At 45.0% G+C, this 143539-nt stretch overlaps 3 protein-coding genes across 16 annotated transcripts; all 3 read left to right on the top strand.

Annotated features, from left to right (window-relative positions):
* Positions 1-18552: 18552 nt before the first annotated feature.
* LOC146354972 (protein SSUH2 homolog) lies at positions 18553-46020 on the top strand. Of its 7 annotated transcripts, none has more exons than XM_084840296.1 (14): positions 18553-18656; positions 19917-20053; positions 21780-21903; positions 22899-23006; positions 24273-24351; positions 24889-25018; positions 27368-27428; positions 27860-27984; positions 29559-29621; positions 32282-32364; positions 37870-37962; positions 38952-39057; positions 43517-43624; positions 45507-46020. In XM_084840296.1, the coding sequence occupies exons 4-14, from the start codon at positions 22919-22921 to the stop codon at positions 45645-45647; spliced, it is 1077 nt and encodes a 358-aa protein (XP_084696422.1). In that variant the 5' UTR covers positions 18553-18656; positions 19917-20053; positions 21780-21903; positions 22899-22918; the 3' UTR covers positions 45648-46020. The 7 variants fall into 7 exon arrangements, with proteins under 7 accessions (XP_084696422.1, XP_084696418.1, XP_084696421.1 ...); XM_084840292.1 differs by having other exon boundaries at positions 19917-19975; XM_084840295.1 differs by having other exon boundaries at positions 18553-18648.
* Positions 46021-50087: 4067 nt separating this feature from the next.
* LOC146354973 (protein SSUH2 homolog) lies at positions 50088-94924 on the top strand. Of its 5 annotated transcripts, XM_084840286.1 has the most exons (15): positions 50088-50130; positions 51324-51382; positions 55401-55582; positions 60038-60134; positions 62430-62508; positions 66169-66298; positions 75778-75838; positions 78395-78519; positions 80682-80744; positions 83088-83140; positions 85874-85966; positions 87637-87742; positions 89593-89700; positions 90029-90124; positions 93048-94924. In XM_084840286.1, the coding sequence occupies exons 3-15, from the start codon at positions 55520-55522 to the stop codon at positions 93186-93188; spliced, it is 1215 nt and encodes a 404-aa protein (XP_084696412.1). In that variant the 5' UTR covers positions 50088-50130; positions 51324-51382; positions 55401-55519; the 3' UTR covers positions 93189-94924. The 5 variants fall into 5 exon arrangements, with proteins under 5 accessions (XP_084696412.1, XP_084696414.1, XP_084696415.1 ...); XM_084840288.1 differs by lacking the exons at positions 55401-55582; positions 60038-60134; XM_084840290.1 differs by lacking the exons at positions 50088-50130; positions 51324-51382; positions 55401-55582 and adding an exon at positions 56072-56649.
* Positions 94925-99259: 4335 nt separating this feature from the next.
* Positions 99260-136964, top strand: LOC146354974 (protein SSUH2 homolog). Of its 4 annotated transcripts, none has more exons than XM_084840282.1 (13): positions 99266-99361; positions 104126-104184; positions 111989-112090; positions 113509-113590; positions 115635-115764; positions 119729-119789; positions 121886-122010; positions 124044-124106; positions 126941-127029; positions 127939-128031; positions 132517-132622; positions 134614-134727; positions 136453-136964. In XM_084840282.1, the coding sequence occupies exons 1-13, from the start codon at positions 99339-99341 to the stop codon at positions 136591-136593; spliced, it is 1188 nt and encodes a 395-aa protein (XP_084696408.1). In that variant the 5' UTR covers positions 99266-99338; the 3' UTR covers positions 136594-136964. The 4 variants fall into 4 exon arrangements, with proteins under 4 accessions (XP_084696411.1, XP_084696408.1, XP_084696409.1 ...); XM_084840283.1 differs by lacking the exons at positions 99266-99361; positions 104126-104184 and adding exons at positions 108675-108879; positions 121271-121306 and having other exon boundaries at positions 136453-136937; XM_084840285.1 differs by lacking the exon at positions 104126-104184 and having other exon boundaries at positions 99260-99361; positions 136453-136937.
* The last annotated feature ends 6575 nt before the right edge of the window (positions 136965-143539 follow it).

Consider the following 143539-nt stretch of genomic DNA (forward strand, 5'->3'; position numbering starts at 1 on the left):
AATCTGGCTTCCTGTCACTTGAGCCCATTATTCCGTGCCCTGCACTCTGGGTTGATCGAGAAGAGATCCTGGCCTTCCTCTCTGGGACAACCTATCAAGGACTTGAAGAGCGCTATCATATCTCCCCTCAGTCTTCTCTTCTCAAGGCTAAACATGCCCAGTTCTTTCTGTCTCTCCTGATAGGGCTTTGTCTCCAGTCCCCTGATCATCCTCGTTGCCTTCCTCTGAACCCTCTCCAGTTTGTCTGCCACCTTCTTAAAGTGCGGTGCCTAGAACTGGACACAGTACTCCAGATGAGGCCTAACCAGTGCTGAGTAGAGGGGAACTAGTACTTCACGAGATTTGGAAACTATACTTCTATTAATGCAGCCCAAAATAGCATTTGCCTATTTTGCAGCCACATCACATTGTTGGCTCATATTCAGCTTGTGATCTACCACAATTCCAAGATCCTTCTCGCTTGCAGTATTTTTGAGCCAATTATCCCCCACCTTGTAACTGTGCATTTGGTTTCTTTTTCCTAGGTGCAGAACTTGGCATTTATCCCTATGAAATTTCATTCTGTTTTCCCACCCAGCACTCCAGCCTATCAAGATCACTTTGAATTTTGTTTCTGTCTTCCAGGGTATTAGCTATCCCACCCAATTTTATTTATTTATTACATTTATTTATTTAAAATGTTGAAGAGCATAGGGCCCAGGACTGAGCCCTGTGGGATCCCGCTCATTACCTCTCCCCAGTTTGAGAAGATCCCATTGATGAGCAAGCACTCTTTGAGTCCGATTCTGTAGCCAACTGTGGATCCACCTGATTGTTGTTTTATCTAGCCCATTTTGAGCTAGTTTGCTCATCAGGATAACATGGGGCACTTTGTCAAAAGCTTTGCTGAAGTCGAGGTATATTATGTCCACAGCATTCCCACAGTCCACAAGGGAGGTTACCTAATCCAAAAATGAGATCAGATTTGTCTGGCAGGATTTGTTCTTGACAAATCCATGTTGGCTTCGAGTAATCACCGCATTGTTGTCAAGGTGCTTACAGATGGATTGCTTTATCATCTGCTCCAGAATTTTCCCAGGGATTGATGTCAGACTGACTGGTCTGTAGTTCCCAGGTTCCTTCTTTTTGCCCTTTTGGAAGATAGGGACAACATTAGCCCTCCTCCAGTCCTCTGGCACTTCCCCCGTCCTCCATGATTTCTCCAAGAGAATAGACAGCGTTTCTGAGAGTTATGCTGCCAGTTCCTTTATTACTCTAGCGTGCAGTTCATCTGGCCCTGGAGATTTGAACTCATTCAAAGTAATTAGGTGTTCCTTGACCATATGCCTATCGATCTCAAGCTGCAATCCTGCCCCTTCAGCCTGCACTTCGCCTTTGCCAGGGGGGTCATAGACCCTCTTTTGGGAGAAGACTGAGCCCAAGTAGGAATTGAGCACCTCTGCCTTTTCTTTGTCATCTGCTATAATTTTGCCATCCTTATTTAGTAGTTGAACCACCATTTCTTCCTCTGTCTTTTACTATGCACGTATCTGAAGAATGCCTCTTTGTTGCTTTTAGCATCCCTCACTAACCTCAGCTCATTCTCAGCTTTAGCTTTCCTGACGCCATCCCTGCAATTCCTGCCTGTACTCTTCCTTTGTAGCTTGGCCTTCCTTCCACTTCCTATATGTGTCCTTTTTTTGTTTTCAGGTAATCTCTAAGCTTTTTTTTGAAGCCACATTGATTGCCTTATAATCTGCTCCAGAATTTCCCCAGGGCTTGATGTCAGCTGACTGACTGATGCCCAGGCCCAGCCAGGGCTGCAGTGCAACAGGGGTCTGAGCCTGTGGACGAGCCTGCTGTGGTCCCAGCCCCTGGGGAAGAGGGGGAGTCTGCCTCAGAGGAGGAGGCTGAGTGGCCCCCCAAGGCCCAGGGAGCAATGGCACCAGAAGAGGCAAAGCCAACTCACAGAACCTTGATAAAGTGCCAGGCTGCAGCAGAGGTCTACTTGGGAGGAAAGGGGCTCCTCATGAGTAGAGGACCCTCATGAGGAGGGCTCTCTGCAATTGAGTGAACAACTGCAGCAGGGACTTGAGTGGTCTCTAGTAGCTACAGGATAAAAAGCCCTTTTGAAGCCTACAGGACCTGCTGGAAACAATGTCTGCATTTGATTTTAGCTCCAGCTTGCTATCCTGCCTGTGGGCTCCACCTTCTGCTTGGACGCCTTTCTATAAGCGACCTTGGCCTGGATTTAACTACTGTTTGCGTAATCCCTTGTACCTGTATTGCCTGGCTTGCTATTTGCTACTCTGGATCTGACCTGGACTGTTGGTGGAGTCTGGTTCTGTTTTCTCCTCAGTTGTACCTTCAGCCACTGATTTGCCAGCCCCCAGTCCTACCTGCACTGGGGGGAATAGGACAGCAGGACTTCCCCCCACCCCCGCAAATGGCCATGGCAGGCTTCATGTGGCCCACAGGTTGCCCACCCCTGCCCTACATCAATCTTCTTTGTAGTTATGGGAACTACCTAACTCTCTTCAATACCAGAAGTGGGTATGCACTAGTGGTGGGAATGGGGCATGAGCATATTGTCATCATGACATAGTGATTGCATTTGGATGTAACACCAAACCATGGTTTGACATTCCCTGCACTGTGCCCTAGGACTCATGCATTCTGTCTGGCTCTTCCCCCTCTGTCCATGTGCAAGAGAAGGCGATCAGTGATGGGAATTATTTGGTATTGCTGCCTCCTGTTAAAAAGGCAGTTAGCAGAGAAAAACAAAAGGCAGAACAGAATGAGTGTTTACCAGTCCCATGTGCACACAAGGCTAAAAAAGTGGCCACGCTGGTCTTTAGTGAAGAAAAGGTAAAATGGTTTACTCACAGTGTCTAGCATAAAAATGCAGGTACATCATATTGTTTACGACAAAGTTTGTTCAGTCCATTTCTTTGTGTTCTGTAACACTGGCAGGAGACAGTGCAAACATATGCTCCCAGCAGTAGAGAAGGTCAGAGAGAAAGAAAGGGGAGGAGCAGGAAGCCACACTGGAGGCTCTAGAGATCCTAAGGATCGCTATGCCCCAAATTCCCACGCATTAACTAACTAACTGCAACACTGCCCCCTTCGTGTGACTTTCAGACGAGGTTGCAATATTCCCAACAATTAGGGTGCAACCTTATGCATGTTTAGACTGAGAAAAGGCCTACAACTCCCAGCATGCCTCAGCCAGGCTGGGGCATGCTGGGAGTTGTAGGCCTTTTCTCTGTCTAAACATGCATAGGATTGCACCCTTAAAAGCTTACACTTGTAGTTAGTGGCACACCACATTTGCCACTGTGTCAGAACGTGGCAAACTATGGTTTGCTCAGACCATAGCTTGCCCGCAAACCAGGCTCTTAAACCATAGCTCTGAATGCAGCAAGGCTCTTAAACCATATGTCTTTGCCATGTGAGACTTGATGTTTCATAAAGGGCTGACCCCAGTCACGTTAAAAACCAATTTGTCATAACTAAGAGCATCTTCAATTAAGAAATTATTGCATTGGACTGCCTGCGCCTGCTATTTTCTGCGGTTAGGGAAGAATTTGTATTCCGATTTGCAAAACTTAAAGCATTCTTGAAGTTTGAGGAGCTGACTGTGGACAATATTTAGTACTATGGCTTTGGGTAGCAAACTTACTGAGTGGAGGCTGGTGGCTCTGAGTTTGGTAGGGCTGTGGATCCATTCTGAGTTTCAGCCAGAACTCGACAGGAGCTGTCCAAGGTGCTGAAATCTAACCACAAAATAGGTTCAGCACCTTGGATAGCTCCTTTAGAGTTCTGGCTGGTTCTGGATGAAACCAGAGCAGATTCACCACCGCACCGAAATTGAATCCACCAGGCTCCACTGACTTACTGGCGGCATTAACTCTAGCCAGTGGGACCATCAGGGCAGGATTCGGCAGCAGAAGTCCAGTTCCCCACTCAGCAGAGTGGGCATGGCTGGTTTACCAGATTTTGAAGTCAGTGATTTAATACACATTACCATATAAGGCGTATGGCCTGGGCAAGACCATTAAGTCCCAAGTCCAAAATTACCCAGCTGAACCACTGACGACATGCTGCTCTTTTGGGGTGATCTAAGTAAGGTTGCTAAAGAGTTTCAAGGCACTGAAGACTTGCAGCACTGTTAATACCTGCAGCTGCCATCTCTTGGCCTAACATGCCTGCTATCATTCTGCTATTGCCTTGCCACTGCATGCTTCACTGATTGCTAATAGGAACTTGGGGAGATGCACAGTGAGTGATAAATTTGGGCTTGTCAAATCAAGTGAGGATTCAGCTCTTTGTCTTGGGTTGTACAAATTGCTAGAAGCATCAATGTGGGAAAGGCATCACACTTTCTGCAGGTGACTATGGCGACACAGACAGGGGTTGCCTGGCCTTTAGATGAAGGATCCTGGGTGTCTGACTAAAGTAGCATTTCATAAGGCGCAGAACTCTGGCTGCTGAAGCAGATTGCTTCTTCGTGGGCTTCCGCGTCGCATGAATAGCAGGAATTCAGAAACAGAAGGAAGATGACCCTACTGGTATAAGGAAGTGCAGGACAACAGCCAATGAACTCTACATTCGAGGAGCAAGGATTGAGGTTCTAGGAGCAGAGTTTTCAACAGCAACTGCTAAGACGTGGATGCTGGGATTCACTGGCCAGTAAAATGGGTGAGAAAGGGCTGCATCCACATTCAAAAAGCTTTTGACTTGGACTTTTGTACTTGGAATGTCAAAAAACTTTTGACTAAGTCCTTTAGCACAGCCTCACGAGCAAATTTAGCAGTCATAGGATAAGAGGACAAGTCTGCTTAAAGAGCAGGAAGCAGAGAGTAGGAATAAATGGACAGTTTTTGCAATGAGGAGATTAAGGAATGGCAATTTGTATTGTGCCTGGTGCTTTTTAACTGGTTCGTACATAATCTGCAGGCTTCACATGAACTTCACATACAGCTGGACGCCATCTGTCAGGGATGCTTTGACTTAGATTCCTGCATTGAGCAAGGGGTTGGGCTCGATGGTCTTATAGGCCTCTTCCAACCCTACTATTCTATGATTCTATGATTGATGATGTCTGAGCTGGTGGTAACTGACCAAAAATGGGATCTTGTGGGCATTGTGGATAGTTCAATGAAAACACTAACTGAGAGCATTTCTACATGAGGCTTTTACTGCACACTTGTGATTGGTCACTCAAAGAAGTTTGCGGTCCTTTAACATGATGTCATCAACCTCCAGGGTGTCTCTTATGCTTTCTGACCCTTATTCCAGTTTTTAAAAGACTGGGGATAATGCAGTAATAAATGTTAATCTGCTTTAATGGCAGTGTAAAATTGCACAGTACTGCTATAACACAGTGCCATCTAGTGACTGTATAATGAAGCATATAGAACTTGCAGACAAAGGAAGTCCGGGAAAAAAGCCTGTGTCAGCTTGTGCAAAAAGTCGGTCTTAATCCCACAAAGAACCTGGAAGCAGAAGCTTCCGTAAGTTGAGGGATAAAAAGCCTGGTGTGGAGAAGCCCTCAGTCTGAGACAGCTGTGAAAAGGCAAATTCCATGGTAGGGATCATTAGGAAAGGGATCCAAAATAAAATGGCCAACATCATAATGTCTTTTTATAAATCAGCTGTGTACAGTTCTGGTTGTTGTACCTCAAAGAAGATATTGTCGAGCTCCCTGCCAACAGCACAACTCACCCCATTCAGCAAGTCTCCTGACTCTCTGTGTAGCATTTTCAGAGGCCTGGAAGGGCTGCTGTGGGAAGGAAAGGGTGGAGAAGTTCACTTCTGCCAGTCACTGTTGATCCATCATAAATCTGGATCTGAGCTGTTGTGTGGAGGAAATACATTTAGGACGCAATCCTAACTAGATAGATGGCTGCCTCTGAACTTGGAGGCGACTACCTATCCAAAGCAAGGCAGGAAAGGTGGGGGGGGGATCATTTCTCCGCACCTCTCGTCCCTTGCTGTTTTTTGCTAGACAGCCATTTTCGGCTGTCTAGCAGCGGGGGGCCCGACTAGGAGAGGAAGTTGCCTTATGACACATTGGATATGTTGTATGTGCAGTTCCGCTCTCTTTGCCCCAGAACGCCCCCCGCAGCCCAGCCCCTTTTCAGTTGCTCCGCGCTCCTCTTGTGAGCGCAGAGGATGGGGCTTCTCCATGCTGCCTCCGAGGCAGCACAGATGAGGGGGGTGGTCAGTTTTCAGGGAACTGACCTCAGAGCGCAGGCTCCAAGGTTGCTACCCAGAAATGAGCATATCCTATGGCCTGCTAGACAGTGTCTAGCGGCCATAAGATTGCTCTCTTAAAATACTAAAAATCTATATGGAACAAAAACAGCCAGTGTGGTGTAGTGGTGAGAGTGTTGGACTGGGAGCTGGGAGATCCGGGTTCAGTCCCCACTCAGCCATGGAAGCTCACTGGGTGACTTTGGGCCAGTCACAGACTCTCAGCCCAACCTACCTCACAGGGTTGCCGCTGTGAGGATGAAATGGAGAGGAGGAGGATAATGTAAGCCACCTTGGGTTTCTTGCAAGAGGAAAAAAGTCGGGATATAAATTAAATAAATAAATAAATAAATAAAACCTTTTAACAACCTACCTAAAACTCAAGGGGTCAGCCCAACTTCATTGGGGACAGAATTCCAGAGGTGGGGATGCGGCTGCCACAGAGAAGGCCCACTATCCTGACATCTCTTGGTGATGAGACACACAGAAGGCCATGTGGACAGGCTCTTTGGGCACAATCCTATGCATGTTTAAAAAAGAAAAAAGTCTGGGAGAATGCTGGGAGTTGTGGGACTTTTTTCTGTCTAAAAAAAAATACATAGGATTGTGCCCTTAAACCATGGGCAGGTTCATATGGGAGTAAGCACTCTTTCATTTATCCTGGTCCCCAAGCTGTTTGGGACTTTATAGGTAATCATCAACACCTTGAAGACAAGTAAAGTTGCACCTATTTCAGATGTCATTAATCCTGGAATTGCTACTGCTCCCTGGCTCCACAATCACTAAGGCAAGATTGAGCCCTAAATTTACCCATGGCTTCGGTGGTGGTGGTTATGTTGACTGTCTTTTGTTTGTGTTGTATTTGTCTTGTTTTTAATTAAGCATCATTAGCCACCTTGGATTTCTCACCCCCCCCCATTTTTTAATGGAAGGAAGGAGTGTGTGTAAAATGAAAAGTGCATGTGTGTGCAAAATCAAAGCCTATTCAATATATATCAGGCAGAAACTTTTATGAGCTAGGGTGTCGCACTGTTATTGCAATCCCTGTGCCAACAGCCCAATGCTAAACATGTCTATATGGAAACAAGTACCTCAGCGGTCAATGTAACATTGAAGACAGCCAGTGTGGGGTAGTGGTGAGAGTGCTGGACTGGGAGCCGGGAGATTGGGGTTCTAGTCCCCACTTGGCCATGGAAACTCACTGGGTGACTTTGGGTCAGTCACAGCCTGTAAGCCCAACCTCACAGGGATGTTGTTGTGAGGATAAAATGGAGGAAAGGAGGATTATGTACCCCACTTGGGTTCCTTAAGGAGGAAAAAAGGTGGGATATAAATGTAATAAATAAATAATAAACATGTAAATTTGCTTTGCTATGTGCCTACATCTTCCTTCCTTCCTTCCTTCCTTCCTTCCTTTATTTATTTGGGTTAAGTTAACCTTCTATTTTTTTCTTTCTACATCTGGATTATTACATCGAATACAACCAATGCATATTTAGAGAAGCCAAGTCCCTCCTAGAAATCCCCCATTTTCTACATTTTATTTCAAAACAGCAAATACATTTTAGAGGCATCAATTAACTGCAGGTGGCATATTTGTTTATACAGGCAGTAGTTGATTAGCTGGTTGCTTATTCTATACAGGCAAATAATGACAGGCTATATTTAGCAAGTCAAAATGATGCTCAAACATCTACTTAAAAATGTTTTTTTTAACACATGCTGAGACGACAGCTAGCTGGTATTTATTTTAAACCATAACATTTAATCAAGAAGACAGCTATATTTTCAGACATTGAGAGTACACTGTTTTTGCCACTTGGTGGTGCTTTGATCACAATTTTTATTTAAAAACAAAACAAAGCAAAGCAAATTATTTCACCAGCTCTTGAGGAAGTAATGGCAATTTTACATATTACACCAAAGCACATTTTGCTCTTCCGTGTTCTGTACAATGCAATTTGTAAACTCACCCTGGATGCAACACATTTAAACTGGTTTCTTCCCTTTTTTATTTCTCATGAAAAATATTCTCACATGATATGCTGAGCTAGAGAGAGAAGATCAAAAGCACTTTTTTTTGTTTCAGTGTGAAAACAACCTCAGATCTGATTTGTAGAAGGCTTAGAGCAGGAGTGGGCAAAAGGCAAATCGGAATTTACTGGTAGACCTCTGGGTAATTTCCAGAATATCAGCATGGGGTTCTGACTCGGAGACCTAGTTCTCATGTAACAACAATCCCAGAGTACGGGTTATGTATGAGTTGTTGAATTGTGGGTTGTCATGACGGGGGAACCCCGCACTATGGCTTAACTATGGGCTGTTAACCTTGAAACCACCCAGAGAGCTTCGACTATGAGGCGGTATAGAAATATAATAAATGAAATGAAACGAACAATCCAGAGTTCACAACCCAACAACAAACCATGAGTTCTCTTTCTGGGTTGTTCATCATCATCACCCAGGATGCCCGTTTTATGCACCAGCAGCCGCAGGAGTTGATGCAATCTCTTGCAAGATGGCAGAAGGTCTCTTGAATAGAGTGCAGAGTCAGGGGTCCAATCCTGTGAAGGGGCAGTGTTTTCTGGCCCCACATCAGATCTTTAAGCCCAGCAAAGAATAGTTTATGAGTTCTGTTGCCTGGGGCGTGTGTGTGTGTGTGTGTCTACTTTGTATAGTTTCTTGCCATTTTCTCCCTTCTTGGCTCTGATAGCAAAAGTGACCTGGGCAGAAAACTGCGGTTTAAAGGTGCTACTTTTTGGTTTGTAAAAAACAAGTCCCTGGGGCTTCTTGCTGCACCCTAGTTTGACGTTTGCCAGAGAAAAGGCTCAGAACTGAGAGGATTTCCCCACTGCCAACTTCTCTAGTGTTTTTCTCCCGTTCAATGTTGACCTCCAGAATGGTTTCCTTTCTTCTCACTGCTACCTTCTATGCTCTGTGTTAGTGAAGAGAGAGGAATTACCATCATTTGCACTAAACCTGCAGATAACACATTGTTGAAGAAGCACACATCAGCACACATCCCCCCCCCACACACACACTGACCACCACTAAATAGCACTATACAATTTTTAAAACTATATGCTTATCTCACTTGCACAATTCTGTAATTGCATTCAGGTAGAGCGACAATTGACGAATAACAACAAAGGGCATAAATCCCCTAGTTAAATAGCTAATTTCAGTCCAGAAGCCCAGGACAGTTTGTTTCAGAGTGGCAACAAGTTCAGGAAACAATTAATTAAATCTCTGCTAAGGAGAGAAACAGGAGCTGCTTAGCAGCCTTATAGCTGGAACTGACTTGGATTCCTGCACTGAACAGTGGTTTGGACTCGAAGGTCTTATAGGTCCCTTCCAGCCCTACTATTCTGTGATTCTATGAACTTACACATGCAGCATTCAATGTGTGATCTCTTCTTGGTTTTAAAGTTCCTTCCCATGCATTTATTTACCCCTTCATGGATCACTGCCTTGTTGTGGTGAAGGGGCTTGCATAACTCAGTGAAGCCATAAGCTATGCCGTGCAGGGCCACCCAAGACGGACAGGTCATGGCAGAGAGTTCTGACAAAATGTGTCCACTGGAGAAGGAAATGGCAACCCACTCCAGTATTCCTGCCAAGAAAACCCCATGGAATGTATCACAAGGCTAAAAGATATGATGTCGGAAGATGAGCCCCTGTGGTCAGAAGGTGTCCAATATATTACTGGGGAAGAGCAGAGGGAATTTCCAAGTAGTGCCAGAAAGAGTGAAGCGGCTGGGCCAAAGCCGAAAGGACACTCAGCTGTGGATGTGTCTGGTGGTGAAAAGAAAATCCGATGCTGTAAAGAACAATATTGTTTAGGAACCTGGAATGTAAGATCAATGAATCAAGGTGAGCTGGAGGTGGTCAAACATGAGATGGCAAGATTGAACATCGACATCTTGGGAATCAGCAAACTCAAATGGACAAGCATGGGCGAATTTAATTCAGGTGATCATCTATTCATATCTACTACTGTGGGCAAGAATTCCTTAAAAGAAATGGAGTAGCACTCATAGTCAATAAAAGGGTGGGGAAAGCAGTACAGGGGTACAATCTCAAAAACGATAGAATGATCTCAGTACGAATCCAAGGCAAACCATTCAACATCACAGTAATTCAAGTCTATGCCCCAACCACTGGGGCCGAAGAAGCTGACGTTGATCGGTTCTATGAAGACCTACAACACCTTCTAGAACTAACACCAAAAAAAGATATCCTTTTCATCATAGGGGATTGGAATGCTAAAGTAGGAAGTCAAGAAATCACCGGAATAACAGGCAAGCATGGCCTTGGTGTACAAAATGAAGCAGGACAAAGGCTAATAGAGTTTTGCCAAGAGAACACGCTGATCATAGCAAACACTCTTTTCCAACAGCACAAGAGGCGACTGTACACATGGACATCACCAGATGGTCAATATCGAAATCAGATTGATTATGTCCTTTGCAACCAAAGATGGAGATGCCAAAGGGTGTTCAAACTACCGTACAATTGCACTCATTTCACATGCCAGCAAGGTGATGCTCAAAATCCTACAAGGTACGCTTCAGCAATATGTGAACCGAGAATGACCGGAAGTACAAGCTGGGTTTCGAAGAGGCAGAGGAACTAGAGATCAAATCGCCAACATTCGCTGGATCATGGAGAAAGCAAGAGAGTTCCAGAAAAACGTCTATTTCTGCTTCATTGACTATGCTAAAGCCTTTGATTGTGTGGATCACAACGAACTGTGGCAAATTCTTAAAGAGATGGGAGTACCAGACCACCTTACCTGTCTCCTGAGAAACCTGTACGAGGGGCAAGAAGCAACAGTAAGAACCAGACATGGAACAACCGATTGGTTCAAAATTGGGAAAGGAGTACGACAAGGCTGTATATTGTCACCCTGCTTATTTAACTTATATGCAGAGTACATCATGAGAAACGCCAGGTTGGATGATAGGGATGTCAGAGAATTTCTCCACGAAGGCTGAATGCCAGCGCATTCGGCCCCCCGAAATTGGTGGAGAAACGGTCTGCCATCCCCCCGCCCCCCCCCCCCGGGACGGGACTTACCTTTGGCGAATGTCCCTGGCGGCAGCAGCTCTGGCGGCGGTTCAGCGGCGGTTCGGCGGCGATGCGGTGGCGGCAGCTGCGGCAGCCAGTCTTCCAACCGGCTGCCACCGCCGCCATTTCCAAGTAAAAAAAAAAACACGTGATAAGCTACGTAAAGATTTATGGCTATTTGCATTCCCCTTATTTTCGCCATAGTCTACGTAAATGTTTACGTAGACTACACGTGCCAAAATAAGGAACGTAAATGGCGGCGCCCATGGGGGCCGCAATTTGTGTACGCGCGGGTTTTTTTGTTTTCTTTCCACTCAGCCATGATAGGCTACGTAAACTTTTACGTAGCCTATCACGGCTGACTGCAGGGACGCAAACGGCGGTGGCTACAGCCGCCATTTGCATCCTGGCAGGACTGGAGGATTCGCGGCTGGAGGGACGGGGCGCCTCCCCCCCGGCCAGAATTTTGGGGAGGAGGGATGGGCGCCTCCCCCCGGGTCAGAATTTCGGGGGGAGGGACGGAGCGCCTCCCCCCCACCACGAATCAAGCTTCAGGATCAGGTAAGGGACTTTCGTACATCCCTATGGATGAATCACTGTCGGAATTAAGATTGCCGGGCGAATTATCAACAACCTCAGATACGCAGATGATACCATCCTAATGGCAGAAAGCGAAGAAGATCTAAAGAGCCTCTTGTTGAGGGTGAAAGTGGAGAGTGCAAAAGCTGGTTTGAAACTCAACATTAAAAAAACTAAGATCATGGCATCTAGCCCCATCACTTCCTGGCATATAGAAGGGGAAGAAATGGAAGCAGTGACAGATTTTATTTTCTTGGGCTCCAAGATCACCGCAGACGGTGACTGTAGCCATGAAATTAAAAGATGCTTGCTCCTTGGGAGGAAAGCTATGGCAAACCTAGACAGCATAGTAAGAAGCAGAGACATCGCCTTGCTGACAAAGGTTCATACAGTCAAAGCTATGGTTTTCCCAGTAGTAACGTATGGCTGTGAGAGCTGGACTATAAGAAAGGCTGAGCGCCGAAGAATTGATGCTTTCGAACTGTGGTGCTGGAGAAGACTCTTACAAGTCCCCTGGACTGCAAGGAGCTCAAATCAGTCCATCCTAAAGGAAATCAACCCTGAGTGCTCATTGGAAGGACAGAAACTGAAGCTCAAATATTTTGGCCACCTAATGTGAAGAGAAAACTCTCTGGAAAAGACCCTGATGCTGGGAAAGACTGAAGGCAAAAGGAGAAGGGGACGGCAGAGGATGAGATGGCTAGATAGCATCACCGATGCAATGAATATGAACTTGAGCACGCTCTGGGAGAGAGCGCAGGACAGGAAGGCCTGGTGTGCTATGGTCCATGGGGTCACGAAGAGTCGGACACGACTTAACGACTGAACAACAACCCACGCATTTGCCTTGAGCCTCTTTCTGCAGCACTGCACTGAGACATTTCCTGGGCTGAATGTAAAACTGGGGTGTTAAACTTCTTTGGGCCCAAGGGCCAAAATCCATTTCAGAGAAGCTCGGGAGCGGGGGGAGGACTGCAAAAGCCCGAAAACTGCCAAACAATCAATGGTGGGGTGAAAGGGGCGGGGGTTTCTGGGAAAACCCAGAGGGCTGGATTTGGCTTCCTAGGCCCAAGGTTCTGTACCCCTGGTGTTAAAGGAAACCTCAGCACATCCTTCCCCAGCACTAAGCAGCCCCAAACAATCCAATGAGCAGATTTGGGCTGATCCACAGAAGTCTGCAGTAAGTTCCCCTTCTTCTGGGGAAGAGTTGAAGCAGTATTTGAGCTTCGCAAAAGCACATTGTTAAATTATGGCATTTGCTCCCATGATATGGCCACCCGTTTGGATGGCTTTAAAAGGGGACTAGACAAATGCACAGAAGATAAGGCTATCAGTGGCTACTAATCATGATGGCTATATGCCACCTCCAGTATCAGAGGTAGTATGCCTATGTACACCAGTTGCTGGGGATCATGGGTGGGAGGGTGCTGTTGCACTCACGTCTTGTGGGTTTCCCATGGGCAGCTGGTTGGCCACTGGATGAACAGAAGGCTGGACTAGATGGACCCTTGGCCTGATCCAGCATGGCTCCTCTTTCATCCTGCTGGAGGAAGGTGGCTGCTGGTGTTCATAGCAGCAACTTCCTTTTCCAGTGAAGCCAGAATAGACAGTAAGGCTGGAGATCCAGCATTTTGATCTGCTGTGATGATTTTTCTTTGACTAATTAGCAGCCCCGTGGGGCTACTTTGAAGTTGGGGAAACGGTCCTCTGCTAGTTTCTGTGGAGGGAGGGGGGTTGAGCACAGGGGAGTGACTTGCATCACAGGACACAAAATGGCTCTGCAACAGGAAATGCAAGGCAAGCAAGAGAGGCAACCCACGCAGTCATCCACCACCCCAGGGACAACTCCTCCCACTGTGCCCTTAATCACTCATTTCCAGATCCACACTTGCAAAACAATTGTGCTTCTCTTCCACTCTTTCCCTGCTTAACAGATTTTCTGCATTAAGAGAAAAGACAGCAAGCAGGGGATTACAGGAGAAGGAGGATGTGGTGTGGACTCCAGTAAAATTCTGAGAATGAGGCATGGCTGTCACACAGTTAAGGGCTCTGTTGGGAAGCGCCCTAAGAGTCAAAGGCACTGTGCAGCTATTCCATCTGTTCCTCTTTAGTGAATTTTCCTGGTTAGAAAAATGATGGGAGATATGGTGGGAAAACATGGGAGGGTGACAAGGTCCCCATGTGAATGTCTGTGAATGAGGCAGTCCGGAAGCAACCCATGTTGTTTCAAAGGCGACAAATGCAGTTTTACCATCCCAGAATGTTTGTCACGTGGGTGTCGCCAGGAGGTACACTTGGTAGGCTGGGGTGAACGAGATCACCGTTCCCTAAGCATCCTAATTGAATAGAATCAACTGGGAAGAAAGTACAACTAGGACCCATGAAATCAAAAAGGGATGCTCCTGATTTCATGTGATTTTTAAAAGGGAGACCCCCCAAACCACCATCATATCACAGAGAGCACATCTGCCTCCATGGACTGAACCAGAAAAATCACAGATCAGCCACTCATGGGCGCAGCCACGGCATAAAACAGGGATCCCTGGCAGGGATCCTCTTGATTTCATAGGATCTTTGCAGAGCAAATCCCCCAAACTACTATCGTATCACAGAGCCATGGCACAAAAACAGGGATCCGAGGCAGGGATCCTCAGGGATCCAAATGATTTTTAGAAGAAAGATACCCCCAAACACCATATCACAGAGCATATCTCCTTCAACTGACTGAAACAGAAAAATCATGGATCTGCCACTCTTGGGCACAGCCACGGTGGAAAAACAAGGATCCAAGGCAGGGATCCTCTTGATATCATCTGATTTTTACAGAGCAAATTCCCTAAACTACCATCATATCACAGAGCACATCTGCCTTGATGGACTGAACTAGAAAAATCATGGATCTGCCACTTGTGGGCACAGCCACGGTGCAAAAACTTGGATCTGAGGCAGGAATCCTCCTGATATCATATGATTTTTACAGAGCAAATTCCCTAAACTACCATCATATCACAGAGCACATCTGCCTTGATGGACTGAACTAGAAAAATCATGGATCTGCCACTTGTGGGCACAGCCACGGTGCAAAAACTTGGATCTGAGGCAGGAATCCTCCTGATATCATATGATTTTTACAGAGCAAATTCCCTAAACTACCATCATATCACAGAGCACATCTGCCTTGATGGACTGAACTATAAAAATCATGGATTGGCCACTCATGGGCACAGCCACAGTGCAATAACATGGATCCGAGGCAGAGATCCTCAGGGATCCTCCTGATTTTTACAAGAAAGATACCCCAAAACACCATTGTATCACACTGCACATTTGCCTCCATGGACTGAACCAGAAAAACCATGGATCTTGCATTCATGGGCATAGCCATGGCACAAAAACAGGGATCCCTGGCAGGGATCCTCTTGATTTCATATGATTTTTATAGAGCAAATCCCCCAAACCACCATCGTATCACAGAGCACATCTGCCTCGGTGGACTGAACCAGAAAAATCATGGATCTGCTACTCATGGGTGCCGCCACGGTGCAAAACATGGATCCTTGGCAGGGATCCTCTTGATTTCATATGATTTTTTACAAAGCAAATCCATCAAACCACAATCAAATTTCAGAGCACATTTGCCTCTGTGAACTGAACCAGAAAAATAATGGATCAGGCACTCATGGGCAAAGCCACGGTGCAAAACAGGGATCCTTGGCAGGGATCCTCTTGATTTCATATGATTTTTCAGAGCAAATCTCCCCAAACCACCATCGTATCACAGAGCACATCTGCCCCCAAGGATGTGGACAAGGTGCTTGTTTAAGTTAGCCCAAGCACCCTTGCCCATCGTGGCTTATGACATTCAGAAGGGAGGGGTTGACTGGCTCGTTTTCAAAGGCTATCAGTTCTTCCCTACTGGTCATAGTGGTGAGACCACTTCTGAAATAAACATCCTTGGATCCAGGAATAATTATAGGCCAGTAGCTAACATCCCTTTCCTGGGCAAGGTGCTTGAAAGGGTGGTAGCGGATCAAATCCCATCACTTGTGGATGAAATTGATTTTCTAGATCCACCTTCAGTCAGGGTTTAGGCCTGGTTTTGGCACAGATAATGCAGTGGTTACCCTGAGCTTTGCTGAGAAAGAGACAAGGAGGGGTGCAACCCAGTTGATTCTCCTGGATCTTGCAGTGGGTTGTGATACCATCAGCCATGGCATCCCTCAGGACTGGCTGTCTGAGTTGCATGTGGGTGGTACAGCTTTCTAATAGTTCCATTCGTATTTGGATGGCCATTTACAGAAGGTGCTGCTAGGATGTGTGTGCTAAACTCCATAGCATGTTTTGGGGCCCAACAAGGTTCCATCTTGTCCCACATGCTACTTAAGGTCCATATTGAAACTGCTGAGGGAAGTCATTAGGAGACTTAGACTGCAGTGTCATTGGTATGCTGATGGCACATAGACATAGCTCCATCATCTGATCCCTGTGGGGAAGTGGATGCGCTTAATCAGTGCCTGGCCATGGTAATGGACATAATGAGGGCCAATAAACTGAAGCTCGATCCGGACAAGACAGAGGTACTGCTGGTGGGTGGCTTGACTCTTCAGGGAAGGATTTGCAGTCCCCAGATATTGGGATCAAGTCCATAGCTTGGGGGTTCTTCTAAACCGAACTTTGTCACTAGAGGGACAAGCGCCTTCTGGGGCTCAAGCACCTTCTACCACCTTTGGCTGATACAGCAGCTACAACTCTACCTGTATAGTGACATCCTTGCTTCAGTGATCCATGCCCTGGTAATCCTGCTAGATTACTGCAAAGCGTTGTATGTAGGGCTGCTCTTGAATACAATCCAGAAACTTCAGTCAGTACAAAATATGGCAGCTAGGAGACTGGCTGGAACTGGGCATTCCACACCCAATTCAAGATTCCCACCTAAAAACCTGGAACATTCATGAGGATCTGGAACTTGGACCCAAGCTTTTCACCATAGTTGCACCATGAAGTTCTGGATCAGTGCTTTCTATGGTTCAGTCCCTGGACACAGACATGATCTATGATTTAATGGTGACTTCGGAGGCATCCCCATAAAAATCCGGGGGAATCATGAGTATCCATGCCTCAGATCCATGTTTTGTGGAACAACAGCACCACAAACCTGAGGATCCATGATTTTCAAAATGAAGTCCATGGACACAAAAATTATCTATGATTTGCTGTTTATTTAAAAAAAAAATCCATAGTATCCATGACCCCAAATCCATGTTTTTATGCCATGGTGGTTCTGTGAAGCATGGGAGTGTGATTATTATGGATTCATGTTTTTACATCACACTTACTCCATGAAGTACAGGGTCAATAATATAATTTTGCTCTGTGGCCATGGATGTGATCTGTGATGTAATGATGCATTTGTGGGGACGCTATATAAAAATCCAGAGGACCCATAAGGAACTGCATCTTGAATCCTTTTTCTATTCTTGCCATCCTGGATCTGAGAAATATAGGATCCATGCCACTGACATGGATTTGCTTTGTGATTCACTTGTGATTTTGAATGCACTACATATATTATCCAGATGATACATCAGAATCCTTGCCTCACATATATGGTTCACACTATTTGAGGTGAAGCAGCAGATCTGGGATTCTTAGTGTGCATACTTGGACAAAGATGAGTTCTGTGCTTTGATGGCGGGGGGGGGGCAACCCAATGTAAAAATTCAGAGGATCCGTATTGAATTGTGTGTCTTATCCATGGTTTTATAACATCACAGTGCTATGAAGCCCCAAACCTATGTTATTTGTCACTCGTTCCCTGGGCATGACTGTGTTCTGCGATATGAAGGCGTACGTGTGTATGGGCCTTTCCCTGTAAAAATGATAAGGATCCCTGACTCGGATCCCTGTTTTGCGCCGTGGCTGCAGCCATGAGTGGCACAGCTGTGATTTTTCTGGTTCAGTCCGTGGAGGCAGGTGTGCCCTGTGATATGATGGTGGTTTGGGGGATTTGCTCTGTAGAAATCCTATGAAATCAAGAGGATCCCTGCCAAGGATCCCTGCTTTTGTGCCATGGCTGCACCCATGAGTGGCACATCCGTGATTTTTCTGGTTCAGTCAGTGGAGGCAGATGTGCTGTCACATGATGGTGGTTTTGTGGGTTTGCCCTTTAAAAATCTTACGAAATCATGAGGAATCCCTTTTTGATTTCATGGATCCTCATTTTACCCAGTCCCTAATAACTGCGCTGAAAGGCCTCTGCCCCACTATCTGACAGAGTTATTTGCTTTTCTGAATGAGGACACCTCCGAAACCTTAACTCAGGGCTGGGCAGAATGTGGATCTCCAGATGTTTGAAACGTCAACTCCCAGCATTCCTGGCCCCTGGCCATGCTGGCAGCGGCTTCATGGAGTCGCAGTCCCAAACATCTGGAGATCTACCTTCTGCCCCCCTCCCCGGGCCTGGCACCCTCCGGCTGTGTTGGACTCCTATGGTCCTCAGTAGCCCAACATATCTGGAGGGCGCCAAGTTGGGGAAGGCGGCCTTAACCCTTTGGCTTCCTATTTGCTTTGCTAAACGAGGCGCGGGGGGGGGGGTGCGCTTTCGCAAGCGGGGCAGTTCGGTGGGTGGAGAGAAGCTGGAAGGAAACGCTTCGCGAAAGCGAAAGCAGGCAGAGAGCGGGGCCGGCGAGGGAGGCCTTCGAGCTGCCTTGGCTTGCGGGTTCGAGTGGCGTCGTTCAAGCAGCCATGGCGCAGGGGAGCCAGGTAATCCGGTGAGAACCTTTCGACCTTCTGCTAGCTCTTGGCGGGATCCCCGCGGAACGGGGAAAGAGGCGAAGCGAGCTGGACCGGGTGTAAGGCGCTCCCGGGCGGCAGCCTAGCCGTGCGTGCGCCCTCCTCTCTTCCTCGGTGGCGCGGCGCGATCCCGCCAGGCCGCGCCCAAGCCCGGAGGACCACTGGCCATTTTCTTCTCTGCGGCTGCTGGCGAGGCGGCGGGCCGGTTGAATCCCGCCTCCAGCAGCGCTGGAGCGAACGGGCAGAAGTCGCTCGCCAAGGCGGCGCCAGTTTCTTCCGTAGGCCCGCAGGGAACTCCCTCATCCCAGGGGCCAGGGCAGACCTTCGGTCCATCGAACTCAGCAGCGGCTGCACGAGCCTTCCCCAACCTGGAGCCCTCCAGAGGTGTTGGACTACAGTTCCCATCAGCCTCAGCCAGCAGGGCCAGCGGCTCTTCCTGCTGGCGAGGATGTGGTGGCAGTTGTAGTCCCAGACACCTGGAGGGCAACAGACTGGGGATGGCTGGTCGACACAGAGTGGCAGCGGCTCTCCAGGGCTTCCTTCCTAGCTACCTGGAGATGCCCAGGGTTGAACCTGGGACTACGCGCATGCTGTCGCCCCTCAACCTCACGGCGAATCAAGCTCATATCCGGCAGGCCTGATTCTTGGCTTGCGTGTGGAAGCCAAACAGCCGTTCACAAGACACTGTCCCAAGTGGAAGTCCGTGAGGGGGTCTGTCAGGCTTCCCCGTAGTCTTGTATCTGTGTTGGAATCAGCAATGCCTCATCTCATCAAGTCGGCATGACGTCTCTTGCATGCTACTGTAAGCCTGTTGCAAAGTGCAGACTTTTTAGCGACAGCCTACTGTCCAGAGTTCTCCTCCTTCCCTCTCCCCCTTTGTTGTTTTGCTTAGCATCCCACTTGAAAACGTTCTGGAAACGCAAAGGCCTCCTCACTACTTCGTAGAGGAAAACAGAAAAATAAGAGTTCATGTGAAATCAGCCTTGATTGTATTTAGATTGTTAACGTGGCCATTTCCCCTAGATGTTAACGCTCTTCAAACTTACAGAACCTCTGAGAATAGCAGATTCTTGTCCAAGCTGCCATCGATAAAGGTTCCTGTTTTGCAAATTCACTATATCTGCCCTTTCTGATGGTTGTATTTAAACTAATTTGCTCATGTATCTATATCTGTATCTATATCTATCTGTTATTGCATGACATTGATATCTATTTTCTCTCACTCATTCTCCTACCAGAGTACCAGCTCACCAGAATTATGGAGCTATTGATCAGATACCTGCTCAAGGGGCATTTGGTATGAAAATTAAGTCAACATGGACAATAGTTATCCTAAAGATCGAGTTGATAATTCTGGTTGACATAGTATAAAAGTGTACGTAGGCAAAGCTTGGTATAGCTGCATCAGTTTATCTATTTTGAAATCTGCTCAGTTAACAGTGTAGTTCCATGCATGTTTACTCAAAGGTACATCCCATTCTGTTTAATGGGTCTTACTTCCAGGAAAGTGTACATAGGATTGCAGCCTAGCAATTCAATCCTGTACACACTTATCAGGGATTACACCATTACACATAGGGTACTACACATAGGGTAGTATCCAGTGTTGGTCCTACTTAGAGTAGACCCATTGAAATGAATGGGACTTCAGTTAATCATTCATTTCAATGGGTCTACCCTACATTTGACTAACATCGCATACTACCCAGTGGGATTTACGTATATTATTGAGATTGTACTGTGAATCTGTTGGTTTGTTTTCTTAAAAAAACAAATACAAAGCAGAATCGCTGGTGAGGAACATTTGGAGTTAATATGCAATACTCTGCTGTTTAATTTCTGCCACTCCACACGGCTGATAGCAAAACATCTATTTTCAGTGTATATATAAAGTTACACCTCTGAACTCTATGTTAATTAATCTGGAATAATTATCAATTAGTAGGGTTTTTTTGTCTCACAGTCATTTATGAAGGCTAGAATTCCTACTAGTCTGTTATGGATGCATTATAATTAAAGAGTGGGGGAAATGTACTCTAAAACCTCAGCACATCCCGCATACAGTTAAGTAAACTCTAGTAAGATCCTTTTTTGTTTATAACATTTTTATCCACCCTTCCTCCAAGGAGTTCCAGGCACCACATAAGATGCTCCTCTCCGTTTATTCTCACAGAGCCCTGTGAGTTATGTTAGGCTGAAAGATAGTGACTGGATCAAGGTTATCCAGTGGGCTTTATGGCAGAGCACAAGTTTGAAGTTTTGTTTCCCTATTCACTCCACCACAATGGCTATCTGAACTTAAAACACCAGTAGTAAATAAAGATAAGAGGATTGCTTATACATTACATGGGTAGTTCTGAAGCATGATTAGATCAGCATTTCAGGGCAAGTACACTATTACTTTTACAGGAAATCCCTTAGCTACTTGTTCTTAGAAATGTATCTCATACATTTATGACGAAATATAGCTGCAGTGATGGAAAAGGCAGTGCTGAATTTCAGTTGAAGGGTATTACAGTGTAAATGTAGTGCTGTTTCAGCTTCAAAAGAAAACAACTAATTGTAGAGAATTACATTTCCTATCTAGCACATTTGATACAACTTTATTTAAATAATAAATTGCATACCGATGAAACTAGAATTATATCTATTTCTGCAGCCAGTCCTACCTGTCATGTTTTCAGCAGTGCTAATAGTAGACTCAGTTCAAGCCACACATAGTTGCATGTGACTAGTGCTCCTGGAATAAGATGAATGTTCCCATTTGCATTAGATACACATCCTTAAAGTTCTCCTATGACTAACTGAACATTGAGATTCAAAACTGTATCAGGTGCATGAAATAATTTTCCTTTTTCAATGGGGCAAATAAGTTTTATGCTTCTATTCCTCTTAATTTCACTATTTCATTTATGTAAAGAAAAGAAAACCAACCCTGTATTGAGGATTCCATATGGTTGTGAAAGTTTGAGGCCTACAGAAATAAGATAAAAAGGTCAGGCCTAGAGGCTTGGCATTTTTTTGTTGGCAGGGGGTATCCCTGAGGAGAGTAATTTTATTTCCCTGGTTAGGTTTAATTTTCCTAAGTTCAATTTCTTCAGGTTTGAAACAGTACTTTCGGTTTTGAGGAAGGAGGGGATAGAGAGAGAGAGAGAGCAGAGTCAGAAGACTAGAGCTGAAGAGAGAGCAGGAAGAAGGAGCCTGGAGAAGCCTAAGTGCTGCTAGGTTAGAGGAACTTGTGTTTTTGCAACCTTTATTTTCTCTTAATGCGTTTTGTATCACTCAGCAATATTCTGTAAATGCCTTTAGTTGTAATTTGTAGGGATGGGTGGATTCCCTACCTTTTTCTCTGCTTGGGAATCTGCCCGTGGGGGGAGGTGATCCGTCCCTCCCCCCTGAATCCTCCCTGGCCGGCTCCACTCTGTGGCAATTCTGTGGAGCTGCCAGCTGGCTCCGAAGCGCCAGCGATATGGCCGTCATTGCCGTATCGCTGGCTGGGCTGACTGACTCCAGATGCAAATGGCGTAGCAGATGCCATTTGCGGCCAGAAAGCAATTAGATTAAGTTAAATGCAGCTGTAAATGGCCTAGCGTATTGCGTGAAAAACCAGAGACGCAAATGCCGTCCGCTGCGCCATTTGCGGCCATAAAGCCCTTAGTTTAAGCTAAATGCAGCCATTTATGGCTGCATTTAGCTTAATCTAATTGCTTTCCAGCCGCAAATGGCGTCTGCTACGCCATTTGCGCCCGGAGTCAGTCAGCCCAGCCAGCAATACGGTAATGGCGGCCGTATCGCTGGCGCTCTGGAGCCGGCGGGCGGGGATGATCTGGCCAGGGAGGATTCCTCAGGGAGGTGGAGGTAAGCGATCCATTCCTCCACGGACTCCAGAGACTGGATTCTTTTGAATCCGGCCTCACTGGGGTCTGTGGAGGAATTCTCCGCCATCCCTATTCACCTGCTTGCTTTAATTTACCAGTAAACTGTTGTGGTTAACACCAAAGTGTCTGAAGTGCCAATCACCCCACGTCCACAACCTAAACCCCATGTTATCGGGAAGGGGAAGTTTAAAAGAAGGAAGGTGGGACTGTTAAGGAGGCAAGAGATCCTTAAGGAGTTGCTCAGAGGGTCCAGGTCGTCAGTGGAGTCTTGACAATGGTTCATTAGATGCTTGAGTAACAACAGTGTTTAACACTGCCCTTTTGCTTGTCTTTGTGTTGTAGGTGTCATCCCTCCTAAGGACATGAATCAGATCCCAGGACCTTCTGCTCCTCCTGTCTATGACATGAGCCATGCCTCCGGCTATGAAGGCACAACAGCTGGAGATGGTGGCAAGTACAATATAGAAGTGATGCAACTGTTGAAGGGAGCTCTAGTTCGCAAAAGCTTTGCCATAATAAAGACATTAGTCTTTAAAGTGCTATAACAGTCCTTGTTGATTTTGTGGCAAAAAAAGACTACATGGAATGTAGAATCTACATGTGTTATTTCTTCTGAGCTAAAGCAGAGGTTAATAAAAGGCACTTGCAAACAACCGTGTCACTGCTAACAACAGTGGAAATTGTTGCAGGACACAGAATAATGGGCTCAAGTTACAGGAAGCCAGATTCCGGCTGAACATCACGAAAAACTTCCTGACTGTAAGAGCAATACGACAATGGAACCAATTACCTGGGGAGGTGGTGGGCTCTCCCACACTGGAGGCGTTCAAGCCGAGGCTGGACAGCCATCTGTCAGGGATGCTCTGACTTGGATTCCTGCATTGAGCAGGGGGTTGGACTCGATGGCCTTGTAGGCCCCTTCCAATCCTACCATTCTATGATTCTATGATTTAATGGATGTGTTTTATGAAGTCATGAAGCATTTCAATGAAGACGAGTTGCAGTTATATGGAAGTTAAGATATTCCTGTAAGAAGAAACCATTGACAATGACTGTATTTGGACATAATGCTAAACCATGTTTTAGTGTTAACAAGAATGAGCTTCTGGCTCATGTGCTGCCAACTCTTCTCTGGTGTGGCTGTGAGGAGGAGATCAGAAGTTTCAACTTCTATTTTAGCCTAACCATAGTTTAGCATTTTATCTGAACCCTAAACTGTGGTTCACTTGACTATAGTTAGTTGGCAGTTTCATAAACTATTATTTGAAGTTGGCTTGTTCAACAAACCATAGTTAAGATTAACCACAGTTTGTCTGGGGTTGGACAACTCCGCAAGCTATGGGTAATCCAAAATGGAAGTAAAAGTTCCTGAACTTCTCATACCTGTGCTGGAGGAGAGTGTGTTAGCCTGAGGCTCACTGCAGCTCATTCTCAGAACACTAAACCAAGGTTTAGCATTACATCTGAAAGAGACCATTATGTTCAGTTGTGTTGCCATCCAATCCCACCCGCCGCCACCCCCCATCCTTTGCCTTGCTTAAAGTATCTTTTGCTGTACTATTAAGCAAAACAGATAAGCAAATTCGTTGAACTGCCTGGATAGTTCTTTCAGTTATTGCCAAGAGAAAATTGAAGGAGAACTTTCAAACATGGTACTGCTAACATCACAGAACAGTCGCACTACCTTTTTCTAACATCTGCTTTTCTCACTCACAGAAGGAAAATATTTCCCTCCTCCACCTGACTTAGTTCCTAATCGTGGAGGTGAGCCACCTCCACCTCTGAGAAACTGGAGGTAAGATGAATACTCTTCTTTCAGTTGTGCTGATCATAGTCCATTTTTTGTTTTGTCTTTGCCACAAACTAATTGTAATAGGCTGCTCACTTCTGGGAAAGGAGAGTGAAAACATATTGGTAAATAGATGGGGGAAATGGATACATGTTCCCTTTTTTAAAAATCAAAGAGCGTATGTTCTTTACAAAGCAGCGGTGCACAACTTTTATGGCCCTAAGGCCAGATTTGGTGGCAGCAGGGCTCTAGACATGTGCACACATACCCACACATATGCAAACATAGACACAGAAGCACAGAAGAATCCCTGGGTTTCCCTTGCTAGTGCTAGCAAGAGAAACCCCAGGCAGTGCTGCTGCCATAGATGATGGGGCAAGGGGTGAGGCAGGCCCCCAGAAATGGCTTGGTGGGTCCCTTGGACGGACCTCTGTTACAGAACATAGTTTTCTGAAGTGAAGTGCCTGAGGCCCTAGAAGAGCATGAGAAGTTTGTGCTGTTGTTCCTGCTTATTCCCTCTGTCACCTCTGTTGTTTTCTACAGTATTCCTGCCATTTCAGAAGATGAAGCCAAAGAAGCTTTTGTTGAGTATGCTGCAAGCAAGTGCTGCTACAGCCAAGCCCCAGCAAGAGAGATGTCGTTTCAGGATCTACAGTCATTCAATACCTACAGAGTAAGCAGTATATATACTGTAGTAGTATATATTGTCTATTTATTTGATAATATTCATATACCACCTGTCATACACAGCATATCCAGGTAGTATACAACAATAAAAATGTAAGATAAATACAATATGACTAAAACATAGACTGGGTCTGTATAACATGATAACCCACACTCAAGGGTTTTTGTTGAAACATGGGTTGTTGTTGAAATGTGGGTTGTTATGTTGTCTGAGCCCAGCCGTGATGACAAGCTATGGTTTCTTAACCACAGACAACCCATGAAGAGATCCCATGGTTTGTTGTTGGTTGTGAACTATGGCTTATTCATAGTTAACAAATGATGGTTTGTTATCGTTGCTGGGTTCAAACAGCACAACAAACCATGTTTGAATGACAACCCACACTCAGCCCCAACTTAACCTTTAAGTGTAGGTTATGTTGGATGAACCCAGTCATAGCAAAACAAACCAATGGCCGGCAACTAATAATCAAAATGAAAGGCATCACAAATCATTGAACACCAAGGCAAATAAAAAAAGTCATAATCATGCACCTAAACTGCATTAAGGAGGGTACTCCAGAGAGTGGGAACCACCACAGAAAAGGCCCTCTTCCTGGTTGTTGCCAGATGGACATCTGCAGCATGTGGCACAGCTGGGAGGGCTTCTGATGATGATTGCAGTGGCTGGGCAGGTCTAAGTGGGAGAAAGCCAGGTATCCTGGTCCCAAGTTATTTAGGGCCTTATAGGGTGATACCAAAAATTTAAACCTGGCGTGCAGTGAGGCTGTCAATCCGCTCTGGGTTTCAGTCAGAATTCTAAAGGAACTATCCAAGGTGCTGAACCCATTTTGGGGATGAGGTTCAGCACTTTAAGATAGCTCCTTCTGACTGGTTCTGACAGAAACCTAGAGCAGATTTACAGCCCCACTGACATCGGAGCCACCAACCTCCACTGGGCCCAGTGGCAAATTGGCAGCCGGTTGAAAATAGTTACACATTTGAATTGCTTGTTGTATTTACTGTCTAATGTGTTTATATTCTGGTTGTTAGGTGTCTTGACTGCCATGGGTAGAAAGTTGGAATAGGAATTTAAATTTAAACAAGCCATAAATAGCGTTATTCGCTTCTAACTCTCCAGACCTTATTGTACATTTCACATCAAAGTAGCTAACAATACAACCCTACACATGTCTCTTCAGAAGATAGTCTTATTGCATGCAGAGGGGCTTAGTCCCAGGTAAGAGGTTATTTGCTCATATGAGCGGCGCCGGAAAAAAAAAAAAGGCCCTGTTTTGATAATGCGAACAGGCCCATGCATATGTGTCTCAGAGTGAAATGGAACTACTAAGTAGTGACAGTGAAACTGAAGGTGCCCCAACAACCTTCATGGAAGAAAGTTGAACTCTGTTGAAATAGATGACTGGGTGTCAGCATATCGTGCATATATCTTTAGGTTGCTAAAATTCATAAGTGTGTCAACAGTTTTCAGTTATTTTTTTCTTCTTAAATTTAAACAGTGTAAGGAAAGGTACATGCTATGGTCTTCAGATTTTTATAAGTATTCCAGTAAAATGTCTACATAATACAACATTCAAAATCACATTCAGTGTGCTTTGATCCCCCCCGCCCCGATATTTTGGGTTAAATTCTAGTGGTGTATTGGGACAAATAATTAACATTGGATCCTTTTTTAGCTTTGTATACTAAATACAAGTAAAATAAGCATGTTGAATTAGATCTGTCTAGGGCAGGAGTGGGCAACTTGTGGCCCTCCAGATGTTTTGCCCTACAGCTCCCATCAGCCCTAGCCATCATAGCCAGAGTTGTAGGCCAAAACTTCTGGAAGGATACAAGTTGCCCACCACTGCTCTAGGGCATCACAACATTTTTCGATACAAACTGAATATGTTCCCATGAGAATAACCCTATGCAAACAAATTTAATTGGCATTGGAAAATATTCCAATTCAAAAAATTTCCAGGAAACATCACCAGTGCTCACTTGGGATTGAGAATGTCATATATTGCTGGATATCGTGTTGCACTGCTGCTGTGTGGCAGAAAGTTGCCTTGGTTGGTATTTGTTTAAGGCAGCTTTTCCCAACCTGGCGCCCTCCAGACACATTGGACTGTAGGGCCCATAATTCTCAGCCAGCATGGCCAGTGGCCATGTTGGCTGGGAATTATGGGAGTTGCAGTCCAGCACTTCTGCGGGGCACCAGGTTAGGAAGGCTGGTTTAAAGGACTTGAAGAAAAGGCCAAGTGGAAAGAATGTTGCAGAATGCAGAGTTGTTGTTTTTTTCTTAATTGTGACTGAATTATTGCTTCTTTAATTCTTGAAAATGATTTCTCAGTATCGTTTGGAGACTTTCACTGAATCAAGGTCCACTGTATGGAAAGCAGAACCTTACAATGGTAAGTGCTACTATGCTACATAAGAATGTCTAGTCTTCCTGAAAGTTACTTCAGTGTATTCTTGTATTAGAAGATAATAAAGGAATAATTCCTTCTGAGATATCTAGGTGCATTTATTAAAAACTGGGCAATATAATAAAGCAATAGATTACATCATTCTATTACACAGTAGTAACAATGGTCAGAAAGAGGCATGTGCAGAGTACTGAAAAAAACCATCACTGGAGTTCTAGCTAAATATTTTGTACTCCTTCACCTATAAGGATCAAAGGGTCAGACAAATGACATTTGTCACATAGTTTGCCCTTGAGTAGTTGCACAGTACCTATATTGATGATTGCTAATTAGCTTTTCTTGAGCCAGCCCACCAGGTAACATGACATAAGTGCAACTGTCAGAAAATAGTCCAGCTCTGCTTTCTTCTACCTCAGGTGAAGTGGTAGATTCTTACCTGTGTGGTGTGCCTCCTTTGCCTTGGGATATAAGAGTGGAAATTCCTGAGATGTTCAGAGACCAAATCAAGAGAATCAAAGTGCCTCACACATCGTCAGTAAAGGTACAGAGCTAATGTATGAATGCATATGATGATTTACAGAGCCCTACAAATTTTGGCTGGCCTTGGTAAAGGAGGCCATTTGAGCTAACCAGGGTGGTAGAATTCAAGGAGCAAATTTCATGGGCAGGGCTCTAATGGGATATAAAAACAATACAAGAGAAAAAGTGGAGTTGTTGCCTTCTGCCACGTGAGCCTGCCCAGGTTCTGCAATCTTTGGTGGAGGCCCTTCTCTCAGGAGGTGCCTTCAGAGATGCATTTGGTGGTGGTGCGAGAGAAGGCCTTGGTGGCTTCTACCAGACTGTGGAATTCCCTGGCTAGTGCGGCTCGGTGGGCTCCCTCTCTGTTGTCCTTCTGCCGGCAGGCAAAGGTGTTTATATTCAAGCAGGTCACACACACACACACACACACACACACATATATACATATACATATACATATACATATACATATATATATATATATATATATATATATATATATATATATATTACACAACTGTCAAGTCCAATACAAACAGAAAAAGATAGCAAACATATTTTTCTAATTATAACAAGAACAATGTTCTGTCAAGATTTATATGACCACAGTGACTATTCCAGCAGGCCTTTGGCATGTAAGCTGGTCTCTTGGATTGGATGCAGTTTTTGTTCCATTATTGTGTGGGCTTTTAAAATGTAATTTAGGGTGCAGTCTTATTGGGAATCCTGTCAGCCTCCGAACTCAGAGGCTGACGGACATCCTATGCAGTGGGGGAGGAGCGTGGAGGCGATCCTTGCCTCTGCGCTTCTACCACTCCGCATTTTTGCGAGATTGATGTTTTTGCCCATCTGGCTAGGGCTCTGCGAAGGGAGAGGGAAGGAGGCTGGGGATAGCTTGTATCCCCCCTTCCCCAGTCCCCTCACCTCCCCGCCCTCAGAACCGTCCCCTTTCCCTCCTCTCCAAGGTTGCTTTTGTGACCTCTGAGAGGCAGCCGGTGTAGTTTCTCCGCACGGAGGGGGCAGGGGCAGGGAGCTTGGACGCCTGGGTCTGATGTTGGAGCACTGTCTCCAACTTCGGATACAGGAATCCAAATTATCCTGTGGCCCCCTGGATGCTGTCTGCGGGCCATAGGATTGCTCTCTCAATGTATTTGTTATTTTTCTCATTTTATTATTGCTTTAACCAAGCATTTAGTTTAAATTTTGTCATTCCTATGATTGTTCACCACCTTGAGTACCATTTTCTTGGTGGAAAAGTGGGGTACAAATTGAATCAATTTAGGAAGACCAACACATGGTCTGAACAACAAGATGGTTTGAGATCTTTGGTGGCAGAGTTCTGGATAGAATTGAGAGGACTGAAGGAAGGCCAGGCAGAATATGGTTGAAGCAAACGGAAAATCAGTATTCTTAATGTCAGTTGTCGGATCTGATGCTGATTAGCGTAGAGGTTTTATCTCTAAAAACTGCATAGAGATTTTATTCTATTAAGTGGCATGTAAGTATAATAAATAAGCTTGGTATCTCCAGCCAAATTAGTCCCTCATAAAATCAGATGACTGTATTTTAATGCTCTTCTTTCTTTGATTTGTGAAGGGATGTCCAGTGTGTGGATGTTCGGGTAGACGTCCCTGCAATAAATGCCATGGCCTCACCAGGGTAAGTAGTTGTGTGTAAGGAAAATGTCTTCATTACAGTTTATTTCAAAGAATGTTCATAAAATAGATGAGAAAATGAGGAGCAGATTTTCTTGCAAGGGTGGGGAAAGAAATGACATTTCTTGTGACCTTTTACTGGAGTCCCAGAGATACAAACCAGAAAGTCAATTAAACTTTGATATGGTCATTGTGTGGGGGGTAGGGTTATTTATCCCCCCCCCGCCCCCACCACACATATTTATATCTATATTTTCATCCATACTTGGAGGCTCAAAATACATTAAAATTACTACATAATCATGCACTTGTTAAATAAAATTATAATTAAATTAAAGTTACCATACCGTCAAAAATTAATGATAACATAGGTAGCATCCATCCATCAGCCAGTTGAACATTCTTGAGAAACTTTAATTCATGATCCATCAATTAAGAAAAAACAACAACACCCTTCTTCAATACCTCCATTTTTACATGCTTGCTAAATATAGAAAGGGATGAACTCCGGTGGAATCAAGGATAGAATCAGTCCCATTATTGGGAATCGCCTGCTCCATACCATCATTGATTTATGTGAATGGGTTGATAGAACTGGGCATCATCAACTGCTCTTGTTAAGAAGCAGGAAATCCCTTACTGCTCTCATTTAATGGTAAGAAAGCAGAATGAAAGTGTTAACATCTCCACTCGGAGGTCAGAACCAACCAGCTGTATATATTTGATCATATTAGGACCTCTATCAATCCTTGGGTCTGTCCTCTGAATCGGGAGAGCAGTTTGTACATGCTACTGGGTTGTAGACTAGCAGGTTAGCAAGAAAAGTAGAGGAGGAAGGTACTCTGTTAGTGATAGAAGACCTCTTAATTTTTGCACCAAGCCAAGGTGATCTTCAGGATTAATCCTTTTCTCACACTTAAAATCCGTGTCATATTTTATCAGTTGCAGGAAATAGTGTTATCCTTTTTTTTTTTTTTGTCCAAAGCCTTCTCTCCCCCCCACCCCCGAAAGAAGCAATGGTGCTCAATCTGCAGTAGGCCTTGGGCCCACACTCTCCCCTCCTCTTGTGCCGCCAGGAGGACAGCTCTTGAGGTTTTCCTTTTAATTGCCCTTAAATGCGGCTTGTCATTTTGTCCATGGTGTGGAGTTGTTATTTTGAAACTACAGTCCCTCATATGGATGAAATGGGGGGCCACAGTTAAGTAAAAGGGGAAGCGAAAACTTTGAGGCTGTCCTCCTGCCTGCGTGGGTGTAGGAGGGGGGAAGTGTGTAAATTTGAGGCTTGCTGTGTTAAACCAGGGCCTAGCATGATGTGCATATGTAGCCAAAGATCCTTCTTCATTTCCTGTAAGCAGGAGCAGCCTTGGCACGGGGTTGATGTGTATTTTCAATGTATTATATACATCAAGGAGCCCAACTCCAGACAAGAGGCCCTTCTTTGTTTCCTATAAGCAGGAGGACTGAGGCCTTCATATCTTGAGCGCCACTATCAGCAGGTGGATTTGAGAGTGCAGGGTCTGGCTAACCTTTCATGCAAGTCTGCAGTTCCAGCTGGAATATAGGCCACGTGTGCAGGACGATACTGGCTTTTGCACCCCTACACATTTATGCCATGGGTTTTTTTTGTTATTAATCTTTTTAGTTGTGATTTTAACAAAACAAGAACAAATCATTAATGCCCTGTTGGACAACATGGGCAAGGTGACAGAAGGTAAACAGCCTCTCTGTTTACCTTCTCAGCGCATTACAAGACTGGTATCTTTGCTTGGGCAGGTGCCACCTTCTTTAGGCCAATTCTGCATAAGGTTCTGTGATTTTCAACTGAGCAGGTTCAGGTCGTTAACTCTCCTACCTGGGACATGAACCAGCTGTAGAGCAAATCCCTTTCCTTCTTTCCTACTATTGAATAGGAAATGAAAGTTGACCTTACTGTGAAGCATACAGCTCTAAATATCTGGTGGTCAAATGAAAGATGAAGGACAAAGATCTTTGATGCAGGGGGTGGGGGGATGCCAGCCTGCAGTATTCCTAGCATGGTGAGTCAGGGATCATTTAGAGCTCCACTGTTGTTCCTTATACAGTTCTCTTGACTATATGTAATTATTGTTTCATATATGTTAGCACCTATTTTTCCCCTACAGTTAGAAAAAAGCGTGAAGTGATCTTTGAGGATTGGGTGGGCTACCTTTTCCAGCCAGAAATGTAGGTTGAATTGGCCCTGCCCTTTGATTCATACTACATGCTAGTCCTTTCCCATCTGTTTTCTTATAAACTATAGAGAAAGGAATCCACAGAATGATGGGAGTTTATATGGGAGGAGGAATTCATAGGGAAGAAGGCATCTGCTAAGGCAGGGGTGGGCAGAAAGTAGATCTTAGGGTATTTTGGACTTCAACTCCCAGAAGCCCCTGCCAGCATGGACAGTGGTCAGAAATGCTGGGAGTTGAAGTCCCAAATATCTGGAGATCTACCCTCTAATAGCACCTTAGGGCAGGGCTGGGCAGAAGCACCCCCCCCCCCCAAAAAAAAAAGCTTGCACAACTAACTTAAAGCCACTACGGACAGAAAAAAGTGGTACCTTTCTAAAGATGAGCAAAATAAAAGTTTTGTTTGGAGAAACCCCATTTATCCCTGCCTTTTCCATTTAAAATTGATTGTCAACAGCAACAGTGTTGGGTATGTAATGGTAGTGGATACCGGCTGAGTGACCAGAGGTGCACAAGCTGCATGGGAGCTGGAACTAACATGTGAGTGAGTCAATGTCAGACCTATTCATTTTTATTTGCAATGTGGGTTTTGAATGTTGCATGATGTGAGAATATTACCACGGTCACTTGTCCTCTATAGGGCATGGCTAGGTGAGATACCAGGTAGCATCCAATGGTGTCATTCTGCACTTTGGCTAGATTCTCCCCTTGTGCATCGTTTGCGACCGAGTTTCCGCAAGCACAACCTCATGTGCACTAGCAGAATGACACCATTGGATACTGGCACTGTGAACAATCTGAGGGCGGCTTGTACTTATGTGCAGATCTCATGTGCACTTCTCTCGAGTGAATCAAGAAAATGATTCTATACATCAAGAATATATATATTCTTCAATCATGGCACTCAAATGATGGAAGAGTATTTATGAAATATGTGGGTGTATATTATATATCTGTCATTCTATCCATCCACCCAGCCAATGGCTCCCATACTAGGAGGTACGCCTGCCACACTGTGTATCTGTCTACCTGTGGATGATATGTAGGTTAAGTATCAGCAGGTTGTAGCAATAGGCTTGCCAACCCTCTGGCATTGACCATACTGGAAAAGATGACTAAGGGAGCAAGCCTATGGCCGCTAGACAGCCATAGGATATCTTGTTTTCCCGGAACCGACCTCAGAGCCCACATTCCGAGGTCAGTTCCCAGAGAACTGACCTCTCCCCATTTCCGTGCTGCCCCGGAGGCAGTGTGCAACAGCCCTGTCCTCTGCACTCTCAAGAGGAGTGTGGAGCGGCTGAAAAGGGGCATTCTGGGGCGGGGAGGGCGGAAATGCATGTACATCCAATGTGTCGTACAGCAGCCTCCTCCCCCGCTCAGCCCTCCTGCGGCTAGACAGCCTCAATCAGCTGTCTAGCCAAAAATGCAGGGCAGGAGGGGCATGGAGGGAATCATCCCCCCTGTGCTTCTCTTGCCCTGCTTTGGATAGGCGGTTGCCTCCGAGTTCGGAGGCGGCCCCCTATCTGAATAGGATCGCAAAGAAAAGTTCCACTTGTTATGTGTTCCCGGGTCCAGCAGGAGGTGCCATTACCAACAGAAAAGCTATACGAGAGGCAGCTCCCAAGTGAAGATTCCTGCATTCTGTCCAGAGCTGAAGAATTCTGGGGAAGGACTTACTGTTCTTTCTCGTATCTAAGCTGCTGGAAGAGAGAGGGAATAAAATAGTTCCCTTCCAGGGATCCAAATCTTTTAGCAAATTATACCGTGGGCACTTGAGTGTCCTCTTTCACACTGTCTGTTTACTTTTAAATATCTTCCTAGGTACATCCTTTCCTCTGCCCATCTTTTATTTTTTATTTTTTATCTATTTAAAACATTTCTATCCCACCCTATATCATTAAAGTCTCAGAGCGGCATACAGATCGTAGTTATCCAGGGATTTCAACTTCCTTAGTTCAAAGAGACAGGTTTTTTTTTTTATCCGCACCATTTATTCAATGTTGCTGTTGGGACTGGAGAGTGAACAGAATGGGGAAGAAAGCGACGGGAATCGTCAAGCCCAAATACTAATTTCTGTTCCCTTTCAGGCATTTGTTGTTGTTCAGTCATTAAGTCGCGTCCGACTGTTGGTGACCCCATGGACCATAGCACGCCAGGCCTTCCTGTCCTCCGCTCTCTCCCAGAGTGTGCTGAAGCTCATATTCATGGCATCGGTGATGCTATCCAGCCATCTCATCCTCTGCCGTCCCCTCTCCTTTTGCCTTCAATCTTTCCCAGCATCAGGGTCTTTTCCAGGGAGTTTTCTCTTTGCATTAGGTGGCCAAAATATTTGAGCTTCAGCTTCAGTATCTGTCCTTCCAATGAGCAGTCAGGGTTGATTTCCTTTAGGATGGACTGATTTGACCACCTTGCAGTCCAGGGAACTCATAGGAGTCTTCTCCAACATCACAGTTTGAAAGCATCAATTCTTCGGCGCTCAGCCTTCCTTATAGTCCAGCTCTCACAGCCATACGTTACTACTGGGAAAACCATAGCTTTGATTAAATGAACCTTTCTCGGCAAGGTGATGTCTCTGCTTCTTACGATGCTGTCTAGGTTTGCCATAGCTTTCCTCCCAAGGAGCAAGCGTCTTTTAATTCCATGGCTACAGTCACCATCTGCGGTGATCTTGGAGCCCAAGAAAATAAAATCTGTCACTGCTTCCATTTCTTCCCCTTTTATATGCCAGGAAGTGATGGGGCCAGATGCCATGATCTTCGTTTTTGTAATGTTGAGTTTCAAACCAGCTTTTGCACTCTCCTCTTTCACCCTCAATAAGAGGCTCTTTAGATCCTCTTCGCTTTGTGCCATTAGGGTGGTATCATCTGCGTATCTGAGGTTGTTGATAATTCTCCCGGCAATCTCAATTCCGACCTGTGATTCATCCAACCCAGTGTTTCTCATGATGTACTCTGCATATAAGTTAAATAAGCAGGGCGACAATATGCACCCTTGCCATACTCTTTTCCCAATTTTGAACCACTCGGTTGTTCCATGTCTGGTTCTTACTGTTGCTTCTTGACCCTCATACAGGTTTCTCAGGAGACAGGTAAGGTGGTCTGGTACTCCCATCTCTTTAAGAATTTGCCAAAGTTCATTGTGATCCACACAATCAAAGGCTTTAGCGTAGTCAATAAAGCAGAAATAAACATTTTTCTGGAATTCTCTTGCTTTCTCCATGATGCAGCGAATGTTGGCGATTTGGTCTCTAGTTCCTCTGCCTCTTCGGAACCCAGCTTGTACTTCCGGTAGTTCTCGGTTCATATACTGCTGAAGCCTAGCTTGTAGGAATTTGAGCATAACCTTGCTGGCATGTGAAGTGAGCGCAATTGTGCGGTAGTTTGAACACTCTTTGTCATTGCCCTTCTTTGGAATTGGAATGTAAACTGACCTTTTCTAGTCTTGTGGCCACTGTTGAGTCTTCCAAATGTGTTGGCCTATTGAGTGCAGCACTTTAACAGCATCATCTTTTAGGATTTTAAATAGCTCAGCTGGAATACTGTCATCTCTGCTAGCTTTGTTGTTACTAATGCTTCCTAAGACCCACTTGACTTCACTGTCTAGGATGTCTGGCTCATGTTCTGTGACCGCACTATCATGGCTATCAGGGATGTTAAGATCTTTCCTGTATAGTTCTTCTGTGTATTCTTTCTATCTCTTCTTAATCTCATTTGCTTCTGTTAGGTCCCTGCCTTCTTTGTCCTTTATCATGCCCATCTTTGCACAAAACGTTCCCTTGAGATCTCCGATTTTCTTGAAAAGATCTCTAGTCTTTCCCATTCTGTTGTTTTCCTCGATTTCCTTGCATTGTTCATTTAAGAAGGCCTTCTTGTCTCTCCTTGCTATTCTCTGGAACTCTGCATTCAGTTGGGTATAACTTCCCCTTTCTCCCTTGCTTTTCGCTTCCCTTCTTTCCTCTGCTACTTGGAAAGCCTCATCAGACAGCCACTTTGCTTTCTTGCATTTCTTTTTCTTTGGGATGGATTGAGTTGCTGCCTCCTGAACAATGTTACGGACCTCCATCCATAGTTCCTCAGGCACTCTGTCTATCAGGTCTGATCCCTTAAATCTATTCCTCACCTCCACTGTATATTCATAAGGTATATGATTTAGGACATACCTGAATGATTTAGTGGTTTTCCCTACGTTCTTCAATTTAAACCGAAATTTTGCAACAAGAAGCTCATGATCTGAGCCACAGTCAGCTCCAGGTCTTGTTTTTACTGACTGTATAGAGCTTCTCGATCTTTGGCTGCAAAGTACATAATCAATCTGATTTTGATATTGACCATCTGGTGATGTCCATGTGTAGAGTCGCCTCTTGTGGTGTTGGAAACGAGTGTTTGCTATGATCAGCGTGTTCTCTTGGCAGAACTCTATTAGCCTTTGTCCTGCTTCATTTTGTACACCAAGGCCATGCTTGCCTGTTATTCTACTTATTTCTTGACTTCCTACTTTATCATTCCAATCCCCTATGATGAAAAGGATATCTTTTTTTGGTGTTAGTTCTAGAAGGTGTTGTAGGTCTTCATAGAACCGATCAACCTCAGCTTCTTCGGCCTCAGTGGTTGGGGCATAGACTTGAATTACCGTGTTGTTGAATGGTTTGCCTTGGATTCGTACTGAGATCATTGTATCGTTTTTGAGATTGTACCCCAGTACTGCTTTTCCCACCCTTTTGTTGACTATGAGTGCTACTCCATTTCTTCTAACGGATTCTTGCTCACAGTAGTAGATATAATGGTCACGTGAATTAAATTTGCCCATGCCTGTCCATTTGAGTTCGCTGATTCCCAAAATGTCAATGTTCAATCTTGCCATCTCGTGTTTGACCACCTCCAGCTTACCTTGATTCATTGATCTGACATTCCAGGTTCCTAAACAATATTGTTCTTTACAGCATCGGATTTTCTTTTCACCACCAGACACATCCACAGCTGAGTGTCGTTTCGGCTTTGGCCCAGCCGCTTCACTCTTTCTGGCACTACTTGGAAATTCCCTCTGCTCTTCCCCAGTAATATATTGGACACCTTCCGACCTGAGGGGCTCATCTTCTGGCGTCATATCTTTTAGCCTTGTGATACATTCCGTGGGGTTTTCTTGGCAAGAATACTAGAGTGGATTGCCATTTCCTTCTCCAGTGGACCACATTTTGTCAGAACTCTCTGCCATGACCTGTCTGTCTTGGGTGGCCCTGCATGGCATAGCTTAAGGCTTCACTGAGTTATGCAAGCCCCTTCACCACAACAAGGCAGTGATCCATGAAGGGGCCTTTCAGGCATACAATGCAACAAAAATATCCAAAAAACTGATCTAGGAGTACTAATATCCCTTTGCCCCATCAACACACCCATGCCTACACCTTTCCACAAAGATCTCTGCACACCTGCCCATCCGACTGAGTGTGCGAATGTGTGTGAAGCTTCAGGAACACTGCAGTAGCCTTGTCATCCTTCCTAGTAAACTCAGAGGTCAGCAAATTCTCGTGACCATTTCTTGGTCAACACGCTGAGTGGGACATGTTGCCGGAATTCCTCGGCCACATCCGCAAATGTTCTCGCATGAGTACATGTGGAACAATGGAGGTGGAACAATGGAGGTGGGACTAAGGGAACTTCTACCAGAGTTGTGGTGTGTGCACAGCAGATTTATGGGCTGTGCCCTAGCAAAGTGGAGAACAGCTATTTCTAAAGTGGGGAAATTCGCTCAAACTGCATAAGCTAATGTAAGCTTAAGTGTCTTTGGTTGGATGAGTCAGGATAGCCAGTTTTAAGCTCAGTAGCAAATGTGTTATGGCTGCCTTCTCCAACCTGTTGCCCTCCACCTATGCTGGCTGGGGGGGATTATGGGAGTTGTAGTCTAAGAGATCTGGAGGACACCACGTTGTGAAAGGCTGCTTTATGGATTTCTTCTTGTTAAATACCTATAGCTTGATAGATACTGAGGATCGTGTTGATGTTTCCTCTCCATGAAATACTGCCTTGTTTCATCACATTTTCTTCACAGGTGCAATGGTTGTTCTGGTCTGGGAACAACAGCATGCCCTGACTGTGGAGGAAGAGGACAGTTGCTGTCATTTATTGAGCTGCAAGTTGAATGGCAAGTCTTGACAAAGTACAGTATGGTGGAAGAGAGGCCAATTCTGAATGTCTGAAAAGTTGGCTTTGTTACCTGCTTTGCATATATAGGTGATGTTCAGCTTTACAAGCCAGAGGATCTCCAGTATTCGTGCTAGGAAAAGTGGCTCGACTGATCTTGAGAAACTGGTCTTGAGACTTCTTGTCAATTAGTTTGGCTGTCCAGGGCTAGATGAGGCACTGGTCTGACTGATACCATTGATGGTTACGTTCAGACCTTGTGCAAACTTTGTTGTGACTTCATAATTTATGATCAGCCCCTGATCTAGTACATTCCTCTGTTGCCATGTGTCCTCATTCACATGCATATGTCTACTGACGAATGTGGAACTGAAGGGACCTTTATCGAGCATGATGCATGCACAGCAGAATCATGCACTGTGCTTCAACGAAGTAGCGAACAGCAACTTCAGCAACAGCAATTTACTAGTCTCCTCATGGGTTAGCTGGCTGGGCAGTGTCTTGGCAGTCAGGTAGGAATCAGCATGTTTTCATAGTTCCATGGGAGCAACTCCCTATAATCTAATTATTGGAGGAATCATAGAATAGTAGGGTTGGAAGGGGCCTACAAGACCATTGAGTCCAACCCCCATGTAGAAATGTGTATGCAATTACTCTGGCCCCTCTGCAACCATCCTGGGCATTATTGGCATTCCTGGTAGGTGTCCATGCCTGTGACTCTGCCAATTCTTCCTGAACAAAATGGATTCTTGAACCACGGTGTCCAGAGTAATGTTAACAAGAATACAAAGCACAACTATACGTGATCAGAGACCCAGCATGCCTGAACTATGGAGGTTGCACCCCATGTTGGGCAGGCTCTTTCAGCCCATGTTGCACAGCAGAGAGAGCCTTTGAAAGGGTTTGGTTTGAGTCCAGTGTCGATGTGTTATGAAAATAAGACAGGCAAAAAATTGGTCATTGTAATATGTGCCTTTTTTTTCTTCATAGGAAGAATAATGTTTTTGAATACCTGGTAGATCAAAGAAGTGGGTTTCCCACTGAACTCTTCAAAGCAGTTAGTGGAAAGAAGTTGTTTGTCGATGAGCAGTACTTGGTAATGAAACATTTTCTGCAAAAGCAAAATACCCACTGAAAAGGAGCCAACTCGAACGCTGGGGAATATTTTGTTTCCCCGGATTATCAGTGTACCTGGGTGTCCTCTCTCATTTATAATTCATACATCCTATTCTTTCTAAGAGTAAAAACCTTATATTCAACCCAAAATACATGGGTTTCAACACAACATTTTTGTAAGTCACCCAGAGCTCCGTAAAGGTTAGGTGTGATAGAAAAGTAATAAGCCCAGATGATCTTCCTCCAAGAGGACTTGGTGGAAAAACCTCCTTTGGACCCAACCTCCTGGACCAGCTTTCCCCAACCTTGTGCTCTCTAGATGTTTTGGACTATAACTTCCAGCATTCCTGACCATTGGCCATGCTGGCTGGGTATGGTGGGGGTTCAAAACATCGGACTGGAAAACACTCCTCTTGGCCTAAGACTGTTCTGGGCCTAAACCTGTTCTTTCTCATATCTAAGTAGGGATGTTAGAGAAATCCACTGTGGATTCAAATCCTCCAGAATCCACAGTGAGATGGCCCCACTTACCTCCGCTCCAGGAGGATTCCGCGTGGAATGGCTCTCGGCTGCTTGCTTAACCAGAGCCATTTGCCTCTGTGCCGATCACCATTTTTTTTTAAAAAAAAAAGGCGACCGGCAGGATGCGCCCATAGACTTATACACAAAATAGAGCCGTGAATCTTGCGTATAAGTCTACATAGACTTATATGCAAGATTCACGGCTCTATTTTGTGTATAAGTCTATGGGCAAAAGCAACATGGCGATTGGTGCGGAGGCGAACAGGTCCAGGACCAGGTAAGCGGCCCTCAAGCTGGGCAGCTCCGCAGAATCTTGATGGAGCAGAGTCGCTCCAGAGGATTCTGTGGGGGAGGAACGGATCGCCTCCCCCAGGGCGGATTCCCCAACTGAACGGATGGTGGGGAATCCGTACATCTCTACATCTAAGGCACTAGGAGACAGAGGGTATAAAGAAGTTCCCTTCTAGAGATCCAAATCCCTAGAAGGAAATTTCCACAGCATGCTCTTAACTTCTTTCACCCGCTTGCTCTTCTGTAGGTTGTATGCAGAACACCTACAAACATCAAGCACATTTACAGAACTGGATATCCAGCATGTGGGGAAAAGGGGAGAAATAATTAATACATACTAGTGAAGATCATAGACCACATACTAAGGACAGCACATACCAAGTCTGTTTTCTAACAGAAAACAGTTTTTGAATTCACTGGACTGATTTTCAGAACAATGGTTTTGCTTCAGTTAATTCATACTATTCACTGAGGAGAAGAGTATGCATTTTCTAAGTCTGCATCATCATAAGGGCTGCCCAGATTTTGACTGGCCTCAGTAGCCAAAGCACATCTTGTGGAAGGAAGGCAGGACTCCCCCCTCTCCTTCCTCCTGACTGCCTGCTACCTCTCTGCTCACCTTCAGGGACAGTCTCCCACTCTCCTCCCTAGAGTTGGAGTGGTGGGGAGGTCATGCCATTTATGCAGGCCAGTGCAATTCTTGCAGGGGAGGCATGGATCCAGACTTAGTCCTACTTAACAGTTGTTGTTGTTGTTCAGTCATTAAGTTGTGTCCGAGTCTTCGTTACCCCATGGACCATAGCACGCCAGGCCTTCCTGTCCTCCGCTCTCTCCCGGAGTGTGCTCAAGTTCATATTCGTTGTATCGGTGATGCTATCTAGCCATCTCACCCTCTGCCGTCCCCTTCTCCTTTTGCCTTCAATCTTTCCCAGCATCAGGGTCTTTTCCAGGGAGTTTTCTCTTCGCATTAGGTGGCCAAAATATTTCAGCTTCAGCTTTAGTATCTGTCCTTCCAATGAGCACTCAGGGTTGATTTCCTTTAGGATGGACTGATTTGACCTCCTTGCAGTCCAGGGGACTCGTAAGAGTCTTCTCCAGCACCACAGTTCAAACACATCAATTCTTCGGCGCTCAGCCTTCCTTATAGTCCAGCTCTCACAGCCATACGTTGCTACTGGGAAAACTATAGCTTTGATTATACAAATCTCTGTTGGCAAGGTGATGTCTCTGCTTCTTACTATGCTGTCTAGGTTTGCCATAGCTTTTCTCCCAAGGAGCAAGCATCTTTTAATTCCATGGCTACAGTCACCGTCTGCGGTGATCTTGGAGCCCGAGAAAGTAAAATCTGTCACTGCTTCCATTTCTTCCCCTTCCATATGCCAGGATGTGATGGGGCCAGATGCCATGATCTTAGTTTTTTTAATGTTGAGTTTCAAACCAGCTTTTGCACTCTCCACTTTCACCCTCAACAAGAGGCTCTTTAGTTCCTCTTCACTTTGTGCCATTAGGGTGGTATCGTCTGCGTATCTGAGGTTGTTGATAATTCTCCCAGCAATCTCAATTCCGACCTGTGATTCATCCAACCCGGCATTTCTCATGATGTACTCTGCATATAAGTTAAATAAGCAGGGCGACAATATACAGCCTTGTCGTACTCCTTCCCCAATTTTAAACCAATCAGTTGTTCCATGTCTGGTTCTTACTGTTGCTTCTTGATCCTCATACAGGTTTCTCAGGAGACAGGTAAGGTGGTCTGGTACTCCCATCCCTTGAAGAATTTGCCAGAGTTTGTTGTTATCCACATAATCAAAGGCTTTAGCGTAGTCAATGAAGCAGAAATAGACGTTTTTCTGGAATTCTCTTGCTATCTCCATAATCCAGCGAATGTTGGCGATTTGATCTCTAGTTCCTCTGCCTCTTCGAAACCCAGCTTGTACTTCTAGTAGTTCTCGGTTCACATACTGCTGAAGCCTAGCTTGTAGGATTTCAAGCATCACCTTGCAGGCATGTGAAATGAGCGCAATTGTACGGTAGTTTGAACACTCTTTGTCATTGCCCTTCTTTGGAATTGGAATGTAAACTGACCTTTTCCAGTCTTGCGGCCACTGTTGAGTGTTCCAAATTTGTTGGCATATTGAATGCAGCACTTTAACAGCATTATCTTTTAGGATCTTAAATAGCTCAGCTGGAATACTGTCATCTCCACTAGCTTTGTTGTTAGTCATGCTTCCTAAGGCCCACTGGACTTCACTCTCTAGGATGTCCGGCTCAAGTTCAGTGAGCGCACTATCATGGCTATCAGGGACATTAAGATCTTTCCTGTATAGTTCTTCTGTGTATTCTTTCCACCTCTTCTTAATCTCATTTGCTTCTGTTAGGTCCCTGCCTTCTTTGTCCTTTATCATGCCCGTCTTTGCACAAAACGTTCCCTTGAGATCTCCGATTTTCTTGAAAAGATCTCTAGTCTTTCCCATTCTGTTGTTTTCCTCGATTTCTTTGCATTGTTCATTTAAGAAGGCCTTCTTGTCTCTCCTTGCTATTCTCTGGAACTCTGCATTCAGTTGGGTATATCTTCCCCTTTCTCCCTTGCTTTTTATTTCCCTTCTTTCCTCAGCTACTTGTAAAGCCTCATCAGACAGCCACTTTGCTTTCTTGCATTTCTTTTTCTTTGGGATGGATTTCGTTGCTGCCTCCTGAACAATGTTACGGACCTCCATCCATAGTTCCTCAGGCACTCTGTCAGGTCTAATCCCTTAAATCTATTCCTCACCTCCACTGTATATTCATAGGGGATATGTGAGACTCAAGTTAGTCAAGCCCACTTAAGCCGCATTGATATTCCCTGTCAAACTGGGAACTGGAGAGGGGAGGATTGTTTTGGTGCTGGGCTACCCAGGTGCGTGACTTGCCTCAGCAGCCCAGTTCCCAAATGGCAACTCAAAGCTTCCTCTCCAGCTATGAAGGGCAATGCTAGGGCTTGTTTTGGCCACTGGGCTGCTGGAAAATTAAGAATACTAATTATCTACTAGGCTTGAGGGCTATGTACTACCTCCAGTACCAGAGGCAGTGAGCCTGTGTACACCAGTTGCTGGGGAACATGGGCAGGAGGGTGCTGTTGCACTTGTGTCCTGCTTGCGGATTCCCAGTTGACAGCTAGTTGGCCACTGTGTGAACAGAATGCTGGACTAGATGGACCCTTGGTCTGATCCAGCATGGCTCTTCTTAATACCTGGGCAGTCCAGCATCAAAGTGACAACCCCAACTTTCCCTTCCAGCTTGGGGAACTTCTCAAACTAGAGAGAATGAAACTCTTGAATGTTGGGCTGCTGTTAATAGCGAGCAGCCATTTTGTTTAAATGAGACAGGGTTGGACTGGAATGCACCTAGTAGCCCAGAAGCAGTCTGGCTTATATCCTTCATTTTTGGACCACTGGGTTCTTTCTATTTTATTTACCTGGTTGTAGTGAAACAGAGGCCCTTCCTGGGGTCTGTGTAACTGCATTTTAGGGATCAGCCACAGTTTGTGTCTACATAGTGTAATTGTTTTTAAAAAATCAGCCCAGTCTTGTTCATTGGTCTGGACTTGTATTTCTATTTGCATGTCCTAAAAGTGTGTGTTTTCATAGGTATATCCAGTGATAAGTTTTCCTGATGGTGCCATCAATCAAGCCTCAAAGAATGCAGTTGAACAACACAGAACTCAGTTTGGATCCACAACTCGGATATTGCGGCAGGTGAGTGCAGTGAAGATTAACAAATGCTCAGGGCTGAGTTCCACCACGGTGCTGTGCGCTGAAATTAAAATATACATGACGCACGCCACACAGAATTCTAAAACATTGCTATTATGAAATGAATAATAAAATCAGTGCTAGGACGTACTAATATTTTATTTAAAGTATTGATACCCCACGTCTCCGGTTCTTCACAGTAGCATACCAAGTAGCTAAAAATAAAATAAAACAGTAAATATTAAAAACTTCTGTAAGAATCCCCAAATGCACTCATGGTCTCAAGAAACAAACGAACTCCACACTCCATGTGTGGAGATGAATCATGTGAATGTGGCTATATGAATGGCTGTGGAGCTACGGACCAAACTAGGTGTGATATAAGGAGATAGATAAAAGTAGGGGGGATTCATCCAGGAGAGAGAGAGTTAAACTTTTCCCCCCGTGTCATTTCCCCAGTTTAAGTCCCTCTCCCCCAAGCTGCAGGGAAACACCATAAAGGTCAAGGTCTATTTCCTGGAGGAATCTAAAGAGGCTCTGCTGGCTGGATGGGGGGCTTCTGTGGGCTGGAGGTGCCCCATCCATGCTCTTTGGGAATGAAAGTAGTCAGTGCAAGGACAAAGTCCTCTTCTGCAAAGGGCAGCTGGATTATAAAAACTGTATCTCACCACGATCTCTCACAGCCAGGTGGAATTTCAGTGAAAATAACTAATACCATCCAAGTATAAAGTACATCCAGGCAGGAGGCAGAATTGGTCCCAGGGGTTCTTAGTGCCTTGTTGGCTGAAGAGAAACACTGTGCAGCCTTTCTCAAAATGGAAGAGGTGTTTGCTGGCTGGGGCATGCTGGGCGTTGTAGGCCCTTTCTCTGTCTAAACATGCATAGGATTGCGCCCTTACCGTATATCATAACGATTGGATTTGGAGATTAGAAAGGGGCCAGTGTCCACCGAATGATTTAGGCAGATAATCTGCCATACTGGGTGCAAGTTTCCCCTGCACCAAAGCATTGAGGGAGCATTGCTCCAAGTGAGTGTTCTAAGTAAACTATACTTGTGTTCTGTTTTTCAAATTGATCAGGACTGGTGAGGAGGCTAAGATGGATTGCCCATGACCAGCAGGTTAACTTCAATCGTAAGGGCCTGGTTTGATGCCATTTGGCAGTCCAAGAGAAGTTATGCATATGATGCCATCTAGAGATCCCACCAAGCAACTGGTTCTGCACATATTAAACATAGGATTTCACAGACTGACTTCATGAACATTCAATGCCCAACAGTAATACTTGCCTTCTCCATATAGTGGCATTCAGATCAGTTTGCCTTCTTTGCCACACATGAATCATTTGGATTCCGTTTCCCCAGTCCACTGAAGGGGACTGGATGCGAAATGAAGTGCTACCACTATTTTGTGGATGGGGTTTTGTGCCCAGCAAATGTCATTTCTCCCTCAAACTGTCCCTTCTATGGACTGGGACAATAGAACCTAATCGATCTACGTCAGTCATTGCAAAGAAGGTCAGTTGATCTGAAGAGCACGTAATCACTGAAAGCATGCAATGTTTTCCAAGTTTAGAAATCAAGTCCATTGTGGGGCTTGTTCCAGCTGAGGCAGCTCCCTAAGTTATAAGTGACCTACAGGCCATGTAGTGATGCAGGAATATATATGCACCTGGATGCAGGCTATGCCCCAGTCTGGCAATCCTTCCATGTTTTAAATGGAATAGAAGAATTAAGAAAAATAATCTAACCTTGTAAGTAGGCCTTGATTGGCTTGGTTGATTTAAGCGGTAGGTCTGGAAGGAAAATTAATGTAGGTCTGAATGTTTCTATAAATCGTACATTGCTGTTTCAACCCTAAAATTAATCTCCTTTTTCTTTTTTCAGAGGCAAACTATTGAACTGATATTTCTTACCAGGGTGGAATATGAATGGCATGGGAAATTCTCCTCCTATTTTGTTTATGGAAATGAACACAAGGTGTATGCAGAGGATTATCCCAGGAAGTGTTGCTGCACTATCATATGATTTCTGGATCATTCCAACCACTAGAGAGGGAGCAGTGTCGGTTAGCCCTTCTGGCTTATTGGTATATGTGTGTGTGTGTCCTACATTGACCTACATTATAAGTGCATTAGCCTACGCTATAAGAACGATAGAAGATGATGTCTTTTAAAACATGAAATGCTATGCAGCTTATGAAACTTCAAGGTTACAGATTGAAAGTGTGCTGTAACACTTTACATGAATTTCTGGCAACTGATGTCTAGGGTGTTTCCAGACAGGGCTCAATTCCATCTTTTCTCCCTTAATGGATTTTCTGCCTTTCCAGGGGTGAGGGGGAGGGGTTCCACTTATTTCTCTCTTTTTTTCCTAAATAAACTTTTTATATCAGAAATTTGGCTGTGTTGTTTTAAAAGGGATTTCTTACTGAACTCTTCCCTACTTGAAAGACCACATGGTTATAAAGTTGCCGCTTGGGTTTTAAGCTTTTTTAAGGGTTTTGGTAAGCTCTCTGCGGGAAGAAAGTCCAAAGCACCTTTCTTTTTATTTCCTCTTAGGACTGGGCTGAAGGGAGGGGTCCTTGGTAATAGGGCTCAGAAAATCCCCAAGCAGCTGGGTAGACTGGGAGATTGGCAATTTATCAGAAATTCTTTTCTTTGGGAATCCACATAAAGAAGGGGTCCAGTAGGAGCCACAGTGACACATGCCTTAGTTACATCCCGTTTGGATTACTGTAATGCACTCTACATGGGGCTGCCTCAGAAGAGTGTTTGGAAACTTCAGCTGGTTCAAAGAACTGCGGCCAGACTGGGGCTGGTTACAGGGAGCATACAACTCCCCTGTTAAAACAGCTTCACTGGCTCCCAGTCTGTTTCCGGGCACAATTCAAAGTGCTGGTTATGTCCTATAAAGCCCTATACGGCTCGGGTCCAGGTTATCTGAAAGACCGTATTCTCCCTTATGAGCCTACTCGTGCCCTGAGATCTTCAGGGGAAGCCCTTCTCGACATCCCGCCATCATCACAGGCACGCCTTCTCGGAGAGGGCCTTCTCGGTGGCTGCCCTAAGGCTCTGGAACTCCCTCCCAGGGAGACGAGAGTGGCACCCTCCTTGATATGTTTTCACAGGCATGCAAAAACTTTTTTGTTCCAGCAGGCCTTTGGGGATAACTAGTCTGGACCTGTGAAAATGCGACATATGGATACCATTTTTGTTGTTCTGGTTGTCTTTTAATGTTTTAATATCTTTACAATTTTAATATTGATGATTTAATTATATTTTTAACTTTTATACAGTTATATTTATATTTCTATTTATAGGTTTTAACTGTAGCAGTTTTAATGTTGTAAGGCCGCCTTGAGTTCCAGTATTCGGGAAAAGGCGGGAAATTAATAATAATAATAATAATAATAATAATAATAATAATAGGAAAAGTTATCTGCCCTCCTGGTCTCATAACACAGTCCAGCCCTCTAACCTCTACACCAGACTGATTCTGTTGATTCTCTTGGTGGATTTCTATACCATTAAACATAGTATCCTTCTGGAAATGCTATTCTTTTGGTGTTGGGATATTGCTTTACAGTTGTTCCACTCATACCTGGTGGGTGATTCCTGGAGGTGGTGCTTAGGGATTTCTGCTTGACTTTGGCATTTATGTGTTGGGGTCTGACAGGATTCCATTTTACCCCTGTGCTTTTTAACTCCTCCTTTTCATCTAAAGCAAGTGACGTGGTGGGAGTGCTAAATCAGTGCTTGGATGCAGTAATGGGCTGAATGAGAGCCAATTACTGAAGCTCAATCCAGACAAGATGGAAGTAGTGTTAGAGGGTGGTACGCGGTGTTCAGTCTGTTCTAGAGGGGTTTATACACCCTCTAAGGGATCAGGTTTGTATTCTCATTGACCCATCGGATCTGAAATTTTATCTTTCGTGCATATGTCTAATACGCTATAGAATGATACATGAATTTTCCTTTCAAGGGAATTTAACTTGGCAACTATTTAAATAATTGAACAGGAATAATCAGAACTTTCATGGGTCTGCATCTGAGTTTTTTCATAATGTGTAGAAGAACATCTCTACCAATTTTAATACTTGGATCACGAAAGGAACAATTCTTAGACATATCCTCCTGTGAACTAGAATTGTTGACAGTACTAAACTTGTTTTGGTAGTATCCAGGTATAAATGTAACCTGGCCAAATCAGATGATTTGGCCTTCACGTGACTCAAGGATCAAAAGAAGCACTATCACAGCATAGTCACCTACCACAGAAATATGCACTCATTAGATATCTTGGAATATGATTGCAACAGAATCCAAGTGAAATTTCAAAATACAAGTACCTTGCAAACATCTGAAGTGAACTAACCAGTTGGTCTATGTTAGGCTTGACATGATTGGGAGAATTTAAAAAAAATACTGTTACATTTATATCCCACTTTTTTTTCCTCTTGCAAGGACCTCAAGGCAACTTACATGGTCCTCTCCTTTTTATCCTCACAAGAACCCTGTGGGGACTAGAACCCGGGTTTTTCGAGTCCCAGTCCAACACTAACCACTACACCACACTGGCTCTCTTCTCCTCGGTTCCATCCTCATTGGGCTTGAAGGAAAGGAAACGTGTCCTCATTAGATGAAGGTAGAACTGATATGACAAAAAAATGTTCTGCGTGGTCATTGGAATGCTGATTCCGTAAGCTTGCACTTGTAGATAACTGCAGTTGGACATGTGCTGCACCTTGAGGGACTCTAACTTTCATACTATGGACTTGTCCCATCTTAGCTTCACATTGTTTCTTTACTAAGGCATCACATTTTCAGACAGTAATGTAATATGAAAGCATATACCATCTATGTTGGAGATTCCATTACATAAAAAAATTAATGGATTTTGCAAACTGCCATGATAGTTACTTACTGTACAACAGTGGAAAGATCTGTCTTTCCACTCACTAAAACATCTACGGAAAGTTCTTGGACCTGGCAGTCAAAGAAAAAATAGTATTTAATAGGAGTGATGCTAGCATTGTTTTGCTGGCAATCTATCAAACCTGATCTTTCTTTCATGATTTCTGGGTTTCTCCTGTAGCTTGCTTGCCTCAAATTTCCTCCCCGCTCTTTCTTTTCTATTTCTCCCTCTTGTCCTGTTTCTCTCTTTCCTGTGTTTTTTTTTGTGCTTCTTTACATTTGCCGTGTGTATTTATTTATACTCCAAAAAAGCAAAAGTAAAGTCAAAGCCTCAAAAATCAAACTTTTTCAAATGATTTATTCCTGATAAAATACTGAAAGGCCCAATAAATTTTGGTTGAAGACAATGTTCTTCAGTGGCGTTTAGGTTCTATCAAGCTGTAGTATCAAGACAACATCTCTCTGGCCTCTCCTCTTTTTTGGCTCCTCCTGTTTTTTGCCCCCCCCCCCGCCATATTTATACCTCAGGTTGGGCTGAACATGATTCAAAGCCATATCATCTCTTGGAAATGTGAGTGTATGATTTGGGGTGGCCTAGAGCTTATTGTGGGGTGCACACCCAGTTCCCTATTCATAGTAGTCATATGGGGTCATCACACATTAGTCATGGAGATAGATGATAAGGAGTAGTCTGAAGCTTATTTTAGTGTGCATTTCTACTTGAGGCTTTTATCCCGCACCTTTACAGAAGCTTCTGCTTCTGGATTCTTTGCGGGATTAAGCTCAATTCCTTTACACATGCTTTTTTCCAGGGTCCCCCCCCCCCGCCTTCCTATATGTTTAATTACTATATTCACTAGGTGGCACTGTGGTATAGTGGAATTGCACAATTACAAAAGACTCTCATCGTGCCATTTTTAAATAATACTAGACTTTCCTCATTAAAACCCCACACACATGGTAATGGTTGAAAAGCAGGGGAGAGGCCCTGGAGGAGGAGGATGTCATGTAAAGGACCCATAAACTACTGTGAGTGAGCAATCAGGTAGAAAGGCTCAGATCCACTAGGCACTATGCAACCATGTCATTCCACTAATGCAAATTATGTTCTGCTACTGTAGGAGGCCTCTAGCACAATGCCAATAGCCATGGGAAACCCATTGTGCAAGCTAAGGCTGTTGGCATTGCCCTAGAGCCCCCTTATGCTAGTGCAACATAATTTGCATTAACAGAACGATATCATTGGATACTTGTCCTTTACTTCCTTATTACGTTTACTGATTGAACTTTCATGCAAACAAAGAACTGGGAACTAGTAACAAACTATGCCTGGTCATGCCTGGTAAGATAAGGCTGTTACAAAGGTCAATGACAGGCACAATGATAAAAGCATAAGAGTTTTTTTTTTTTATGTGGGTGCTGCTAGTTATACTAGTAGTCTGGTTTGGTACAAAGTCCACCCCTTTGGCTCAAAATCGTGTTCAAGAGAGCTGTGTAATAGGTTACTGAAAGAGGAAGTAGACAGAAGTACCATTTGCTAGAAGCTTCAAGTGGATTCTTCAAGCAGGCATGATGGAAGAGAGTCAAGCAATCTGGTGAGATCCCGCTTTTCACCCACTAAATGTTGCAAAATTTCCACTCAGGAAGGAAGCAGGAAGCAAAACTGAATGGTCTGCAGACTGTGGAAGCCATTATCACAACTGAGAGAATGCCCTTGCCAGCCATCCTTTCTAGACTGAGTGTCGTGACCCCACCATGCCTAGTCCAAGATGCTTGAGGCTGGCTGCTTTCTTCCCCAAACCTGCTGAGGAGAGGAGCGGGAGGGCGGGCGAGGGGTGGGGAGAGAGAAACTCTACTGAATCCTACTTAGGATACATTTTGCACCAGTTTTGGAGGTAGTGATGGCCACCAGTTTGAATGGCTTTAGAAGGGGGTTAGAAAAATACCTGGAGGAGAAGGCTATCAATGGCTACTAGTCCTGATGGCTATATGCTGCCTCCAGTATCAGAGGCAGTATGCCTATGTACACCGGTTGCTGGGGAACATGGGCAGGAGGGTGCTGTTGCACTCCTGTCTTGCTTGAGGGCAGCTGGTTGGCCACTGTGTGAACAGAATGCTGGACTAGATGTATCCTTGCTCTGATCCGGCGTGGCTCTTCTTATGTTCTTAAACAGGGCAAAACCAGCGCATCAAGGCTGTTCCAATTTCTTTGTTAGAAATATAGGAAGTTGTGTTATCCTGAGCCAGACCATTGTTCCCCCAGCTCAGTATTCTCTACACCGACTGAGAGCAGCTCCCGCCAGGGACTCTGGCAGGTAATTAGACAACTAAAGACTAGAGCCAGGTAGGGCAGGAGGAACATCAACAGTGATTTTGCCTCCCTGTTCTTTAAAAAAACAAATTCAGTTGGATGGGCCTCTGAGCCCTTCTAGCTGACTTACTGGTGCTGGACAGGGACAGTGATGGAGAGGCTGTAGGATCCTGTGGATCCTGGCCATTCACCTCTCCTCCCACCATCATGCCCCCTTTTAGTCCTCCCTGGGCTCCTTCAGGGTTGCAACAGCCACCCAGGGCACCTGTGAGGGGCTTTGGAGGGCCTTATGTTGGATTCCTCATCCAAAGTCATAGGAGCGTGTAAAGGCTCAAGAGGGGAAATTTGACATATCCTATGGCCCCGGGGACACTTTCCTGGGGACTATAGGACTGCTTTGTAAGTTACTCATTTATGTATATCTGTTACTGTGCATGGTATTTATATCTATTTCTCTCACACACTTTCTCCTCCCAGAGTAACAACTCATCAGAATTACAGAGCTATTGTTCAGACACCTGCTCAAGGGATATTTGGTATGTAAATTTAGTCATCATTGGCAAAAATTATCTTAAAGATTTGGAGTGATATATCAGCTGGACAACGTGTTCTTAAACAAACTTAGCATAGCTGCATTAGTTTAGCAATTTTGAAGTTTTCTCTGTTAATTGCGGATTCCTGTGCATACTTAAATGTAAATCTCAGTGTATTTAATGACACTTATTCCCTATAGGTTTGCAGCCTAAATCTCTCTCTCTCTGTCTCTGTCTGCAAAACTGCTTTACAGATGCCAAACATCTGTTACTCTGGAGTAGAATAGAGATCATACCCTGTTTTTTTTCTTTCTTTTAATCTGTGAAGATTCAAATTTCTATTTCACTTTATCATCCCAGCTGTAAGTACAATAAGGGCACAATCCTATGCATGTTTAGACAGAAAAAAGTCCTACAACTCCCAGCAAGGCTGGTTGGGGAATACTTAGGAGTTATAGGACTTTTTCTGTCTAAAAATGCATAGGATTGCACCCTAAGTGGACTAAAGTCTAGCTCTGCAGTCTCCAACATGCTGCCTGTGGACATATCTCTTGGAGCCTGCCAAGCTCCCTGCCCCTCCTGATTTTTATTTGTAGTAGTAGTGGTAGTAGTAGTGGTAGTAGTAATAGTGGCCATGTTGCAAAGAGAAGTACTGGCATCTGGGGTGTGAGTGTTTTATGACTAGCAATGCCCACCATGGCATCCATTTTATGAACGGTGCAGGTGCCACCATAGCAGCCATTTTGTAAGAGTACTCATGACACTCAAAATTCCAAACGTGCCCACTGACCCAGAAAGTTGGTGATCCATGCTTGTTTATGGAATTTTTGTTCCTCTTTCTTCCAAGGAGTTCTGGGTACCATACTTTGCTCCCCTACCCTGCACACACAAAGATCCCCCCTCCCCCAACAAATATGTTTGGCTCTTCCAGCTGTGATCTTCCTAAATCTCCCCCAAATTAGGCTTGAAGAAACCCTCCCATTGGCTCTAGTTCTCTCCAAAATCCTCCCTGCACTGCTATGCGAGATGAGCAGGGAGTTGCAAAGGATGGTTGTGGAGGCCATCCCTGATACAGTGCTTACCCCCCAAATACAGTGCAGGGAGAGGGGTAAATACTGTATCAGGGAATTTGGGGGTGGCTGCCCCCGCCCCCCAAATGGGCTTACTTGAGAAGCTAGAGGGGAATTTTCCATCATTGTAAAAAGCCAAAGTTTTCTATTTATCAAATCATTTCAGATCAATGCCTTTCAGCCCCCACCCCTGCCCCATGCATGGAATTCACCTGATTTAGCAGTAAGGGTCTATGTATTTTGTGCTAACAGTTCCATGCGTGCTGCAGCTTTTTCCCTGTTTGCTCTTAGGAGGAACAGATTCCTCAGATTACAGAACTGGGCAGGTCTCTGTGTACGACAGAATTTCTATGCATAGAAAGGATACATATTATGTATGTACAGTAGTGTAGTGGCAAATTCAGAAGTGCAGGGTCCCTTTGTGACAGTCACAGCCACGCCCCCTCACAGCCACGCCCCCTTCTATGATTGTACAACCTTGTAAGATATACAGCCTTCAGCTGGGATCCAAAAACAGTGCAGCTGAGAGTAAGGCCGCGATATTTCAACTGTATGTCTGAGAAAAAATGCAGGGGTGTTAATCTTTTTCACTCACTCACAAACATTTTAGGTTTTCAAAATATGATACTCTATGGAAGCTTCAACCTCAGCCCTCGTGGACAGATAGACCCCTTCTCATTTAAACAGCCCCCTTGCACGCTCCCTTAGCGCCCCAACATTACCCATTCACCTTTCCTAAGCTCCTTCTATATCTCTCCCATCCCGCAACAGAAACGCCCACACACCCAGCTGGATTGAAACACACACACACACACACCCCACCCTCTTTCTCCTCTCCCCCCCCACAGATTTTTTTCTGTTTCCCTCCCCTCCACCAGGGTTTGTTTGCCCAGATACACGCCAACCTTGTACCAAAAAGTGTAGCTGACAGAGCAGGTTGCATTTGGCAGTTCTGCTTACTGTAGAAATGGATGTTCAAGAACAGTGCAATCCAATGGGTGTTTATTCGAATTAAATTTACAGAGACCTTGGGAAGGCAGCTAAGGCTGCAGTCCTATGCACACTTACCTGGGAGAAAGCCCAATTGGCAACTGAACATAGTGGGACTGACTTCTGAGTAAACATGCAAAGGGTTGTGTGATAAATCCTAAAAACTAGCACAAACCAGCCACCCAGCCTGCCCCATAAGTAAATAATGGTGGCAGCAGCACCCCCTCACTCTCCTGCTGCTGCCGTGGCCAGCAGCAGCAGCCCTGAACGATGGCCAGTGTTGCAGGAGACGAGGGCAGCGCCGGGTGCGCCAGCATGGAGCAGGGGCTGGTGGAGAAGCCAAGAGCTGAGGAGGAGAAGCGGGGCGGGCAGGGGGGAGAGAAGGCTGCAGAGCTTCCTCAGACTCCCTCTCTCGCTTGCTCCCTTTGTCTGGCCAGCAGCCAAGAGGCAGCTGCCTGCACTCCCTGTGCTCCCTCCTCCTTCCCTAGGAGACTGGGACCCAGCTGGGGGCTGGCTTCAAAAAAAGTGCCGGAGCGACACCCTGGCGCAACCCGCCACCACTACACCGCTGTGTATGTATTACAAACCACGTGTTGAGGATGTAGATGTATGGACTACACTATGACGAAGAATGGAAACATTTAAAGAACGAAGGGCACAATCCTATGGCTGCTAGATGGCCATAGGATACATCGGTTCACTGAGGACTGACCTTCCCCTGCTCCCATGTTGCCTCATAGGCAGTGCGGAATGGCCCTGTGCTCTGCACTTGGAAGAGGGGTGCGGAGCAGCAAAAACGGGGCTTTCCGGGGGGCATTCCGGGGTGGGGAAGTCAGAACTGCTGGTACGCCACATCCGACGTGTCGTCTGGCCGCCACTTCCCCTGCTCTGCCTTCCCGTGGCTAGACAGCTGAAATCGCTTGTCTAGCCGCAAATGCAGGTGGCTGAAGCGCAGAGGGGATGATCCCCTCCGCGCTTCTCCCGCCCTGCATTGGAGGCGGCCGCCCATCCCTACTGGCTGGGGCATGCTGGGAGTTGTAGGCCTTTTTTCTGTCTAAACATGCAGAGGATTGTACCCTAAATGAAGGCATCTTTAGAAGCAAAGTGGCTTTCAAAAGACCAATAAGGATTCAAGACCACCATAATGTCTGAGGGCCCCCCAGAATGACAGGCATGACTCAGAAAAGCTTGCTTAATTCTTTTAATTAAAGAGTTTCACCGCTTGGGGAGGAAACCATGCCGATATGAGGGGCTAGAAAGGAGAACCACACAGACTTTTGAGATGCCTTCAAACAGAAGTTCAGACAGAAACCCTCATACTGTTTTTGCTCATCTCTATCTGGATCCAAGCAACAGGTTAATATGGGTTCTTGGGCAATTCAAAATTCTCCATGTTATATGTGTGCTTTTGTCATTCACTGCTTTCTCAGCTGCTTGATTAAATTTAGGGCTTGGATTTGACAAGCTCATTTAATAATGCCTTCCTCCCGGGCCAGTTTAAAGATTATGCACGACTTGCCGTTGTTGGTTTCTTAGGTTGCATACTGCCACCCAGTGGCGCAAAGAAGGTACAATAGATAATCTTTCCCTACTTCTAGGAAAACCACATTTGAATCTGAAGCTAAGAAGCATTTGCTAAGCACTAAAAAGACTTGGGGTGGGGTAGGTGGTTTGTGGTCAGACTGGTAGGACAAACACGTCTACATATGCTAATTAATATTGAGATGCAAATTTAGAAATAGTTTCTAGGATTTATTCAAATTCCACCTAAAACAATACCAGCCAATTTCTCATCCAAATCATCCCAAATAAAATAAAGTATTTAATTTGCACCCCACTCAAGGTCATCCCAAATCAGTAGTTCCTCTTCGATTACAATTCTTTTGCAGTCTCTCATGTTCCATCCCCACTTCACTCTCTCTCTCTCTCTCCCCTCTCCCACTTCTCCTTCCCTCCTATAGGAGAATTTCCTCTTCGTGCAATTAAGCTTAAAAGAAAATCTTCCATTGGCATCATTGACTCAATGGAATAGATGGGAGTGGGGGAGGCCTAGCAGCACCCCTGATGGCCCCCGAACAAGATGTTGCAGTGCGGAGTGCTTCTGTTCAGGGTTCCACTCCGCTCTCCACACATCCCTTCCACAGTAAATGTTCTGCCAGTGGAGGCTGGTGGCTACTGTTTCGGTGGGGCTATGGATCAAAGGGGAAGGGGACGGCAGAGGATGAGATGGCTGGATAGCATCACCGATGCAATGAATATGAACTTGAGCACGCTCCGGGAGAGAGCGCAGGACAGGAAGGCCTGGCGTGCTGTGGTCCACGGGGTCACGAAGAGCCGGACACGACTGAACCACTGAACAACAACAATGGGTCCATTCTGGGTTTTCGTCAGAGCCAGCCAGAACTCCAGAGAATCCCCAAAGTAGGATTCTTCAACACTCGGATAGCTCTATTTGAAACCCAGAGCGGGTGCACAGCCGCTCCAAAATCGGAGCCACCAGCCACCACCGTGTCCAGTCCTCGTGGGCTGGGGGGCGGTTGTTTTTCATTGGGGGTCCCCCGCCCCTACTATTTCCGTCTTTGACGTGGTGGCGGCAAGGCCATCCTGCTGACCAATCCCAGGCCCACGAGACAGGCGAGGGTTTCCTCGCTGAGGTCTAGAGGCAGCTCTTTCGCAGCCCGTTACTCTTCCGTAACTCAGGAAGTCCTAGGCGGAGCAAGCGGCCCTCCTCGAGGCCAGCTGGCGGGGCGGAAACGAGAGCAGGGCGGCGGAGGTCGCCGCAGGGGCAGCCGAGCTGGGCATTCTCCGCTTCGTCGTCTCCCGGCGCGACCCTCCTTGGATTTTCATTCCCCCCGGACAACTGTTCCCGGGTGCTAACGCGCGTCGGGGGTGAGGCGCCCTTTGGGCGGGTAGCAGAGTGCGGAAAGCCAGGTCAAGGCTGTGTCTGGGAACAGCATTCGTCGAGAGAGCGCCCGCACCCTATCCCCCGCCCCGCCCCTGCCTTGGCCAAGAGGAAGCGGCTGGCCTAAGTTTTCTCCTCTGAAGCTGCTGCTGGGTGGGGAATTCTTGGGGATCCGCTCACAGGGGCAAAAGAGTGCAACCGCCCCCCCACCCCAGTCCAGCCGTGACATCGTGCTGAGAGCAGCAACAGCGGTGCTTGCCCCGTTTATCTCCGCTTTCCGTTTCCAGCCACACAGGCGAGGCCAGAAGGTCAGTAAATTAAACACGGGATGGGCGTGTGCGCGCGTGTGTTCACGTTCATCTGCTGCCCCCGGAGCACAAAGAGGTAGTGGCAGGCAGCAGCTCAGCCAGGCTCCTTCGGGCAGAAGGAGCTCCATTCTAAGAATGGCAACAGCGCCTGTCCCGCCTGTCTCCACTCTCCGGTTCCCCACAGCGTGGGCAGGTGAGGCCTGGGGATGTGGGGTGGGATTCCGCAGAGCTGAGCGCGGCTGCGATGCAAATGGTAGCATGCGTGGTGTAGTGGTGAGAGTGTTGGACTGGGAGCCGGGAGATCCGGGTTCTAGTCCCCACTCAGCCATGGAAGCTCACTGGGTGACTTTGGGTCAGTCACGGGCTCTCAGCCCAGCCTACCTCACAGGGTTGTTGTTGTGAGGATAAAATGGAGAGGAGGAGGAGGAGGAGAATATAAGCCGCCTTGGGTTCCTTGCAAGAGGAAAAAAGGCGGGATAGAAATGCAATAAATAAATAAATAAATAAATGCAGACCTGGAAGGGGCAGCAAGGCTTTCTGGCATATCCAGCCAGGAGCACCTGCCTCGTAAAACAAACAGGCAGTAGTATGATAGGCTCCCTCTCTGACTATGCAGATCTCGGACTTCCCTTCTAAATCCACCTGACATGGGCCTCTGTATGAGTTCAGTTTAATTTAAAGTGAACCAATCCGTTGTTTCCCAGCCCACAGGTGAGGTGGGGGGAGAACACAGGACCCGTGTGGGCAGGTTGTAAGGACAATTCCTGCCAGTCCTAGAATCACAAGGGAAGATGCATTCCTTAGATGCACTGGCTTTTTGGGGGTTAACCCCTATCCTCCTGTGAACAAGCATATGTTTGGGCTATTAATATTGGTACGTGGAAGGCAGAAAAAGGCAGATGAAGCGGCAGGAAGATAACAAGTGGATGCTGATGTCATTTTATTTATTTATTTATTTATTTCTATACTGCCCAATAGCCGAAGCTCTCTGGGCGGTTCACAAAAACTAAAACCAAAAAGCACACAGTAAAACAATATAAAATATAAAAACATTCAAACCACAATATAACAATTTGTTGTTGTTGTTCAGTCGTTCAGTCGTGTCCGACTCTTCGTGACCCCATGGACCATAGCACGCCAGGCCTTCCTGTCCTGCGCACTCTCCCGGAGTGTGCTCAGGTTCATATTCATTGCATCGGTGATGCTATCTAGCCATCTCATCCTCTGCCATCCCCTTCTCCTTTTGCCTTCAGTCTTTCCCAGCATCAGGGTCTTTTCCAGAGAGTTTTCTCTTCGCATTAGGTGGCCAAAATATTTGAGCTTCAGCTTCAGTATCTGTCCTTCCAATGAGCACTCAGGTTTGATTTCTTTTAGGATTGACTGATTTGACCTCCAGAATAAAACCTAGCAGCAATGCAGAGGCTTAAAATACAGCTAAAAGATTAGAAAGCTAAAATGCTAAAATGCCTGGGAGAATAAAAAGGTCTTCACCTGGCACCGGACGGAATACAATGTAGGTGCCAGGTGAACCTCACTAGGGAGCTCATTCCACAGCTGGGGTGCCACAGCAGAAAATACCCTCTTCCTAAGTAGCCACCCGCCTCACTCTCTTTGACAGGGGCTCCTGGAGAAGGGCTGCTGAGGATGATCTTAAGGTCTGGGCAGGTACATATGGGAGGAGGCGATCCTTCAGATAACCTAGCCCCAAGCTGTTAAGGGCTTTGAATGTTAATACCAGCACTTTGAATTGGGCCCGGAAATGGACTGTCAGCTGGAAAAATACTGGCATAATATGAGCTCGTTGGCCAGTCTCTGTTAACAATCTTGCTGCCCTATTTTGGACTAGCTGAACTTTCTGGACCATTTTCAAAGGCAGCCCCACGTATAACACATTGCGGTAATCCAGATGAGAAGTTACCAGATCATGGATAACTGTAGCTAGGCTATCTCTGTCCAGATAAGGGTGTAGTTGGTATACCAGCCTAAGCTGATAAAAAGTTGCCCATGCCACTGAGTTCACCTGTGCCTCAAGTGACAGTTCTGCGACCAAGAGCACCTGCATACCACGAACCCGATCCTTTACGGGGAGTGCAACCCCCTCCAGAACAGGTTGAATATCACCTAGCTGGGCAGATGAACCACCCTCTTACAGTACCTCCATCTTGTCTGGATTGAGTTTCAGTTCATTGGTCCTCATCCAGTCCATTACTGTGCCCAGGCCCTGATTCAGAACAGCCACTGCCTCACCTGGGTTTGATGAGAAAGAGAGGTAGAGCTGGGTGTCATCCATGAAACCACCTCAGCCCACACCTCTGGATAACCTCCCCCAGCACTTTCATGTAGATGTTAAACAGCATGGGGGATAAAATAGAGCCCTGTGGAATCCCATGGCATAATTGCCATGGTGCAGAACAATAATCCCCCAGCACCACCTTCTGGAATTGGCCATCCAAGTAGGAGTGGAACCAGTGCAGTGCAGTGCCTCCAACTCCCAACCAGACAACCTATCCAGAAGGATACCATGGTCAATGGTATCGAAAGCCACTGAAAGGTCCAGAAGTATCACCAGGGTTGTACTGCCTCTCTCTCCCTCTCCCTCATCCCATAGGGCGACCAAGGCAGTTTCCATTCGAAAACTAGGGATGTACGAAAGGGACTTACCTTGTCCCGCAGCTTGCTTTGCGGTGGGGGGGAGGCGCTTCGCTTCTCCCCGTGAAGTTCAGGCGAGGGGGGGAGGCGCCCCGCCTCGCCCGGCCGAAATTCAGGCCGGGGGGGGGGGAGGCGCTCCGCCTCGCCCAGCCGAAATTCAGGCCGGGGAGAAGCGCCCTGTCTCCCCGGCCGCAAAAGAAAAAGTGAAAAACAAAAACAAAAAACCCCGTGATAGGCTACGTAACGTTTAACGTAGCCTATCACGGCTAGATTTCCAAAGTCAGCCGTGATAGGCTACGTTAATCGTCACGTAGCCTATCACGGGTGACTTTGGGAAAAAAAAAAAAAGCGCGTACGCAAATGGCAGCAGCCCATGGGTGCCGCCATTTGCGTTCCTTATTTTGGCATGTCTAGTCTACGTAAAGATTTACATAGACTACAGCGAAAATAAGGGAACGCTATTTGCGTTGCCCTTATTTTCGCCGTAGTCTACGTAAATCTTTACATAGACTAGACATGCCAAAATAAGGAACGCAAATGGCGGCACCCATGGGCCGCCACCATTTGCGTACGCGCTTTTCCCCCCCCCAAAGTCACCCGTGATAGGCTACGTAACGATTTACGTAGCCTATCATGGCTGACTTTGGAAATCTAGCCGTGATAGGCTACATAAATCATCACGTAGCCTATCACGGGTGTGTGTTTTTTGTTTTTTGTTTACTTTTTTATTTTGTAATAGCGGCAGCCGGTCAGGAGACCGGCCACCGCCCCCGCCCCCGACGAAACGCCACAGAAACGCCGCCGGGACCCGCTGCCAGGAGGGACATTCGGCCACGGTAAGTCCCAACCCGGGGGGGGGGGCCGGCGGCTGGCGGAGAATTTCCCCAACACTTTCGGGGGGCCGAATGCCTCGGCGCTCGGCCTCCCAAAGATTCGTGGAGAAATTCTCCGCCATCCCTATAACCAGGACTGAAGCCCAATTGAAATGGATCTAAATAATCCATTTCATTCAAGAGTGCCTGGAGCTGTCCTGCAACCACCCGCTCAAGCACCTTACCCAGGAAGGGGATGTTGGCCACTGGCCTATAATTGTTAATATCCTCTGGGTCCAGATTAGGCTTTTTCAGGAGTGGTCTGATTACCGCCTCTTTTAAAGAGGCTGGCACCACTCCCTCTCTCAAGGAGGAATTTACAACCTCCTGGACCCAGCCAGACATCCCCTCCTTATTTGATTTAATAAGCCATGAAGGGTCAAGCACACAAGTGGTCGATCGGACTTGGCCAAGCACCTTGTCCACATCCTCAGGCCTCAATAACTGAAACTCATCCGATAGAACTGGACTAGACAGGGCTCTGAACGCCTCTACCAACGGAGCTGCTTAATTATGGTGTCCAATTCATGACAAGTCTGAGCGACTTTATCTTCAAAGTGCTGTGCAAACTCGTCACAGCGTGCAACCGAGGGTTCCAAAATCTCCTTCCCTGGCCCAGAATGTAACAGGCTGCGAACCACTCAGGAAAGCTCCACTGGATGACACTGAGAAGATGCAATGTTGGTGGAAAAGAACTGTCTCTTTGCCACCCTCACTGCCACAGAGTAAGCGCAATAATGAGCTTCTTACCTGTGTTCAGTCAGACTCAGCATGAGTTTTCCTCCACCTGTGTTCTAGCCGTTTCCCCTCTTGCTTCACTTCCCTCAGCTCAAGTATATACCAAGGAGCTGGCTGGGTTCTGCTCAGAGGGAGAGGGTGCTTGGACGCGATCATGTCAACCGCCCAAGTCATCTCTGCATTCCGTAGAGCGACCTGGGCTTCGACAGGATCACCAGCCATGCCAGCAGGAAAATCCCCCAGAGCCCTCTGGAATCCATCAGAATCCATTAGCCTCTGGGGGTGGATCATTTTAATAGGTCCCCCACCCTTGCAGATAGGAAAGGCTGCCAAGAGTCTAAACAGGGGGTCATCTGGACCGCCCTGTAAAATTCCATGAATGAAGCCTCATCTGGAAGTAACCCCAGATGGAGGGCTCCTAACACTGCCAATTAGAAGGCACTGTGCAGCTATCCATCTTTTTCTCCTTAATGGATGGAAGAAGTGGTGGGAAAACACAGGAGGGTGTAGCGGTTCAGCTGCCCTGCATTTATGATCCCCTCCCTGCTTCTCCTGCCCTGCATTGGATAGGCAGCCACCTCTGAGTTCGGAGGCAGTCCCCTATCCCCATAGGATTGCGCCCTAAGGGGCTCAAAGCACTATGCATGGTTCTTGCCCTCCTCCCATTTTGTATCCTCATAACAACCCTGTGAGGTAAGCTAGGCTGAGATAACTCAGACCAAAATCACCCAGTCACTTTCATGGCTGAGTGGGGATTTGAACCTGTCTCTCACTAGTCCTAGTAGCCCCTAAAACAGCCCCTCTGGCCATGGGATGGGGACTGCTGTTGTTCGTAAGGGTTTGGACCTGTGTGGGCTGATTTATACAGGATACTTAGGCTATAGACTTAACGCACTTACCAGTGAGTAATTCCCATTGAACTTTGTGACACTTACTTCTGAGTAGACTTCTGGCCCTCCAGATGTTTTGGCCTCCAACTCCCACTAGCCCTAGCCAGCTAGGTGCGGGAACATGGGAGCTGTAGGCCAAAGCATCCGGAGGATGAGAAGTTCCCCAACCCTGCTTTAGTCAAAGAGTCATTGAAACACACCATGTAACACTGGCTGCAGAAATGGGGGCGGGGGGGGGGGGAAGACAACAACATCCCTGGTAGCAAATATGGTAGCAAAGAGACTCCAGTTGGATCAAACTGTTGGCAACGTGGTTAGTTGTGTTTCTGTCTGATATATTAGCTTTCTTCTTTCTCTCTATCCAGCAATGACATGTGATTGCTCCACCACTTAACAAAACACCCATTCTGTACACTCCAATTTCCCTTATTTTTCTCCTGCTTAAAATAGCTTGTGTTGTGCTATTAAGCGAAATGAATAATGCATGTTGATTGCACTGTATGCTTTAAAAAAAATATTGCTCAGGTAAAATAAGAATTAAAGGAGAATGATCCAGCAAGTTGCTCTTCAGAGCACAGAACATTCACAATTGTACAAATCCTTTTCTCTGCCTCCTCCTATTCCTTTACAGAAGGAAAACATCTCCCTTCTCAACCTGACATGGTGCCTGGATGTGAAGGCGAGCCACAGCCAGCTCCGAGAGACTGGAGGTAAGATAGATACTATTCCTTCAAATGTGCTGAGCACAGTCAATCCTTGTTATGCCTTTGTCACAAACATAGGAAGATACGTTATACTGAGTTAGACCATCTACCCCAACACTGACTGACAGGAGGCCCCAGGTTCGATCCCTGGCATTTCCAGGTAGGGCTGAAAAACTCCAGCCTAAAATCCCGGAGAGCCATTGCCAGCCAGTGTTGACAATGCTGGGCTAGATGGACCAATGGTTTTATTCAGTATAAGGCAGCTTCCTATGTTCCTATGACTCTCCAGGGTTTCCTGTAAGATTCTTTCCCAGGTCTCTCTGAAGATGCTAGGGATGAAACCTGAACTATGGCCCCTCCCCACTAGCTGCAGTATGCTTACCTCTGGTAAAAGGAAGTGAAAACATATTAGTAAAAAGATGGGTGGAAAAGCCAAAATATTGTGGTTAGGTGCTTCTGTTGAAAAGAGTGTATTACTCTAAGATTGGAGGTTTGGACAGGAGAGGGTTAATGGGGATAGAATGACTGGAAATGCTTTGTGAAAGTCTCTGGCAAAGTTGCCAGCTACCTTTTTTATGTTAGGGGTATTCCTGGCTAAATAGCTAGGAAATACCTGAATGGAGGTGTGCCTTGCTTCCTCTACTCCCAGGTAAGGATAGTGTTGATCTAGGGTCAGATCTACATGGAAATAGAATGAGAAGTGCTTTCTGGTTTTATCTGGGTTTTCATGAAATTGGCTTTGGTCCATCAGTGGCACATGAAGCAAGAAAAGCAGAATATACGCTACCTAAAAACCCACTTTCATAGGTCACACAGCACTTGAAAACAGCCATACTTTGGGGTTGGGTGGGTGGAGTCAGTAAGTAGAACTGAATGTCATCAACCTGGTAGGTGCTGCTCAGCGAATGGGAGAGGCATGTTCCCCACCCCGTCCACGCTTCCCTGTTCAGGGAAATCTACTGGAAGCCCTGAATTAAGCCCCTGTAGTTTACCCTCACCTCTCCCTTTTCATCCACCATTGGGATATTGTGAAAGATTAAAACTGCGCTTATATGACTAGAAAAAACAGGCTGCATTCTGTGAGTGGGTAAAACCACTACTGCGGTATTCTGACTGACTGAAACAGCGTAACTGCGCTTTTATGAATGGGAAAAATACACTGCAGGGGTAAAGCTGTTACTGCGGTATTCTGACTGACTGGAACAATGAAACTGCGCTTTTATGAATGGGAAGAACAGGTGGCTCTGGAAGACTGGATGGAGTGGCATGTGTTGTCAGGAATGAATCTGAGCATGTGGAGATAGTCAACAGCTCAGACTCAGAATGGGAACAGCCAGAAATGGGGGAGGCTCCCTCCCTAGCGAGGTCAGATATGGCAAGACCTTCTTCTCAAGACCTCGGCACACAGATAGCTTGACCTGAAGGGCCCCCCCTTTCCTCCTCCATGAGAACCCAGGTCTCAGGGGAAGAGGAGAGTGAGAGGCATGACTTGAGGGATGCTAGGTCCATCACAGAGTGAAGCGGAAAAAGTTAGAGGTGGAGCTCAGACACTCCTCGAGGTTGGCTATGTGTGATAGCCTATGTAGGGGGGAGCACCTGTAAGGGAGGGGTGTCCCCCCTAAGCTAGTCTGGCCGGGAAGCTCTTGTTCAAATTGCTGGCAACTTCTCTAACTTCCACTTTGGCTCCTCTATTGGTATTCATAATTGTGTAGAGTAGCTGTTTCCTTTGTAGCCTGAGAGTTTCCTAGAATTTGCATCTGTAAAGAACCTGGCCATTAACTAATAAAGTAGTGAGCCTGAAGGATGAAAGAACTTGACGTGTGTGTGTGTATGTGTGTGTGTTTGGAGGAGGCACATTGCTTCCTCTCACTACTACAACAGCACATGCTCCTGCACAAGGCACTGAGCAGCAACTCCGGCTTTTCCTCCTCCTTCTCCCCTCCCCCCACTGCTTTGGCTCTGTGTGATACACTCAGGTTTTCTGCTTCAGCTCACTCCCCTTTGGATCACTGGGGCCAGCAGCCGACGTTGCTCTTCTGCTCTTTCTCTTTCTCTCCCTTACACCTTCCTGGCAGCTGATGAGAGAAGAAGAAGGAGCAACAAAAGCCCTCAAGCAGCAGGAAGGGGGGGGTCAACCGCCCCTGATTCATTTTTGATGGAGAGCCATCAACAACTTGCAGCAGGATCACTTGGGGGGTGGGGGGCGGAGGAGGAGGAGGAGGAAGGGAAGAGGAGGTGGCCGAAGGACTTTTTAAAAGAAAATCCCACACTTACAACAAATCGAGTCCAATGGAGTACATTGGCTTCGAAGGAATAGAGAAGTGCTTATATGAATGGGAAAAACAGGCTGCGTTCTGTGAATGGGTAAAGCTGCTACTGTGGTATTCTGAAAGATTGGAGGGGAAAACAGGCTGCATTCTGTAAATGGGAAAGCAGCCCTACTGCAAATAGGAAAAAAGAGGGAATGGAGGGAGAAAGGGTGGGAGGCCCCACCCCTTTACCACATCACTGCCAGGTCACTGAAATAGGCACGCCCAGGATTTAAGGTGGGGAAACAGGGCACGCTGCAGTGGAACTGCTCCTGAGCCACATTTAAGAAAAACAACACACTAAAACAACTTTCTGAATATGGGCCTTTTCCTGAAGGAAGCTGCAGGGTTGCTGCGAATTGGCAACAGTGTCTTCTGCTGCAAACGGCCCTGATGTGCTCTCCTTCCACATTAAATTGGCTGTGTAGATTGGGCCTAGGTGACTGTATGTGAAAACAGTTTGCAGCATTTGAGTGGGCCTAAGGCATACACAGGGGAAGAGACTAAGAAAGACACAGAGGTAGAGGTTTTGGGGCTTGGTAAGCATTTTTGGGCTGCTGGTTGTCTCTCTCTAGAGATCTGATGTGGAAACAGTGAACTTTGACTCAGACGGTCTGTTGGAATGTTGAAATGCTCAACCCATAAATAAGCCCATTAAAAAAACCCCAAATCATAAGCCTCCAGCAACCTCCTTCCAAGGAAAGCAAAGCTGGATAAGGGCTGAACCCTTGGAATGTCTCACCCCTCAACAAGTGGGGTGAGCATAACAATATGCTCTGTTTAAAGCAGGGGTGCAGAACCTTAGGCCCAGGGGCCAAATCTTGCCCACTAGGATTCTCAATCTGCTTTCCCCCAACCACCAACTGTTTGGCGGTTTCTGGACTTTTATGCAGTTTGTTTCCCATTCTAAAAGGTTGACATGCTTCCCCTGAGGCTTAGTTACTGGCAGTAATTGCTTTAAGCTAAAATAGGCTGGCATGTTTGGTTTTTTCACCCTGCTTCTTTTACCTTTTGCCACACCCACCACTGCCATGCGGCCCCAGAGAGCGACCATGAAATGAAATTTGGCCCTTGGGCTGAAAGAGGTTCAACAGCTCTCGTTTAAAGCATAGTTTTTGAAGTACCTGAAGTCTCAGAGGAGTGTGGGAAGCAATATATTTCTCCTTCTCCATGCAAAGTTGGGTGTCTACCAATGAGCCACGGCCCCTCCCTGCAAGGTGCTACAAGACAGGTGTATTGTGTGTGTGTGTGAGATATGGCTAACTCACATTTTCACCATGCCTGTTGCCTTCATCAGGCGGTGGCTTGCACTGTAATTTCTGCTTATTCCTTCTCCTACCCCTGTTCTTTTCTACAGTGCAATTGCCATTTCAGAAGATATAGCCAAAGAAGCATTTGCTCAGTATGTTGCGAACAAGTGCTGCTACAGCAGCGTTCCGGCCAGAGAGGTGGAGATTCGTGAGGCACAATCATTCAATACTTACAGAGTAAGTAAAATTGTTCTATCTCCTCAAATTTATACCATGCAATCAACATCATTCTCGGTACATTTGGGGAGCGGCGGAGATTAAAATTATGGCCATTTCACCTATGACATTTTATATCTATGATATATAGACTGCTATTACCATAGATTTTTCAAGAACAAAATTTATACGAGCAATGACTTCCAAAGGGAAGCCATTACAGGGCATGCCTACATCATATTTCATTTCATGTATTAGATTCCTATACCGCCCCATAGCCGACGCTCTACCTCAATGAGGCATTGTCCTCGTTACTTCGTCAGCATCTGTCAGAGCTAGACAGATCCTTAGCAAGCTCTGTCATCTCCAGTATACACAAAACATCCATTTCTGTTGAAGCAGCCTCAGTTCTAAATCTACAGAAATAGTACGCATGGCAGCTAAGGCAACCTTCCATTCATTAGACTGTATAGAGCATTCCAATTCCTCATTCCATTTATCTCTGCCGTTCTGAACTTCTGCTTAGTACATTCCAAAAGACTTTTATAAACAGCTTATAGAAGGCTTAGCTTTCTGTAAAGAACCAATTAATTCCTCCTGCAGTGTAGGAAGTACTGAAGCACTCATCGCTGTTGGCCCATAGACAGACTCGGACAAATACTGCACCTGAATGTACTGTCAACTAGCATTAGAAGGTAAATGATATCTAATCCTCAGTACTGAAAATGCTAAAAACTCATTGTCCTGTTAACTGATCTAAAGTATAAATTACACTATCAGCCGAACTCCTCCACGTAAAAGGCCAGAAGATCGGCCTTTTTCAAAATTGGATTCTCCCACAAAGTTAATTTAGCATGTGAATATGGATCAAATGGCAGCTGATGAGACAATGCATGTGAAGTCTCTCTCGCTGCTAAAATGTTAGTGGAACCTTCCTTTCTTTTTAATATACCTAGATTCTAATGCCATCCAGCAGAAAGAGGTGCCAAATAATTTGACTCCAAAACAGCCCATGGAGAAAAAGAAAAGGTTGTTTTCCAGTCATTGGTACAAGTTAACAAATAAGCATTATGATATAAACTAAGATCTGGAAAATTAAATCCTCCCTTTTTGACAGACAACTGCATTCTCTTCAGTGAAAAACGGGGAGGAGACAACCCCGCCCTAAACTTCTGAAATGCTGCATAAAGTTTTTGAAAAAACATTTGGGAAATGTATAAAGGAATACTACGTACTACATCAATTACTCATGGCAAGACTTTTATCTTAAGTATGTTAACCTTAGACCAAGTACTTAAATTAAGGGATGCCCATCTTTCCAAGTCAAGAGATATTTCTGCCACTTATATTCAGTTTAACCATTTGCAAAATATCTCTAGGCACCAATTTACCAAGATATGTTATCACGTCTGGATACCAAGGGAATTGCCATTTAGTAATTACTTTAGGTGTCTTGATACTATATACAGGCATTAATTCAGATTTTGACAAATTAATAGTATAATCTGGAAGTGTATCAATTAATCTTATTAATTTTGGTACAGAAGACTCTAACCTATTGATAAATAACAACAAATCCTCTCTATATAAAGCCGTTTTATACTTTAACCTGCTCATTCACAACGCCCCAAATGTGCCTACTCTGCTTAATTGCATGTGCCAAGGGTTCCAAGCACAAATACAATATCAAAGGAGACTGAGGACAGCCCTGCCCTGTAGCACACTCCAAACTAAAACAACCCCCTTAAAATAATTGTATTTGTCATCACTCGTGACATAGGAGAGAGATATAACATTCTAATCTTATCTTAAAAATTCATGTGGAAATCCAATTTTTTCCAGGGTTACAAACATAAATTGCCAATATAAATTGTCAAACGCTTTCTTGTCAACAAGTCAAATGTATTATTTAGTCAACAAAAGGGTGGGAAAAGCAGTACTGGGGTACAATCTCAAAAACGATAGAATGATCTCAGTACGAATCCAAGGCAAACCATTCAACATCACAGTAATTCAAGTCTATGCCCCAGCCACTGATGCCAAAGAAGCTGAGGTTGATCGGTTCTATGAAGACCTCCAACACCTTCTAGAACTAACACCAAAAAAAGATGTCCTCTTCATCATAGGGGACTGAAATGCTAAAGTAGGAAGTCAAGAAATCACCGGGATAACAGGCAGGCATGGCTTGGTGTACAAAATGAAGCAGGACAAAAGCTAATAGAGTTTTGCCAAGAGAACACGCTGATCATAGCAAACACTCTTTTCCAACAGCACAAGAGACGACTCTACACATGGACATCACCAGATGGTCAATATCGAAATCAGATTGATTATGTCCTTTGCAGCCAAAGATGGAGAAGCTCCATACAGTCAGTAAAAACAAGACCTGGAGCTGACTGTGGCTCAGATCATGAGCTGCTTCTTGCAAAATTTCGGCTTAAATTGAAGAACGTAGGGAAAACCACTAAACCATTCAGGTATGACCTAAATCATATCCCTTATGAATATACAGTGCAGGTGAGGAATAGATTTCAGGGATTAGACCTGATAGACAGAGTGCCTGAGGAACTATGGACGGAGGTCCGTAACATTGATCAGGAGGCAGCAACTCAATCCATCCCAAAGAAAAAGAAATGCAAGAAAGAAAGTCTGATGTGGCTTTACAAGTAGCTGAGGAAAGAAGGGAAGCAAAAAGCAAGGGAGAAAGGGGAAGTTATATCCAACTGAATGCAGAGTTCCAGAGAATAGCAAGGAGAGACAAGAAGGCCTTCTTAAATGAACAATGCAAGGAAATCGAGGAAAACAACAGAATGGGAAAGACTAGAGATCTCTTCAAGAAAATTGGAGATCTCAAGGGAACGTTTTGTGCAAAGACGGGCATGATAAAGGACAAAGAAGGCAGGGACCTCACAGAAGCAGATGAGATTAAGAAGTGGTGGAAAGAATACACAGAAGAACTATACAGGAAAGATCTGAATGTCCCTGATAGCCATGATAGTGCGGTCACTGAACTTGAGCCGGACATCCTAGAGAGTGAAGTCAAGTGGGCCTTAGGAAGCATTAGTAACAACAAAGCTAGCGGAGATGACAGTATTCCCTGAGCTATTTAAAATCCTAAAAGATGATGCTGTTAAAGTGCTGCATTCAATATGCCAACAAATTTGGAACACTCAGCAATGGCCGCAAGACTGGAAAAGGTCAGTTTACATTCCAATTCCAAAGAAGGGCAACGCCAAAGAGTGTTCAAACTACCGCACAATTGCACTCATTTCACATGCCAGCAAGGTGATGCTCAAAATCCTACAAACTAGGCTTCAGCAGTATGCGAACCGAGAACTACTGGAAGTACAAGCTCGGTTTCGAAGAGGCAGAGGAACTAGAGATCAAATCGCCAACATTCGCTGCATCATGGAGAAAGCAAGAGAATTCCAGAAAAATGTCTATTTCTGCTTCATTGACTACGCTAAAGCCTTTGATTGTGTGGATCACAACAAACTGTGGCAAATTCTTAAAGTGATGGGAGTACTAGACCACCTTACCTGTCTCCTGAGAAACCTGTACGAGGGTCAAGAAGCAACAGTAAGAACCAGACATGGAACAACCCAGTGGTTCAAAATTGGGAAAGGAGTACGACAAGGCTGCATATTGTCACCCTGCTTATTTAACTTATATGCAGAGTACATCATGAGAAATGCCGGGTTGGATGAATCAGAGGTCGGAATTAAGATTGCTGGGAGAATTATCAACAACCTCCGATATGCAGATGATACCACCCTAATGGCAGAAAGCGAAGAGGATCTAAAGAGCCTCTTGTTGAGGGTGAAAGAGGAGAGTGCAAAAGCTGGTTTGAAACTCAACATTAAAAAAACTAAGATCATGGCATCTGGCCCTATCACTTCCTGGCATATAGAAGGGGAAGAAATGGAAGCAGTGACAGATTTTACTTTCTTGGGCTCCAAGATCACTGCAGACGGTGACTGTAGCCATGAAATTAAAAGACGCTCCTTGGGAGGAAAGGTATGGCAAACCTAGACAGCATAGTAAGAAGCAGAGACATCACCTTGCCAACAAAGGTCCGTCTAATCAAAGCTATGGTTTTCCCAGTAGTAATGTATGGCTGTGAGAGCTGGACTATAAGGAAGGCTGAGCACCGAAGAATTGATGCTTTCGAACTGTGGTGCTGGAGAAGACTCTTACGAGTCCCCTGGACTGCAAGGAGGTCCAGTCAGTCAATCCTAAAGGAAATCAACCCTGAGTGCTCATTGGAAGGACAGATACTGAAGCTGAAGCTGAAATATTTTGGCCACCTAATCCGAAGAGAAAACTCTCTGGAAAAGACCCTGATGCTGGGAAAGACTGAAGGCAAAAGGAGAAGGGGACGGCAGAGGATGAGATGGCTAGATAGCATCACCGTTGCAATGAATATGAACTTGAGCACGCTCCGGGAGAGTGCGCAGGACAGGAAGGCCTGGTGTGCTATGGTCCATGGGGTCACGAAGAGTCGGACACGACTGAACGACTGAACAACAACAACAACAACAAATTAATTAATAATATTTATATACAGCTTAATAGTAAACATCTCCAAAAGCAGTTCACATATCAATAATAAAAGTCACATTGAAATACAATATTAAAACACTATTAAAAACAATTTCAACTACTACAACAGAACAAATATTTTAAAGTACAGTATTAAAAACAATTTTAGAACTATGGTAACCGTAAAGGGAGGACGGGGGTTGCTGTAACTCCCAGTAATGTAGGCAAGGACAAAAGTTGATTGGATTGAACACCAACCCAGCAAGATAGGCTGCCACCACCCCTTACATCCAACTCAGCCTGAGCCAAGGACTCTCAGACCTTACAGGACACACTTAGGCTTATGAAATGGGGGTGGGGGGAGGAGAAGCTAGCACCCTTTATTTCTAAGACTTAGGCCTGTAACTTTAAACAGTAGCATTAACCAAGAGGAAGACTCTGAAGTTACTACTGAGGGAATTTACAATGAAACACACAGACAACCAGCTATTAGTGAGTTTATTGGGGAGGGGTCAAATAAGAACCGGAAGAATGTTTGGAAACAATACTTCAAGGCAAAAATAACAAAGCTACCTAAACCTGCCTATACATACCTAAGCACAGGTCTTCCAATAGGACAAGGCCCAAACAGAGATACTTGGAGTCCAAAGTAAAGGCAAGACGCTCGGCAGCTATAACCTCCCTAGTGATATGTTCAAGCCCTTGGCAAATCTAAGAAGATCCCCATTAGCCAATCACAGGCTGGCTAGAATAGTTTTCTCAGGCCCCTGAAGGCAGGTGAGGTTTTCCACAGGAATGCCACTGAGATCACCCAGCCCATTTAACCAGGCCTTGATCTGATCTTGGAGCTAGAGACATTATGAGATAACACACACACAGGTGGTTTATCACTACGTGCAGCTTCAGCTTTGCAAAATGGAAACTTACAGACCACTAGGACACAAAAAGAAAATGGAGTTCTTGACAATAACAATTCAAAACTATACAAAAAGCAATAAGATGGAGCAGCATGTGGTCAACTGCGGTTATTTACAAGCCAGAGAAAGCCTTTGTAAATGAGTGCATTTTCAGGAGGCATTTGAAATGTACCACATTTTCTGTGTCCTGAACTGAATGGGTGAGGATTTTCCAGAGTGCGGGTGCCACCGCTGAGAAAGCTCACCTTTCAGCTATTACACGGCAATGTTCTTTTGGTCATGGAACAATCGGCAAGGCCTCCTCTGAAGATCTTAACCATTGGCTGGGTATATGTAGGGGGAGGCGGTCTGCTAGGTATTGCGGTCCCAAGTTGTTTAGGGCTTTGCCTGTCAATGGCATAGCCTTGAACTTAGCTCAGTAGCTAATAGGCAGCCAGTGCAGTTATTTTAATACAGCTGTTGTGTGTACATAGCTGGGTGTTCCACTGAGCACCCTACCGGCTGCATTCTGCACTAGTTGCAGCTTCTGAACCAGATACAAAGGCAGCCCCACATGGAGTGCACTACAGTAGTTTAATCATGAGGTTACCAGTGCATAGATCACCATGGCTAGGCTGTCTTTATCCAGGAAACGGTGTAGTTAGTGAACCAACCGAAGTTGGTAATGGGCGCTCCAGGCCCGCAAGGTCACTGTGGCACCCCACAGCCCAATTTCCATGGTACTGAGGCACAGTAACCCAGTGTTATTCTCTGGAACAAACTCTACAAGTAAGAGCTGGACCACTGTAAGACAGTGCCTCCAACTCCCAATACATGGAGACGGTCCAGGAGGATACCATGATCAATGGTATCAAAAGCCGATCAAGAAGAAGTAACAGGGTCGCACTCCCCCTGTTGCTCTCCCGAAGAAGGTCTTCCATCAGGGTGACCAGAGCTGATTCTGTCTCAAAACTGGCCTGAACCTAGACTGGAATGGATCCAGATAATCAGTTTCATCAAAGAGTGCCTGCAGCCGAGACACCACCATTCTCTCTCGAGCACCTTATCCAGAAAGAGGGTATTTGTGACCAGGTGATAGTTGGTATAGATCTCTGGGTCTACGGAGGGCTCGGCTGCACCACTTCCTCCTTCAAGGCAGTAGAGACCGCACCACCACACAGTGATACATTCACCACTCCCCTGATCCATCCAGTCAGTCCTCCACAGCTAGCTCAAAGAAGGGCAAGGGTCAAAAGAGTACATATAGTGGGTTGTACAGATGCAAGTGTCTTGTCCACATCCTCAGGCTCCAGAAACTGAAACTGAACCCACAAAACAGGGTAAGATGATGAAATGGGCACCCCAAGAGGCATTGCTTCAGTAGTGGCATTCATGAAGGTGAGCAATTTTATCCTCTTACGAACTCATCACAGTAGGCATCCAAGGGCTCTAATATTGAATTCATTGGGGTAAATAACAATAACCCTCGAACCACTTGGGAGAGCTTGGTTGGACAGCTACTTGGGATGCAATGGAGGCGACAAAGTAAGCCTTCCTTTGCTGCCTTCACTGCCATGCGGTAGGCATGATTATACACTCTTATGTGTGCTTGATCACCTTCATGACGGATCTTAAGCCATTTATGCTCCAGCCATCTTCTGACCTGTTTCTTTGTCCAGAGCTCCCTAGTAAACCAGGGAGCCTTCTGAGCGCCACAGTGCTGAAAAGGGTGCTCAGGAGTGACCCTGTCGATGGCTGTTGCACCTCGCCATTCCACATTGTGACAAGGGCCTCGACAGAAATATCAGCTCTGGCTACTAGAAAATCACCCACAGCGTTCAGGAATCATTGGAATCCATAAGTCTCCAGGGATGGACCATCTTAAAGGGTCCCTCATCCCTCCAGGGAGGAACTGGTGTTATGAGACCAAACTTCATCAAAGTGATCTGACCATGACAATGGGGTGATTCCCCCCCCTGCAGTATTCAGACCCCCCCCATGTCCTGAGACAAACGCCAAATCAGGGGTGTTCCCTGACCTATGCATTGGGCCAGTGACAAACTGAGACAGCCCTATGGTTGTCACGGAAGACATAAAGTCCTGAGCTGGTCCTGTTAGGCAGTCTCAGCATGAATGCTAAAATCCCCCAGGACCAGGGCCCTAGGGTTCTCCAACATCACATCTGATACCACCTCAGCCAGCAGTGTCAGGGAGGGCATTGGGTAGCAGGGTAAGTAGTACACCAATAGCATCCCCGGTGTGTCTCTTTGGCCCAGCCCAAAATACACACCCTCAGAGCCTATCCCAGAGTGAAGGGGTTTCCTGATGACCAAGATGGAGCTGTATGGATCACAGCGACTCCCCTCTCCCCTCCAGCCTGGCCTGGCACTATACTGAATGGGCAGTATATGGGCAGAGCAGCTCTGTATGGGCAGAGCAGGGTCAGGTCTACGCCACCCAGCTCACCCACTCAGGTCTTGGTAAGACGCACCAGGTCAGCTCCCTCATCCACAATCATATTGTAGATGAGTGAGATCTTATTATGAACTGCCCTGGCCTGCACCAACACCAGAACCAGACCAGAGGGTATGGTAGCCAGTCCACCAGGAACCTGCAGAATGCAGAAGGATCGGAAAGGGAAATGGCTTGTAGCCATCTAAATCCCTTGCTGTTCTGATGGCATCCCCTCCCCATCATGCCATACCATACCCTGCCCTGCCCATTACAACCGCAGTAGGGGCGCCCTCCTGCTCCATTCTATGCACCCTTCCATCCAGACGCATCCTACCTTGTGAGCAATAATCACAGTTGAATCCGTTCTTTTGGAGTTTGAAGCAATCGGATTTACTGCAAGCCTAAAATTATCTGCTTCCTCTCTCTGGCAAATTGATGATGTATCACATGCTGAAGTCTATCAGCCAGAATTGCCATTCATATGTTAGCATCCACGTTGATTAAGGAAAATGGCCTATAATTTGCACAGTTGGTATGGTCTCTGCCAGGTTTAGGGATAACTGATAGTATAAAGAGGTGGGTAAGTTTCTCATTCAAAAGCCATACAGCAAGGACAGGAGAGTTTAGGAGTCAAGAAGTCTAAGTGTGCTTTATATCATTCTCCTGGAAAACCATCTGGCCCTGAGGCTTTCCCATTCTTCATATTCTCAGTGCAGCACTTAGCCTCTTCCATATGCAGAGGCCCTGCAAGTAGCTCCTTTTGTTGCAAATACAGATGTGGAAGGACCAAATTAGAAAGAAATGTTCAGATTCCTGACTCATACGATCCCTATCCTTCTTATATAGTTCAGAATAAAGTTTTTGAAACTCTGAATTTATAGCTTTTGGGGTTGTATATATGTTATTATGATTATCTTTTATCAACGGCATATAATTCTCTTTTTGTTGTTTTAACTGACATGCTAGACTGTGGCATTTTGCCTAGCCTTTGCCCTCAGGCAAGAGCCAGGCAAGCCAAAAGGAGAAAGGAAGGAATTTCACCTCCATTCCCCTGTTTGAAACACAAAAAGATGACTTACCTTCTGGTGGGTGGGGAGGGGACTAGAGTGGCCACAGGATAGTGTGTATTCTAGCTTCCCTCCCCTTCCTTTTCTCCCTCTCCGATGTCTCTTACAAGGTTGCAGCTGTGACCTCGAGACTTTTTCCTGCAGCCTGGGAGGGAGGATCCATAATTGGATCTCCTCTGTTCTACAGTCTACGGGTGTGGAGGTGGAGATCTGCAGCATTCTATGGCATCCCAGGTGCTGTCTAGAGGCTATAGGACTGCTCTGTTAGTGTGAGTAGGATGTACATAGCAACTTTGTATGTTTTAATATATAGATTGCCATTTTGAATTAATGCATTTTACAGCCAAAGTATCGAGATAGTAGCTTTCTGGTAGTGCTACCCACTGATATTTAAAGTTAAGTAGTGAGATTGTACCTCTCCAATCTCCATTGTTGCAATCAAGATTAAATTTCCTACACATAGTTTGAAAAATCCCCCAACCCTTTTCTTAATTTGGTGATGCACCGTTTTGTGTTTTAATTTTTAACAATGATTTCCTAGTATTCTTTGGAGACTTTCACTGAATCAAGATCCTATAAATGGAAAACAAAGCCTTATCGGGGTAAGTGTTACTTAAAAAATTGTGTTCTTCTAGAAATTTGCTCCAGTGTATACCTTTTCATTTATTATTTATAATACTTATATACTGCATAAGATAATAAAATCTCAAAGCAGTTTACACACAAAATACTGTAAAAACCACAGTTAAAATACAGATGCTGTCAAGACTCCCTTAGCCCCCACTTTACTTCAACATCCAAACATACACAGAGGAGAGGCTTCAGTCTATAGCTTTTAATCCATTACTTCACAGGATCATACAGATGCAAATTCTCAGAGACTCTCCATCTACAAAGGAATGCCTTCAGGGGACTCAAATGAGATTTTGAAGAGGGAGGTGGTCTGGCTAGCCTAACTTAAAGGGGGGAGGTCCCTCTCTTCTCCTGAGGCCTCTAAGCACAGCTTTTCATGCAAGGCCAAACGGGTAGATGGTCTAAGTTCCTCCCCTGCCTTCTCTCTCTTTGCTCTGTGTCTGCGTCCAGCATCTATTAGGTCATCTTCCTGAAACCCTGCCTCCTCCTGTTCACTGCTTCTCACCGGTGGGGGGGGGGAGTAAGGAGGGACCCTCATGCTCAGCCATCTGGATGTTTGTAACCTGAGAAGCACGCCTACTCATATCTGGACTAGCCTGGGAAAACACCTCCCCCATGTCTGATGGTTCTCCTTCAGCATCTGAACTGTTATCCAGCTCCCTGCGCTCAGAAACATTCCTGACAGATATAATACAATATAACAAATAAGCAGTTAACATTTACAACAATAACAACAACATGACAGGGTCTCACTCTCCCTGTCCTGAAGACTGTCTTTCATCAGGGTGACCAAGACAAGTTCTGTCCCAAAACCAAACTTAAACCCAGACTGGAATACATCAGTGTAATTGATGAACACCTGCAGCTGAATCACCACCACTCTCTCAAGCTGTTAAAAAGCAGACATAAAATAGAGAAGTAGAACATCTGACAACAGACGGAGGGCGCAATCCTATTGGGATAGGCAGCCGCCTCCAAACTTGGAGGCAACCACCTGTCCAATGCAGGGCAGGAACAGCACGGAGGAGATTGTCCCCTCTGCGCATCAGCTGCCCTGCATTCACGGCTAGACAGCCGATTTTGGCTGTCTAGCCGCAGGAAGTCGGAGGAGGGAGGGGCAGACATCGGATGGTGAATAGGAAGTGTCAGAACAGCACTTCCGCCCTCCCTGCCCCGGCACGCCCCCAGGAACGCCCCGTTTTCGCCGCTCTGCACTGCTCTTCTGAGTGCGAAGTGCAAGGCCGATCTGCACTGCCTATGAGGCAGCGCGGGAGGGTGGAGTTTGGTTCTCAGGGAGCCAACCTATCCTATGGCCATCTAGCCACTGACTAGTGGCCATAGGATTGAGCCCTTAGGCACATTTAATTGGATTGAGCCAGATCCTGATGGGTTGCTACCTGCAGACATGGGGGAATGCTTTTTGACCCAGGAATGGCCACTGCTGGGTGAATGTTATACACCTTTATATAGCAGGATAAACACTGGATGGAAGCCTTGAAAATGAGCACATACCAATTTAAGCTGCAGCAGTGTTGTATGCAGGATCCTAATCCTGTTTAACACAGAATTATGTGGGTTGTAGCCAACTTCCTCATTGCACCCATGGAACTGATACTGCAGACGGAAAAGGACTTCTGTTTCCTTTCCTCTCCCTTACAGCATCCTGTGTGCCCTCCAAATCTCTGGAGTGTTCCCACAACCCTTTGGAACAGATTTAGAGGGCTCATGGGGTGCTGCAGGAGGGAGGAGAGGACATAGAAGTCCCATTCCACCAGTGTTATTCATTCTGTGGGCACAACCAAGAAGTTGGATGCAATCCCCTGTATTTTGGAATCTTGCTTCCATCCTTTGTCCTGTGAACAGTGATCGTTTCTGGTTTTCTTTGGAATAACTATGACAGCCATTCTTGTAACTATCATCGGTAGAGAAAAAGAGTCTGGATTCTAGTTATACTTGCAAATTAAGGAGGGAAGGGGGGAACTGTGATAAGTTTTGAATTGGTAGAATGCAGGGTCGGTGCCAGGTACCTTAAAAGATCCAGGGCCCATACCCTGGTGGCCCTCCTCTGTCACAATGGCAGAATGTACTATCTTATTTTTGGTTAAATAACAACAACGCATTTTGGGGGGGGGGAAGTTAGGATTTTTGTGTGTGTGGAGACTTAACACTAGTTCGAGGAAAGAGAGCCATGGTTTGAAAATGAGAAGTCACACCATTTTAAACATGACTTATTTAGGTACACATGTCATGTTAAACCATGTGTTAATGTTAAATGGGGAAAAGAGCAGAGGGGCAAATCACTCTTGGAGGAAGGAGGAAAAAACGTGGGGGAAATTAATGTTCATGGTGCTGGCTTCCAATTTGTAGCCCATGGTTTTGTGAGTCACCTTATGCACTGGGCTTTAGTGCTTTTATTGTTAATGTCTGATTTTTTTCGTTGGTGATTACTCATCGGTTTTGCTAGGACCAAACCAAGTGATAGCATGAGATGTCAGAAAATCCAAACCAGTTTCCCTGTACTACAGGTGAACCTGTAGATTCCAGTCCCGATGGCTGGGCTCCTTATCCTTGGACTGTGATGGTAGAAGTTTCTGTCATGTTTGAAGATGAGGCCAGGAAGATCATAGTACCTCACACATCGACAGTCAAGGTACAGAACAAACGTATGGATATGTATGTTGATTTGTGCAAGTAAGCTGCATAGTTGCTAATTTTAAAAAGCAAATTGAGATTAACTTTGTAAGGAGGAGGTCAAAGTCTAAAAGGAAACAGTATTCCCTTGCATATATAAAAGGAAATACTTTTATAGAGTGTTGTTTTTCTTAACATCCTGAGGGCTCTTATTGTTCAAAACGACAATGAAAAAGAGAGCCGTAAGGAAATATTCAAATACAAATGCATCAGTGGGGAGGCAGTTGAAAAAGAACTGTATTTAAAGGACTATACAAGCTAGTTCTAACGCCTCCCCCCCATACATTCATTTATGCCTTTTATTAACATTGGGTTGTATCCAGGGTCTGCCTTCCACCTTCTGCAAGAGGAAGGGCTCTGCTTGCAGAAGTTCCCTCCATCTGATTTTTGGGGATCCTACCTCCCCACCCCATGCCACAGCTCACCCCATGCAGCAGTGTCTTCTGACTCTCTGGGCTGGTTCACATGATCACTGTAGGTTGAACAAGCCATAGTGACTTGTTTAAGCCATAGCATGTGCTGGGCACCATTTGCCTAATCGCCCACCTAGGTGCAGCTTGTCATGTTGTCCAAACCCCGGTGGCATGGCTGGTTGGAGAGAGAAACAACCCTCAAATAACCCATGGAGCAATTAGGCAAATGGTACCAGACATGCATCATGGCTTAAACAAGCCACCGTGGCTTGTTTAATCCACAGGGATTGTGTGAACAAGCGTTTTCAGAGGGCTGGAAGGAGGGGGCAGGGAAGTGCAGTTGATCCAGCATCTGGATCCAACCCATTGTAATGATTTTCATTGTAATTCTTTTTTTCCTGGGATATCATTTGCAGTAGGAGTGTTGGTCATTTTAGTAGAGGGGTTGCAGAGAGTCTTACTTCGGCTTTTGGAAATATTAATCTTTGGGGCTCATAAAAGTGAAGTTGAGCATCAAATGAGAGACGACCATTGCAACCTCCCAATTATTCTCTAGCTAGATTTTAATCCAAGCCAGAAAGGACTGTCACTCCTCCTCCCCTCCAGCTCAGCCAAACTGTTTCCCCACTTCACTCCAACCCTCTTATGTTTTTGCTTCTGTGGTAGGGATGCTTCCCCCCACTGCCGCCCAGCCCCCACAAAACCTGGCCTATCGCTACACAGTATACCAGACACAAGCAGACCTGGGAAAAGTAGCTTTCCCAGGGCAAAAAAGTAGCTTTCCCAGGGGAAAATTATATTCCCAGGTCTGCTTGCACCTGACAATCTGCACAGCACCACACTAGGGGCCAAGCTAGATGTTCATTAAAGCATACATAGGGGAGCTGTGTGTCCTAGCCTTTTCTACTCTTCTATAAGTGCACACAGCCCCAATTCGGATTGGGACCATGTGCTCCAGGAAAGAAGGATTTAAGCTTCCCCCAGACCCATTTTTCCCCACAAAATGGGGTGGGGGTGTTAAAAAACAAACCAACCCTACACAGACTCCAATGGAGACATTTTTTTAAATGGTTTTAACTCTCCTCCTTGGGAGGTGTGTGTGTGTGTGTAAACTTAAATTTTCCTCTCCCCGAATGCCATGGTCCTGATCCAAATCAGGGCCATGCATGCTTACAGGAGAGGAGAGAATGTTTTGTTTGGCCCTAGGTATTGGGGGATGGAGGAGGCAAAGAGCTCCCTACTGGTTGTCTCCACCAAGAGAGCAGTAACAACAGCCAGTAAGTGGCCAAGAGGGATGGGACTTTGGGGTACGCTGACTAGCTGGGAAGATGGGGATCAAACCCTGGGAGAGGTGAACTGGAAGAGAACTGGAAGAGGTTGCCAATTGGGAAGAGGTTTAATGGTAAGGACCAGAAGTTTGTAATGGAAATGGATGTGGATGGGAAGCAAACACAGGCTTAGGAGACAAATTGCATTGGGGGAACAATGAGACCTAGGCCACTTTGGTGGCAGAGTTCTGGATAAAAGTGAGAGTACTGAAGAAATGCCAGGGAGAAGTGGTTAAGGCAAATGAAACGGGGGGGGGGGGAGGATCAGTACTCTTAACTTTGATGGCCTGCTCCGATGTTGAATAATTTATGATTTCCAGGCAAGAGTAGACCCACATAAAAGTAGATGACTCTATTTTAATGCTCTTCTTTCTTTGAAGACGTGTCCGACGTGCAACGGTTGGGGCAAAACGACGTGCAGTAGCTGTGGTGGACGTGGGACTGTAAGTGGCCATGTGTTTTGCTTAGTGTAAAACTTACTCTCAACATCATAAAATGAGAAAAATAGATGAGGAAATGTAAGGGAGATCATTTGGGGTGGGGGGAAGTAGAGATGTTGCCAACGTTTATATTTCCTGGCTTGAAAATATTAATCTCAAAGGCCTGCAATGCTCACCTTTAATTGCAAGAAAAGCAAGATGGCACCATAATTCTCTTCGGCCTTATTCTGAAATCTGAGCCACCCTCCTGTGCAGCCTCAAATCCTGTCCTCCCATCCCCTATCCCCCCGAGCCCATGCCCCTCCCAACTACCAATGTTGCAACAGTTTCTGCTCCATCAGTAGTGAATGGGACAAAGGTGTTTGTGTGTGTCAGGTTCCCCTTTGGAATAGCAGATTCCCCAGTTCTACCCACAATTGGTGTGCTGTGTAGAAGAGCAGCAGGAGGAGAAAAGTCCTCTTGCTGACATGGGCGTAGCAGAAAGGTAAGCTGGGAGCGGGTGGGAGGCTTGTGTTGGGTGAGTGTGAGGGGGCTGGAGGCTCAGGTGGATTTGGGAGAGGGCTGAGGCTGATCCCTCCACATTTGTTTTTTTCTGAACTTTTTCAACAAGTCGCAGAAAAACACCCCCCTCCCCCAGCATTTCCTGTCTGAGGTTGGAAGAACCAAATATCCAAGAGTTCATCTTCTCCAGCTAAAAAAGCAGGGCCAACTGATTTCTGACTAGATTGGAGAGCCAGAGGAGCAGTTTGTACATGTTCCTGGGTTAATTTTTGTGAACCGCCCAGAGAGCTTCGGCTATTGGGCGGTATAGAAATGAAATAAATAAATAAATAAATAAATAAATAAATAAATTAAAGGCTACCAGGTCAGCGAGAGAGGTGGAGGAGATTCATTCTCTGTCCATCAGAGAATTTCAAAAAATTTCAAAAATTTCCGTCAGAGAATTTCAAAAATTCAGAGAATTTTTCACTGAGGCAAGGTAGTCTTCAGGATTGATCTTCATACCTAAAATCAGCACTATATTTCATCAGTTGCAGAAAAAATCCTTCTCATTTTTGTCCAAATCAAAGGAGCAGCAGTGGCATAGGGTTGATGTATATAGGACAATGAAAATACACATCAGGAGAAGAGGGAAGCTGAAATCCAGACAAAGGGTCCCTTTTTGTTTCCTATAAGCAAGCAGACAGAGGCCTTCATATCTTGACATCCACTATCAGCAGGTGGATTTGAAAGTATGGGGTCTGGCCAACCTTTCAGACAGGTCTGCAGTCCCAGTTGGTACTATGACCCTCTTGCTCAGGGGAATACTGGTGTTTGCATCCCTCCACACTATTGCTGGAGCATATTATGACTGGCTTCACAAGTAACGAGAAGCCACCATAGGGGAATTTCCCAATGGGCCTTTTTGTCACTGTGACGGCCATCATTTTGAATATTCGGGCTGTGGCAGGGGGCATGCTGTAGCTTGTCATTACATGCAGACTTGGACACAGCTTGAATATTCAAAATGGCAGAGATGAAAAACCCCATGGGGAAATTCCCCCATGGTGGCATTCCATTAAGTGCGAACCCACCCAGGGTCACAGATGTCCTTATGCCATTCCAGGACTATGTATAATTATTTCCTTCTTGAAAAAAGCATTACCTCTGCACATTTGCTGGCATCTTTTTTTCCTATATGGGTCATAAATATAAGTTGTCCCTGCCCTCTTGAATTGGAAAGTGAGTTAACCCTCTTATGTCTTTTCTTTACCAATCTCCAGTGTGATGGGGATTAATTTAATTCATTAATTTGTGTTACTCCTTTTTTTTACTGTTCTTCCAACTAACTTCTCATCACTTTTCATTTTGACTTGGAGGTTCTTGTACTTACTTCCAACTGTGTCCATGCTCTCACTCATCTATTTTCTCATCTTTCTCTATATGCCTCTCCCAGGTAAGTGTGAATGGTAGGGACGGAGAACTAGTGGCTCTCTAGAGGTTTTTGGATTACAATGCCATCAGCCCCAGCCAGCATGGCCAGTGGTCAGGAATGATGAGATTTGTAGTCTAGCAAAATCTAGAGGGCACCAGGTTCCCTACACTTGGTATACATGCTTGTAGCCTTAATAAATAATAATAATAATAATAATAATAATAATAATAATAATAATGGTGAGATTAGCAAAACTGCACAAGCAAAAGTTAGAAATGAGGGAAAGTCAATAAAGAGTAACAAAGCCAGTGTGGACAGAGAAAGTGATGCTTTTGAAGATTAACATGGAGATCTGCTTTTGCCTAATAAACATGTTTTCGCTAAACAAAACTTTTGTTTCTATCTCTTCCCTTTAAAATTAAATCTAACAGACTACGTGCTCATTTGGTGCAAGTGGTAATACTTCTGGAAGTGGTACAACTACGTGAGTCAATATACAAAGAAACTTCAGCCATATAAACTCATTTTAACAAATGTATTAGAAAATACATTACAATTAATATGGGAAATGCTTTTGAATTATATTCAGAATGGGGGTTAACAACAGCAGCAACAACAGGTATAACAGCTATTTGAATGTCATTTGCAGCTACCATTTTTCACTTCAGAATGGCCTAGCTTCAGCAGCTGGGGAAAAATAGCAGTCATCTGTCTTTGGCATTCTGGAGAAAAAAAATGGCAGCCATCAGGCAGATGCTGCCAAGAGGAACTTCTCATAATTGTTATTTTAAAATTTTAAAAAGAGAAAAAAAAACCCCACAGCTGCTTCACTGGCAGTGGGAAGCCCGCCTACCCTAAACCCTTTAAACCCCCCTGAGAAATTGCCGAAGTGTTCCCACCTGACTTTCTTATTATGAGTGAGGGTAGTAAATCTGTAGGGCCCATTTTTGTTCAGCACTAAATTCAGCTGTTCTGCAGAATTTGCCTTAGTTTGCAATATTAGATTTATCTCCAGTGAATAACGAAAATATATTGGCCTTGACAGCAGGCCTTCTTATTTCCCAGTGGAGGCTGGAGGCTCCAATGTCAGAGGGATGGTGAATCTGTTATGGGTTTCAGTCAGAACTCTGAACCTTGGATAGCTCCTTAAAGTTCTGACTGGTTCTGACTGAAACTTGGAGCAGGTTCACTGCCCCATTGACATCAGAGCCACCAGCCTCCACTGCCATTTCCTCTCATGTGGGCCCAGAGCATGGCCCGAAGGCAAGTGATGCAGTAAATTTCCGGGAAGCTAAGTAGGTCTGGGCCTGCTCAGTGCCTGGATGAGATACCACTTGTATGCTCTGTGTATATCGGTCTGAGTTATATGACAGAATACAAAACAGGGTATAAATAAAATAACCAAAACGATGCCAGCACTTTGGCCTAATGGTTCTCAAATTGCGACGAATGCCAAACAGAGTGTGTATCACTGTGCAAAACATCTGCAGGAGACAGCAATCTGGCTGCCATTTGTCGTATTCACCACACAGAAGATTTCTAATTGAAAAGGAGGCCTATTTGTTACATGTTTGCTGCTCCAGCAGATGGGGCCATTACCCAACAGGAAAGCTAAACGAGGGTCATCCTAGGGCAAAGTTTACCACATTTTGATAGCCCTGCCTGTTTCTCTTCTTGCTTATCCTTCCTATTTGCAGGGGAAGAGATGGGCCATTTTTCAGGTCCATTTATTCAACCATGCCATTGGGAGTGCTTGGGGGAAGGGAATGGGGAAGATCATCTTGCCCAGAGCTGAAAATGAAACTGGGCTCTGGACAGAGAAACTCAAAAGGGAAGGACCATAGGTCTGACTTAGCGCACATGCTTTGCATGCCGAAGGTCACAGGTTCGATCTTTCACTTGCCCGGTTGGAAGTATCAGGTGATGCGAAAACCTCGGCCTGAGACCCTGGAGAGTCACTGCCAACCAGAGTCAGTAACCCTGGGCTTGATGGACAAATAGTTTGATGTAGTATAAGGTAGCTTCCTATGTCCCTACAGGGAAATTTAAAACCTGAAGGCTCATTTCCTCCCCTTTCAGGTATACAGTGCAACAAATGCTGATCTAGGATCATTAATAGCCTTCTGGCTCATCGGCATACCCATGCCTCCACCTCTGCACAGGGACCTCTGCATGCTTGCCAATCAACTAGTTTGAGAGGCAAGTGTGCAGAGAGGAGGAGGGGGAGGAGGCAAATCTAGAAGCCCTCTTCTTACCTTTTTCTCCACACGTGGACTGAATGTGTGGAGGGGGAGGGGGGGTCTTGGCAGCTGGTCATGCTGTCAACCTCCACATATGGCATAACAGCGGGCGAGACATGTGTGCAGAAAACATGAGTCATTACCTACTTGCTATAAATGTAATTGCATGCCAGTGGGAACATCCCAAATTTGAACAGGCAAATCCTTTTCCTGCTGCTTGGGGTGGGAAAATGGCTTTGACAATGCATACTGCTCTGGGTTTAATACATGTGCAAATTTGGGAAATTTAAACACAAAACAATGAATGTGTCTCTTGCAGAATTTGGCTTCAGCCAGTCAGTGGGCCAGCCGTTCTACACTATAAGGAGCAGCTGGTATATGCGTAGGATCTCATATGCTCAGAACAAACATGCTCAGAACAAACATGACTTTTACATCCTGAGACCAAAAACAAGAGCTGAATGTCTTAAAATCATGGAATAGTATCATAGAATACTAGGGTTGGAAGGGGCCTACAAGACCATCGAGTCCAACCCCACTTATTAGAATATGAATCTAAATATTAGAACACTATGCGGAGTAGAAAATCTTCTCTCTTTTTTTGGTCTAGTGGCAAAGAAATGACTGGGAAAAAATGAAGGGAAGGGGAATAAAACTGCTTAAATTAAACAAAACTTAATTTCTTCAAGGTGATGATTCTGGATAGCAGACTTTCTGCTAAAGATTAAGGGCTATGTAGATTTGTTCTTCTTAAATACTTAAATGTGCACATCAGTGTCCGTGTGCACACATGCACACACGTGTGTGTGTGCACGCTCATGTATATGTGTGTGTGTGTGTGTGTGTAGGTAGGTAGGTAGGTAGGTAGGTAGATAGATAGATAGATAGATAGATAGATAGATAGATAGATATTGGGCTTCCTGCTGATGTTTCCTCTCAGTGAAAAAATGTGCTGTTGTATCATACTTTCTCCACAGGTGTTCTCATTGTTCTGGTCGGGGGAAAAAAACATGCAGCAAATGTGGAGGAAAAGGAAAATTGCTGACATACCTCCAGATGAAAGTTAAATGGCAAGTCTTAACTGCCCCCCCCACACACACACACACAATAGTGCTGGTTTTGTTGTCTCTCTGCTTTGTAAATATAGCTGCTTGGGATGGATCTTCAGCATCAATGAAGACCCCTTTTAGTTATATTGGTGGTAGGGAAGGGAGCTCAGCTGGCCTTGAAGAACTGAGGCCTCTTGATACTTAGGTTGGGTGCACAGGGCTAGATGAGGCATTGGTGTCTCCACTGATAGTTATCCCAGTATGTGTCTTAGAATGCCGTCCTGTGCAATGGCTGCTCTTGAGATGGAGGGCTCTGAGATCAGAGCCCTTCATCCATCCAAACACCTGCTGGCAAGAGCCAGGCAGGGTGGATGGAACGATGGAGGTGAAAACACCACCTGTTCCACCTTAAAGAGCATTTACAGCTAGATGAGCCTTTTAGCCCGTCTAGCTGGCTTACATTTTGATGAGTGGGATTGGAGATGGAAAGGCTCTCAGATTGAGTGGATCCAGTGGAGCTGGAAGAAGTGCAGAAAAGGGCAACTAAAATGATCAAGGGGCTGGAGCGTGTCCCCTGTGAGGGAAGGTTACAACAGCTGGGCTTGTTTAGCTTGGAGAAAAGGAGGGTTAGGGGAGACATGATAGAGGTCTACAAAATTATGCATGTTGTGGAGAATGTGAATAGGAAGACATTTTTATCTTCTCTCATAATACTAGAACCCAGGGTCACCCCATGAAGCTGATTGGTGGGAGATTCAGGACAGATAAAAGGAAGTACTTCTTCACACAGCACATACTTAAGCTATGGAATTTGCTACCACAAGATGTAGTGATGGCTGCCAATTTCGATAGCTTTAAAAGGGTATGTGTGTGTAGACAAATCCTGGAGGAAAAGGCTATCAATGGCTACTAGTCCTTATGGCTGTGTGCTTCCTCCACTATCAGAGACAATATTCCTATGTACAGCAGCTACTGGGGAACATGGGTGGGAGGATGCTGTTGCGCTCATGCCCTGCTTGTGGTTTCCTGGTCGACAGCTGGTTGGCCACTGTGTGAACAGAACGCTGAACTAAATGGACCCTTGGTCTGATCCAGCATGGCTTTTCTTACGGTCTTAAGTTCTTTTTCTTCCCCTCCCCACCCACCAGCATGCCCCCTTTCCACCCTTTTCATCTTCTTCCGAGGTCACTCTTGTGACCCGGAAAGAGGGGCCACCTCGGAGCTTTCCATGAGGAAGGAAGATCCATGATTGGATCTCCTCCTCTGTGCCTGTAGGCCTGTCCATGTGTGTGGAAGAGGAGATCCACAGCACCTATGGCAGCCCAGATGCTGTCTAGGGACCATAGGATTGCTCCATCCATGTAGGAAAGGAATATAGTTTTTTCAGACATTACGTTGTTCAGATGTTGTGCCACTTTTGTGGCTTCAAGTTTTATGGACAACCCTTAAAAGTGACACAGTCCTCTTATGTGTCTGCAGTACATTTGATACCATATCAAAGGCTAGAAAGGGGAATGACTCCATGATGGAAATGCAGCCAACATAAAAACCTTAGTTATCAGAGGTAATGTAAGCCCGTATCTCAGAAAGGAACATTTTGAAAGGGCCTGGTTTGAGACAACTGTTGATTTGCTATGAAACTAAGATACGCAACCAGTAGTTATTACAACATGTGTATTTTGCCTTTCTAGGGAGAATAACATTTTTGAATATGTGATGGATCATGGATTTGGATTTCGTACTAAACTCTTCAAAGCAGTTAATGGACAAAAATTGTTACTTGATGATCAGCCTATGGTAATGAAGCACTTCCAACAAAAGCAATAAATATTCAGAGGTGCATGAATGAAATGGAACTAAGATATTTACAGATATTTTTTTCTGCAGATTACAAATGTACTTGAGGCGGGCTTGTGAATAAAGCCTCATAAAACTATACTGTTCCCAGCTCTTTTGCTGTCGGTGCGATGGGGGCTGGGGGAGGAAAGAAGTGTCCACTGCGCTCACTGATGTCTTCTTCCACTGATAACTCACAAGCCCCATACTTCCTCCACCTCTACTGTTGTTTCCCAACATCAAGAGTAATACATAATCTTATATTCAAACAAAAATAAGTGGATTCTCATATAATTTTTTTTGTAAACTACCCTAAGATTTTTAAAGATTAAGTAGAAATTTAAAGCACAGTAGAAATGTAGTAATAATATATTCTGGTCATTGCCGTTAATCATCATCATCATCAACAACAACAACAACGAGATTTCTGACAGACGTACTTGGTGGCTTACATTCAGAATTTGAGGCAATACTACTATTTTAGACATAGCTCTGTGCCTGCGGAATTTCTACAGCAGTCTTTATCTTGTTTTAGCCAGTCTCTTTGGTACTGTGTAGGGATTAAGCCTGTAACCATTTCAAGATGGAGAAAAATATTGCAGGTTTTTGTACTGTAAATTTATCTGGAATTATAACAATGCAGATTCACTAATTGAATAGCAAACAATTGCAGATGCTGTCCTTTAAACATCAAATATATGTACAGAACTGGGTAATTCATGCATGTAGAAAAGCAGCATTAGATAACAGCTGGAAATAAAAAATTCAGAAAAAGGTACTATTAAAGAATCATAGAATAGTAAGGCTGGAAGGGGTCTACAAGACCATCGAGTCCAACCCCCTGCTCAGTGCAGGAATCCAAGTCAGAGCATCCCTGACAGATGGCTGTCCAGCCTCATCTTGAATGCCTCCAGTGTGGGAGAGCCCACCACCTCCCTAGGTCATTGGTTCCATTATCACATCTGGATAGAAGCTACTGCAAAACTCGGCGCGCGCAAAAAACGGCATGCACGTGTGTGTGTGTAGCAAATCAGCCTGAAGATGCGGACAGGGTGCTTCAAGAGGTGCAGTCTACCACAACAGCTTTACCCTTGCCTTCTGTGGCTGATACAAGCTAGCTGAGGGGAAGGGTGTTCTCTGAAGGACAGGTGTGTGTGGGGGTGTTCCAGCCACCTTGATAGAGGCAGTCATGAGCCCCCTTCTGAAGTCCTCTCTGGTGCCAAATAACTATCACCCAGTCCCTTGGGCAAAGTGATCCCTTTTTTGGGCAGGGTAGTTGTCATTCTGGACCTATTTCAACCTAGTTTCTGGCCTGATTTTGGGAGTTTGTCAGAGAAACAGGGGACTGCATCCTTGTTGATTTTCGAGTGTTTTGGCAGCATTTGATACCACAAACTTTTACTTTTCTCATATTTTGTAAACCACCATGAGTACATTGGCAGAAATACTTAATCTAAAATATTTAATGTTAATATAATTTATATAAATTATATATAGATGCACCAAATCATTTTCTAACAGTTTCAAATTCACTAGGTTGGTCCTTCAGAACATTTGACTTGTAAGTTTCTTCAGTATATCCACAATGAACTTACTCTTCCTCCTGACCGTTTTTTCATTTGATGTAAACCCAGATGGAGTGGACTGGGAAACAACTTGACATTAGTAACAGTGGCTTCCTTTCCATTTATTTGTGTACTTGGGTTTGGTTTGTGTCTGCATAATGTTGATACATAATTATGAGCCCACCCTTGTTGATTGGTCTGGATTTCCGTTTCCATTTGTATCTCCTAATGTTTATGTTTTCATAGGTATCTCCAGTGGTAGGTTTCCCTGAAAGCACCATAAATCACGTCTCCTGGAATGCTGTTGAACAGCATCAAGCTCAATTTGCATCCACAGCTCCGATCCCAGGGCAGGTGAGTGCAGTGAAGACTATTTCTTAAAATACAAACACACAATTTATCCATAGAGAATCTACTCTTCCTCCTCATAGTTTTTCATTTGGTGTAAACTGAGATACACCTGGTGGCCCAGAAGTAGTGTCATTTATGTTGTCTGACATTAGCAACGTTAACTTCCTCCTGAGTTAATATCGTGCATACAGAAGCTCTTCCTGATCTCAGTGCATTTTAGGGTTCAGCAGTGGTTTGTTACTTACGTAGTGTAGATACAGTCACCAGCCCACCATTCATTGGTCTTGATTTCTCTTTCCATTTCTGTATTCTAACGTGTGTATTTTCATAGGTATATCTAGGGCTAGATTCCCCTGATAGTGGCGCCTGGAATGTTGTTGAACAACCTAAAGCTGAGTTTCCATCCACCAGCTGGATCCTGAGGCAGGTGAGTGCAGATGAACAAAATACATTGTAGTTGGTTGTCTATAGTGCTGTGTGTGTCCAGGGAGTTCCGTTCCCTTTTTGAGAAAAGGAATATGCGGTGTACTGGGGGGAGGGCATTTATCCTTCTCTATTGATCATTTCTCTCTATATATCTATCTTATATTTACATCCTGCCTTTTTTCTTGCAAGGAACCCAAGGCAGCTTATATAATCCTCCTCTTCTTCATTTCATCCTCACAACAACCCTGTGAAGTAGGTTAGGCTGAGAGTCAGGGACTGCTCCAAAGTCACCCAGTGAGCTTCATGGCCACATGGGGACTGGAAGCCGGATCTCCCAAGTCCCAGTCCAACACTCCAACCACTGCACCACACTGGCTTTCACGTGCATCCAGCCCTGCCCCTACCATAGAAGGGAGTGGTACCCTTTCTGCATGTGCTAATCTCCATGAGATTGGAGTCTTTGAGTTATTGCCATTTGAAAGCTAAAATAGTAAGATGATGTGTGCGACTGTTAACTGTCTAGGTTAGTCTTCAGCATAAAATGTCCATGGCTCAGGACACAAGCAAGGTGGTTCTACTAGAGCCAGTGCAGATTTGGATTCCAAGCAACGCTCTTGCTGGGGAATCCCACCGATTAGGTTCAGGTGCTGATGGAAAGACCACAAGCAGATTCTAGAGGCAGCTGAAGGTAAAGGACCAGAGCTCAGTAAGGAGGAGAAGTAGGAAGCCAGGAGCCATAGAGGAAGGGAAAAAATTAAGGGCACCATTTAGCTTTCACTTCTTTATGTTCAGGCAGGGCCTGACTGCTTTCATAGACATATTTGTACAAACCAATCATCCTGATGACCGAAACAGCTCTTTATGGATGTGAACAGCTGAGAAAGGATGCCCTGTGTTTGGTGCCACTTGCATATAAGCACTAGAAATTTGACTGCAGTCCTGTTGGGATTCATATTTAAGTGGTAACAACAAAGCTGAGAAGGGATATCCTGTGGCACATTAAAGACTAACCAATGTATTCTGGCATAAGCTTTCCTGGACACTTTCATCAGATGAAGTGGGCAGTATCCATGAAAGCTTATGCCAAAATAAATTTGTTAGTCTTTAAGGTGCCACAAGACTTCTTGTTGTTTTTGCTGCAACCGCTTAACATGGCTACTCCATTGGAAAACATATAAGTGGATAACCCCGTTGAGATTAAAACATTTTTGGATGCCCACAGAACATAGAACTCCACAATATTTTTAAAATCCAAAGAGTGCCAACACATTCTCCCCCACCTCATCTCTGAAAAAAGACCACTTGGACGAGGAGATTTTGAGCCAGGGCCCTTTTGAGGTTCTTAATAAGCAGCGTGGATGGGAAGCTCGTGTTTTCTCTGATAATGAAACTGTGATATAGAGCCACACAAATTATTGTGATTGTAAGCACAAAATGAAAGAATGCTTGATCAACTTTTGGGCACTATGGGATTTCTTCACTTTCCCCAGCATGTCTTCCTTGGTTCCTCTGGTTATTTCTCATAATAAATGAGGTGGCTCCTTCTGCAATGATCATCACAGCTTTGAACCAGTGGCCAGAGTGGACCACACAGAAGCTAACATAAATGGTCAACATCATGACTGTTGCTGTTGGCCATCAGAACAGAGCAGTGGTCCACTGTCCTACTAATGATTTAGGTAGACTCACTCTCATACTGAATGTAGGCGTCCTGTGAGCCAAGGAATTGAGGCAGGATTGCCTGATGCAGATATTTAAAATAAGCTATATGTGTGCTCCATATTCCAAATTCATCATGTCTAGTGAGGACAAGATGGCTGCATGACTGGAAGGTTAACCTCAGTCACCAGGGCCTCCAGCCCTTATGTCCAGTGTGTGGTGCCGTGTTGAGATCACAGCAAGCTAGTTCTTCACACATTAAAATGATTTCCCATTTAGGCTTCTTGTCTAGTTCTACCTTAAGATGTAACCTGCTTACCTCAAAGTTCTTACTGGCTGCTCCTGCGGGGTCCTCCTTTGCTACTGCGCGCGCGCGCGCGCACACACACACACTATGCATCTATCTTGTGGCACCTTGTGGGGAGGGGTCATGGCTCATTGGTAGAGCCCAAGCTTTGCATGCAGAAGATCCCAGGTTCAAGCCCCAGCATCTCCAGGTAGGGCTGGAAATATTCCTGTCTGAAACCCTGGAGAGCTGTTGTCAGTCAGTCTTGACAGTACAGAGCTAGATGGACCTCTTGTCTGACTCACTATAAGGCAGCTCCCTGTGCTCACCTTAAAGTCCTGATGCATTTATCATGGTATAAGCTTTTGTGGATCAGATTCATGGAATATTATCCCAAATTGGCAGGAATATATACACATGGTTGTGGGGAGAAGGGGGATTGTAAGCAGTGAGGTCAGAGGGAAATGGAATAAATGGCATGCAAAAAGTGCAGAGTGATAATGACGTTAAATGTATGTAAAATCTTTCCACTGAGAGTTCTCAAGCAGTACTGATGATAACACAAACATTCTGGTCTTGGTAAGCTAATTCATACATGCAATGTGATAATGACTCCTCATCCTGATTCAAGCCACATGTGATAAAACTGAGTTTCTTGATGGATTATAATTCAGCAGTTTCATGTAGCATTCTTCCTTTGAAGCTTTTCTTGCTCAAGAGTGGCTACTTGAAGATCAGTTGCAGTATGTACTAGGAGGCTAAAATGTTGCCCCACTGCATTTTGAATATTGCATTTCAGATGTCAAACTGCTTGTGATCCTGGTGGAAACCGTGTTTCCTATGTAACAATGGAATAGGGCCTTAGTTGGCTTTCTTGACTTAGCGGGTTTGGAAGCAAAATTAATTCAGGTTAGAACGTTTCTGTAAATAATACCTTGCTGATTTAAACACATAAAGGTTCTTCTTTGTCTTTTTACAGAGGCAAACGATTGAACTACTATATCTTACCAGGGTGGAATATGAGCGGCATGGGAAATTCTACTCCTTTTACGTTTATGGAAATGAGCACAAGGTGTACGCAGAGGATTATCCCAGGAAGTGTTGCTGCACTATCGTCTGATTTCTGGACCGTTCCAACCACTGTCTCTTGATTAGAGCTTTTGGATTATTGTTCCTCCCTCGCTCAATTGTTTGTAAATGCTATGGAGAATTGTGTCCTTTTTAAAAAAAGACATAAAGGTTTATTCTGTTTGCCAAGCAGATAATAAAACTCCAGGCTTGCAGACTGAAACTGTTCTGTAACAACGTGCACCTGAGATTTTGATGATGAATGCACCGTTTAACACGCGAAACAGCAACTTTAAGAGTATAACAGGTGGGACCTGCAAAAAATCACTGCAGTTGCACCCTCCCCTCCTAGCAGGAGTGCTCATGGTGCCAGCTAGCCATTCTGTAAGTTCAAGGAGCTCAAGCAGGCACCCCGCTGCCTTCTGTTTTTCTTTTCCAACTGAGACTCAATATTATAACTGGGCTTTTGTGTGTGTGTGGCATTTCCCCTTTAGGTTTTTCAGAAAATACATTTTGTACTTTTTCAAAGCTTGGACATTCCTTAAGCATGCTGATACCTCCCTCTTGCTTCTAAGTCGTCCCATTTTGGGTCCATTTCTGTTGGCACTTGCCATGTGACTTTGGCATTAGAGGGAATTAAAGGATAATCTCTGATACTCTGATAGAGCCAAGAGAAGGCTGGAATGTTTGGGAAATATGAGCCTGCTGGCTTGCCACTCAGCAGCAGCATCTGGGACAGCTCGGGGCTGGGAGAGGGGGACACAGTTCACCATCAGTGCCTTTTTGTTACCACGATGCCTAGAGAGAGACAGCTACCCCAAGACACCTCTGGGTTTGGGATTACCTCTCTGGAGGGGGAGGGTGACCTCCAGAGGAGGTACGCTAAAGGGGAATCACTCCTTTGGGTCACTGTTTCAAGGAGCCACTTTTGGCTTGTTGACCTAGTGGCACGATCTTCACCCTGGGTGCAAGAGGTCCTGGATTCGATTTCTAGATGAGGGGAAAGAGGGGACACCGCTTTGGGGAGTGGCCACAGCTCAGTGGTGGAGCACATGCTTTGCATGCAAGAGGTCCTAGGTTCAGTCCTTGGCATCTTGTCCAGGAAGGCTGGGAAAGACTACTGTCTGAAATACGGGAGAGCCACTGCCAGTCAGTGTAGACAAGGTGAACTGATGGTCTGACTCAGGATAAGGAAGTTTCCCATGTGCATGTGAAGACAAAGGCCGGCCCCGTTTCAGCATATTGTTTGCCCACTGTGAGAAAGCGGGCTGGCCTTTGTGGGTCCCAGGATTTTCTCCACTTGCTGGTTGTTGGTGGAAGCCTAATCAAGGGCAAGGGCTGCAACGTGTCTGACTGAGCCAGGGTAGGAGCCATAGTGAGAGGGTGGCATCTTGCTCTGGAGACTTATCTCTTAGCCGTTTTTTTCTGATTAGACTGGGGGACGAATCTTTTCTTGGATGTGACTGGCATTTTGTATTTTGGACTTGAGATGAGTGAGTTAATATCCATTTGCCTGCTGTCTACAAGTTTACATGGACAAACACAAAATGCAATTGTATTTTTACTGTATGAATTACTTTATATAATTAGTTATTATTGTATTAATTGCCCCCCCACACACACACGTATTGGAGATCTACCAAAGAGAGACCTTTTGGGTTATATTGATTGCTATTTTCATACTGTGATATTGACTGTTTTTGCTCATTCTTTTAATTTAGGATTTATATCCCTTTTTTAATAAGTTTCATGATGGCTAACAATAAAATTAAAGTTATGTTGTCAGTCATTTTGGGTCTTCCCTGGAGCAGAAAATCAGTATACAAATGCTAAATAATAGCAACTATATAATTACTGAGAGAGTGCCTTCTCCCTTATCAGCCTGCCAGTCACTGAGGTCATCAGATGGGGATGCTCCTGTTGGTTCTGCATGGGCCTGTGGCCCAGTTGGAGTCCACCCGGAGTAGAGCCTTCAGTATGGTGGCTTCCTTTCTGTGGAACTCCCTGCACCTGGAGGTCAGGCAGGCACCAAGCGTGTGTTGTTTTCAGTGCCTGCTGAAGACATCTTTATTTCAAGAAGTGTTCTCGACTGACCAGCCATAGTTATTATTGGTATTCTGTTTTTTTAAAAACTTTTAATATGGTGTTTCATTCCTTTATTTTTTATTATTCCCCACTTCAGAATCTGTTTCAATGTGGAGCGGTATATAAAAGTTTTGCCAAACTCTACAAGTTTAAAGTTCGATGGCATCGTTTCAGCCAGGAGCAAAGACAGAAAGACTTTCCATTTGTAAATGTCTTGCTCTTTGCCACAACTGTGCAACTAAGAGAGCAATCCTATGGGGATAGGCGACTGCCTCCGAACTCGGAGGCGACCGTCTATCCAGTGCAGAGCGGGATGAGCACGTCTCCTCCGCACTCCAGCCACCCTGCATTCGCAGCTAGACAGCTGACTTCAGCTGTCTAGCCGCGGACCTCGGAGCACGGGGTGGAGTGGCCAGATGACACATAGGAAGTGTCATACTGGCGCCTCCATGCTCCCCGCCACACCCCCAGGAACGCCCCGTTTCCCCTGCTCCACGCTGCTCTTCTGAGTGTGGAGTACAGGGCCGATCCGCACTGCCTACGGGGTGATGGGGGAGGGGGTGGAGGACGGTTCTCTGGGAACTGACCAATCCTGTGGCCGTCTAGCCTCTGCCTACTGGCCATAAGATTGTGCCCTAAGTAACTTAACTGTTGACATAGACTCAATCCCAGTCTAGAGTCTTCTGAGGAGAAAATTGATAGAACCTTCCAGAGTAAAATGGGTGAAGTCAACAGTTCAACAGTATAGACTAATCCAGGGTGGGCAGAAAGTAGATCTCCAGATGTTTTGGACTTCAACTCCCAGTATCCTTGACAATTGGCCATGATGGCAGGGGTTTGGGGGAGTTGAAGTCCAAAACATCTGGAGATCTTCTATCTTCCTACCCCTGGACTAATCGTTTGAAAGGAGACACACACAGCATCAACCTCTGTATAAGAACGGCCCTGCTGGATCAGACCAAGGGTTTGTCTAGTCCAGCATTCTGTTCATACAGTGGCCAACCAGCTGTTGACCAGGATCCCACAAGCAGGGCATGAGTGCAACAGCACCCTCCTACCCATGTTCCCCAGCAACTGGTGTACATAGGCTCGCTGCCTCTGGTACCGGAGGTAGCACACAGCCATCAAGACTAGTAGCCATTGACAGACTTTTCCTCCAGGAATTTGACCAACCCCCTTTTAAGCCATCCAAACTGGTGGCCATCACTGCATCCTGTGGAAGCAAATTCCATGGTTTAACCATGCACTGTGTGAAGAAGTACTTCCTTTTATCTGTCCTGAATCTCCCACCAGTCAGCTTCATAGGATGACCCCGGGTTCTAGCATTTTGAGAGAGGGAGAAAAATGTCTCCCTATCCACATTCTCATTTTCTCCACACCATGCAATGCATTCACAGAAACGTGGTCACAATCAGTATGACCAATGGTCAGGACTGATGGGAGTTCTCCAAAACGTCTAGAAGACACCATGCTGGGAGGTCTGATGTAAGCAATGGGGATCGTACTGCGCCTTAATTCACAGTGAAGTAGTAAGGGGAAACATGCTAAGCTTCCTCTAACTGGGCAAGAGTGAGGCATCTGATTTTTGAGCTCAGTTTGGAGGCAAGTCCCTCTGTACTTTGCTTGGCTTTGCCATTTACTAGTTCTATAATGCCACCTAGTGGCCACAGTATAGCATTGGTGTTTTTTCTACTTCAATAATAGCACTGCTACGAAGAATGACGAGAGATGTTACCAAGTTACATTTTACTGGCATTTTCACTGCTCTCAAAACTCACACATTCATTTTTCTATATGTGAATTCTGAGGAAAAAATAGTTCTGTAAGTTTCTGGCAGTTCAGGAATAACTGGGGGAAAGCTGGCTGTAGCGGGAGCCTCGTGTCTCGCGTTCATGCTATGAACGACATTTCTCAGTCCCTGAAAGACTTTTACAACTGCGTGTATGATGTCTGTGATTATTTTAAATGTAAAGGGTTTAGCTGCATAAACACAAAGGGCCTGTTTTGACAAATATTAGAAGGCAGGCAGGCACAAGGCCAGCGCTGGCTCTAGGTTTTTGACACTCGTGGCCAAGACACCCTCAATGGTCCCTCTCCCTCAGTGGATGGACCATCTCACCACCATTGTCACCAGCTGCTATTGTTCCTCATCCTCTCTCTCATCAGTCCTACCACTTGCTTGCTTGATAGGCAGAGAGCCAGGAGGCAGTGGCATCTGCCCCTAGTCCTCACCACCACCACTGTTGTCTGGGCCAGGGCAAGAGGCAGGCGAACAAGCAGGTTGCCATGGTGAAGAGGAGGCCCAAGCCCAGGGGGCTTTTGTCAGTGGGCCCCTGCTGGGAAGTGAACCCTCAGCAGGTGCCCAACCATGCCTACCTGTGATGATGTATTTATTTTATTACATTTCTACACCACCCAATAGGCAAAGCTCTCTGTTGGCCCTGTATATGGCAATGGGGAGCCCCAGGGCACCTGGCAGAGCCACCCGAGGAACCAGAGCTCTGTTCCCATTGCAAGCCTGGAAAACTAAGCTCTGTGTTTTGATGGAGCCATTTAAACTCCAGGTCAGCCTACTCAGCTGCCCCTCCTGGGGTTAACCAGAGGTCCAGCTTTAGAGCTCACTCCTCAGCCTGACCAATTTGTCTCTAGTGTGAAATCACGGTTTGATCCCCTTAATCTTCACCCCTTTCTGGTTCTGACTATACACTTGCCTGTAGCCCCTACAGTCCTTGTTTGCTGCTCTAGAACTCGACACCTGGCTATTTCAGACCACACAGCAGCTTCTGGCCCACCAGGACTGACACCCAGCTCTCCTAGGTGGAAGGAGCTCCTCTGGACCCAACCCAACATATTTTTATTTTTATTTATTTATTGCTTCATACCCCACCTTTTTTCCTCGTGCAAGGAACCCAAGGCGGCTTACATTCTCCTCCTCTCCATTTTATCCTCACAACAACAACCCTGTGAGGTGGGTTGGGCTGAGAGTGTGTGACTGGCCCAAAGTCACCCAGTGAGCTTCCAAGGCCGAGTGGGGTCTAGAACCCAGATCTCCCAGCTCCTAGTCCAACACTCTTGCCACTACACCACACTGGCTGAACACATATGAACACATATGTTCAGATGCACATTTGAATGGGCATCCCAATCTACATTCTAGCACAACTACAAGTGAATACTTTATAAAGCATGATTGCAGTTTGATAGAAATGACTGAAATGTTTATCTGTTGATATGGCTGTATGATCTGTTGGAACTAATTTGGCACAAACCCACTTTAACAAAGCTGAGTTAATTCTTGTTTGTTTTATATAGTTCTCTCTTTGACTCTTGTATGTATGAAACTAAAAATAGTTAAAATATGTATTGAAAATTTAGAGTAAGTTAGTAAGTAATAATTTATTATGGTCAATTGACCAGCAGAAAATTTAGAGAAAACCCTATAGATCTCAAAATCGGATATTGCTTTGTAAAAGTATTTAATGAGCTTCCACCGCACATTAAAAACGTGGTGGTTCAGGCAGGCATTTGGGGTGGGTTAGGGTATTTTTTATGATGTTTTTAATGTAGAATTTTATTGTTTTAACTGTTTTGTTGTTGTACATCACCCAGAGTGGCTGGGTGACCAGCCAGATGGGCGATTAATAAATTTAATAAATAAATAAAAATAAATTAATTAATCAACAGTGACCAATGTAACTGTTTTGTGTGTGTGAAAAGGACCCCCAAAGTATTCAATCAACACCAGTGTAAATGTTTTGTCTGCGTGTGGGGAAAAAAAATCAAATATGTACAAAAAGTATTTTTCAGAACAGACAACAACATGCAATTAGCTGGAAGATCAGTTACCTTATACAGACATTCCCAGTAATAATGACCTTGTGCAATGAACAGCTCTCATTACTCATCCGACAGCCTGCTAAAAGAACTCTCGAGTGCAGAAAACTTTCAGCATTACATACCAATCAAATAGCGAACTCCAGTTTGGGAGGACCCCAGTGCCTGTGTACTTTTTTACACTTCCTCAAAGCATACCAACTTCCTTAGACAGAGAGATTTCTGGGAGGCAAGAACCTCTCCCTCACCCTCAACAAAAGATCAACTGTATCTTTCCATAGCAATGGAGAAAGAGCTGCTCATTGGGTGAGTTGTCATTTAAATTATTTTGTTTGCCTAAATGAAACCAAATGTGACAGAATTAGAAAAACAGTAGTGACTAATTTAACACTTGTAGCTACAGATTAAGAGGAAAGGGGAGCTCACATTTTCACTCTATATTGACATTGATAAAATACAGACTTGGGGATGTGGATGTGGATTCTATTTTTAGTAGAATCCCCTGCCAGATTATACTTATTTTTTTTTTCATATGCTGGGAATGTGAATGAATGCCATTCACTAGCAGTACAGTATTTTTGTTCCCAATATAACAGTCTAGGTTTATTGTTTTCTTTTTCTTTTTTGCATCATACAGTTCCAGTATTTTCATAAGGTCATTACTTAGAAAAATGTCACCCCTCAACAAGACAAAAGTGTTCCTTGATCTGAAGGAAAAAAATGTATTATCATATGAATTTTGTTATGATTAACAGCCATGTTTTCAAGAAGTATTTCAATAGGTATTTCTATAATAAAACTCAAGTTAAGAATATGATTTCCAGCCTCTCTCTCTCTCTCTCTCTCTCTCTCTCTCTCTCTCTCAACAAAAGGAAAGTTTTGTTAACACAAAATATCATCTGTGGTTCACATAAACAGCAAATAAGGTGGTCAACTTACTTCTAGATTGTACCACTTTAGACCAGGGTTGGCCCCACCATTAGGTAGATGCTGGGGGGGGGGCAAGGAGCTGGCCCCACCACCTCAGGCAACACATGCCGGGGGCAATGTGGCAAGGTGTTGGAGAAGAGAGCCCAGGCCTTCCTGTGCCCCCTTAAGTTAGCCCGCTGCCCTTACATGTGGTGGAAGACACTGTTCCATTGCCAGCATCAAAGTAGGATTCAGCTCTCCGTCTGGTTCATTTCTGCGAGTGGAATGGGGTTGGGCAGGTCTTGCCTTTGTCTCAAGCAGGAAAAGGTCTTGGACTGACCCAGGTTTGCCTCTTCATCTGCTGTTTTTGTGAAGTAGACCTCATTTGTTGGTCTAAGGTGGCCACCTTCATCCTGGTGCTCTCCAGATGTTCTGGACGACACCTTCCAGAATTCCTAACCATTCACCATGCTACCTAGACCTGATGGGAGTTGAAGTTAAAAACATCTGGAGGGTAGCAGATTGGCAAAGGCTGGTCAAAGGGTTCCTTCGACAGCTGTCCGCATGAAGGCCTCCTCCTGCAGATGTTTGTGCAGTATGTGTGGGCGCCTGGGGGTAGAGCTACTCAGCACACATGACGTTGAAGGAGAGGGCTCCTTGGCATGGCCCTTTCTCAGCTTGTGTGTTGAGGTAGATGGTTTAAACAAATCCTGAATAGTCGGCACAGAATCCACAGCCTTTGTGTTATTATGTTTCTGGAATCTGGAGAGAATAATGAATGCAGTCCACCCCATCCTCCATCATTAGCTACATTGTTTAGGGACAGTGTAAACAGGAAACATTTCAGCCTTCATTAAGTATTTTTTATGTACTGAAATTTGTTACCGTACATGTTAAAATATAAGAAGAGCCCTGCTGGATCTGACCAAAGGCCTTCTTGTCCAGCTTCCTGTTTCTCACAGTGGCCAACCAGAAGTATCTGGGAAGTCCACAAGCAGGACATGAGGACAATAACCCTCTCCCTCATTTCTGGGCAACTGGCAATCCAGAGGAATGCTTCCTCTGACTTGTAGCCATTGATAGACTTGCCCACCATAAATTCACCTAATCTCCATTTCAAGCCATCTAAGCTAGCGGCTGTCACCACGTCTTGTGGTAGTAAAGTCCATAAACTAATTGTCTGGAGAAGTACTTTCTTTGGTTTGCTCTCAGACACCTGCCAATCAGATTATTGGATATGACACCCCACCATAGAATCATAGACTGGTAGGGTTGAAAGGGGCCTACAAGACCATCGAGTCCAACCCCCTGCTCAATGCAGGAATCCAAGTCAAAGCATCCCTGACAGATGGCTGTCCAGTCTCGTCTTGAATGCCTCCAGTGTGGGAGAGCCCACCACCTCCCTAGGTCATTGGTTCCATTGTCATATTGCTCTAACAGTCAGGAAGTTTTTCCCGATGTTCAGCCAGAATCTGGCTTCTTGTAACTTGAGCCCATTATTCTGTGTCCTGCACTCTGGGATGATCGAGAAGAGATCCTGGCCTTCCTCTCTGGGACAACCTTTCAAGGACTTGAAGATTGCTCCCCCCAGGCTTCTCTTCTCAAGGTTAAACATGCCCAGTTATTTCAGTCTCTCCTCACAGGGCTTTGTTTCCAGTCCCCTGAACATCTTTGTTCCCCTCCTCTGAACCCTCTCCAGTTTGTCTGTATCCTTCTTAAAGCGCGGTGCCCAGAACTGGACACAGTACTCCAGATGAGGCCTAACCAATGCTGAGTAGAGGGGAACTAGTACTTCCCGGGATTTGAAAGCTATGCTTCTATTACTGCAGCCCCAAATAGCATTTGCCTTTTTTGCCGCCACATCACATTGTTGGCTCATATTCAGCTTGTGATCAACAACAATTCCAAGATCCTTCTCGCTTGTAGTATTGTTGAGCCAAGTATCGCCCAACTTGTAACTGTGCATTTGGTATCTATTTCCTAGGTGCAGAACTTGGCATTTATCCCTATTCAGTTCCATTCTGTTGTTTTCTGCCCAGACCCTAGTGTTATGAGAAAGGCAAAAATGGTCCCCTCTCTAATGTGTTCCTTTGCCCATTATGAGCAGAGTTTTGCTATTTACCTGGGTACTCAGCAACTACAAGGACTCATGCTATGTTGAGACTGTTCAGCATCTGTTTCTGCTCCGTATCTCAAATGGTATTTGGCAAATGTGATCCTATTCCTCACATGTTTCACTAGCAAAAAAGAGAAGTATTTTCAGGTTTTAAAAGATGAAGGATGGAATACTTCTCAAAGGGCGAGGGAAAGCTTTTAAAAAGAAATATAGCTGTCATTCTGTAAACAGAACTACAACATTTTATTGCTATGGTATATGAGGGGGAATAAAACACATCAAGCATCTGGGGTGCGTGCACAGTGCACGCAATGTTCCTGCACTTCATGTACACAGCCAATCACTATTCAAGGATCACTGTTAGGCATTTATTGCTTCATCCCTTGGTTATCAATACTGACAAAGGTGAGAGCAGGCTGTCTGGCATGAGAGTTGCTTATCACCATTTTATCATGTGTGTTTTGTTAGCATGTGCTGCGCACAAGGATATCAAGTCAATGGTGTTGGACTTAGAACTACGTTCAACAGCCTCAGGCAAATCTATTTCTCTCAGGCTCAGTTCTCCATCTGTAAAATGGGGATAATAATAACCATGACCCCTTTCAAAAGGCTGCGATATCAGTGAGTTAGCGGAGGTTTAAGGGAACTGTGGATCTTTCCAGTCTCTGTTTATTACATTACATTTTAATCTTCTTCTTAGGAACAGTAGCCCAAAAAGTCAACCCCCACCCATTTTATCCTTAGAAGAAGGCCAGTGTCAAGGGTGGGCATGGTCAGGTGCGTGCCGAGGGTCCAAACCCACTTACAAGAGCCCCCTGGACTTGCCCCTCCTCTTTATCATTGCAACCTGCTTGTTCACCTGCTTCTCACTCTGGCCCAGACAACGGTGGTGGTGAGAAGGAGAAGCAGAAGATGCCACGGCCTGCTTGCTCCCTGGATCTCTGCCTGTCAAGCAAGCAAGCGGTAGCAGTGGTGAGAAAGAAGATGAGGCGCAACAGCAGCTAGTGACATGGTTGTGAGAAGATAGACTCACCGAGGGAGAGGGCCTGCTGAGGGTGTTTTGCCCTCAAAAACTTGGAGCTGGCACTGCCTTAGAGAAACGTGTGAGGCAGGGGAGGCTGAGGGGGAGAGAGACTGGCCCAATGTCACACTGAGCCAGTTCGCATGACACGCTGGGCTCACCATGGGTTATTTAACAACACACCGCAACTCCATCGGGGCTTGCACATTCAAACTGGCGCCCGACATTTGCTACAGCTCAGTGCGGGTTAAATAACCCATGGTGAGTCCAGCATGTCATGCAAACTGGGCCTCTGTGAGCTTCATGGATGAGGTAGAGTTTGGGCTCAGGTCTCCCTTCTGATCACACTTCCGTAGTGGTTCTCTGTCATGTCAACTTTTATGTTTACATTAATCTGCTCTTCCAATGGTGGGACAAGATCTCTGTGCAAAATGTCAAACTGTGGGGAAACAGGATCATGTCTGGGTGGCTCCAACCGTGCCCCCCCCCCCCCGCAGTCTTCAGTGTGACATTGATTGTAACCTCTGCACAGGAGGCTGCATGCTGATCTACCTAAGGCATATAGGCTCCTGTGGGGTACAAACCACACATTCAGAGCCTATGCTCTTTGGCATGCATGCTCACTGGCCCCTGTGCAGAATGTGCCTTCTATGTGTGAAGGTTAGGAGTGGGGCTACAGGGGAAATTCTAGCCTCCCCCCTGCCCCCACCGCTCTTTACCCAGTTTGGCTGTCTGCACAGGCTAAGGAAATTAGCAATGGTATCCTACAGTAAACAATTGTGTGTGGATTTTTTTTTTACTGTGGAAAAAACCAAGTCTCCTTATCTTCACATTTGAGACATACAGCTCAGACAGTCACAGGACAGGAATATCCCAAAGCACATTATCAGAATGCCCCAACCCCTGCGGACTGCCCCACCTTTTGGCGTTGGAGAACAGCAACCTGCCGCATTGAATCATGAACATCCAGCCTCTCTTTCAAAAGCAGTTCCATTACATTCTTTTTCTTCCTTCTTCCAATCAGAGATGAAAGCTGTGTGAGTTACGGAACTAGAAGTCTCCACTCCCCAAGAGTTGCACAAGGTATGATAACATAATGTTAACCAGCCTCAGGCTGAGATAAGATCTTAAAGCTGTTTTCAAACAAAGTCAGCCGGGGGGCAGAGAATTCACCCTCTGCTGATTGCTTGGCTGGTTATCTCCCAAATAGATGAGGAAAGAGGGAGGAAACAATGCAACTGTCATTATGCTTGTACACATTGACTTCAGTAGGAAAGAACTGAACTCCATTTTTCTTAGGGCACAATTGACTATTAATGGCTTCCTGAGCTTGCTGAATTTTAGTTCCTTTCAAGTTTATTAAGCTGCTCCTGGGTGAAGGAAGGGCGGAATAAAAATGTAATAAATATATTTTAAAATGGTCAATATTTGTCCCATCCACAGATCATTGCAAAAGAACAATGATAGAAACAGAAGCCAAGTTAATAATCCTAATATTGTTTAATTAAAATTTTATTTAAAATCTTACCAGAAAAAACAAACAAAATCCCATCCCCTTGTAATTACAAGATTCATAAAATTGATCATGGTTAAAATCAAGATGGACAGAGCAATTCAACAGCCATGTGGAAGGAAGGATCTGTGGAAGATTCACTGCTACTTTCTATGTCCTGCTGGACTTACTAGGAGCTTTTCTACACAAGGCATTTATTGTGTGTGCATGATTCCTCTCTCATGGTATTTTGTAGGTGCTTTAGATGATGTTATCCTCCAGGGCCTTTCCCATGCTTTCCAAGCATGGGGGGTGGGGTTTGATAGGAGAAAGTCCAGTATTTGGGGGAATGGCTGAATGAAAGCCTAGTATAGTTGTGCAATTCTGCTATACCACAGCACCACCTAGAGGTTATGTAGCAGAACATATAGAAAGGCAGAGAAGGAAAAAACCGGGAAAGAAACGTGTGTAGAGGATCCAACTTTCATCCAACAAAGAATCCAGAAGCAGAAGCCCCGGTAAAGTGGGTTAAAAGCCTAATCTAGAAATGCCCAAAGTTGAGATATGGGGTGGGGAAACAGTGTGTTTCTTTTGCTTTTGGCCTTTTCCAGCTATTTCTTTCTTTCCTTTTCAACTTTTGCCTTCCATTGTTCCCAATATCAGGGAAATAAACCACACTAACTCCACGACTTAGATAGTTTTTAACCCATTCCTGGGCATATGGGAGAAGAGGGTTTCCCAATCTTCCCATGGAATGCTTCCTTTTCACCATCATCATCAGAGCAATGGTGGCAGACCTTCCAACCACCACATGGATGTGACTACTGAAGGTGGGCCTCCTTCCCCAACCACAGACCTCCCTCTCTGTGGGGCTTTTTCAGTTACTTGTACCATCAGGCAGCCATTTGCATTTCCAGGATCTTTTTCCAAAAACAGGAATCTTAGACCTAGAATAATGAGAGGCTAACTGCTCCTTCCTGCACAAATTTAGCAATATCCCTTTTAAGCTAACTCCTTTTAAGGGTAGCAATATGGGGTCATCAGGCAAAACCAATACCCTTTGTTCTCCCAATGTGTGTGTGGCAAAAGATGAGATTTCTGTATCAATGTTGCTTACATATACATTGAAAAGGAATGGGACTGGTATACAACTCTGCTGTACCTGTCTTGTTATCTAAATTACTTGTGCTAATACCCCATCAAGGGCAATCGTTACTATCATGGTACTATTAAAATGCAATATGCATATGAACCAAAGGAATCTTTTGGCAATAATAGTTGCAGCCAATTCACAACATAACTACTCTGTATTTACCAGATTGAAGGCTGAGGCAAACTCAATGCAGGCTGCAAATAAATGTTTATTGGGGCTCTTGGTAGCTGGAAATTATTTGGTTTAATACATAAGATTGGTCAGTTGTACTCCAGCCCTTCCCCAAACCAGTGTGCTCTCCATTACTTATAGCATTTTAATAATTGCAGCTTTTAATTAAGCTTTTACAGCTTTTAATTAAGAAGTCACAACCAGAAGACTGATGGACCTATAATTCCCTGGGTCAGAAGAACTGCTATTTTTAAAGACTGTTACTATAATGCTGAATGATCACCTCAAAGGGAAAATACCCGATGTGCTTATTTGTGTGAATAATTTTGCTAAGATTGGATCTTATCAGTCTAGATATAATTTGAACACCTCAGGAAGAATCACATCTTCTCCAAGGCCCTTCCCTAACTGTAAGGATAATAGGTTGTCTGGGTTGGGAGTAGGAGGCACTGCACTACAGTGGTTCCGCTCCTACTTGGATGGCCGATTCCAGAAGGTGGTGCTGGGGGATTACTGCTCTGTGCCATGGCAATTGTGCCATGGGGTTCCACAGGGCTCTATTTTATCCCCCATGCTGTTTAACATCTACATGAAACCGCTGGGGGAGGTTATCCGGAGGTGTGGGCTGAGGTGCCATCAATATGCAGATGACACCCAGCTCTACGTCTCTTTTACATCAAAACCAGGTGAGGCAGTGACTGTTCTGAATCAGTGCCTGGGTATGGTAATGGACTGGATGAGGGCTAATAAACTGAAACTCAATCCAGACAAGCCGGAGGTACTGTTAGTGGGTGGTTCGTCTGCCTGGCTAGGTGATATTCAACCTGTTCTGGAGGGGGTTGCACTCCCCCTAAAGGATCAGGTTCGTAGTTTGGGGGTGCTCTTGGATCCAGAACTGTCACTTGAGGCACAGGTGAACTCAGTGGCACGGAGCACGTTTTATCAGCTTAGGCTGGTATACCAACTACGCCCTTATCTGGACAGAGATAGCCTTGCTACAGTTATCCATGCTCTGATAACATCTCGTCTGGATTACTGCAATGCGTTATACGTGGGGCTGCCTTTGAAAACGGTCCGGAAACTTCAGCTGGTCCAAAATAGGGCAGCAAGATTGTTAACAGGGACTGGCCTGCGAGCTCATATTACGCCAGTACTTTTCCAGCTGCACTGGCTGCCAGTCCATTTCCGGGCCCGATTCAAAGTGCTGGTGTTAACATTCAAAGCCCTTAATGGCTTGGGGCCAGGTTACCTGAAGGATCGCCTCCTCCCATATGTGCCTGCCCGGACCTTGAGATCATCGTCAGCGGCCCTCCTCCATGAGCCCCTGCCAAAGGAAGTGAGGCGGGTGGCTACTAGGAGGAGGGCTTTTTCTGCTGTGGCACCCTGGCTCTGGAATGAGCTCCCTAGTGAGGTTTGCCTGGCGCCTACATTGTATTCCTTTCGGCGCCAGGTGAAGACCTTTTTATTTTCCCAGGCATTTTAGCATTTTAGCTTTCTAAATTTTTATCTTTGCTGTTTTAAATCTGTATTTTAAACTCCTGCACTGCTGCTAGGTTTTATTGTGATTGTATTGTTATATTGTGGTTTTAATGTTCTGTATATTTTAAATTGTTTTATTGTGTGTTGCTTGGATTTAATTTTTGTGAACCGCCCAGAGAGCTTCGGCTATTGGGCGGTATAGAAATTAATTAAATAAATAAATAAATATCAAGTCCTAGATTTCCGCCTTGAAAACAGATGGTTGTTCGGGGTGATCAGTGGGCGGAAACAGCACTCTGTGTTTCTATGTCCTTGAGTTTTCTCCAAAGAGGTTGTTAAAATGGGGCCCCTTGAAGAATAATCTTATAAGAACATAAGAAGAGCCCTGCTGGATCAGACCAAAGGCTGATCTAGTCCAGCATTCTCTTCCCACAGTGGCCAGCAGGATGCCACAAACACATCACACGTTCAGAGCCTGCACTCTTTGGCATGCGTGCTCACTGGGCCCTGTGTAGAATTTGCCTTCTATGTGTGAAGGTTAGGGGTGGGGCTACAGGGGAAATTCCAGCCCTGCCCCCCCCCCCCCACCTTTTGGGATCTTAACAGATTGTTAAACTTTTTGCACTGCAATAAGAGGTCAAGAGTGGCTTGATTTCTTTGAAAGGTCTTAGCCTTCCTCAATAATTTAGAGAGCTGCTTCTTTTTAACCTTACACTCCCAGTCAAACCAACTAGTCACTTGGGATATTTTTCTTTATTGTAGCAACTCCAGCTAGAAAAAACACTACGCTTTCCTAATTTCAGACATAATGAGAATGTAGTTTATTCAAAGCCGAAAGTGGATGTTTTCAATCACCTCTCTTATGCACAAAGGAGGGGAGGTTCACCATGGTGCATTATCGTAACAGAAAACCATGGTTTCCTGTTATATCTGAACCAAGCCAGATTTGTGAAAATGTAAGAACATTTCCTGTGGAAATGGAATCAAACAAACAAATAAATAAAGAACAACAATCTCTTCAAAATAAGGTTCTCAACAATTTGTCAAGTGTTTGTCAAGTGTCACAGAACACACTTCTAGGATGCGTGTACTGTTGCAGCAATACCAACCTACGTGTTGCAGATGAGGAACAAAAAGCTCCATGTAGAGTTGTGTATTTGTTCCTCTTGCTCAAAGCAAGTACAATGTGAGTTGTGAAACTTCACATACCCAACTAAATGTTCCCCTTTAAAAGGTTCCTCTAACACATTCCTCTTATTCATGCACTGCACCTTACAGAGCTGTTAAAAGGTGGTGGAGTTATGCTCAAATATTTACTCATCCTCTGACCTGGCAAAAAACAGTTTGGTCGTAGCAACAACAGACCTACTGATAGTATCTGGGCTAGTACAGTAGACTCCTCTAGAAGCAAGAACATTTGAGGAATCTTCCATACACAGAAGAGAGAATTCGAGAGACAGCTGGAACTTAACAGGCATGCCAGGTATGTGAGAGGGCAGCTTAAATCCAAACATCTTATTTTCTTTATGGATTGTTTAGAGCTAAATTCAGCTGTGGCATCTAGCGCGCCAAAGCTAGTCTTCATTTCTTCTGGGGTGTTGCTGCCAAGTTGTACTCATAAAAGGGAAAGACACAGAACAGATGAAGACTGAATTTTCCATTGGGAAATAAAAATACAAAAAAACTCACCACCCAACCCCAAGAAAGCTGTTGATGTTCACAGCGCTTCTTCTAGCAACAGTATTCAGTGCAAAGTCCAAAAAAAAAAAGGAATATTCTCTCTGTGATTTGGTGGGATAACTGGTGCACTAGAGGCTCAGAACGAAATGAAATGAACATCCATTCCATAACACAATCAGATTATTGTAAGTAAGTATAATAATTCTGTTGCATGCCTCCTTCTCTTCTGTACTTTTTCCATTTTCCTGGAAACAGCAAGACAAAGCTGTCATACCGATATATCTATTTCTCCTTTTCATATAATACCAAGGAAGCTGTTGATGTCTTGAATTGGTGCCTGGAGGCCGTAATGGGCTGGATGACGAAGGCTAATAAATTGAGACTAATCCAGACAAGATGGAGGTTTCCTGGTTGGGAAGGAGACAAACTTGGGATTCAAGCTGTTTAGAATGGGGTGGTACTCCTCTTGAAGAAACAGACTTCCAATCTGGGGTTGCTCCTGGGCTTGGCTTTGGAACTGTGGCTAGGGGTGTCTTTGTCCAGCTGAAGCTGAGGTGCCCCAGCTGTGCCCATTCCTGAGAAGATCTGACTTTACAGTAACAGATACTTTACTTATATATCCAGAGCTAGATTGGATTACTGCAATACGTTCTACATGGGGCTACCTTTGGAGAGCCTTTGGAAACCAGCTGGTCCAGAATGCTGTGGCAAGGATCCAGCAGGATCCTGCAACACTTGCACTTTTTCTGGGCAAAATTCACAGCATTAGTGATTACTTTTGAAGCCCAAAATGACTTGGGGCTAGGATACCTGAGGGCCCGCCTCCTCCCATATCAGCCTGCCTGCTCATTAAGATCAAGTGGGGAGGCCCTTTGCTGCGTTCCACTTATGGCAGAAGCATGGCCCTGGAGACAAGAGACAGGGCTTTCTCAGTGGCTGCACCACTGTTATGGAACAGCTTCCCCAAGACGTTTGGATGACCTCTCTGATGGCCTTCCACTTGGGACTTTTAACTATTGCGATTTGAAGTATTTTAAGACCCTTTCAGTATTGTACATGTATTAGTAGGATACGGTATTCATCCGTAAATAAATAAATAAATAAATAAATAGTGTGTGTATGATTTGATTTACAAAGCAAACTAAGATAAGAACTAATGGTTTGTAATAGTCTGGCTAGAAAGGAATGATGCTTATTTCAAATGTTTGACGTTCAGATAAGAAACTGATTGTGGGATGGGAAATACTTGCATCGCATGTGTGCACCTATATGTGTGTTATTTTCCAAAAGTTAATGGTGCTGGGACTTGTGTCTGCAGTAAAACGACAACCTCTGACTTGCCCCTTAACTGGAAATCTAGAGGTTCCACAGTAGTTGATCAATGGTGAGTTGAGTGTACTCTGCCCATCCTCAGAGTCACTTTTGTATATAATTGCAGCAAATAACCCAGGGCTCCACTCCTTTGTTGCAAACAACAACATCCCCACACAGTCCTATGGTGAGACCTGGCTTACATTAAACCCTGAAATATAGCATCAAGGTGAAGTAAGCATGTGACGAGTTAAACTTCATTTATCCTTTCCCATTCAGCTGCAGTATCTTTCATGTAATATCTGCCTGCCTGTACTTATCTTTTCTTCAGCTTAGAATTTTAATAACTGTTTTAGGCTGCAGTCTTATACTTGGGAGTAAGATACATTGAATTCAGTGGAATGTAGGACTAATTTTCATGGTCAGGATCAGTCAAGTGTACTGTTATCTGTGAATGGTATTAAAGAGGATTGTGGACTTTCCCAAGATTGCACAATTTAAGAAAATACTTGAATTGAGCAAATTCTGCTAAGCTAATTGGCAAACCATGTCTCATTAAGGTTTCAGTTTGGAAAGCATTTTAAACTTTTAATTGGGATCTCCCCTCCCTAAACTATTTCATCATCACAATAAACTTGTGAAGTTAGCTAATTATTCTTCCCCATTTTACAAACTGGGAATTCATGGCCAAAAGTGGTTTTCTTGTAGCCAATGGATTTGACAGCTCATTTTCCCGATCTTTATCCAGCACACCATCCACTGGACCACACTGGATCTCTGACTCACAGAAGGGGAGTTGAGACGTCCCTGGGTGTTGAAATAATGTGTGAGGGGGTTTCAGTGACATGTGGGCTAGGGTCAGCTCTGCTGTCTTCATGAACAGGGATAAAAAAAAAACACAGCAAGATGGGAGGGCACTAATAAGTCACAAAGAGAAGTTCTCAGGTGCCTGAACAAAACATTTTAGACAAAGTATTTTGGAAGAAATGTCCTTCCCCGGGAGCTTTGATATATTGAAAAGAATCCTTCCTATGTATCTTCTATCTTGAAATTCCCCAAAACATTTTGTTCAGGCACCTGAGAACTTCTTTACTGTTCTGTGTGCACAGGGGCCAACCCCTGCCATCCACCCCTTCAGCCAGTGTGTGAAAGGCTTCTACACACACACTAATGAATGTGTGTAGAGCTTCTCTACACAAACAGTGATTCTGACAGGAACAGGGTCCCTCCTCATGTGGAGGAGCTGCCTGTCTGGCACAAAGACTGTTCACACATGGACAAAATCTGGGGATGGCAGGGGCATGACAGCTGCATGCAGTGGGGTTGGGGCTAGCCCACATAGTCCAGTGACTATAGTCCCCAACACATATTTTACTTCACTGCATGGAGCAGTCATCTGAAGACCCCTAATGTCAGCTGGCTGAAAGTTATATGAAAATGAATTGTTCATATTACACAAGTTACAGTTACTGTAACACCACATCCATGAACTAGGGGAACAATCATTCCTCTGTGTCAATATAGATTGGCACTCAAGAAGGGAGAGCAGTTGCTGATGTTTTTTGAATTGTTCACTTAGGTGACATCTTTCTGTGTTGTAGATGCATCTAGTGATTCATCTCCCTTTGAAGAAGCCTCTGCACCCCCTTATGACCTGATGGACAACAGACCTATAGATGAAAAGAAAAGCACAGGAGATTCTGGTCGGTAGAGTCTCTCTCTCTCTCTCTCTCTCTCTCTCTCTCTCTCTCTCTCTCACTCACTCACACTCTCTCATGCACACATACTCTCACACACACACACTCGTTGTTGTTGTTGTTATTAATGCCAATACAACTAATTCTAAGTTGCTTGTATAAATCTGAATTTGTCTTTTGTTAGTTAGAATTTCCCCCCAGCATTTCAACTGGACAGGGGGCAAAAAAAGGCAACCAAAATTATCAAGGGTTTGGGAAGCATATTCCTGCTAAATGTTCTTAATAATAATAACAATAAAAGAAATTAAAAACACTTTGGCAGTGGAGTATTTAGTTTTCTTTCTCTTCTTGAATATTCAGCCCGAGGAAGATTTCTACCCATTCTGAATTTTAAACACTAGCTGAAATATGCAACAGTTCCCTGCAATTGGGGGAACTTGTATCCCCACCCCTCTACCTCAGAGCATTTCCTAATTAGTACTGATAGTTAATATGTAGTCTGTGAGGCAATTTTCAACTTTCTCTTTTATAAAGAAAAAAATTCTAGCCCTTGTGGGTTGGAAGGAAAGTTTATGCCTCATTTAAAGGATTTTGTTTTGTTTTTAGAAAATATGGGAATTGCTTATAACGAACAAAATATCTGTGCGAATGAGAGCTCCTGTGCCCCCTAATTTCAAGGATAATTTCTTGGAAAAGTTGTTCCAATTTCTGGTATATATTGACTCTAAAATGGGTGTGTACTTTCAATACATTTGCTCTCTGGTAACTCTTAAAAGAGTAAGTGAAAATTGGTGTTTGAAATGAATGGTTCATGTTGGTGAATGAAACGTTGGTTAATGCTTTGTTCTTTTGTAAAAGCCTTCAAATAGACCATTGCTATCATGCTTCCAACTTTCCAGGTCTAGATTTTTGCTGGACTAAGAACCTTGGAGGACAAAGCTAGGAGAAATGATTCAATCAGGTCTCAAGAAAACAAGCCTGGTCACTTTTCTTTCCATTTACCACCCAGGCATTCAGCAGCAGTACTCTAAAACTTGGAGATATATTGCCAGGAGAACCACAATATCTTTGGCTGGGAGAAGGGTGAGAGGAAAAGTGTTCAAATGCCTGACCACCCTCTCCCCCTATAATAGCTTGCCCTAATCCAACTGCCATACCTCCCTCTACCCCACAAGCTTGGAACTGGAGTGCCCTGCTTGTCATCCCTCTCTGATCCATTCACCAGACTTCCCAAACACAGGACTGCCGTTGCTGCAGTCACAGCTATATCATGAGGTTAATTACATAGATACTCTCTACATGCAGACATTTCATTACTGACCAGTATGCAGTGGCCTTAGCTCATTTGTTCTGTCTTTGAAACAATGGAAGAAAGAGAAGAGTTACTTAGATATACTTCTACTTTGTTTCTTCTTGTATTGAAGAAAAAGAATCCTTGTCTGGCTCACGTGATCAGTTGTCCCATGAAGAACATGAGGGACTTCCTCCACATCTAAGAGACTGGAAGTAAGCCATTTCTTTATTAACTCCTTCTGCTTTTTGACTCAAACGACAGGTAACCTTACTAGCAAAGGTCATAGTTAAAACCACTTGACCTAACTGACATCCAGCGGCATGTATTTCTTTCTCATATGTGATATTCAGTTAGCAACATCTACCAACAATAGGTTGTCTTTTGTCTTTTTTCCTGATGGAGGAAAAAAGTTACATTACAGGTAGACATTCAACAGGTGTAGCTATGCCTATCACAGGAAAATGGTGACAACCTTAGAGTTACTGTATAGTTCCAAAGAATTCAGAACTAACCTATTCCCTTCTCCTTTTTCACCTGTCCCTGTCCTTTCACCACAGCCAGTTTGATAGTACGTAGGTGGGTAAGTGATACATAATAACATAGTAGATTTATATTTGCTTTTTGCAGCAAATCACAATCCAGAAGCGAATTTTTGTGTGGAAGAACTGTGCGCTCCATTCAATTCTGGTACTCAAAACAAATTCTTGGATTCAGAATTCTTTAATTCTAGGTGTGCGTCTTTTGCACCAGGCTCCAGTTGGTGGATCTCAGGGTTCTAGTAAAAAAAAAAGTGAAGTAGATCTCACAGTTGTGAAGTCTTCCTTCCTCTAATATACTGTACGCCATGTGCAGTGAAACAGGCAATCTTAAGATGTGACATTCTATTAAGCATTGCTTTATTTATTTTGTTAAAGTATTTTCTATCCCACCTGTTAAACATCCTAATTCATAAGGTGGCTGGCCATATAACATTACCATAACATAAAAGCAGTTAAAACAATAGCAACAGTTCAGACAGACAACGAACAATGGCAAGGTGAAAAACATACAAAACAGAAGCAGCACTTAAGTACATTAAAGGCTCGGGGGAAAACAATGTTTTCAACTTCTTTCCAGAGGTTATCACAGAAGGGGCCTGGTAAATAGGCAAGGAAGGGCAATGGCTAGGGATGTGTGGATTTTGGAAAATCCATTCTGTCTGCATTTCTCAGATTGTCAGGTGCCTTTCATTCCATCATCTGCTCATTGATGGAATGGATTGTTTTCCAATTTCTTGAATTTGCTGAAATTTGCATTTGCTCAAATGTGCATTTGCACAAATGTGCACTTTCAAAAACGTGTGACTCCCCCCACCCCCCATGCACATTTTCATACTTTAGCCTATGGGGGTAATGTGATTCTTGGCTGGTGTTTTTTTTTTTTTTAATTTTACATATTTTTCTATGAATAAATATGTGTAAAATTCTGGAAACTTAAAAAAACAACCCTGTGCAACTAGAGAAAAGCTGGTTTGCTGCAAAATTCATGGGTCAAATTCATAGAAATCCAAAGTAATTTGATACTGTTGCAGATTTCTCTGACATTCCTAGCTATAGCTTAGCAGTAGAGGACCTGCTTTGCATCTAAAATATTCTAGGTTCAGTCATTCGCATTTTCTTCAGGTAGGGCTGGAAAAGACCCCTGTCTGAAATACTGGAGAACTATTACCAATCAGTATAGACAATACTGAACTAGCTGGACCAATGGTCTTGCTTGGTATAAGGCAGCATCCTATGTTCTAGAGGCAGGGCATCACAGCTGAAAAGTGGCTGTTCCTTGTTACCACCCATCTTACTTCAGAATGTGAGGACACCCTGAGTAGGTCTTCCTAAGATGATTTTAGAGGTCAGCAGGTTTGGAACAGGTAGCCCTTCAGATACCCTGCTCCCCAGCCATGTAGGCCTTTAATGGCGAAGACCAGAACTTTTAATTATGCCTGGACGTGGAAACCCAGCGAACACCAGTGTCAGTCTTACAAAGCAGGCAAGTTATTATCCCTAATGCTTGACCCAATTAGCAACCTAATCTATGTGAGAGTTTCTTGCATTCCCCACATGAAGGAAATGCAGTGAGGAAAATGGAAATGTTTGAAGCAGCCGTTATAGCCATTCTAATTTAATTTTATGCAGGAAATTTAAAAGCCCTAAATATCGGGGGATAAAGTTATCTAGTAATTACTGCAACTACTAATGAATTATGTCTCTGCATCCTTCTCAGCATCCTCTCTGTTTCTGAGCATGACATTAAAGAAGCCTTTCTACGCTATGCAGCCAGCAAGTGTTGCTATAGGACCACCCCGGCGAAGCACATGACTATCCGGAAACTCACTCCTCTCAACACATATAGGGTATGTACCATAGTTATATAAGGAGAAACATGACATCTTTCCTGAAATCTCTCCTCCTTAATTTTAAGCAGATGGGTACAATCTGCAGGTGCTCAGTGGTGTGCTGTGTAAGTTATTTCATGTGCTGTTACTTAATTCCTAAATGAGAGGTGTAGGGGCTCAACTTTATCTGGAAGAGGGACTCGAGTCAAGCTGATTTAGTGGCAGAGGACCTGCTTTGCATGCAGAAGGTGCCAGGTTCAACCCCTGGCATCTCCAGTAGAAAGAATCAGGTAGCAGGTGATGGGAAAGGATTTCTCTGTTTGAAAACCTGGAGAGCAGCTGCCAGTAGAGGTACTTTAGGAATTCAATCCTTGCAAATTCTTCTATGAAATGATTTTTTAAATCATCATCATCATCATCAACATTTCTATACTGTTCCATAGCTGAAGCTCTCTGAGGGGTTTACAAAGATTAAAAACCATTAAAAATGCATTAGACAAAGTGTCTAATTTAATAAAAGCATATAGACAGACAGCACACACACAGCAAATATATATCTAAAACAATTTTAAACAATCAACTATAAGACAAATCCAGGGCCTAAAAAACTCATCATATATTGCCAAATGCCTGAGGGAAGGGCCTTAACCTGCTGGCACTGAAAAGATAACAATGTTGGCACCAGACCTCATTGGGGAGATCATTCCATAACTGGGAGGCCACCACCAAGAAGGTCCTCTCCCTTGTTGCCGCATTTCATGCCTCCCTTGGAAGTGGTCCATGGAGAAAGGCCTTAGATGCTGAACGTAGTGTATGGGTAGGTTCTGTACCTCTCATATTGAAATATGTACAGGATTTTGCACTTCTTGGAAGGCTCCATACACAGCTCTTGGCAGTTTAAATGCATTAAAATATGCATTTAAATGCATATTTTGAGTAAAAATATATTTTCTGAGAGAAAATATTTACATTTAAATAAGCATTTTGAAGGAAAATACATATTTAAATATGTATTTTGAAAGGAAGGTACTTTTAAACATTTGCAGAAGAATGCAGAACTGCAAAGGAACAGAATTATGAGTAAAACATGAAAAAGTTATACAGTGATAATTTTATCCATTCCTAGCTTCCAGTTGTAGTAGACAATATGGAACTAGGTCAACGAATAGTACACTCTAGGTCTGCACAAGGCTCAGAGGCACTTTTGTGTATTTCATATAGTGCTGGGCTCAGGCCTGGTGCTAAAAGCAGATTTGGTCAGTGAGCAGTTGCACAATTTAAGTCCTAGGTAATTACCATCTGTGGTTAAGTACCTAGCTGGGGTTAAGTTTGCTGACATTTGTTTCTTTGGTCAATATATAAATTTTGTTATGAGTTTGGCTGTCTCAGTTATTGAAACTAGGCCCATAACCAGACAACTAATGGTGGTAGGGACCTTAACAAAACAACATTCATATTCCTTCATGGCTGGAAATCTCTCTTGCTTGGCTTTGGAAGGTGACACACTTCGGCTAATGAAAGAGACTGAGGGGATCGCTACACCTCAAGTTTATTGCGCTTTTATGGTTGCTCACTCACTGAATTGTGCAGGTCCATTACATGATGTCGTTGTCCAGTCATTATTCCACTATTTCCTCCCACCTATCCTGTGTTTTCCTCAAACGGAAAAAATTGGGTATTTTTCCAGATAGGCGCAAATGGAGCACCATGTCCTCCCTGTGTATTTCTCCCCTAGCGTGACTGAAGTGCTGAGTGTGATTGTTGGGGGCGTGGTCATGATGTCGAAGGTGGTGATGAAGGTCTGATGGGCATTCAGTCTTCCCACTCCTGCGCCATTTTGGCTCCTCACCATTTTCAGCCTTCCTGTTCAAAACAGAGCGGCAGAATGGCGGAGCGGCAGAGCAGCAGAATAGTAGAGCAGAGGAGCAGCAGAGGGGCTGAGTGGCAGGGACTGGCCAAAAGCATGGAAGAGGGAGGCGGGGCCCAGGGAGATCGGTGGGGGGGCTGTCCACATGTCAGTCCCCATCCACCAGTAATGTGCAAGGGGAGGGAAAGGGGCAGGAGCCCAGGAGCAAGTATCACTGAACCTGGAGCGTGTGAAATGCCTAGGGATGGCGGAGAATTCCGCCACGGATTTCAGTGAGGCCGAATGCACGGCGGCAGCTCCAGCGGCAGCTTCGGCGGTGGCTGCAGCGGGGACGGCGGGTCTTCCAACCGGCTGCCGCGGCCGCCATTAGCAGTCTGGTCCTTTTTTTTTTTACCCAGACGTGATAGGCTATGTAAAGACTTATGTCTTTCTTATGTCTGGGTAAAAAAAAAAAAAAAGCCGTACACAAATGGCAGTGGCTATGTTGGCCGCCATTTGCGTTCCTTATTTTTCGCCGTTTTAACTCTACGTAAATATTTATGTAGACTATTACAGCGAAAAAAGGGGGAACGCAAATAGTGTAGTGGGTGCTATTTGTGTTCCTTTTTTATTCGCCATTTTAGCCTATGTAAATATTTACGTAGACTAAACAGCGAAAAATAAGGAACGTGAATGGCGGCCGCTGTAGCAGCCGCCATTTGCGTACGCGTTTTTTTTTTACTTTGCCGTGATAGGCTACATAAATATTTACGTAGCCTATCATGGTTAAATACAGGGACCCAAACAGCGGCGGCTACAACAGCGCCATTTGCGTCCCTGCTGCCCAGCGGCCGGATGTCCGGCTGCGGGCGGAGCCGGCCAGTGGCTCCACAGAATCCCCGCGGAGCAGAGCTGGCCGGGCAGGACTCTGGGGGAGGGATGGAGCGCCTCCCCCCTCGTCGAGGATTCCGGGGGGGAGGGATGGAGCACCTCCCCCCTCACTGCGAAGCAGATCCGCGAAACGGTAAGTGACTTTCGTACATCCCTAGTAATGCCTCTTTACGGAAACATAACACTATGGGAATGGCCATCTACAGAGAAGGAAGCACGTGTAAAGGGAATCAGTTGTGATCTTGCATTTAAAACAGAAATGGAAAGCCCCATTTTAAATGCAGGATTTTAGGCTGGTGTAGAAATCCCCAGAGAAACAATATGTAGCAGTTTGAACTGAGGGAGAGAGAGAGAATTTGAGAGATTTTAGCTGGAGTAAGTGGAACTGGAAGGAGCCTCAGAAGCTGAGGGTCTTCACATTGTTTTTTTTCTGGGAATCTGATGCAGGATTAGTGGTTTTTCTGGCCGCTGTAAGAGCCTATTGGCTTCTGATTGTATGTTTGTAAATACAAAATTGTAAAGATGATATCAGCCTCCAGTGCACACTCTCTCTTTCATACAGTGCACATTCTCTCTTTCTCTCTCTCTCTCTCCCTCTCTCACTCACACACACACACACACACATGAAACTAAACCCAGCAGTGCTATTCTTGAGGTTTTTTCTGCTCAGGGTAGTGGGGAGCACTTAAGAATATAATAAATTGTGTTATATTGGAGTTAAGCCACCTGTTTCTTTAAAGAAGTGCTATAGCTGAAATGGGCTGTGTTAAAAGGGAGGAGGTGTGGGCCCAGAAGCCTAGATCAACAATAATGGCAAGATTCCTCCCTCCCTCCCCACGCCATCACTATTAATCCGAGATGTGTGTTGGGTGGTTGTTCTAGCCATTCAATGGTGAAGGAAAATAGTATTATAAAATTGTTGTGAACCATCCAGAGATTATTGGGCGGTGCAGAAATGCAGTACATACATACATACATACATAATAAAAATTTGCACTAGCTCAGCAGTGCTCTATTTCTGCTTCATTTCACATGCTTTAGATCTGAGTTTGGCAACATTCAAACACAGAGTTTGGGGCTGTACTCTGCTGAGCTCTGGCTCCAGCTGAAGACCTGATCCACACGGAGAAGCCAGTCGTGAAGGCCGCCCGTCAGGGATAGCTAGTTTTGTTCAAAGAATCGCTTCAGCTCTGCATCACCTTCTGTTATGATTTTTAAAATGTACTTGCTGTTTTCTGTTCTCAGTATCGTCTGGAGACTTTCACTGAAACTAGAGAGACGTACTTGGCCAGTGGGATTTATAATGGTGAGTTACGCATGAACAAGAAGAAAGCCGCATCAAGCCTTCTTATCTCAGAGAGATGCCACCTTGTACCTTTCCAGTACAACCATTAGTGCTCTAGTGGTTGGAGTGTTGGACTAGACCTGGGTTCAACCTCAGCCACAAAGCTGTGGTGACCTTGGCTCAGTCATTCTTTCTCTCAACCTAATCTAAGAGTTCTGCTGTTTAAACTGTCCTAAAATCCTGGGGGTAGGGGGGTGGGGAAGGTAGGCTAAAAATGCAATTAAGTAAAGCTCAGCTGATCAGTGATGTAGTGGAACATTTCGAAGTGTGAGGGCTCATCACCGTAACCCAGAGTCCAAAAATCCAGGCAGCTAAGTTGATCCATATCAACTAATCAGCTCTAACAGTTGTCTTCTCTCCCAGGAGCAGGTCTTTTGTAAAGCTAATTTGTCTTAATTGCCCATTCAAGTCCAAGCCACCGCAAAATACTTTGCATTACAACAGAGATAGACTATAACTATCCATTGTTGCTTGGAATTTCCATTTTCCCCCAGCTACTGTGAGGATTGCAGCTAAGTGAGGAAGCAGGGAAGCCTGGCATGCAGATGATGTCGTCAACTTCCCTGCTATTAGAAAATGCCAGCACTGAGTCCCTGTGAGCCCTGGCTGCGCTACACCACTGAACCCAATTCTTGCACATCTTCCAATTGAGAAAACAGGATAGTCATTTACTTCTGTTTCCAGCAGCAGATGTGAGCTTGCGAAAAGCTGCTGGCAGGAGTCATACTCCCTCATATAGAAGTCGATTCAATGAAATTTGTTTACTTTGCACTCCGAGTGTGAGAGTTTGGGACGTTCTTCCTTTCAGGAACAGAAAGGATTGTTTATATTCCTCTTTGGAGGGGAGCAAATGATAATTGCTTTAATTTTCAATCTCATGCTATTCAGAGGAAGCTAAATTGCAGGCACTTTAGTTTCAGTGATCTCTGTATAGGGTTTCCACTGAATGGATGACCTTTATGCAGACTTTGCTGCCTCAATCAGAGCTAACGACAGAGAAGAAAGATGGTACCTGTTTTTACAATCAAAAGACCCAGTACACTTCTGAAGAGGATCATTTGATGGTTCATTATTTCAGCCGATATCCTGCCTTTTCTACATAGAGCACACAGTACAGCTAACAACAACGGTGTTGAAACTACTAAAACACACACACAACAGTAACAACAAACCAGAGTGTGTGGTGGCATGTGAATAGTGGGTTATGTGATGCTTCCAAAGCCCACTTGGTTTGTGCCAGCCATGTGTGGACTATTGGTTCCAACAGGAGGGAAAATACCTATGCCATCCTGAGGCTAGTATAGGCAAAGGGGCCTCATAGGGGAACAGAGGACCTTAGATCATTAATATCTGAAGAACCAACCTAGAAGGCCTGAAAGCTTGTAAAACCTCTTAGCAACTGAATAATAGATGGAAGTAATTATTTGAATGTTTCTGTACAGGGCTGTCCCAAGACATTTTGCTGCCTGAGTCGAAGGGTAAGATGTCCCCCAACCCGCATTCTGCCTACAGAAGCTGACTGGCTTGGCAGTTGGATATTATTTCAATGCTGGTGATGGGGCAGCATATTCTGCCTCACCTGAGGGTAGCAGGCTAGTTTAGGGGGCACATGGCAGGTTTCCTGGAACACGGAGCACTGTCCTCCTCTACTGAGGCACAGCCAAGGGGCTGCCAGCCATCTCCTCCACATCAGCCAGCATCTGCTGCGTGAGGTGACTGTGTCACCTTGCCTAGGGCTGGGCCTGGTTCTGTGCTGAAAGCTAGACAGACCTTGTTCTTTCAGGTTGTTGCAGTTGTGCGTAAAACCGTTGTAAATAATCACTTATACATGATAGGGTCACTCAAGGGAGAAAGCAGTGATAATTTTCACTTCTATATTCTCTCTTGAAACCCATTTAACCAGTAGTTCAGGGGAAGTTGTTCCAGTTGAAGAATCTTTGCCTACTTTGAGGCAAAAATAGGTACTGGCAGGTAATTTGTGAACATACTGTTTTGCCATTTAGCTCAGAGGGCATCACCCTTCTGACTAATTTTGTGGTGGGGTTTTCATCTTCCAGGTGGATTTGTAGACTCTCCTGCTGTTGCACCACCACCAGACCCATGGGAAATAATGGTGGATCCACCACCTCTGTTTACAGACTGTGAAATGCATCTCCCAGTACCCCACTCATATTCAGTAGAGGTAAAAAACACACAAAAAACACACAAATCATGCAAACATTTTGTACTCTACATAGGAAGTTGAATGACATTTGTACTCTGCCTTTCCACCTTTCAAGTCCTTCAAGGCCAGATCCATATATGAAATCAGTGGGTGAACTGAGCTCGGGTTTTCTGAGTCTATTGTTCTTCAACTGGTGGGTCAAGACCCACAACTGCATCATAGTTTGATATAAGGTAGGTCACAACAGCAGCCACCATGCAAATCTGTGGGGGTGGGGGAATGAAGATGTGGATCTCCAACTGCACGTAAAGGTGGTTTCTGGGTTCTAGGTCTGACAAAATTAACTATTATTATACAGTGGTTATTCTAGAGCAGGGATGGGCAACTTCAGAGGGCGCTGCATTTGTACCCCGCCACCACTGGAAATGGCTGCACTGTTGCCGGGAGTGGCTGTGGTGGTGGAATCCCAGTGATTCCACTGGAGGCATCCATTGCCCAGCCCTATTCTCCAGAATGACCTCTTCATCTGGTGAAAGGAAACTGTTAAGCAGCCTATGAAAGAGACATCAACCTTCAGAGCTTCATGCCATCCCCAAACATAAAAATAGGCTACATGTTATTAGCTGCTGCTACTGCTGCTGCTACCACCAAAATGGAAAGCGTATGATGTTTTTGGCTCGACTTAGCAGATATTGTTGTCCCCCTTTTGAATCTATTTACTTCAAATTCTCTGAAACAAACAGCAACTTCCAGTCTGACATTAATTGCTTCATCCCCTGGTTTCTGCTCTTGGCAGAGAATGTTGTTTTTACTGTTTGAAACTGTGAGATAATATTTTAGTAGGTAGAGATTTTTTAAATCTTTTGGCAAGAGTTTATTTCTACTGCTTTGTATAGTCTGGTGTATGCATTTCAATTCAAAAGGGCAGTTGCTATGAAAAAGGGATTTGTATCCACCCAGTATAACAAAGCAGGGCTATTTTTACACTGTGTGCATGTATTTGTGTGTTTTTAGGAAACAAACAGAAAAGCTCATTTAAGTGGTCTTACATGCTTATGCAAAACCTAGGTAAATCCACCTAGTGGGACCTGCTTAAGGCTGCAGTCCTATACCCACGTACCTGGGGCTAAGCCCCATTGAACTCAATGGGGCATACTTCTGAGTAGGCAGGTACAGGATTGCACTGTAGGTGCAACTGAAATCAATGGATATTGAGTTCCCACTTAAGTGCTTATCCGCCACTGATTTCAATGCGAAGTAAACACATAGTAACCTTCTCTGAATTATGCCTTATGCCTCCCTGAAACAGTTCCTGTATATTGTGGAAACTGGAAAACTTCGATCATCTGGTTCAATATGAGCCTTTTCCTATCATCCTCATGGCTCTCAATATTGCTTGTGCTCCTAATAATTAATTTTATTATATTATAGCATTTCTGGTTTGTTGGTTTGTTTTTTAAATGTGGAAATCAAGAGTTCACATTACGAATAGAGCTCTGTAGCTGAATAAAGAACAGACTTCTTCAGCATGCTTTTGAGGGAGGATAAGCTTTTTATTATACCTTTAATTTTAGCCACGAACAGGACAGCCTGCTAAAATGAGATAATTCAATTAACCAGGAATGACAAGTTGTCTGGAGTTTAGGGAATTCTATCATGAAAGAAAAGAAAAGATCATGGGTTGATTCCAGTGTACCATTCTTTATAAATGGGGAAATGCACATAGAGGAAAACCAATGTTATGCTAGAATGCAATGCCTGTGCTGATGTTGCAGGAAAAGAGCAGACATTAGCAAAAATCTATTATCCTGCTTGCAGATGTCTCCTATTATTTTGGAATGTAGTTGTTCATTTTTAGTAGACTAATAAAAGTAAGCAGTGTAAGTGTCATGTCCAGGAATATTTAGGCAATGGTGGCTTCAGTAATGGTTTACTCTTTGTATATGAATAATTCTCACCCTTCTGACTTTGTGATTGGATCTGCACTATAGAAGCTTTCCAAATAATTTCCAAATGGTTCAGTTACACTTCATTCTTTGCTTTGATTTCAGAACTGTCCAAACTGTAAAGGACGTGGTGCTATTATGTGCCAATCTTGTAAAGGAACTGGCAAGGTATTTTATGATCAAAACATTATAAATTTTTTCTCCGTGGGTTGTATCCAATGCTGACCATCCGCCAGTGGAATGGAAACCGCTGGTGGAATAGTTTTCCCCTCCCCCCTGCAGCTCCCCAGGCAACCCCAAATCTCCTCTGGAGGGTTGGGAGACCCTCTGGTACAGGTTTGGAAGGTTTGCAGGGGGCTGCAGGGCGGAGATGAGCAAGGGGAAGTCACATCACATGAGTGGATGTCTGCCTGCGTGGTGTTGGATTTATTTAAGTCCATGTTTCTTCACCTGCATAATTTAGGGCGCAATCCTAACTAGATAGGCAGCTGCCTCCGACCTCGGAGGCAACCGCATATCCAAAGCAAAGCAGGAGAGGCACAGGGGAATCATTCCCTCCCGCCTCTCTTGCCTTGCTATTTTTCTCTAGACAGCTGTTTTCAGCTGTCTAGTGGCAGGGGGGGGGACCGGGAGAGGAAGCAGCTGTACAACACATTGGATGTGTTGTATGCACAGCTCCACTCTTCCTGCCCTGGAACACCCCCAGCCCCGCCCCTTTTCAGTCGCTCCATGCTCCTCTTGCAAGTGCAGAGGACAGGGCTTCTCCGTGCTGCTTCTGAGGCAGTGCGGATGAGTAGGGCAGTCGGTTTTCTGGGAAATGACCTCAGAGCACGGGCTCCACAGTCGTTTCCCGTAATTGAGCATATCGTGTGGCCTGCTAGACAGTGTCTAGCAGCCATAGGATTGCTCTCTTAATGTAGAAAATGGACTCGTGAAGTATTCATAAAGGAAACCATGTGACACGGTATCCTTATTCCCAGTGAATTAAAAAACAACGGAATTTTTTTTTTTTTAAAGACAATTGGAAATATACAAGTAGAGCCTCAGCAGACCAGTGTGGATCACTCCTGTTCAGTGTTCCAGGGGGTCAGCCATGTCCTCCTAAAGGATACTCCATTCCGTTTCCTCTCCCACCTGGTTTTCTGATTCCCTGCCACCAGCAGTCAGTCAGCATCCTGTGGCCATGGAGCACTCTCGGTCCTCTTTGGGCTGCTTCTCTCTCCTCCCCCACCCCACCTTAGAGATTCCTGTCCTATAGATTTTTTGTACCCCTGCAAATTTGGGGGTTCCCCTAATTCTGCTGATGGATGGTGCTGTTTTGTCTTTGTATGGATCCACATTTGTCTCTGGACTTTTGGAAATAGAGGGAAATGATATGTAGTCATGACCTGGTTCACACATAACACTAAAAGCACAATCCTATGGGGATAGGTGGCTGCCTCCGAACTCGGAGGCGACCGTCTATCCAATGCAAGGCGGAAGAAGCACAGAGGGGATCATCCCCTCCGCACTTCAGCTGCCCTGCATTTGCGGCTAGACAGCCAATTTTGGCTGTCTAGCCATGGGACCTCGGAGCACTGGAAGTGGCAGCTGGATGACACATAGGATGTGTTGTACCGGCATTCTGCCTCCTCTGTCCCAGAACTCCCCCAGGAACACCCCGTTTTTGCTGCTCCGCACTCCTCTTCTGTGCACGGAGCGCGGAGCCATTTCGCACTGCCTACGAGGCAACACGGGCCAGGGTGGAGATCGGTTCTCAGGGAAATGACCTCAGAGAGAGCCAAAATCGGTTCCTGGGAACCGACCTATCCTATGGCCGTCTAGCAGCCATAGGATTACTCCCTCCACCATGGTTTATTTAATCCATGGGTTGTTGAATTCTGGGATTTGCAAAACCAGCCAGGCTTGTTAACCATGAACTTGGACCATGGCTTGTTAACCATGAACAACAGAAAAAGAGAACCCAATTTGTTGTTGGGTTGTGAAGTTTAGGTTGTTTTAACCATGGGTTGTTGTTACATGTAAACCCAGAACTGTGGTGTTCATGGATTGTTTCACCAGGCTACAGAGGCGGCGGGCAAGAGTGGTAAAAAAAATCCAGCCACTCTACACACCAGTACTATAGTGCCACCAGGACATTTAGAATATAAGGAGGGAGTGGGCAAAGGAGGAGGGAGATAAGCAACTCAGGGATCGAGAAAACAAATGGCAGTTTGTTCAGTCGTCTACCAGACAAACCCTGGCTAGAGCAACAATCCATGGGTTTAAATAAATAATGGGTTAGCATTGTGTGTGAACCAGGTCTTCAAACTTGAGTCATTATTTATTTACTGCTCTATCACAAAGGAAATTTGTGACAGATGCTTGACTCCTCCCTTAAAGAGAAACCCCCCCCCCACTGGTTAGTGTCTGAGCAACTCAGGTTTTTTAACTTAAGTTTTGATTTTACTTATATGCAGTTTATTATATTCAGCTCATATTTCAATTATTTGCAAGGTGACACCTTTTATATATGCTCTTTATATTTGTAAGAGAAACTTTTTAAAGGGACATACAATGGATTGCCAAGAGTGATGTAAACTCTTATTACTCAAAATTAATGTTAACTTTTAATTTTAAACTTACACTGGCCTTTCATTTATTTAAATCAGGGGTGGGCAACTTTTGGCCCTCCAGTTGTTTTGGCCTACAACTCCCATCATCTCTCACCATTGGCTATGCTGGCTAAGGCTGCTGGGAGTTCTACGCCAAAACATCCAGAGGGTCACAAGTTGTCCACCCCTGTTTTTAAACGGATATGATTTGTATAAGACAGGTTTAATTATTTTTATCCAATTAAAACATTGGTTTATTTTACCAGACTGTATTTAATTTGTTTTATATAATCATTTAAATTTTTACTTGGTGGTTGAAAAGAGAAATGTGTACCTAACTGCCTGAACCTAAAGAATGAGTTAGAAAGACAAAAAGAAAAAGATGATGTTCTGTTTCTTCAAATGTAGAAAAAATGCTCAGCTTGTGGTGGTACTGGGACAAATTCGCAAGAAGATTTCAATGTTTGTTCATGGTGTGCGGGTACAGGAGACAATCGGTAAGTGGATAATGGAAAGCTGTGCTGCCAACCCAAACTTTATCTCCACGGTAGTAGTAGTTTGCATGACAGGCAGTTGTCACCTTCTTCCTGGATTTTTCAGAAAGGGGGATTTGTGATCAATTCTGTTCTTTGTTAAAACATCTCCATCATCTGGCAAGCAATGTCTTCTGCACTTTCCTCATACACCTCCCTTATGAGAGCAGCAGACCATCCGTATCAATATTTCTATTTTACAGAAGGTACACTGAGGCTTATTGAAATTATATTGAAAATCTCAAATTGTTTGAATAGTTTATCAGTTACATTATTACAGGCGCAATCCTATTGATTGTGCCCTCGATGATTGTAAGCCTCCCCAAACTTTGCCTCCTCATTCTCCCACCCTGCATTCTTCGCTAGCTGAGCTTTTGAGCCTGTCTGGCAAAGGCGTTTCAGAGAGGTATGGAAGGAGCCTGGCAGAGGCTCAGGATAACTTGTATCTTACCCTCTCCTGTCTCCTACCCTCCCCACCCACCGAAACACCCTTTCCCCCCTCTCTGAGGTCAAGTTCCTGACCTCAGAGGCCGGCCAGCACGGTTCTGTCCTCAGCAGCTGCATGGGGGCAGGGGGCGGATCTCTGATTCCCCCTCCGAAGTCAGGGCGCTTTCTCCGACTTCGGATTGGGGAATACATAGTGGTTGTGAGGGATGATCTGAGATTGGATCTCCTCCTCCTATGGCCCCTAAGATGCCATCCCAGGGACTGTAGGTTTGCACTATTAATTTTTTAAAAAACAAAAGGTTAGTCATACACAAAAAGAAAAGGAAAAAAAAGAATTATTTTGTCTCATAATTTAGTATTCACATCATTGTTTCTTGTTTTTGTTTATTTCATGTCTCTCCCCCTCCCCCCAATCCCCTTCCACAGTTGCTTCAGTTGTCGTAGCAATGGGTGGCAACAGTGCTGCCGTTGCATTGGGAATGGCATCCTGCTCTTTCACACTGAACTTACAATCACCTGGTAAGCTGAAAAACCCAAGGAGGAAGCCTATAAGCCCCCTTCACACGTTACTTCCACGAAGGGGGAAAGTGTGTACAGTGGGCTGCAGGGCCCTGGTTCTGGCCCCACACCTGACGATGCTCCAGGCCTCCTGTCCTCATTCCCACTGCCTACACATTCCCATGGACCTCTGAGACAGGGAAGTCTATGTGTGTAAGCCTCTGGGTTTTGAAATGCTGATCATGCAGGATACCAGAACATGGGGAAGCCTGCACATTTAGGCCTCCCTGCAAATACAAAGACAGCTGAAAGGACTGGGCCCAATGTCTCTGCAGAAGCTCTCTAAGAAGGCATGGGAACAGATTCAGAGCTGGAGGGGGGGGAGGTGAAGCTACCAAGGTCCCTGTAGATAGAGGAGGGTAACAAGGGCAGAGAGGAGCCTTTCCTGATGCTGGCTAATCAGTTGGATCAAAGCCAGGCAGAGACCTCTCCATCTGCGGGCACACCAGATCTTACAGCGGGGGAGCAGCTGGGAGTGAAAGACCCAAGAACCAGATGTCGGGTGAGGAGGGAGGAGCAACTTCAGGATGTGAGGCATTCTAAAAGGTTGGCCGCTCAAAAGGGGTTCCTAGGGGAAGACCCTCCCTGAGGGCAGGACTGGAAAAGCTGCTCAGGTTTTGTACTGTTGGTTGGAGCCAGTTTTCATTGCAACTTCCTGACACAGTGCATTCATCAAAGGTAGCTTCTTGTTATGCAAAGCTGACTAGGAAACTTGGCTCTTTGTTGATGTATGCGGATTATGTCTGTAGCCTGAAGCATGGCTGGTCTGGCCTGGCTTGCATAATAAAAGCTATTCACAAAGAGATCAACTTCACTGTGTGGAGGCTTGGCACTCAACAACAGCAGAGACAGGGCCAGGAGGAGTGGCACATCGTTGGGGATGGGACCAGAAGTGCAGTACAGAAGTACAGCCCCGTGGTAGTATTTTCCCCCCTCACACGAGTAACACTTCAGTAACAGCGTGTTTTTGGTACAACTCCTCTACATTATCAAGACATATCTTGTCATGGTATTGGTAGAGAGCATCACCACGTACTAATTTGTGCAGCGTTTGCTGGTGTGTTAAGTATTGTGCTGGGAATACCTAAACCAATGAATGTTTCATCAATCAGTAGCAGAATTGGCCTGACACTTCAAAGCGGGCCTTTTGTTTTTGCTGGGTTATCATATAATAGTAGGGTTGGAAGGGGCCTACAAGGCCATCGAGTCCAACCCCTAGTTCTACTGCAGCCTTGTATATAAGGCCAGAAGCATTACTAGCCTGAAATGGTGGTGTTTTGTTTTTTTACTGCCCTGAATTTTTTTATTTTTTTATTTTACTATTGTGAAATGAACAAAAAATTGATCAACAGACACAAATCACATTCAATGCATTTCCTTCAAAAGTATAAAATATTTGGAAAATACGCATTTCAAAAAGTAACAAATACACTCCAGTTTAAAATTCCTTATTGCCTTTGCTTGATAAGGTGGGAGTCCCATTTTGTGCCTTCTCAAAAATGGACTGAAAGTACAACCCTAATTGATAGATGGAGGGCTCTGATTTCAGAGCCCTCCATCTCTTCTAAGTTCTGCCAGCAAGACCCTGGCAGGGAAGGAAAAATGGCCAAGGCTTTCTTAGCCTCTCCATCCTCCAATGTAAGTACTTTTGCTAGACTGGCCTCTGAGCCCTTCTAGCTCACTTACCTTGCTGGGGGCAGGGACATTGGAGGCCTTTGGATCTGGTGGATCCATGTCCTCTCCTCTCTCCTCCCCACCCTGACTACCAGCACACCCAGTCCCACTCCCTCTTTCCTCTCCCTGAGGTTGGAGTGCAGAGCTCAGGAGAGGGAGCCACCATGGAGCTTTCCATGGCAACTGGAAGGGGTGAGGCGGGGAAATCCAAGTGGAGATTTCCCCCTTCGAAGACTTCCCCCTCCAGTAGGGATGGCATGGGTGCCCGATTCCATCTGGAAATCTGGCGGAAACTACCCCGCCTGCACCCTCGAGTCATGCTCACTGAGCCCCTGCTGCCGCTCGCCCCCTGCCCATGTTCACTGAACCACCCACACTCAGCCGGGCAGTGGCGTTGTGCTCCATCATTGCCCCATTTCAGGAAAAAACAGCAATCACAAAAATGCGCATATTTGCACGTGCGTGAATATGCGCATTTGTGAAAATGCACATATTTGCGCATGTGCAGATATGTGCATTTTTGCAATCACCTTTTTATTTTTCAAAAATGGTGATTGTGGAGCTCAACGAGGCTGCCCAGGTGAGTGCGGGCGGCTTAGCAAGCGGCGGGGAGCTCGAGTGTGGGTCCAGGTGCTTGCGAGCAGGGGCAGGGGCTGGGTGGGCACCCGGAGAACCTGGACGGGGGGGCCTGCTGGACCTGGCCAGAGAGCCTGCCCATCCTTACTCTCCAGGGTCAGGGCTCTGTCTATGGCCTCAGAGAGGGAATTCCTCAGCATCCTATGGCCTCCTACACACTGTCTAGGGGCCATAGAATTGCTCTCAAAGGGTGCAGTCCTATGCATGTTTAGACACAAAGAAGTTTTACACCTGCCAGCATTCCTCAGTCTTACACCTCCCAGCATTCCTCAGCCAGCATGGCTGGCTGGGGAATGCTGGGAGATATAGGACTTTTTTCTGTCTAAATATGCATAGGACTGCACTGTAAATAAGTTTATTTTTGCCGTATATGACAGATTGCAAGTTCTATTCAGCCAATCATCTGTTAATGGGCCACATGACTTTTTCCATTTAAAGACCACTTCTATTCTATAATCAAATCAGACACAATTTCCCATTTTTTCTTTGGCATCGATATATTAAATAAGTCATCTTAACAATACTATAGGGACAGAGCATGTAGTGATTCTTGTTGCGATGTCAACTACCCATTTTTTTTTTCTCTTATGCACACCACATATGAAAATCATCTGCTCTTGGTTCCACATATCTCTAACATAAATGTGTGGCTAAAATCTTCATTTTCTTCAGGTTTAAAGCTGTCAGATGCCAGTTATATAAGACACTGAAATGATTTTCCTTTAACAAGGCTGTTGAGAACTCTTAAGTTCATTAGTAAAAATAGTGTGCCATAGGCCTCTCAAATCCACAATTATTGATCCGATTATCCTTTAAAGCTTGCGTTTTAATTTTTCTTTTCTTCTTCCATTAGACCCCAGTATTTTTTGGATAATAACTTTTTGGTACTCTGAGATTGTGTTAATAACTTTTCAAACAAGGTTAACTGCTGGTTTACACCATAATTTCTTACCTGATATTAATTTGAAGGCTCAATCCTATGCATGTTCAGACAGAAAAAAGTCCTACAACTCCCAGCATGCCCCAGCCAGCATGGTGCAGTGGAAGACACCAGCCCATTGCCAGTGGCTTGCTGGGGCATGCTGGGAGTTGTAGGATTTTTTTCTGTCTAAACATGCAGAAGACTACTCCCTAAATGTCTTATCTGGAAGTACTCAAACCAGTGGATCCTCTTGCCTGATCTTGTTCATATATGACAACACATGGTACTTTGTTACAGCAGGGGTGGGGAACCTCAGGTCTGGGGGCTAAATCCAGTCCTCTGGGGTTTCCCAGATGGCCAAGCCCCCTTCTCCTGGTCCCACCCCCTTTCAGCCAACTGATGGTTTGGTAGTTTCCTGGCTTTTGCACAGAGTTTTCCCCATTCTAAGAGGTTGAAATTTCTCGTCTAAGACTTAGGGCTCAATCCTATGCACGTTTAGACAGAAGAAAGTCCTACAATTCCCAGCATTCCCCAGCCAGCTTAGTTGGCTGAGGAATGCTGGGAATTATAGGACTTTCTTCTGTCTAAATGTGCATAGGATTGCGCCCTTAGCTACTGAGCTTTAAGCTAAAATGTGCTGGCATTTTTATCTTGTTCTTGGGTTACAACTCTGGGTTGTTCCTTCCCCTACAACCCATAATTCTGAGTTTGAATGTCATGCTAAATAACCCAGGGATGTAACATTCCTGGGTTGCTTAGTTCAGCGGCAGTGGGCAGGAGCCAGTGCTCTTGCTCACTCCTGCTCGTTCACCCATAATCGTGATGTGCAAACTGGTCATCTTCTGAGTCATCCAAATGCACTGTGGGGGATAGTGGAATTGGGATACAAGCTGAACCTTTATTTACAGTACAAGACTAAGCAAGTATGCTTGGAAGTAAGTCCCATTAAGATCAATGGGGCTTACTTCCTAGAAAGTGTATTTAGGATTGCAGTCTTAGGCTGGAATTCTATACACACTTCCCTGGGAATAATTCCCATTGAAATGGGGGTTCCTTCTCAGTCGACTTAGGATTGCACTATGACTATATCTATTTAGTGTTGTCTGGGGGCTGTTATGTGGTCGGTGCTGTTACAGATTTCTCATCCTGCTTCAACCTCGAATGTGCATCTTAAAAAGAATACAAACACATTTTCATTTCCATTTTTTCATCAGGAAGAACAATATTTTAGAACACATCGCAGACAAGGATTCTGGCCTTCCGAATTACCATTTTCAGGATGTGGCTGGGAAAGAAATATTTAGTGATGAACATTCCTCGGTAACACAACTACAAGCAAATACACCCCCCCCATGTGTGTGTTTATGTCTACAAAATTCATTGGAAGTATATAGGCTTCATCACTGGTGCAAACAAACAAACAAACCACCCAGAAACACATTTTCTATGTGATTTGGTGCACTTTACCATTTCCCTATAACTATCTCAAAGTGGGCTAGATGAAACAACGATCCAGTGGATCCACAGTTGGCTACAGAATCAGATTCAAAGAGTGCTTATCAATGGGACTTTCTCAGACTGGGGAGAGGTAACGAGTGGGGTACCGCAGGGCTCAGTCCTGGGCCCAGTGCTCTTCAACATTTTTATGAATGACTTGGAGGAGGAGGTGCAGGGAATGCTGATCAAATTTGCAGATGTCACAAAATTGGGCGGGATAGCTAATACCCTGGAAGACAGAAACAAAATTCAAAGTGATCTTGATAGACTGGAGCGCTGTGCAGAAAACAACAGAATGACATTTAGTAGGGATAAATGACAAGTTCTGCACCTAGGAAAAAGAAACAAAATGCACAGTTACAAGATGGGGGATACGTGGCTCAACAACACTACAAGCGAGAAGGATCTTGGAACTGTTGTCGATCACAAGTTGAATATGAGCCAACAATGTGATATGGCTGCAAAAAAGGCAAATGCTGTTTTGAGCTGCATTAATAGAAGCATAGCTTCCAAATCCAGGGAAGTACTAGTTCCCCTCTACTCAGCACTGGTTAGGCCTCATCTGGAGTACTGTGTCCAGTTCTGGGCACCACACTTTAAGAATGATGCAGACAAGCTGGAGAGGGTTCAGAGGAGGGCAACAAAGATGATCAAGGGACTAGAAACAAAGCCCTATGAGGAGAGACTGAAAGAACTGGGCATGTTTAGCCTTGAGAAGAGAAGACTGGGGGGAGATAGGATAGCGCTCTTCAAATCCTTGAAAGGTTGTCCCAGAGAGGAAGGCCAGGATCTCTTCTTGATCATCCCAGAGTGCAGGACACAGAATAATGGGCTCAAGTCACAGGAAGCCAGATTCCGGCTGAACATCAGGAAAAACTTCCTGAGTGTTAGAGCAATACGACACTGGAACCAATGACCTAGGGAGGTGGTGGACTCCCCCACACTGGAGGCGTTCAAGACGAGGCTGGGCAGCCATCTGTCAAGGATGCTCTGACTTGGATTCCTGCATTGAGCAGGGGGTTGGACTTGATGGCCTTGTAGGCCCCTTCCAACCCTACTCTTCTATGATTCTATCAGCAATGTTTGAAAACCAACATAGATATCTGGACACTTTGGGACATTGGGTTACTCCAGTGATGTAAGCACTTTAAATGGAACGGCCAGCTCCAGATTTTAAAAAAAGTGAACTTCTTTCTATCAAAACTAAAGGGGAGACATTTTTTTTTTGAAGAGCAATGGAATTTGCTATACTGGTGTATTGATGCTTTCTTTTTGGCTTTACCATGCACAGGAAGAGTGTACAGAATGATTTTTGACTTTACGTGCCATAAGCTTTAGAGGACAGGACCATCCAGATCTTTGGGCACTATATCGAAAGGGAGTTTCAGCACATCCTCGAAAGGAGGATATTTCACACTTGAAGCGCACTATGACAGGAGAAGCAGCAACTGCCAAAATTCCCTCTCCTACACAAGTATTTATTATTTATTCGCTAGATTTATCTCCCACCTTTCCTCTAAGGAGCCCAAAGCAACATACATGACCTCCCCCCACCTCCATTTATCCTCGCAATAACCTTATGAGGTAGGTTAGGTTGAGAATGATTGGTTCCAAGCCACCCAGTGAGCTTCATGGCCAGGTCTCCCAGTCCAACACTCTAACCACTACACCACACTGGCTGGCTGTATTCGTGGTGCAGCAAGCCTGTCTATACACTCATCCTAAAACAACCACGCCATCACTCTTTGATTACTCTCAAGGGTTTAAAATATATTGCAGAAGGGTGTATAACATTGTCTTTATTTGTACTCCAGGTATTTCCTATAGCTGATTTCCCAGAATCATCGATTAATGATTATTCACAAGCATGCATTGCACAACACAAAATGCAGTTTGCCTCAAGAAGTTTGCATCGAGTCCTGAAACAGGTGAGTGCAAAATGGAACAAATGGATTCTTAAAACAGAGGATTGTGTTTTGATTATCCCATCATCTTGACTTATTAATCTAAGTCTTATTTTTAAAATAAGTGGTGGGGAACCTTAGCTACATGGACAACCTGCCAATCAGATTTATTTTCTTTTTTCTTATCAAGAACTTCACATACCTTGAAGGTGTTACCTAAGTGTTGTATAGTTATAGTAATGGTAGGAATAAAACATCTGTCAAATGAGTTGTGAATTAAATACTATTTTTATTTATAAGCAATAACAAAGGGAAAATAATATAATAAAACATATCAATATAGAGTAATCATTAACATCTCCCTCGATATAGGGGAAAAAAGGAATACAAAGAGGGGAAAGAAGGATTTAACTCTTCCATTTCAAATATATATGTTAATATAAGCAGTCCACATATCTAAGTAAGCATCCATATGACTTTGATGGTTGAATGTAGTATACTCAAATGTAGCAAGAGCAGTGAGATTGTCAGTCAGTTGAGTGACAGGGTGGTTTTTCCTTCCAAACTTCCATGCTGTCACAAAGTGACATTCAAAAAGGATCAAAGCAAGTTACAAAAAGTGTGTAATATCCACATCTGGGGATGAATGAACCCCCAATGTCTAGTCCAGTGGGGGGACTGCCACAGGGAAATCTGCGTCACTTGGAGCTTATCAGATTTCCTTGGAGCCCTGGTGTGTCCACTAGATTGCACCGGGCATCTTTCTGGCTAAAATAAACTGGCAAGATACACTAATGGTGGCTGCCATTACCCTATCGTGGGGAAATTACGTCTGTAATTTGTGTATTTTACACCATTTGCAGCTGTAACACACTTCTACATCAACTGCGGCTGTAAAGCACTTATTTCTATGTATATTGCAGCCTTAAAGTCTGTATGGTCACAATTTACGTAGAAGTAAGCACTTTACAGCTGCAATTTACATAGATGCAAGTGTACTCTGGAGTCTGTAGCCAAAGCGGGAATTGGGCATCCGAATCCCTCCCAGCCACATGAGCAAGCCCCGTGTCCCTTACCTGGACCTGTGGGGAGCACCTGCAGCTCATCTTTTCCAGAAATAAAATCTAACACAAATGACAGCTGTAAGGCCACAATACATGCAAAATTACAGGTGTAAATGGCCCATTTAGGTCTGTGATGTTGTGTACATGATGGCCTTATGGCCACCATTTGTGCAAGGCTCTATTTCTGGAAAAGATGAGCCTCCATTTAAAAAGAAAATGGCGACTCCCTTGAAGAGGCCGTGGGAGCTCCCCACAGGTCCAGGTAAGGAGCAGGGCGCTCATGCGGCTGGACAGGCAGCTGTCCGGCTCGGCCTGAAGTGCTCTGGATTGATCTGACCCACTCCAGACCTGGACCGAAGTGGTCTGAATTGGTCTGTTTTGACTCAGAATTCCAATCCGGAGCTGAAGCAGTGCGCAGCCCTACTGCAGACTTATGTAATTTTGTGAGATTTACACATATATACAGCTTAAGCACAAGATGGAGATTCACAGCTCTAACATGCTCCAACAGATGCTGCTCCCCATCAGATTCCATGCTGGCTGGGGTTGATGGGAGTTGTGGTCCAACGCACCTGGAGGGCCCCGGCTTGTGCCGTGCTGAACTATGAATTTTCCTTGAAAGTTCATTTAGATGAATTCCAAATCTCATTGCAACATTATACATATATATATTTCTCCTTTGCAGAAACAAACAGTTGAATTGGTGCCAGTCACAAAGGCTGAATATGAATGGAAGGGGAAACTCTATTCCTTCTATGTTTTTGGCAATGCGAATCAAGTATATACCAAAGACTACCCAGGAAAGTGCTGCTGCTCTCTCATGTGACATACGACGGTTCCTATGAAGTTCAGTTACCAAGTGACACAACCGCTTCCCAGTATTTCTTCTTCACAACATCTTGCAGGGACCCATCCATAGGCAAACTTGGCTGGAATTGTTCATGGGTGCTACTCCTGCAAATCAGACATTTGTCCCTAACACATGGTTGTATCGGCTGTGCTTTTGGATTAGGGACATGACAGAAACTAGTTCCCAGAATGCACCTTGAGACCCTGTGCTACGACATTATAATGCAGAGGATTTAATTCAAAGATTTAGGTCTTGTTTTCTCTGTTTGTGCAACAGGAGACATCAAGGTGACTATCCTATAAATTCCTTATGGAACTATAAGAATGAAATTCATTTATACCATATTGCACATCACCTTGTACGAATTTCTGCAATGATTTACATTCCTCTTTCGTAAAAGGTTTAAAGGGCTTCTATCTCAAAAACAGGGACTTCTAAGAAGGTAATCTAAAGGAAGGAAGGATTGATAGAGCTTTTTAATGTGTCTCCTATCCTAGACTAGTTCTCCCTGCCCCCCCATTTCAGTGCCGTATTTGTAAGAGCCATACATCTTAAGCAGTTTCTACCTAGACCGAGGGTGTTGAACCTCTTTCAGCTCAAGCACCAAATTCAATTTTGGAGAAGTTGTCAGGGGCCACATTCCAGTGGTGGGTGGGGCTGAAGGCAAAAGGGCCAAAATATATATAAAAGACCCCCAGGATATTTGATCTTAAAAGCCCTTACTTCCAGTAGCTAAGCTTTGAGAGAGGCAATTTAGAATGGGGGAAAAACCACAAAAAAGCCAGAAAACCATGTAGCTTCCTCTGATGTTACGTGGTGGAAGAATTCAAGGAGCAAATGTTTTGAGAACTGAATCTTACAGTGCCATCCAAAGCACTGGCAGGGTGTGTGGTGGCACACCTACCACATTAGCCAAGGCAGACAGTAACCAGCCCCCTGCAATTTCCCTGATGGTGCAAGTTCCCCCTGTTGATTACAGCTAGAGGGACATTTCCTATGCCACCTCTGGGTTCCAATCCAGATCCAAGGCTGCCTCCTCCAATGTCTTGTTTTGGGGCCTTATGCAAGCTACTGCTGGTGTGGCCCCTGCCGGCAATAGATTCCCACCGACGGAGCTTTCTGTGGGCTGCAAATATGGACAGTCCTCCTGGTGGAACTCCTCTCTATGTCAGTTAAGTTTGCCAACTTTTTACATAAACCCTGCTCCCATGCATATAAGGCCAGTGTGGCATGTGGAGATTAGGCAAGGAAAGCTTTCCCGACCCAAGCATGAAACTAAGTGACAGGAAAAGGCCCCAAGACTATGGTCCCTGGGAGGGCATCTCAGGGACAATAGGATAGATTAACTAGACCCATTTCAGTCGGGCTTCAGGCTTGGGCATGGGACAGAAACGGCCTTGGTGGCCTTGGTGGATGATATGAGGAGGGCTCTGGATAGGGGTGAATGCTCCTTCCTTGTTCTCCTCGAACTCTCAGCGGCTTTTAATACCGTTGACCACGGTATCCTCCTGGACCGCCTGGAGGGGTTGGGCACTGGAGACACCGTATTGCGGTGGTTCCGGTCCTTCCTCTCCGGCAGGTACCAGAAGGAAGCACTGGGAGAGGAGGTTTCGGACCCGTGGCCACTCACTTGTGGAGTGCCACAGGGTTCCATCCTCTCCCCGATGCTATTTAACATCTATGCGAAGCCGCTGGGGGCTATCATCAGGAGGTTTGGGGTGTGGTGTCATCAATATACGGATGACACACAGCTCTACCTCTTGTTCAAATCTTCACCAAGGTTGGCCATGGAATCCCTGTCCAAATGTCTGGAGTAGGGATGTACGACAGTGACTTACCTTTCGTGGATTATGTTGATGGTGGGGGGGGGAGGCGTTCCGTCCCTCCCCCCGGAATCCTGGCTGGGGGGGGAGGCGCTCCATTCCTTCCCCCGGAATCCTTGAACGGCTGGTTGTGCTCCGCAGCAGCTCCGTGGAGCAGCTGGACAGGCCCGGCCAGGCCAGAGCCATCCGCAGCCGGATTTCTGGCCGCGGAGGGCTCTGGGTAAACAACAACCAACCACGTACGCAAATGGTGGCGGCTACAGCCGCCGCCATTTGCATTCCTTCTTTTTGGTTGTCTTAATCTACGTAAATATTTACGTAGGCTAAAACGGCGAATCAAAAGGGGACGCAAATAGCGCTTGCTACGCTATTTGCGTTCCCCTTGATTTTCGCCATCATAGTCTACATAAATATTTACGTAGATTAAGATGGTAAAAAGAAGGAACGCAAATGGCGGTGGCCATAACCGCCGCCATTTGTGTACGCGTTTTTTTTTTTTAAACCCACCCCCAACCATGATAGGCTACGTAAAGATTTACGTAGCCTATCACGTCTTTTTTTTTTTTTTAACCTAGCCATGATAGGCTATGTAAATTTTTACATAGCCTATCATGTCTTTCTTTTCTTTTTTTTTCACAAGCCTGGAAATGGCGGCTGTGGCAGCCGGTCGGAAGACCGCCTGCCGCCGGAGCCGCTGCCTCCCAGAAGATCCACCGCAGGTAAGTCTCGTCCTGGGGGGGATCCGCGGGGGGGCGGCAGGCCATTCCACCACAGATTTCAGGGGGCCGAATGCACTGGCATTCGGCCTCACCGAGATCCATGGCGGAATTCTCTGACATCCCTAGTCTGGAGACGGTGAGTGGCTGGATGGGGAGGAATAAGCTGAACCCTGACAAGACCGAGGTACTTTTGGTGGGAGACAAGAGGAGGCTGGGGGATGTTGACCTGGTGTTGAATGGGGTACGGCTACCCTTGAAAGACCAGGTCTGCAGCCTAGGGGTCATTTTGGACTCCCAGCTGTCCATGGAGGCTCAGGTGTCAGCTGTGAGCCAGACAGCGCTGTATCAACTCTATCTGATACGGCGGCTGTGCCCCTTCCTTCCCGACCATCTGCTCCCATCGGTAGTACATGCCCTGGTCTCTTCTCGTTTAGACTACTGTAATGCGCTCTACGTGGGGTCACCCTTGAAGACGGTTCGGAAGCTGCAGCTGGTACAGAACACGGCGGCTCATCTGATTAAAGGCAGCCGCCGGCAAGATCACATCACTCCAGTGCTGAAGGAGTTGCACTGGTTACCAGTTGTTTTCCGGGCCAAATTCAAGGTGTTGGTTTTGACCTTTAAAACCCTATATAGTTCCAGCCCAGCCTATCTTAAGGAGCGCCTCCAGCAACACCAGACAGGCCGCTTAACAAGATCAGCCTTGGACGGCCTTCTCTCTGTCCCATCAGCCAGGACAGCTAGACTGGTGGGGATGAGGGAGAGGGCCTTTTCTGTGGTGGCCCCCACTCTGTGGAACTCCTTCCCCAGGGAAGTCCGCCATACCCCTCTTTAATGAGCTTCCACCACGCATTAAAAACGTGGTTGTTCAGGCAGGCATTTGGGGTGGGTTAGGGTATTTTAGAAAATGTTTTTATTGTAGAATTTTATTGTTTTAAACTGTTTTATTATATGCTGTACATCGCCCGGAGTGGCTGGGTGACCAGCCAGATGGGCGATTAATAAATTTAATAATAAAAATAAAAAAATAGATCGGATCTCCCCCTCTGTGGATGGAGAGAGAGGTCCACCCCCAGAGGGGGAGATTCAACCTCAGATGCCCCCTCCCAACCCCCGCAGAAGCCTCCGAGGTCCTTGCCTCTCCAGTGTTGGAACTGTAATATCGAAGAGGCAAAAAGGCAGTGGATTGAGAGGCATGGCATGACTGAATTGGGGAAATACCCAGACATGCCCCCTAAAGAGGGGGCATGTACGCAAGTCCTGGACTTAATTTTCCTCCTATTGGTTCCTATGGGAGAGAAATCTCCCTCCCAAAAACCAAAAAGGGGAAGAACCCCACCACAAACAAATACTGCTCCCCCCTCCTTTCCACCTTGCTGGGCTCCTCCACCTTCCTGGCCCCAATGGTAGAATTGCTCTACCCACCACCTAAGATCAGGGTATCTCCTCCTCCTTCTCCTCCTGCATGAATCTGCTGGATAACTCCATTCTACTTCAAAGGTCCTCATCCCACCCTTTTGCTGCCTGAAGTGGGGCAAGTGGGCACAAGGATGGGGCCTTCTCTGTTTTGATGCCCAGATTGTGCAACAGCTTTCTCCAGGGAGATATCCCTCTCCCTTATTACAGTACGCTTTGAGTTAAATACTGCCTCATTTATAATGTTTTAACTGCTGCTATTTTTACAACGTTACTGTTTGTTACATTTGTAGTTCTGTGGTTTTAATTTTTAAATTGTGAGCCACAGTTTCTGTGGAAATGTGGTAAATACATTATTATACATAAAAAGATGAAGGAAAGCATTGCTTGCTTGATTTCTGTGTCAGGGTGTTATTAATGGCATGGGAGCCAATGGGAGCCATTTGCACAAAAGTATTGATAAGTTCTACCGCAAGATGGCTGCGTCCTGTCATGCGGCTAGTATGCAGAGCAATTGCACCACACTTCAGGAACAGGAAAGAGGCAGGGCTACAACTAACCTATGTAGGCCACATGTAGCTGTTCAGCCACATGGGTGGCTTCCAGAGCAGTAACTAACAGGGATAAGTGGAGGTGGGATACTGCACTGGCAGAAATAGAATAACTTCTATGAAGGATTTTACTTGAACAAAAATTAAAGAAAATGAACCCCTCTTACTATATTGCAGTCACATCACTGAGCATATGCACAATGAAGTCTTTTAACATGACAATGTTACTTTAAGAGTGTTCCTACCTAACATATGTAGTTAAAGGCAGTTGACAGAGGGGTATAGTGGGTGGATGCCAGTGTTGCTAAAGGTCAGAAGATCAGCAACAATGATAATTCTACCAAGTCATTGTAGTCTGGATTGCTTTATGTAACAGGCAGGACACAGCTATGAATGCAAGTAAGACACATAAACAACTCCATCTACTACTTGAAGTATCAGTAATACACTCCGATACTAATTCTGTATATAAATCAGGAGTTTTCCTATTCTTGGACCTGTGAATCTTCTTCCTTTCTTTAATACATGTTTCTATAAAACAAAGACAAGATTTGGTACATACCTTGATGCAAACCTTGATGCAAACCCATCTTCAGTCTACGATAGTCGCTTTCAGCAGGGATCACTTGCCACATCGACTTATGCACAGTGAATTCCTGAAGTGTTTACCCTGGAAACCCTGTATCCTGCCAAGAATGCTGAGCCATGTTCCAGGTGGCATGTTCAATTTACCTGGGCCACTGGCTAGTCCTTGCTGTTGCTTTGTGTAAAATAGTGATTGCATCTTAGAAGACACCCAATATTCCCCTGTGGATACACATTGCAAAGGAAGACCAATCCCGGTGGGCAAACTTAGTGCCAACAAGCGGTTTTCACTATCAGACAGATTCTCCGAACACCACCTTGAAGCTCAGCTTGCCTTGTTTCCCACATTCAATTGCACCCTATTTTCATTTCATGTCCTGCTTGTGGGTTCCTGGTCAACAGCTGATCGGCCACTCTGTGAACAGAATGTTGAACTAGATGGACCCTTGCTCTGATCCAGCATGGCTCTTATGTTCTAAATGGGGAAAATGTACATTTCTTTTTTTAAAAAGTGCTGAAACACACTCTCCCCACCCCCAGAATAAAGCAGGAAAACACACATTTTTAAAAAAATGTGTAGTTTTTGATCGTAAGTTCAGAATTTGCAAAATCTTGGAAGTATGTGCTCCTGCTGCTCATGTTTGAAATTGGGTTTCGAACGGGACATGTTCACTTGATTTGCGAACATAAATGTAATTCTTGTGCATCACTGGGCAAGCTGCCATTCAGGGAATCTTCTCACTGAAGGACCACTGAGAAACTTCTGAGGAAGCCCAGATTTTCTCAGAACACAGCTTGAGAATGACAGGTCTCTAAGTAGAGCTGTCACAGGAGTCTGAGAAAAGGGCGGAGTCTGGTGGATCCCCCCTCCCCCAGCCTCCTGGACCCTGTTGGTGAGCTGCCATGCACTTACTGGGCCTGTTTGCTGAGCCACTGTGTGGTACACAAGTGCCTGGCAGCTGCCTGACCCACTCAGCAAGCTGCCATTTTGTGAAAAAATGGCAGCTTAGGTTTTCCTGTAAAAGTAATGTTGCATAAACGGCGGCCGTAAAGGGACCATCTACGCAACATTACAAGTGTGAATGGTAATTACACACCTGTAATGTTGCATAAATGGCTCCTTCTCAGCCATCATTTACACAACATTACTTTTGATGGAAAAACCCGAGCTGCCATTTTCATTTTTGCAAAATAGTGGCTCACTGAGGGGTCGGGGTGCCACCAAGTGCTCATCGGGCACCCATGGACCACACTCACGGTTTGTCCAGAGAGCTGAACAAGAGTGGCTGGACAGCAGCAGCTCAGCGAGTGCCCGGCCATGCAGTCAGGGGTGAGTCCATCCATCCCTCTCTCTAAGGGATGGTTTTTTGGAACCTCCAAGTTTGGAGGCAGTATGCCACTGGATATCAGTGGCATGCTGATAATGGAGCAGGATATGGCCTTCATGCTCTGCTCATGGGTTTCTTGAACTGATCTGGTAGACCACAGTGGGAAGCAGGATTCTGGACTAGGTGGGCCTGTGGTATTTTTCAGCAGAGCTCTGCTTATGGTCTTATAAGCAGGTGCTACAACACACCCCAGAGTGCACATGGAACCATGCCCCCCAGAACCAGTTTTACCATACAGAAATATGAGGCAACCTACTTCACAAGACAGAGGGCAGGAGGGACTCCATTTTCATGCCTTCAGTTTATCTCTGTCACTACTTGAGGTCATTGGATCACTAAGATCACCAGATGAGGTGTTCCTGAATCTTAAACCCTGAAGAATTTTTGTGGATAAATATGAGGTTATTAATACATTGAAACTGCTGTGATCCCTGTTGACA

The sequence above is a fragment of the Heloderma suspectum genome, chromosome 2 (assembly GCF_057233095.1).
Source record: "Heloderma suspectum isolate Gila_16-S chromosome 2, 16-S_ref, whole genome shotgun sequence".
Lineage (NCBI taxonomy): Eukaryota > Metazoa > Chordata > Lepidosauria > Squamata > Helodermatidae > Heloderma > Heloderma suspectum.

What these genes read in the sequence shown, in the direction of transcription:
- LOC146354972 (XM_084840291.1), top strand. Translation starts at nt 18,631, where the DNA reads ATGGCGCAGGGGAGCCAGGTAATCCG. An exon ending in AATGCCATGGCCTCACCAGG is followed by an intron (nt 29,622 to 32,281) that starts GTAAGTAGTTGT and finishes GATTGTCAACAG; the next exon opens with CAACAGTGTTGGGTATGTAA. An exon ending in CAACTCGGATATTGCGGCAG is followed by an intron (nt 43,625 to 45,506) that starts GTGAGTGCAGTG and finishes TTCTTTTTTCAG; the next exon opens with AGGCAAACTATTGAACTGAT.
- LOC146354973 (XM_084840286.1), top strand. Translation starts at nt 55,520, where the DNA reads ATGTTGCAGTGCGGAGTGCTTCTGTTCAGGGTTCCACTCCGCTCTCCA. An exon ending in CTCCACACATCCCTTCCACA is followed by an intron (nt 55,583 to 60,037) that starts GTAAATGTTCTG and finishes ATTTTGTAATAG; the next exon opens with CGGCAGCCGGTCAGGAGACC. An exon ending in CCAGCTGGATCCTGAGGCAG is followed by an intron (nt 90,125 to 93,047) that starts GTGAGTGCAGAT and finishes GTCTTTTTACAG; the next exon opens with AGGCAAACGATTGAACTACT.
- LOC146354974 (XM_084840282.1), top strand. Translation starts at nt 99,339, where the DNA reads ATGGAGAAAGAGCTGCTCATTGG. An exon ending in CCACATCTAAGAGACTGGAA is followed by an intron (nt 113,591 to 115,634) that starts GTAAGCCATTTC and finishes CATCCTTCTCAG; the next exon opens with CATCCTCTCTGTTTCTGAGC. An exon ending in CCCACTCATATTCAGTAGAG is followed by an intron (nt 122,011 to 124,043) that starts GTAAAAAACACA and finishes CTTTGATTTCAG; the next exon opens with AACTGTCCAAACTGTAAAGG.